General features: G+C 40.5%; 1 protein-coding gene across 3 annotated transcripts; it reads right to left on the minus strand.

The window, feature by feature from the left end:
* Window positions 1-7410: 7410 nt before the first annotated feature.
* usp36 (ubiquitin specific peptidase 36) lies at window positions 7411-96525 on the minus strand. 3 transcript variants are annotated; one of them, XM_059653671.1, is made up of 23 exons: window positions 96439-96525; window positions 82488-82705; window positions 69933-69998; window positions 62288-62549; window positions 59398-59616; window positions 52189-52299; window positions 51274-51376; window positions 50456-50523; window positions 48264-48334; window positions 46614-46696; window positions 39997-40108; window positions 39377-39517; window positions 37844-37944; window positions 36566-36704; window positions 32511-33104; window positions 28577-28692; window positions 26529-26997; window positions 23825-23955; window positions 21779-21963; window positions 18082-18267; window positions 16743-16858; window positions 15902-16022; window positions 7411-14134 (listed from the first exon to the last, which is right to left on the minus strand). In XM_059653671.1, the coding sequence occupies exons 4-22, from the start codon at window positions 62538-62540 to the stop codon at window positions 15903-15905; spliced, it is 3318 nt and encodes a 1105-aa protein (XP_059509654.1). In that variant the 5' UTR covers window positions 62541-62549; window positions 69933-69998; window positions 82488-82705; window positions 96439-96525; the 3' UTR covers window positions 7411-14134; window position 15902. The 3 variants fall into 3 exon arrangements, with proteins under 3 accessions (XP_059509654.1, XP_059509655.1, XP_048410972.1); XM_059653672.1 differs by lacking the exons at window positions 82488-82705; window positions 96439-96525 and adding an exon at window positions 82129-82201; XM_048555015.2 differs by lacking the exons at window positions 82488-82705; window positions 96439-96525 and adding an exon at window positions 81981-82094.
* Window positions 96526-104447: the final 7922 nt, after the last annotated feature.

Genomic DNA, 104447 nt, shown 5'->3' on the forward strand with positions numbered 1-104447 from the left:
TTATTATCTTAGATATTTCCCCTGCTTCTGTTATCAATTCTTTTGCCTTCAGCTGTGGGTACCCTCACCCTCCACCCTGTCCCTCCTTATTCAGCAACATAACCTTCATTTTCCCAGGCCCGCTCAGTTCCTGAGAAGTCACACTGGACTCAAAACGTTGACAATTAAACTCTCCATTTTGATCATGGGAATGCTCCTTTAAAGTGAAGGGAAATTGAAACCAAGTATTAAATTTTTATTGTGACATGTACTCAAATGCAGGAATACACAAGTACAGTGAAAAAGTGTGCAAAGTCACCATTCTTCGATGCCATCTTGGTTACAAACCAAAAATTAAAAACAAAACAGCAGAAAGGTAAGAAAAAAGTCCCATCTCTATAAACTTGGTTGGAACCATCGATGAACGCACCTGAGCCCAGCCACTGCCTGCAATATAAACACCGGCCCCCACATGCCCAACAGCTCAACTTTAATCTGTACCAATATTTTACCAATTGTCTGAATTAAAACCTTTTAAACATATACTGAGAATGAATAGCAAATACACCTGACAAGACCTCTACTGATAGAAAGACCACTAGGAAATAGGGATGGGATGAGGAGGTTGAAAATTGATGCGAAAAGCATCTATATGTCCTGGAGGAACTGGATCACTATCTAAAATACAAAACGATCGTGGCCAATGGGAGATAGCAAGAACTGCAGATGCGGGAGTCAGAGTCAACGCAGCGTGGAGCTAGAACCATTTTTAGCACCCATTATTTAGATAAGAAACCAATGCAATTAGGAGTATTTATTTTTTTCAGGGGAATGAGAGAACAGCCGGGAAAGCCAACATCTGTTGTTCACCCCCATTTGGCAGCCCCCTTGAACTACTGCAGTCCACCTTGTATAGGACACCACCGTGCTGTTACTGGGAGTTCCAGGACTTTAAACTTATTCATTCATGGAATGTGAGCTTTGCTGACAAGATCAGAATTTGTTGCCTTTGAACGTGAACCAAATTAAATACCTTGTTCAGCCATTTCAGAGATTGCAGAGTTGATCAATGTGGATCTGGAAGCACACAGACTAGATCCAGTGAGAAAGACGGATTACCTTCCCAAAATGATCATCAACAGTTTTATGATGACTACTATTGAGATTAGCTTTCGATTCCAGATTTTATTTGCTTACTTAAAACCCAGTGGCATTTGAACCCATGCCCATCAAGCATTTGTCTGGGTCTCTGCATTACTAGTCCAGTGACCATACCAACTCTTCCCTCAGGAAGAGTGAAGCAACAGCAAAGCAACAGCAGGGAGAATAGCTCCAAGTCCCAATGGTCCAGATGGAACAGATGATAACGTGCTGGTCACAGTATTGCTATGTCATCTGTGATAATGGGAACTGCAGACGCTGGAGAATCCAAGATAATGAAATGTGAGGCTGGATGAACACAGCAGGCCCAGCAGCATCTCAGGAGCACAAAAGCTGATGTTTTGGGGTGGGGGGGGGAATGGGGTGAGGGTTCTGGAATAAATAGGGAGGGGGAGGTAGACCGAAGATGGAGAGAAGATAGGTGGAGAGGAAAGTATAGGTGGGGAGGGGATAGGTCAGTCCAGGGAAGACAGACAGGTCAAGGAGGTGGGATGAGGTTAGTAGGTAGGAGATGGAGGTGTGGCTTGGGGTGGGAGGAAGGGATGGGTGAGAGGAAGAACAGGTTAGGGAGGCATCCCAAAACCAGCCCAGTTCATCCCCTCCCCCCACTGCACCACACAACCAGCCCAGCTCTTCCCCTCCACCCACTGCATCCCAAAACCAGTCCAACCCGTCTCTGCGTCCCTAACCTGTTCTTCCTCTCACCCATCCTTTCCTCCCACCCAAGCCGCACCTCCCTCTCCTACCTACTAACCTCATCCCACCTCCTTGACCTGTCCGTCTTCCCTGGACTGACCTATCCCCTCCCTACCTATACTCTCTTCTCCACCTATCTTCTTTTCTCTCCATCTTCGGTCCGCCTCCCCCTCTCTCCCTATTTATTCCAGAACCCTCACCCCATCCCCCACCCCCCCCTCTCTGATGAAGGGTCTAGGCCCGAAACATCAGCTTTTGTGCTCCTGAGATGCTGCTGGGCCTGCTGTGTTCATCCAGCCTCACATTTCATTATCTTGCTATGCCATCTGCCTTTTTTTAAACCTTTCAGGTATTAGATGTAATTGATTGGCAAGCAGTTGTCAAAGGAACCTTGATGAATAGCTGCACTGCATCTCTTATACAGTGCACACAGTTACCACTATACATCAGTGGTGCAGAGATTCAATATTTTAAGGGGTACCAGTTACGCATGATACTTAACACAATGCAGTAGAGTTTCCTGAGCAGAGCTAGAGCTACTGTCATCCAAACTAATGGAGTACTCCAACAGTCTTGTTATCGACACCTTGTAGATGATAAGCAGGCTTTGAAGAGTTGAGCTGAACTACTCAAGGTATGACCGCAGCTGGTGGAAATACTGGACAATTCAGATCCCAGAGCGCAACCTACTTTGATAGGTCTAGAGTTTTATTTTTTAAATTTGTTTACCAAAGTGGTCGGTCACCGAAAATGTGCACATAATGATGCAATAAGATTTTAAAGGAAGAACCCAATTTATTTACACAAAAGAAACAAACACTACATAAAATTTTGAAATACCTGCACATAAACAGCAAAAAAAAAACCTTATTTCCAGCAATATCCTTTGCAGTCACTCAACTCCAGTCACTTCAATCTTCAGTTTAAAATTCCTTACTGAAGGGACAAGGTCCATCAATTTCTCTTCAGTGACTTTCTACACATTCTCCAGATGTGATTCTCTCCATTATAGCCTGTCCTCAACGTGCATAAACAGGTTAACTCTTGACAGGTTGACTTTTTCTATGACTTTGAAAGTTTCTCAAATATTGCAAGGCTGCTTTTTTTTAAAAAAAAGCTTTGATTGCCTGAAGATTTCAAATGAACTAAAAAGTGTCCTTTGGCTGGAAGGGATCTTCTGAACTTAATCCAGCCTTCTGTCTTTTCTGTATTTGTAAAAGTTGCATTTAGTAAGATATCTGCTCTGATAATAGCTGGGATGTTTTAAGAGTCACTTCACCTAAATCTTAGGAAGGCAGTTTTTCAACTTAATTTTCAAAAAGGTTTCTGATCCTTACAAGTGACGTTCACAGAACCGACAACTAAAAAAACTCACATACCTATAATATTAGAACTAAGTTTCCAAACAATATTAGAAAAATTCATAGAAACAATCCGACTGAGTTGCTTTTGTAACCACTTGGGGCTGGTACAGTTAACGTTGTTTCCCAGGGTGTTGATATAGATGGAATACAACAACGATAAGACCATTGAATGCCAGAGATATATTCAGATTCTTTCTGCTACTTGTGACACCCTAATGGTGCATGCCAGGTATTCGCTCAAGCCAAAACATTGTCCATGCCTTGCAAAATATAAAAGCAGACTGCTTCAGTAGCTAAGTCATGAATGATGAACATTGCGCAATCAAAGTAGAATCACATTTGATCTTATGTGGCGGGAAGGTGGCTGATGGAGTGGTTCAACATGGTTGGCTCAATGGCATAATTTGAGGAATTCCTGCGAATAATGTTCTCATGCGTTTGGCTTCCAACAATTACAACTTCTTCCTTTGTTTCGATTCACTCCAACCAGTGTAGTTTAGAATATGACGAGTAAATAAGAAGGCTCTGACCCATTGTCAGAGAGCTGGCTATAACAAGAGTGACTTAACAAGAGTGACTTGCCCAGCACCACTCTCCAGCATTTTCCTTGTAGCCCTGAACATTCTTTTCAGATAATAATCCAATATCAGCCTAAACGGTTCCGTTGAACCTGTCTCCATCACATGCTCAGGCAACACCTTCCCCAGGTCCTACTCAACCTCTACATGAAAAAAAAACTTTCCACATTGCTTCTTTGCCAATCACAAACGTCTGCCCTCATTTTCTACTCTCCTGTCAATGAGAAGTTGTTCCTTATCAACTGTCTCCAGAAACTTCATGATTTTGAATACTACTTTAAAATCGTCCCTCCATCTTATCTTCATGTAAAAGTCCTGAATTCTCCAATCTACTGTTACAAATTCTTTTATGCACACTCTCACATGGTTGCCTTTCTTTTTTGAAGGGTAGCAAGATACACCAAATGAGGCCAAACTGGTGCTCTATAAAGGTTCAGCATAAACTCCTTGCCACTGGGTTGATGTATCACTGAAAAACAAGAATTGTTGGAAAGCTCAGGAGATCTGGCAGCACCCATGAAGAGAAAACAGAGTCAACATTTTAACTTCAATGAACCTTCTTCAGTTCTTTGTTTTATTCTGGGTTGTTGCATTTTATCAACTATTCTCTCACTGGTCTTGCCATCTTCAATCATTCTGCACATATACACCAAGATCCCTTTGCTCCTCAAATTCAAACGGAGTGTATCTTTCATTTTATCTTGCCTCCTCTTGCTTTTCCTACCAAAATGAATCAGTTTCACACATCTCTAAATTTCATCCAGTGCTTGAACACCCATCCCACTATCCCATGTGCCCTTTTGAAATTCTGCACTACGCTTCCAAGCGACAGATCATTTACACATTTTTAACTTGTGCTCTGTATACCAAGGTCTAGCTCAAGAAGACACATCAGGAAGAGCAAGGCTCCTAAACACTGATGCCTTGGGAACTCCATATCAAGGGTCAACCTTTCATCTCAACTCAAATTTAGGTGAAACCAATAATTTCTCTTCCTATGTACCTCAGATTCTGCTTTTGTAGTTTTATTTAATTCTCAAGTGCTCCAAAAATGCAATCTTCAGTCAACTTTGCAGCGCCCATCTTGAATGTTGATACAGCAATTAGAAAAGCATGTTAAACAATGGGTACATTCTCTGGATCAGAAAAGCCCCTGTGCAGCATTACAATCCAAACTGTAGTGGTCAAAGAGTTTATTGCAGATAAATTTCTTCCTGATTGAAACTTCACTCATTCATAAATTTGCATGTGTGGAGTAACTTATTCATAACTTCAATATGGTGTTTTGAAATCAACCACAGGACATGTTCATTGCTAACAAGATCAGGATCTATTGGCCATCTCAATGAGCCGTCTCAAGCACAAGGAGCAGAGCTGCAGTAGATCAAAGGATTATTTCAGAGACCTGAAACACAAGAATCAATGAGTATATAACAAACAAGGAAGAAAAGTGGAGCTGGAAAAGGACAGCAGGTCAGCAGCATCTGAAAAGCAGACAAGTCAATGTTTCAGACCAAAATCCCTTTGTCAAGACTGGTGAGGGGGATGGAAATCCAGAGATAAATACAGAGTGTGTGGGTGGGGGGGGTAGATGGGCTGAAGATAGGTAGGGGGTTATTGTGGTTGGTCAGTGGGAAGGGTGGAGTGGATAAGTGAGCCAGAAGATAGACAGATTGGGGGTGGAGAGATTTTGAAGATGAAGTCAATATTCAGGGCATTGAGCTGTAAGCTCCCAAGAAGAAATATCAGGTGTTTACGTTTGGCCTCACCCTGACAGCGGAGGCAAAAGATGGACATATTGTCAGGGGTGTGGAGGAGGAGTTAGAGTGTAGGGCAACTGGAAGTTCAGGTTGGTTGCTGCATGCAGAGCACACGTACGAGCCTGCTTTTGGTCTTCCCAGTATAGAGGGGATTTACATAGGGAACAATGGATACAGTTGATGAGGTTAGATGAAGTGCAGATGAATCTCTGCTAGATTTGGAAGGATTGTTTGAGGCCTTGGCGGTGAGAGGGGAGGTAGAGAAGCAGGTGTGGCACCTCTTACAGTTGCAGGGAAAGGCACCAAGTGTGGTGGGGAGTGTGGAGGGTGGAGCTGATGAATGGTCCCTACGGAAAGCAGACAGGGATGGGTAAGGAAATGGCTTTTTAGTGGTGTGGTCTGAGAATGTCAGAGGACAATGCACTGTATTTGGAGGTTGGTGGGGTGGTACATGAGGACGAAGAGAACTCTATCTTTATTGTTCCTGGGGAGAGGGTTTGAGGGCAGAAGCGCAGGAAACAGGGGTGATGCAGTTGAGGGCATCTTTAATAACAGAGGAGGGGAAACTACAGCCTGTCAAGTAGGAGGATATCTGTGAAGTCCTAGAGTAGAAAGCCTCATCCTGGGAGCAGATGCAGCAGGATCAGAGGAATTGACCGAATGGCATAGCATTTTTGCAGGAGGGTGGATGAGAGGAGGTGCAGTCGAGGTAGTTGTGGGAGTCAGTGGTGAGTTGGTTACCAGATATAGAGACAGGGAAGTGTCAGGAATGGTCCTGGTGAATTTGAGGACAGGGTGGAAGATGTTGGCAAAACTGATGAACTGTTTGAGCTCCTCATGGGAGCATGAAGCAGCAGTGATACAGCTTCCAGCCTCTGCAGGCTTAAATGTCTCCCAAGACAAACGATGAGCCCTCTCTCATGCAGTTACTAGTGGAAATCAGGAATCATAAAGCCCGACAATTTTAAGAAAGCTTCTTTCTCGCTAGGCATAGCTTACCCTTACAAGATTCAAATATTAGATTTTAGTTTTTAAACTGAATTCAAAGAGGAATCGGGACTTTTAAAAGTGAAGCATTTTGGTTTTGCAATTCTAGGACAGAAAAAGTGAAAAAGACAAGCTTTGGTTCTGTGGTTTGAATAATTGGAAACCAAAGTGGGATTTTGCTGTTCTCTGTTGAGGCAAACCGGTAAGTGACTGGGTCCAGCCAAAGGACAAATGTTGGTACTGCTCAGGAATACTGTCAGGGCATCTTTGACCATAATTCTTGCTCACCAATCTAACCATATTGAGAGGAAAAATAGGCAAGAAAATGTTGCTTTGTAAAATGACTGGTTAGATAGCTCCAAGGTTGCTGGAATGTCTCTTTAGGCATGTGTGTCACAGAATTGTTAATTCTTAAGGTAGCCAATTAAAAACCAAGAAAATAAATTTCTATCATGTGTCATTTCTGTAGTCAAAAGAACAACAGGTGAAATACCAGCCAAATATTGAGTGCTTTAAATAGCTGTAACCTCAGTGGAAACCAAATTTTTTTGTCCAACTATTAAAAATTTTCTCAATAATCAGTGTAAGGTGTCAAATGTTAATGAATTAATTTTAGTTCAAACTCAATGGGAAGGTAAAAGTGCATCAACCTTACCTTACAATCAGATTTCAAATAATGGCTTTTTTCCCTCTTACTGCTAGGCTATACATTTTGGTTCATTGTCCAAATGATGTATAGATCAAAAACAATAGCAGACTCGAAAACCAGTGGTGCAGTTTCAAAGTCAATATGAAAGCAATGAGGATACTGGGGGATAAAACATGCATCAACTATCGTAACAAATGGTTTAACATTTAATTAAAAAGGGACGAAAACACAGGAAATCTATATAAATGTGCATATACTTTATCCATGTCACAACAGAGGCAATGTTATTGCACACATTTTCAAGAGACAATTTATCAATAAAGGGAAGGAAGAAAAAAAACAAATGCCAAGACTAAACACAATCAGAAGGAAGAAACCTTCAGTGTTCAAAACCATCAAGATTACATGGGAAATCAGAGTACTAAAGTAGATATATATTGCAGATAATTCACAGTAACAGATATATGATCTGAGCCCGAAATACTGAAACAGTGGCCTACATTAACTGCTTTGATATTAGTCAATTATTTGACTCATATACATTTTAAGTATAGTTTTTTTTTTAAACTAGCTACTGACAAATAACAGCTGCCAATCCGAGCAGCTTTCAGACCGAGTAAGAGGCAATGGAAACCATGACAACAACACAGAAATACATTCAAGGAGATCATTAAAGTTTTCAACTTTGAGATTATTGGAAGCACAGGATATTCAATACTAATTCTGGTATTAGATCAGCATTTTCTATACAGTAAAGAATCAAATACCAAAAACTAAAATTGCAATTTGGTACTTTATATAGAGATAAATCATCTCTTTCAGGTCAGAACAAGATCTGATAACACTTTCATACAAACATTTTGTGATGATGGGCATTCAGTATTGGATATTACATTCCAGCGATAAATAATTTCCATACAAAAAGGATTAAAATTGATTTGTCTAGAAAATGATTCTGCTTTCTTTAACTTTGTATTATGTTCGCAACATTTCATCATTTCAACTTTCGACAATGAGCAGAATGAGGTTATGGGGTAGTGGGTATACAGTTTGATATATTTCATTGATTAATTTACCAATACCAGTTTATGGCAAGAAATCTTAGTGGCAATTGAAATCATGTGCGTCTTTAGCTGTACTTAATAACAGAGCATAATAAAACTACAAATTAAAACTTGGCAACACTATACCTAACCCTAATTTTGCAAATGTGATACAAGATCGATTTTTGCATATGGACATAATCTCAACCGAAACCATAATTTTTGAAGGGAGCTGCGCTGCTTATAGTTCTCTTTTTCAGTGGAGTCTTTTCATTTAAGGAATAAGGTAAATAAATATTATACTGTAAATTCAATTTTAACAAGCACAATCCTAACTTAGCTATTTGGTTTACGCGTTATAGGGAAAGAAAAACAATATTAACCAGTAATGTTCACCATATCCAGTTCAGTTTTGACTGCTTCAAATTGAAGCACAGAAACTCTCAGCGTGCAGCAATTTGCACTGAGTGAATCAAGAAAAAAAAACTAGACAGTCCATACCATGGTAGTTTGGTTTATCTAGTACAGATACTACAAATGGTTTATTTCTGTGGTGTATGTGGCACAGTCTATATGAATCACTGTTACTGATGATAAACTAATTTGTAAAGTCAGTTCATATTGAAACAACAGTAAAGTACTACAGATGGTGGAAACCTGAAATAAAAATGAAGTTCAGGGGTAACTCAACAAATCTGGCTGCGCTGTGGATATAGAAACAGAGTTAACATTTCAGGTCCATGGTTTTACTTTTGAATTGCTGAGTTTGCTCTACACTTTGTTTTGTCAAGGAGCTAGGAAGTTACAAACAGGTACAACAGCTTTCTACTTAATCTCTGGAGTACAAAGCCAATATCAATTCTCCAACTTTGGCTACTTGGGCACTTCTGTGCAAGAAACATTTAGATAGTGGTCTTAAACATCAAGACCGGTAAAACAGGGATGTTAGCATGCGAGCAATGTCATGGGTGTCCAATGATTACACTGCTGAATATAGGGAGAGGGGAACCTTGGGGAGGGCAGAAAGAGGAGACATGTTTGAAGGTGGCACAAGTAATTAAGAATGTAATCAGTGAAGCATATGGGATCTAGGTTTTCATAAACAGAGGTGTCCTATATAAAAGCAGAGACATTATCCTGAACCTTTACAAAGCTTTGATTTTAGGTCACAACTAGAGTTTAATGTCCAATTCTGGTTGCAAGTGTTTTTTCATTCATGAGGATGTAGAGGAGATTTGCCAGAATGGCTCCAAGGATGAAGAATTTTTGGCTGCAAGATTAGATTGGAGAAACTGGGGTTGGTATCTTTGAAGCAAAGCAAGAGCAAGGAATATAGAGGTATTCAAAATTATGGACAAGAGAAACAATATTGAAGAAGTCGTCATTTTAAACAAAGAAAATGACAGTGACGTGTAATTTGTCAGCTTGAGTATGGTGTGAATGTAAAGCATAGATCAACAATGATGTCAAATGGCAAATCAGACAAACACTTGAAGGGAAGTAAACTTTCAGGGCTATGGGAATAATGGTGGAGAACAGTACCAACTAGAAAGCTGTACCAAACTGTGAAGATGACAAAGCCTCAAAATGATATTGCCAAGTTGTTGGAGTGTATAGATAATGGCAGCTGAAATTCAATGTTGAGAAGAATAAGGAGATGCATTTTATTAGAAAGAATGTGAACAGCAATGTAAAACAAGGGGCACAAATCTAAAGGAATGCAGGAGCACAGGGACCTGGGTACGTGCGTACACAAGTCATTGAAGGTGGGTGAGGTAGAGATGTGCAAATAAAGTATGCGGTACCCTGGATTTTCTTTTTAAGAGGGAAAAAGGAAAACTAGAGCAAGGAAGTAATCCTGAAGGTTGTGAAAGACACTTGTTCAGTCTTGTTTGGAATGTAGGTCTGGATGCACCACTATAAAAGGAGGATGTGAAGGCAGTGAAGAGAGGGATTTACAAAAAAAAATGGTTCTAGGAATGAGTTTTGGGGATACAATGCAGAGGTTAGTACTGCTGCCTTCTCTGTAAGAGCAGCAGAGAGGAGATCTGTCCGGAGTTTTAAAAATCATAAGGGGTCTATATAGAGTAGAAAGGGAGGTTGCTCCTGCTCATCAAAGGATTAAGAATGAGAAGGCACGGACAAAGTAATTTACAAAAGAAGCAAACGTGACGTGAGAGAAAAAGTAAATGAGTAGCTTGGGTTTGGAATGCAAAGTGTAGTGGAGTCAAGTTCTACTGAGGCATTAAAAACAGTATTAGATGAACAGAAAATTGTTTAAACATATATGAGGAAAAGGCAGGAGAATGGCACCAAGTCATGATGCTCATTTGGAGAGTAGTACAGATACAGTGGGCTAAATAGCCTCCTGTGATTTTGGCCATCAAATTTACCTATTCATGAGCACACTCAATATTTTGGATACCAGACTCCTAAACATGGCTCTTCTCACTTTCCAAATATAACTGCTTCTACATTAACATTTAAAAGAACTATCAAATAAAAACATTCCCGTCTTGGAAACTTAACCATAACTTCCAAAAGCGAAAGGGAAACAAAACTGGCCTGTGGAACTCAGCTATAGTCCATGCTATTACTTCAGAAAACATTTCAGAGCTAATTTCTGGTCCTAGCTCCCAATTTACACAGTGGTTTTCAGCTTAGTGTTTAGATGAAAATATATAAAGCTCACTAGTCAGGACAAAATTATAAATTAATGATAGTCTTATTAACCCACTGCTTAAGCTTTCATTCACGAAGGTTCACTGCTTTAGTCAGGTCACAACGCTGGAATGTTCATTGATTCACACAATGAAAGAAGGTGCATCAAGCATTTCCCACCATTTAACAATCCTTTAGCAGTAGCAGCATTCCAAAATAAACTGCAGGAGCCGAAATAAAATTTTTGAACTTCAAGACAGTGACTTTCAACACCCAGCACAGTGAACCACTTTGTGTAGTTAGTAATGATAGACAGGAGACCACACCTTATAACTCAAAATTAATACTAATAATTGACTGATATGCAACCCTGTGACTTCACAAATGAAAAAACCTGGCCTGCAGGTCACAATTAGACTATGTATGTTTTTATTTAAATACTATTCTCAGCTAAATAGATCAATTATTTTACATCTACTGTAAGTGCAACCATACACGGCTTTTAAAAAAATAATTATAGATGCAAGGACTAAACTTAAAGGCAACCACACATCAAAGTAAAAACTGGTTTATACTTATATGGGTGTTGTTGGGTTACAATTTCAATAATTCAATTTACTATTTTCTATTGAGAGTCCAACAGTTAATATTCAAGTATATTTTTTAACAGCGCAATTACTTGCAAAAGGACAAACCTGAACACAAACACTGGTTGGACTCCTTGTCGAAGTTTATTTGAAGCAAAATATGTTTATCTTATTTAACCATGAAATGTGTCTCTTGTAATTTTAGCTCAATGAATGCGTAATTCTACCACTGAGTGCCATGCAAATTAATACAAAATCAAAGAAATCAAAATACGGAATCAAAGAAAGCAAAATACATTCAACAGTTAGCAGACATTGCTTTTTCCCCCAAATGATATGCCTCAGAATTGTAACTGAGTTCAGCCTGATGTCAGTAAAGTTCAGTGATAGCGTTGTAGCCTTAAATGACTTCTTTACAAAAAACTAACCAATTAACTGCATAAATCTGATTTTAACAAGTTATTTCAGTTGATACTGGAAACCTAAATAACATTCCATTGAACCAAACTGAAAACAGGTTGCTCAAATCTTAACACTAACAGATTAGCTTTACTTGTTGCTCAGAATTCCAAAAACACATTAAGTCCTTTCAATATAGTTTAAACAAGATATGAACTTGGGTGATACTTAAATCTGTAACTTCTTAAAATACATTTTTTTTACAAACAAACTCTTGATAAGTTAAACATTAGAAAATACACTTTTCCACAGGAAAGTTTATTTTTGATTTTAACTACTTTTTTGATATTAACATATTTCACATCAGTATTATAATAATTTCTAATATCCTAAAGCACCTAAACATGGCATTTTACAGGAATTGTTATTCAATGCAAGGTAATGAGTCTTCGTTTAAAGAGCTGAAGTTTTGAAGCAAATGAAGGGAAGGTGGAGCCTAAGTTGAAGCTTTGTCAAGCTATAAGTTCTGTACATTCTCAGTAAATCACTGATCAATGGATACAGTCACATTTCAATATGTACTGACTGTCTCCAGTGTCTGGTTTCTACTCAGAGTACCAATTCTGCAGGTTCACTTTAAGAGTACTCTGCTGGGAAAAGTATCAAGTACCTTTAGTAATGAATATACACATTGTAGATATTAGATTGAATGGAATTGGAACTACCTTAATACACAGGTTGGGAAATACATATTTGGAGGTGTCAGTTACCCCAACAGCATTATTATAACAACACTGTAAAAGGTGATTTTCTAAGCAGCTAATCTTAACATTCAGAATCTTATTTTAACATGTTTCCTGGAAACACAGAAAACAGTTTGTTTTGGTGCCTAACAGATTATTTCCTAATATTGTGCAAATGGAAATTAATGCTGAGCTTTTTATTCAAATGTCATGTTGACAAACTCAGAACGTTGCATGTTAATTCATAGGCAATTCCTTTCTGCTCTCAAAAGCTCAACTGAATGATATCTGTATTACAGGCACTTATTTTGCGAACTATTGAGCAGATTCAATACCTGATATATTATGGTAAATAAAGTGAGAATGCAAACTAATCTAACAAGAAGCTAAACTGTGAGCTGGAACACTTTCTGGAGTGGTGGCGGAGAAGGTTAATCATTCTGAATTGCTTAAAAATGTCAGAAATCACACGACACCTGCTTGTGGTCCAAAAGGCTTATTTAAAAACACAAGCTTTCTGAGTCTTACTCCTTTCTTAGGTGTTAGTGGACTCTGAAAGCTTGTGCATTTGGTTAAACCTATTGGACTATAACCCAGTATCGTGTGATTTCTGACCTTGTCCACCTCAGTGCTACACCGGGACCTCCGCATCATTCCAAAAAATGGCATGCAATGCAAAAATCAACAATTCCAACGGAGGAAAACAAAGGGAGAAATTGTATTTTTTACTGAAACTCTTTAGCAAAAGAGATGCAAGGAAAGATAAGAAGGGGAAAAAAGCAGCCAGAGAGGAAATATATTTAGCTAAATGGAGGTGATAAACCTCAACAGAACTCAGTATTAACGAATGGATGAACAAACGAATGCTTGAATCTTAAATAGTACATAAAACTATATATTCAATTAAGCACAGTTATAAAATAGCCAGTTAACAGAAGCTGATAACAGTGCAGAACTTCCACAAAGCAGGGATTTAGCTTGTTACTTAATCAGTTGAAACTGAATGAGTATATTTATAATAAAATAGGATATTTTCCCATGACAAGTTGGTCGAAATGGACACAAAATGGAGCAATGCTACTGAATATCATGACGAGCTGCTACCGTGCAATTTAGGACTTCCATTTTCATTCCTCCATGGGTGAGAGAAAATTTTTATATTGACAATGCAATTTTGCATTGTCACATAAACCTAAAACAATGTAACATACTGCATTTCTACGGACTTCTGAATCAATTTTTTGCTTTGGATGCAATGAGTTGTAAGAATTGTAGAAATGTAATCCATACTCGATTGCAGGTCCTCAGTTCATGGCTTGTTTAATCTCGTGCTAGAGCTCTGTTACGACCATTGAATCTCTCCTCCGGAATCTTAATATGGGTTTCTGGCCACCACAAACTGCTTCAGCATCAGTCTTATTGTTCAAACCAACAAAAAAAAAGACACTGAACATAGGCCTGCATTGCTGAGAAGCTCTCAGCGCTTCTTCCCGTGGACATCTTCAACTAAGTGAACCCTGTTTTCCTCTGCAAAAGTAAGCAAAGCTTTTAAGTATGTAAACACAACATGACACGAATTTGTGTTGCTTTGAAACTTTTTTCAAGCGGCACATTCCAAAAAACATTTTCCCATTAACTATCCCAATTTAACTGCATTGTGCAATACCTACTCTTCTGAAGTTTAATTGTTAACATAAGCAATTTAGATGCTAAATCATTTTGTCACAACTGGTTAAATACAGAAATAATCTAAGTGAGGTAAGCTTTTGTCAGTATTTAACAAACTGCCTGACAATTTCAGAAATGTACCAATCTGAAAAGAATTGCAGTTATTTACTATTGTTTATTTGTAGCATAGAATTGATGACAGTCGTCCTCATTTAGAGCCAACAAAATTGATAAGCATGAGCAAAACTTTGAAAAATGTTTCTATAAAAAGAAAAAGCAAATGTAAAACTGCACTGACATCTAGAATCTAGAGCATACGGAGGCATTTGCAAATGTTAACTGGATAGGATCAGAGAACGAACAATCGGTCAAACAAGAATTGGGAGGTGAACATCATCCATTGCTCCCACGTTCCCCATAATGGAGGAGACGATCACATTTTTGTAGAGATCAACTTCTTTTAAGTGCTGTATTTTTTCTTTCAAGGTTTCACTCTGGAACTGAATGCACTCTTTTTCTCTGTGGGCTCTGAATTATTAGACGTCATTGCATTACTCTGTATATTCAATTAAATAATTCCACAGGTACATTCCTAAGTACGTACGTACATACATTCAGAGTTACGTGACAAGCAGTAAAATACATTCTTATGAAGAACAAGCCTGTTTCTCCAAGTTTCAACAAAAGCTTACATGTATACAATCCCTTTAGCAGAGGAAAATTAGGGTATTTGGTAAGGGTTTTATTAAGCAAAATATGACACATCACGTCAGATAATGTCAAGACTTCAAAGAGATAGATTATAGGGAGCATCTTAAAGACGATAGAGATGGAGAACAGAAAGGTTTAATAATGGTAATCTGATAGTGTTCCCAACACAGGAGATGGGGGCCACTATCAAAACTGGCCACAATGATGTCATGTAAAGAACAATTGTAGAAACACTCAAAACATCAAAGTTTACTTATATTGGCACTTATGTAAATATTTAATGAAATTTTACATTCACAATAATTTTTTGTTTTCTACAATAAGGAGGGAGAAAAATACGTTTAAGTGGCATAAGTGTCACCATTAGGCTGTGAAAGTAACAAAAAGTCATGGTTAATGTGCCACTCCAGTGCTTCACCTAGAGGTGCCATTATGAACAAACACTGCTGGTGGAATGAGAGTTTTAAGCCTGGACAGCTGGAAGCATAATCATTAATGGGGCAATGATGGAAAGCTTGCTGTACAGGAGGACTAAAATGCAGGAGGGACTGGATCCAGGAGATTTAAGAGCTGGAGGACATTGCAGCAATAGTGAAAGGTGCTCTCAAGATCAGATTTGGAAACAGGATTGAGAATTTTCTAACAGAAATTTTGTGATATCTTGGCTCACCTTCTCAGAGGGAACATGGGATGATATACATGAGATTTGCTGGATTGGAACATGAGCAAAATTTTTGAATGTGCTGAATTTTGTGGGGGACACATCTGGTAAGGAAGATGAGGCGATAACTTTAGCCTGAATCACCTCTTTACACCCAGGATGTCAATCGCCGATAGTAACATTGGGAAAATGTCACATTACTTGCCTTTCTCCATGTGTGGTAAAACAGATGATGAAACAACACCAACACTTACTTTAAAACCTGGAAAACTTTGCTGAATGAGTAGTAGACCAAAAATTCCTTCTGTTTTGCATTTTCTGGAAAGCATTAAAGTTTCTTTTTCTCTCTCTTTTAAATCCCTTCAATTTTTTAATCTGAAAATACAAAATGTTGACATCAGCATTGGAAGGAGTATCAATAACAGGCAAAAGCAAAACTTCTAATGATTTTCGTGGACATTTGAGATGACTTCCACTTGCTTCACATACTGATTTGTAACCTCCTACTGTTTATTTAGAGGCGGCACACAGGCCCAGCAGTGGACTGCAAACCATTTTTATTTAAAAGTGCCTGAGTTGCTCCGGGGTGGATCCCCACACACAAAGAACAAAATGTTTCTCCAGCTTCCAGCACAATCATGCGAACTAAGACAAGCAACATAAACATAAAGTGCTCAATTTTGGGGCACCTGCTTTAAGCATTCCATTCTAAGCATATCACTGTGCTTAATTGGAGGGGAAAAGGTCTATTGCAGGAAACAACAGTTTGATTGTGTTGCCGCTGCATGCCTCATCATTCTGTGGCAGAAGGTTGGCTGTTTCTATTATTGGGGTTTTTATTTTTCTGCAACTGGGAGCTGCTCACTAAACTAAATCCAGGCAACAGATCTTCAGACAGTATGATTAGACAGGATGATCGTGGAATTATCATGGGAAGTCAATGCCTTTTGGGCTGCGGTTGCCAGAGGAGAGGAAATATTAGACAAAAGTCAGAAATTGCCAACATTTAATCTACAGACAGTTTTATTAAACCTGAATGGTTCCAGATACTGGACTTCAATTACCTAAACGTAAATTCTCAAGATAACCTCTTACCTTCCCCTTGTCAAATTCTTCATCCCAGTCATCAATAACAACTGAATATTCTTCCTGTTTTGTGTCACATTTGGCATCTTGGCTGACAGCTGACACTGCTCCATCCCAAGTCAGCACTAAAAATGTAATTTTCAATGCGAAGTTTCATTATATTTTTGTCTTAAGCATTTAAAAATACTACAGCCTGCCAGGAAGACCGAGTGTGCCACATAAACATTTTTAAATCATGTTTGTCAATTAATGGTTACGGGGGAAAAAATGCAATTACCGATCTGTAACCATCTCAAATACTTACTTGAAATAAAACTTTCTTTTGAAGAAAAGAGGCCAAAACATCTGTTACTAGAAAAAGATCAAGACAATGTCCTTTTGGTTTTAGGAAGGGTGCAAGGTGTCATCAGGAAGCATAAGCAAAAGACAACATTCCTGGCAAAACAAACAACTGAGTACACACACGTGTGAAATCTGTTTGATCGTGGATCCCAAGGAGCAAAATGCTGCGGGAGTACTTTGTTTTGCCAGAGGCCCAAAGAACTAAACTCCAGGATATGTACCTGATCACTCGGTGATATGTGCAACCGTCTTTGTCATTATCATTTTAAACTCATTCACATTCAGGAGGAAAGGGAAATGCATTCCAGATATTAAGTATAGGAAAGTCCATGGTTCACTTTTAATCTATGCTGAGTCAATTCAACACAGATCAAGGGGAAGGCAGTGAAATAAGCCTCAGGTCTCTCTGTCCTGTCAAGTGAGCAGTGCCACAGGTCAGCTTATGACCAATCAATCAGGTCTAAATAATGATTCTTTGGACAAAATAACAAGACAGACAGAATGGTTCTGGGATTATAGCCGATGGAAAGTCAACATCTTTTGGGGTGAAGTTGCCAGGGGAGCCAAAAGAATAAATTGAAAGCAACTTATGGACTGTAGCTTGAATTAAATTCCCTCAAAAATGTAAGGGATTCATACTCAAATATATAAATAGTAAGCTAAGTCAGTTGTGATGCAAAAGATCATGTGATGGAGGTACCAAGAAGAGTGATGCTACTGTACGACCACGTGCCGATTGTAGATGAATGGAATGCCGAATAAGCAGTAACCTTAAAGATGCCGATACACTCTACCAAACTCTCTTGATTTATATACAGTACCTAATCTCTTCCATGACTACCAGCAGATTAACAGAAAGAGCAGGTTTTCATGAAACATCAAACTAACAAAATATTTTTGAACACAGTTAATATAGTACTTTACTGAAACTTCAGCACATCCCGACAGTTATCATTTACTTGTGGTAACCGACTCCAAAACCAACAAACGGCTTCTTTCTTCCCACCTTCAGTTCCATACGCCTTGTTGCTTGAATGTTTCAAGAGCTCTTGAACAACAGCGGATTGCTTCGTCCCATCCCAGGCTAAGCTTGCAATGGGTGCGACAGCAGATGCAGGTCTTTCCTCACTGGAATGCTTTTCAGAGCGTTTATAACCGTCCGTTATCTGGCTGTCCCATATAACCACAGGGACTTGAACAAAGAATAGCAGACAATGTCAATGATGTAACAATTTGTCTGATACAAGGTTATTTGGTCTGTGCCAAAGCTCTACTGCAACCCTGGTGTGAAAAGGCTTCAAGGCAACACAACCAACATCTAAAAGCCAGTTTAATCAAAATAAGGATTAACCAAGAGAAATTATTCGCATTACTCTGACAGCCATCAAAGTTAGAGAAGTAAAAGGTATGATTACAGGTATCAGTACATCATGTAGGATTTTTAAAACAAATAATAATTCATGGGACACGGATATAGCTGGTTGGGCCAGCATTTACTGCCCACTCAGTTACCCTTGAGAAGGTGGTGCTGATCTGGCTTCTTGAACTACTTCAAGCCATTTGCTGCAGAACATTATGAACTTGGAGTAGGCAAATTCAGCCCCTCCAGTCTGCTCTGCCATTTAGTACAATCATGGTTGATGTCAGCTCAGCTTTGGCTCCAGTTTCCTACCTGCTCCCCATAACCCTTGAACACATTACTAATTAAAAATCTACCCATCCCCTCATTGAATTTATTCAGTGCCCCAACATCCACCATACTCTAGTTAATGAATTCCACAGATTCATGACCTTTTGCAAAGTAATTCTTTCACATCTGTTCTAAATCGGCCCAGTTTCGAGCTGCCAGATCTGTTCAAAGCATGTCCCAATTAGCACAGTGACAGTGGCACACAATGATGTCGGAAATTCTCAATGTGAAATTGGGACCTCCTCTCCCCAAAGATTGTGCAATGGGCACTCCTACTGATGTCATGGACAGATGCATCTGTGGCAAGCCGACTGCTTATAATGGGGTCAAGTATGCTTCTCCCTCTTGTTGGTTCCCTCACTACCTGCCAGATACAGTCCAGCAGCCACGTCTTTCAGGACTCAATTATCTCAGACACTAGTGGTGCTGATGGCCCCAAACAGAGTACAACATGTTTCCTTCCCATTCTCAATGTTTTCTTTAAGTGGTGTTCAACATGAATCGTTACTTCTCCATCAGCCGAGAGAAGGGGGAGCAGGAGGTGTTCTTTCCCTCGATTAACCCGATGACCCTTCATGGGGTCCCAAATGATAAATAACCAGATCGAAAGGCAAACAATAGAGATGTTTTACAGAAGGTAGGACTGGAAGAGAAGAATGGAAGATAATTACAAGAGCTCATACCCATACTTAATTCCTTATCAATTGGGGTGAAAGAGTACTCCTACATCTACCTCCCCATTCCCTAACCATGGGCTTGAATCATTTATAAATGTCTTCCTCTAGCCTCCTGGTGAGAAGAGGCACCACAACTCTTATGAATCAATAAACTTCCTAATTGTCTTACAGATATGTTTAGACTTGCAGTTTCAAGTCTGCACAGGCCCTAAGGAAGGAAAAGAAAAATTATAACATCTCAGTCCAGTGATAATATCACTAGACCGTTAATCCAGAAACCCAGGTTCAAATCTCATCACGGCAGATGGCACAATTTGAATTCAATAAAATGTCTGGAATTAAGGATCTAATGATGGCTTTGAATCTATTACCAATTGTCAGGAAAACCCATCTGGTTCACTAATGTCTTTTTAGGGAAGGAAACTGCCAACTTTACCTGGTCTGGCCTGCATGTGACTCCAGACCCAGCGCAATGTGGTTGGCTCTGAATTCCTGTTACTCCTTCCAAACTGAATCACCTCACACTTTCCTGCATTAAACTCCACTTGCCACCTCTCAGCCCAGCTCTGCAGCTTACCTATATCCCTCTGTAAACTGCAACATCCTTCTGCACTATCCACAACTTCATCCACTTTAGTGTCTTCCGCAAATTTACTAACCCATCCTTCTACGCCCTCATCCAGGTCATTCATAAAAATGACAAACAGCAGTGGACCCAACACCGACCCTTGCGGTACACCACTAGGATGAACACTTCCCATCAACCACCACCCTCAGTCTTCTTACAGCTAGCCAATTTCTGATCCAAAGCACCAAATCACCCTCAATCCCATGCCTCCGTATTTTCTGCATTAGCCTACTGTGGGGAAACTTATCAAACGCTTTACTGAAATCCATTTACACCACATCAAGTGCTTTACCCTCATCCACCTGTTTGGTCACCTTCTCAAAGAACTCAATAAGGTTTGTGAGGCACGACCTGCCCTTCACAAAACTGTGTTGAATATCCCTAAACAAATTATTGCGTTCTAGATGACAATAAATCCTATTCTTGTAATCAACTCCAACACTGAAGTAAGGCTCGTTGATCTATAATTACCAGGGTTGTCTCTATTCCCCTTCTTGAGCAAGGGGACAACATTTGCTATCCTCCCATCATCTGGCACTATTCCTGTAGACAATGGCAACAAAGATCAAAGCCAAAGGCTCTGCAATCTCCTCCCTGGCTTCCCAGAGAATCCGAGGATAAATCCCATCCGGCCCAGGGGACCTTCTATTTTCACAGGGAACAGGGTGATGTTTAAAGCCGCAAGCAATTGGAAGCTCAGGGCCTTTTTTTGTGTTGTTTTAATTGGTCGTGGGTACAGGATCCCTTACATTCATCAGTAGCAATCGCAGGGTGGTTGTCGGTTTGTGGGCTACTCTGATACCCTGATGAACCTAAAAGATCCCATACCCACAACCAATAAAACTAAAGTAATATAAAAAATCCCATGCAAGGGCAGTGAAAAACATCGCACAGGACAAACTGGAAGAAAACTGACATCAAGAGACACAACCAATTAAGACACAGGAGCAGAAATTAGGCCATTCGGCCCATTGAATCTGCTCCACCATTCAATCACGGCTGATAAGTTCCTCAACCCCATTCTCCCACTTTCTCCCCATAACCTTTGATCCCCTTGACAATCAATCAATCAATCAATCTCGTCTTAAATGTACTCAATTCTCACTGATCTTAACACACACGGACAAAACAGAACACAAGTTCAATTGGGACAACACATCCGTAACAGCACAAGCCAGAGACATGCCACAGAATTCCTGGAGGCCTGGCATTCCAACCAGAACTCAATCAACAAACACACTGAACTGGATCTAATGCACAAAACACCACAAAAAAGAACCGGAAGCAATGCCAACCTTCCCAGCAAATTGAGGCAAGTAAATAACAAGCAGCACAGAACACCTACATTTTACCAAAGCTGCACTGATGATGTTACCCAGCAGGGTGACGAAACATCTGCAGCCAACCCACCAGCTCAGCCAGCAAGTCTACAACCTCATCCACAACCTGAGCTACAAATCTTCTCAAAAACTTTAAATGCTTCAAAAAGAGACAAGAGTACTTCCCCGAAACAAACAGTTACCTTGTTCAAAATTGCACTTGAGACATTTAAGTTTGCAGATAAAAGCATAACAGATGGCATTTATTGTGGCTAAACGGCAACTGCAGTACACAAGAAACAACAGTCCTGTAAAATATTTACTATAAAAACAATATTAACTATAAAAGTGAAGTTTTAAAGAACTAGAACTGGTAAGAAATATTGTACCTTGCTGATTCTTGTTTCTGGCAGACTGATTCACCGGAGGGTCCGAATTTGCACAATCATCTGAACTCATACTTCTCTTTCGTTTCCTGTGTTTTTTCTCGCTTTTTTGGTTTTCTTTTGTCTTGTGATTTTTCTTTTGCAATTCTGATCCTTTAGGCCTTTCCAGTTCATTCCATCCTGAACAACTGGTAAGTAACATTGATCAATGCAAATCTTTTGTACTGAAGTCAAACACTAAACTTTATTTTAAAAACGTGTTACAAGTTCCGAACATCTTTTGATTCGGAGAATCCTTACAGTACGGAGAGCTGCCCTTCAGCCCAACAAGTCCACACCAACTGACAGAGCGTCACACCCAGATACATTCCCTTTTAACCCCCCTAATCTAGGCATCCCTGAGCAATATGGGCAGTTGAGCATGGCCAATCCACCTAGCCTGCACATCTTTGGGCTGTGGGAGGAAACCGGAGCACCCAGAGGGAACCCACACAGACAAGGGGAGAATGTACAAACTCCACACAGACAGTCGCCAGAGGGTGGACTCGAACCAGAGTCCCTGGCACTGTGAGGCGTTTACTTTCTCACCATTTCATTTTCACTGTGCAGAGTGAGAGTCATTAAAATACCTGAGTTTTTCTATAATCAGCACTTCGGATGGTCTCATGTCCAGGCAAATTTATCCAATGAACAGTGGAGATACACAAAAGTCTAAACGTTTCATTCTCAATTTGCACCAGTGAACAGATGGGCCAGTGGTGGGATAAGTTAGCTGGCCTTAAATTCTGCTGGGCAAAAAAAAGACCTCAACTAGTGTACTGATTGAAACACAGTCAGCCAGGTGGACCTCACAGAATATGAGTACCCTGGTTGGGGCTGCTAACCAGGTCCAATCAGGGAGTCCTGGCTGACAGAAATAAGCATGACTTTCAGGGGTTCTGCTCAATCTAGGATCCCACTCTGTGCTAGCTGGGTCAATGTCACGTTCTATGCACACGTAAATAAAGGGTACTCATTGGCTGGGTTTTCTGCCTTGGTCGAGTTATTTCAACTCAAGCTTTCATTCTTGCTCACGACAAAACTCCCTGCCCTCAGCTTTTCTTTTCTGGCATGAAAAGTTTGCACTGATCTGAGAAGTTAGCAAGTCAGAAAATACCCATGCATATTTCTTGAGTGATGATTGAATAGCAGCTTGGATAATAATTTTGTGACATGGCAAACAGTCATGACACCAAAGATGTACTGGTGGTTTCCAGTGAGAGGACCATTACATAAGTAAGTTGCTGATGAGATGGCAGATCGAGCCACAGAGCACAGAAACAGGCCCTTTGGTCTAACCAATTCATGCTGAATGTAATCCCAAACTGAACTAGCGCCACCTACCTGCACTTTCCCCATATCACTCCAAACATTTCTCATTCATATACTTTTAAACCTTGTAATTGCACCCACATCCATCACTTCTTCGGGGAGTTCATTCCACAGGTAAACCACCCAGTGTTAAAAAAATTGACTCATGTCTTTTTGAAAAATCTCTCACTTTAAAAATCCCCTAATCTTGAAATTCCCCATTCTAAGGAAAAGACAACTATCATTAGCTCTATCTATACCCTTTATTATTATTTTAACATTCAGCGCATGAATTGCAAAGAAATATTATTAAAGCAGGGTTTTCCTGCTTCTGGGGTCAGGTGTTTCTTACTTTTGAATAAATGCTTTGGCAAACCTAACCAAATTACTCCAAATTAGAAAATGATATTCTCTGTCTCATGGCAGCATTGTCTTCTGCTGAGGTTCACAAGGAAGACTAGATACAGAAACAAGTGCCTACATCAACTGCATTAAGAACATGTTTATACCATTCCAGGCTGTCTATTCAAATACTCCTGGGATCTAAGGTTGCTATGGCAACCCTACTCGTGGTTTTATGCAAGTATGTTGAACTTAAGAGCTAAAAGCAGTAAATAACTGCCCATGAGAGAGACACTGACTTGGAGTATACAAAACAATCACTACTCTACCAAAACATGAACAGGCACATTTATGTACTTTTCCACAGCTGACTCAGTAGGGTCATTTCCTTCCAACGTCTCTGTGTATTTTTTATGCTTCTTCCTTTTCTTCTTCACTTTTTTTGGGATCAACTCTTCTGATGAAACATTGCTCTTGACAGATTCTTCCTGCAATAAATCATCCAATTCAGTCATCATTTCACTGAATAATTTTAACGCAAAAGGTCTAAAATGAAAGAAATGTTTTAAGTAATGACAATGTGATGAGAGTAAAACAAATTTCACCACTTGGTACGAGCAGCTGCTGTATTCTGAGTGGATTCCACTCGAGTCTGTTCACAAGTCAATTTGCACGAAAGTTGGAACACAATGCAGGACAACATAAAGGAGCTACTTTTAAGTATTGGAACTAAGTTGGGTCTTGAAAATTATATCCCTTCATGAGGTCACATTCGTTAATCAGAGACCCCCTGTGTATTTGTTACCATGAAGATAGCTTATAATTGTCTTTTAAAAGTTTTGTTCAAAATAACAATACAACAAACCAGACAACCAAGTGGTGAAGGATAGAACTGAAGTCAATCATTAGAATTGACTATTTAGAGATACACAGTACTAGCATGCATCTCCTAACCCAACGACGATAGTTTCATTCTACTCTTGTTTATAGGAAAATAATCACATCCCTTGTTAATGTTAAACATCTGCTTATAATTAAACAAAAATAACATACAATTACCAGTATCATCATAACTTAATGTTATATGTCAACATTATGTTAATTATATCTTATTAAACTAATGTAGTAATCTGTATTAATTATATATTGGTACTCCAGATACAAAGAACAAAGAAAATTACAGCACAGGAACAGGCCCTTCGGTCCTCCAAGCCTGCGCCAATCAAGATCCTCTGTCTAAACCTGTCATCTATTTTTTAAGGGTCTGTATCCCTCTGCTCCCTGCCCATCCATGTACCTTTGAAGATGCATCTTTAAAGATACTATCGTGTCTGCCTCTACCACCCCGGCTGGCAACAGGCTCCAGGTACCTACCACCCTCTGTGTATAAAAAACTTTCCATGCATATCACCCATAAAACTTTCCTCCTATCACTGTCAACACATGACCCCTAATAACTGAGTACCCGACTCTGGGAAGAAGCTTCTCACTGTCCACCTAGACTATACCCCTCATGATTTTGTAGACCTCAAATCACATCCCCCCTCAAATCTCCGTCTTTCTAATGGAAATAATCCTAATCTACTCAACCTTTCTTCAGAGCTAGTGCTCTCCATTCCAGGCAACATCCTGGTGAACGTCCTCTGACCCTCTCCAAAGCATCCACATCCTTTTGGTAATGTGGCAACCAGAACTGTACGCAGTACTCCAAATGTGGCCGAACTAAAGTCCGATACAACTGCAACATGACCTGCTAACTCTTGTACTCAATACCCCGCCCAATGAAGGAAAGCATGCCGTACGCATTCTTTACCGCTCTATCCACCTGCGTTGCCACCTTCAGGGAACAATGGACCTGAACACCCAGATTTCTCTGTACATCAATTTTCCCTAGGACTTTTCCATTTACTGTAGAGTTTGTTCTTGAATTAGATCTTCCAAAATGCATCACCTCGCATTTGCCCGGTGAACTCCATCTGCCATTTATCTGCCCAACTCTCCAATCTATCTATATTCTGCTATAATTTCTGACAGTCTCCTTCACTGTCTGCTACTCCACCAATCTTCGTGTCATCTGAAAACTTGCTAATCAGACCACCTATACCTTCTTCCAAATCATATACATAAATCATAAGCAACAGTGGTCCCAGCACAGATCCATGTGGAACACTCATAGTCACAGTTCTCCATTTTGAGAAACCCCCTTCCACTATTACACTCTGTCTCCTGTTGCCGAGCCAGTTTTTTTATCCATCTAGTTAGCACACACTGGACACCATGCGACTTCCCTTTCTCCATCAGTCTGCCATGGGGAACCTTAGCAAATGCCTTACTGAAGGCCATGTAAATGACATCTACAGCCTTTCCCTCATTAATCAACTTTGCCACGTCTTCAAAAAATACAACTGTAAAATTTTTATAAATTAAGGTAAAACTGTTTCTTGTAGGCCAAATAACTGCAATGCTGATCCATTTTGCTGCAACTGAGAACATTTGGGGAACTCTCCTACTCAGAATTGATATGAAAAGGTCTAGCACTTCAATCCATTGCTGCTATGGAATAACATTTTCCAAAGCAGTTGCAAGGTTGAGTTGCCCATAGTCTTGATGGGTGATGGAAATTTCAAAAGAACTGGATTACAAAAAAACTAACCACCGGTGTATGCGCACTTGGGTGCATTTGTGTCTGTCTTTGGAAGAGGACCAGGGTGAAGACAGAATATAGAGTGGTAAAAAGGCAGACACTGATGGGCCAAAACCCATGCCAAGGAATGGAGGAGAAACAATGATGGAGCAGGGAGTCATCCCATATACCTCCTTGTTTCAGTTGCATCTAGTTTGCTAGGAAAAGCTGCTCACTCCTGGACATTTAATACCTGATTCATGAACAAGCAAGCAAGTCACTGAAGGAGGCTGACCATCACATTTGTAACTCTGATTCATCTCCAGGAAAATGAATTAGCTGGAATATATTTCTAGAAAAAGAGAACACCATCTCAATCTGTTCCTTTAGTAGTGAAACTAACATATTGACTCACTTTTCGAAGGTCCAATAACCTACCTGAAGCCAGTCACAAACACTATTATTCTCCGCTGTCTCACGTCGCTTCTTTCTCTTAATTTTATCTTTACCATCAGTCTTGGCAGCATCATCACATGTTGTCTGGTTGAATGATTCAGAATCAAAAGAAACTGCAGCTCTTTTTAAATGTTTATGCTTCTTCTTAGGTTTCTCACTGCTGTCCCCTGATTCCATAGAGCTGTCAATGCAGTGTGCATGTGTCTTATCAGTTAACTCAGTCTTGGAAGTACACATTTTACTAATACCTTGACCAGATAATGAATGGTTTTTCAATGAGGTAGCACTGTCATTTACTAGAGCAGAAGGCTGCCAAGCCGCTTCCATGGCTTCCAATGATCTTCGCTGCGACTGAGAGAAACTAGAACTACATGACTTCTTGGAGATTTTAGATGGAGAACTAAATCCTGTTTGTTGGGAAATCTGCACTTTTGGAGTAGATGGTAAAGTCCTAGAAGTGAAGACAAAATTAAGAATTGTGTTTCATGAAATTTGTTTTTAATTTCAAAGAATCATTTTCTGAAATGTCAGAACGGTGGGGTGTAGGTCTGGCAGGAACGCTCAAGACACAATGGGCGTTCAATGTTCTCAACCATATTTGCTCGGTGCCTGAAGAACCAAAACAACCAAAATGTTTAATTTACATGTTTGTGTCACGTGGATATCACTGGCAAGGCCAGCATCTATCATGCAATCCTAATTGTATTTAAGATGATATCAACAAATTTTTAAAACCACTTCTCTATTCATACATGGAATTGTGTTTCTTTTTGCGAATGTGCATCTTACACTAAAACAGAGTTTTAAGGCTTTAAACACATGGGAAATGTGTTGAAAATACTGTTGAGAACAAAACTGAACTTAATTAACAGTGAAGTAGTAAATCAAATCATAAACCATCTTTTTGGAAACCCTAGTGAATAAAATTTCCTCACTAATGAATAACTTTATTCAGATCAGAAAGAAATACAGAAAATTCTTAGATCTAAGTGCAAAAATACTTAACAAGAAAATGCAGCAACTTTACCTTGTGTAATATTGTCTTAAGTGTTCTGTTCCCCAAATTCCATTCTTCACCAGAATGCATTTACTGATATACAATGGTCACAGGTCCTCTGATGCATTCAAGTCTTCTTCATCCCTACCTCTGACCATAACAAGCCCTGCGACAGCAACTTTACCAAAAACTCTTCATCCCTTCTGCCCTTGTATAACCTTCTTCCAGTATCAGCTATAAGCAGCTCGTCTGTGTGTCAGGTCATGGATTCAAGTCCCAGTCCAGTGCCGAGCAAGTGTTGCACTGGTGGTACTGTCTCGTGGACAGATGCTAAATCTGACCCTGTCTTCTGTCAGATGGATGTGCATAATACGTCATCACTATTTTGAAGATGAGCAAGGGAGCGCTCCTCACCAACATTTAACAAAAAACAGATTATCTGGTCACTGCTACAGTGCTGTTACTGCAGTTTCCTGTGGTGAAGTTGGCAGCTACATCAAGTACATTTCAAAGCACTTAACGTATCTTTACAGTTAATGGCTGTGAATGGTACAATGAAATCCAAGTCTTTGTCTCAGCATTGGTGACGAGACTAATTCCAACCCTAAACTTCTGCACATCTCTTCACCCTGCTTGACTCTTTTTTTAAAAAAAGCCTCAAGATCTATTCTAAAAACCATGTGGTCTTGCATTCCAACAAACAGCTTCTGAGCTAAAATCTTAAGCCTGCATCTCCCTTCACAGATGCTGCCAGACCTGAGCTTTTCCAGCAACTTAGTTTTTGTTCCTGATCTACTTTTACATTTGTGAAGACCTTGGCATTTCTTTGGGCATTGAAAGCACTATACAGTTATCTTAATATTGTTAAGCAAAGAGCAGATGCACGTACCCTTCTCAAGTAAGAACATCAATTAATAAGTCAAATGGTTTCATTGGAGTAATCGTTTAGAACCACTTGCAGCCTTGTCCACGAGCACAGCTTTACTTTAAATGATGGACGCTTTATTCAGTAAGCAGTAAAAATTGTTCTTACCTAGTTTTGACTGCAGAAGAAAAGATGTGGCCTTTTTTCATTAATTTTGCTTTGTGGGTTGATGATAGTGATGGAGAATATGGTTCATTTTCTGTCACCTTCCAGCTGTAGGTGGCCTGCAGTTATTGACATAAATAAAAACTTGGTGGTCTGAAAAGTATCCATGAGTGCAGAAAACATAAAAGAGGGTATGGCAAAGAAGAATCAAAAAGTTTCCATGATTAGACAGCTAGGGAAGCAAAGTAAGAAAACAACAGACAAGAAAAAGTCAAAACAACTTCCAGTTACCGACCAGGAAAGAACATTTGCAGTTTAGGCCAGGAGTACTAGACATGAACAATGAACAAAATTAGAAGAATAAACATGTCTGTCAGCATCTAATTTGTACCTTTTACGTATGAAGTGAACTGATCGCTTAATGGCTTCTATATTTCCACACAAGAGCTTCTCCCAATAGATTAATACAAACTAACTGCTCTGGCAAAATGGCAATCAAACATCATGTGCAATTGACCAGAGACATACAATTTGGTTTTGACATAACATTTAACTGCTGTCATATCTTGACCTAGGTTCTACAGAAATGACCCATTAGCAAAAGGTGAAAGCTGTTTGACAGCTAAGTGTGCTGTCAGACTGGCTCGCATAGGTCATGCATATTGCAAGTTCACAATCTGTGAAGAGCAAGCATTCAACCTTTGGCCTGTTTTTAATCAGTCATCCAGACTTGAAGATTATAGGAATAATGATGAGATTTAGTGTTCTTGTCACAGAGAGGGGAGTGGAGTCTAAAAAAGCTCCTGTACACAATCAATGTCATTAACCTTCATCGGAAAGCAACAGAGATTCTGGACAAGGTCACAGTCATCATGATCCAATAATCTCCTGACACAATTCTGGATACACTTGGCACGATCATTTGGGTAACTTGGGTAACTCATTTGGAGGATTGCGAATGCCAGTGAAATGGCATCAAGCACAAATCAACACCTTAAGGAAGGAGAACTGAAATGAAATTGCTGGAAATCCCAACTGCAACTCAGAGACGGAAGATGCTCAAGAACATAACACTGGAATATCACGTTAGGTTAAATAATGCATAAGTCCAAGAATAAAATCTGTATGACTACGAAGAGTCAGTGTTAAAAATCAATGATAACTTCCACAGCATGACTTTACAGGAGAAACTAAACGTTCCTTCAATCATTGTTCATAGTTAAGCATTGTGGCCTGAACTTCATGTTGCAACTGTTTCTTTTTAGACACGAGGAAGAGAACTTTGTTTCATTCTCAATGGATGACAGAGTTTGGTCTAGACATTTTTGAAGCAATTCCAAACAGCAATCATATGCTTTAATACCAGGTTCAATTCCTTTTGCAAAATTAAACCAAAATTACAACATAGAAATGCAGATTGGTCCGACATGACCATGATCAGTACTGATGTGTCAAATTCCTCAAGTGCATGTCTTGCTGCCCTGTCTTTTTATGACCCAGAACTGGGTGGCAGGATGAAGAGAGAGGAAGATGCAGGGATGCTTCAGTGTAATTTGGACAAGTTGATTAAGTGGGCAAATGCATGACTGATGTACATTTGAGGACGAATGAGAGATTATCCGCTGTGGCTGCGGAAAATAGGAAGGCAGATTATCTGAATGGCAACAAATTGGAAAAAGTAGAGATGCAATGAGACCTGGGTGTCCGCATACACCAGTCACAGAAAGGAAGCATGCAAGTGCAGCAGGGGTGAGGAAAGCAAATGGCCTGTTGTCCTTTGTAGCATGAGGTTTAAGGGAAGCAGGAATATCTTGCTATAAATGTTCAGGGCCTTGGTGAGACTACACCTGGAATAGTGCATGCAGTTCTGGTCTCCTTATCAGAGGATGGATGGAGGAAATGCAACAAAGGTTTACCAGACCAATCCCTGGGGTGACAAGACTGACACAGTGAGAAAGACTGGATCGGTTAGAACTATATTCATTGGGGTTGAGAAGGATAAAGGGGAATTACATAGAAACCTATACAAGTTCTGACAGGACAAACAAAGCATGTTCCCACTTACCAGGGAGTCCAGAACCCAAAGTCACAGTCAGGATTTGGGGAAGCTTTGTAAGACTGAGATGAAAAGAATTTTCATCACCCGAAGCATAGCGAGCCTGTGAAATTCTCTACCACAGCAAACAGGACCAGGGTAGAGGTGGATGATCAACCATGGTCATACTGAATGGTGGAGCAGGCTCAAAAGGGCTGAAGAGCTTACTCATGCTCCTGTGTTCCATGTTTATGTTTCCTTTCATCATCTACCTAATTTATTCTGCTATACCAAACTAAATGCATGTTTAAAAGTCTGTAAAAATGCTCATCTTCCTCACCGTTAATCCAGCCATTTAATCTTGTAACCACATGGCATCAACAGTGAACTTAAATAATTTTGATATCTCCTCCACTCCCTTCATAATTCTGGTCATGGAAAACTATATGTTTGTTGAGTTAGGTGGAGATTTCTTCAAAATAAAAGGGACTTCTGCCTAGCTAAGTTACTTTTATAATTTGAACAGATGCATGATCAAGTGCACCCCCTCAAACTATGCTGATATAAAAATATGAAAATAGACACTGGTTGTGTTCTTTGATACCAAATAAACTTTAATCAAACAATTTCTGACATTCAAAAAGAGAGGTCATTTCCCAAATGGAAAGAGCTCACAAAATACCATAAAATGGATCATTTAGTCTGCTTCACCCGTTTTTCTCCTTCCCATTCAATTACACTTTATCTAGTTAATAATGAAAGCTAACCCACAATCTCCCAAGAGGTGCAAACAGCCACAGATATAGACGAGAAAACCCATTTCCAAAGTTCTCCTCAATTTGAAATGAAATTGGCACATCCACGGCCATTATCACTTTCAGAGAATCAAAACTTGATAAGATTTGTCAACTTCAGTATCACTTTCCTGTTACTGCATAGAAATGAAATTAAATACTAGCTTTCAAACAAGAAAACATTCACAATGATATCAAAAAGCACATGTAACTAGCTCTCATTTTATGTCTGTAAACCCCTCACAAAGTAACCTTCAAATTCAATTTTGAACAGTGAGGGAGGCATTAAATAAGACAGAGTGCTTTTCACAGAAACGGGAAGAGAGGAGAGGATTGGGCTAGCTACATCAATTCAACTTTTAATAGAAACAACAAAGCTAAGCCACATTCGCTCACAACTATGAGCATACAGGCATAAAGAACATAAACATAAAATGGAGGGTGTTTTTGGCATTAACGAGAAATATTTAGAATTAACAACATGACAAAAGGATGACATTTTAAGATAACACCCAGATTGCGAAAACTGCCTTAGTCAGCAGAATTAAGGTATTAAAGTAGATTTGGGGCTGTGGTGAAGATGTGTACAACAATATACACCAGTGACTGATTTTATTTATTTAAAATCTTCAGCACCGTCAAATTTTCAAATGCTTCCAAGTAAAAGCATCCTTTATCATCACAAAGCCGTGAGTTAAAAAAACATCCTTTCCGATGAGATCTCATGAAGTACTATCACCATTACTCATTAACACAAGTACAAACTCATAACTGGTACACTTAAATGTTAATTTATAGGTCCACCTGAAAACAATACAACTTGGAAACATCATATAAAGCCACCACAGTCCCAAAAGGACCATAGGGATATTCTCAGAGGAAGAGATAATCGGCAGTGAATTTAACCTGATGGTCACCACTCCAGTCAAAAAACGATATTGACAAGGCAAGGCCTTCATTGTGGTCTCAGCCAGCTCGAGAACTGAACCCATGCTGTTAGCATCACTCAGCATTACTAACCACCAGTCCAGCCAAATCAGCTAACCAACTTGCAACATATAAATATTTAGATGCATAACAATTCCTGAACCCCACAACACACACCCACCTTTTTGGCTGACAGTGCAAGCCTCTTAGCTGGAGGTGGTGACATTGTGCTGGACTGTTCTTCTGCAAGCAGCTGGGGCTTTACTTTGGACACTCCCTGATCCTCAGCACTACTCTCAGTCCTCTCATTGGCTGAGCTGTGTGTTTGAGATTCTGAATCTGACTCTTCTGGCTCCGAGTGTTGGTCATTCAATCCATTTTTTGCAACATTGCTCCCATTCAAACTGTGTTTATCACTGCCAAAATCTTTCTGCGGGTTATGGATGTCTTCTTTCCCTTTCTGCTCAGATCCACCAGTTAACAATGACTTGAATGAGGTAGATGTAGGTAATTCCTTGCTTTCTGGTGCAGTCATCTTTGCATTTTCTGATATTGATGTTCTGCCACTACTTGAACTACTTGCCGAGTGGCCCTGAGAAGATTTTGGTTGCAGCTGAGGTAAAGATTTCTTAATCCTCTTCAATGACTCATCGATGAAGGTTGGTGCACACATTGGTTTCACTGGAAGCTTAGGTGACTGGTTAATGCTGTTTCTTGGGACTGGCACACCAACACTTGCAGAAGCTTGCAACTTTACTTGCAGAGACTCCGGCTTCTGCACAATAAATACAATACAGTTACACACATGCCAGTCCATCATCCTCATAAACAAAAGGATCCAGGAATCAGAAATACAGTTCCAGAAAAAATTACAAAGGCACCGACTTGTGTTTTTGGAGGGGGTGGGGTGGGGTTAGTTTAATGCAAAAAGGACATTTACAGTTTTAGCAAAGATCTGTAGCTCAGGTTGTGGGTGAGGTTGTTGACTTGCTCACCAAGCTGGCTTGTTCTCGCTCAGACGTTTCGTCACCTTGCTAAGGTATCATCATCAGTAAGGCCCCCAAGGAAGCAATGTTGCTGTACTCCACTTGGAATTTATACTGTCTGGTCCATTATGGTGAGTAGTGTCATTTCTAGTTTTGTTCTGTATAGGAGGTCCAATTCTAAAATATTTGTTAATTGCCTCATGGGTTGAGAATCATGCCTCTAGGAATTCCAGTGCATGTCTATGTTTGGCTTGGGCTACTGTAGTTACATTGTCCGAGTTTACACTTGCACATGGTTTTCAACCCATAAGGCAATCAGCGAGTATATCTAATCAGATAAAAACTGGAAATAACACTTTTCACTATAACGGACCAGACAGTACAAATTCCAAGCACAGTAGATCAACATCACTTCATTGGAAACCTCACTCATGTTACCAAAGCATAGTGACAAAATGCCTGAACAAGAACAACCCAGCTGTCAGCAAGTCAACAACCTCATGGATTCAATGAAAGTCACCGTTTCAGCAAATTACTTTGGTACAATGGTCAAGTAGAAAGATAACAGCGATAATCTGACTTAATTAATAATACCATCCTGAGTTTTTTTTTTAAAAATCCTGTAAAAGCCCCCCCAATTGGTACTGAGGATCAGCTTATTTGGAGGCTTTTGATACACAGCCTCATGGAGAGAAAAAGTTAGAGCTCATGGAATAAACAGGACACCAGCAACATGGATACAAGATTATCTGAGAAATAGGAAACTGAGAATAATGGTTTCTGGCTATTTAACAGGCTGGAGAAAGGATTGTAGTGGAATCTCACAGCAACTGGTTTAAGGACACGTCCTTTTCTTGATCAACATTAATTTTCTAGATCTTGAAATGCAGGGGAGAATTTCCAAGTGTGTGAGAATAACACAAAAATTTGGAAGCACTGTAAACTGTGAACAGGTCAGTCAAGTACTTCAAAAGGACAGTGAAAGTTGCTGGAGTGGACAGATGAAGTTCAATCTGGAGAAATGAGAGCTATCTATTTTTGCGGAAAGAGACAGTACAAAATTAAGGGTGCTATTTTGAAAGCTGTGCAGAAGCAGAGAGTCCAAGATACATGCACATTATTAAAAGGTGGCAGAATAGGTAATGAGAACAAATACTAAAATATACCACAATCCTGGGTTTTATCCAAAGGAGGCACAGACTATAAGAGCAAGGAGATTATGCTGATCTTGTCTATGACCCTAGTTATACCTCAACACAGTTCTGAGTACCTCACTTCAGGAAAGATGTGAACACAGGTGAGAGATTGCAGAATTGGAATTACAAGAAAGGTTTCTCATCCCTGGAACTAAAGTTGAGGATAAATCAAAGAAGGTGGGATGGTTTTGGGGAGACTGTTCCCACTTGGAAAAAGGACGGAGAACAGGAGGGCACAGACTTAAACTACTTTGTGACAGAAGCAAATGTGATATGAGAAAAATCTTTCACAGCGTGAGAAGAGAGGTTCTGAAATGCATTGCCTAGAAACACTCAAGGAAGGTTCAATCAAGGCATTTATGAGGATATTACATAACAATTTGAATCGTAACAATGGACAGTTTTACAGAGTTAAGATAGGAGAAAGGCACGAAGTCTTTGAGAGAGCTGGTACAGCCAAGTTGGGCTGAATGGTCTCCTTCTGCATCACAATAATTCAGAAATTCTGGGTATGAAAATAATAGTCTCCTTTAGACTGCTGCGTTGCTTCAGGTACAAGTTAAACCAAGAAACTCTAAAGCTTCGGTGTTTTTGAAATTTGTACAATGGGTTATTTCAGTTTTGGACGACTGAGACCTTCCTTAATTTCACCTAAGAGTTCAAATCCAAGAAAGTGTATAACTTTTCATGAAAACTGCTGAGCTCGTGATTGAACATCTGCTCCAGCAGGTAGCCATGAGCTGGGACTGGTGGGCTACTCCATAAATATCTATATTCCTCACATTGTCTAAGCTGAGTTTGTCAGAAATCTAAAGATGATTTGAACAAAATTTGTATTTTAGTTGATTCACTGTACTTTATCAAGTGGTTCTGACAGTTTTCCTGCTCATTTTTGTTGTTTAATAAACCTGATTGAAGTTGTCGGCTGAGATATTCAAATCCAGAATTTATTTTACAAGAGTTGAACGTACCAAGAGATTTATAGTATTTATTGGCTTGGATTTTCCAAACGGCAGAAAATTGTTATTCTGGGATAAGTGGATGTTGTGCACGAGGACCCTGCGGAAGCCCCATCATATCAGATTCTAAAAGGAGTTGCCTGGGAAAATGACCTGGCAATGTCTCTACACTTGGAGCCCTCAAAGCGTCCATTTAAATTGGAGAATTCAAAGGTTCTGCTGAAACTAAGTAAATAATTACCCACGAAAAGTTAGTGATTAAACCACTAAGCTGATCTCTACCGTACCTCACACAAACTACACCTCCCCCAGACTGCGAACACGTTTCAGACTCTGACCCGACATCCACCCTGCTGTCGCACGACCTCTGGCCATTAGACCTGACAATGCACCCCTCCCCACAGGTTTGGACAGCCCGGTTCTGGAGCTGAAAACCCTTTCCTACCACCAGATCCAGTCTCCCCCAACTCTGGACCTTACAATGCTGCAGTCTTAACTTGCAACAGGACCCAACAATCCCTGCTTCCCCAACCCCCTGCCCCCCCACCCAATCACATTGGACCCACTCGCCTACTCGCGTGCTCCAAAATGGAAGTAAAACTGGGAGTTTCTGAAGGAGACCAGAGTGAAATCTACTGTCATAGGCATGGTCTTCTTTTGTTCCTTAAGAAAGGGATAGAGTGGCAACTTACGTGAGATTGCCATTCTACTGAAAATCTGCCCAAACACGTCCAATCTTTATCAGGAGAATAAGTTGCTTGTGCAACCCGTTATCTCAGGTTGCTTTGCATACAACACAAATTCATATTTCTTTTCAAATGGAGATGCTTGTGGAAGAACAGCTTGGTGTTGAAATTCAGATGAAACACCTGGAATACATTTGAATTGCAGTAACTTTCTTCAAGAAATACCTGGGACTGGCGAGATTTTATGCTACATTTTCTATCAATTATAGAAGTCTCATTAAAGCAGGTCATTTTCCCATCAGTCTAATCCAAGTGTTGTACTCTCTTGTTATTACACAATAATGTATGACTGTTGATTTCAGTATTTCTTAAAATACAATGTGCCGTTAGTGACACTTAATAAACTGACCTTTGTCATCTGAGGGGAACTCAAATATCCATTCAGTGCGGGCTTCTTGGGCATGGTTGTGCCATTGTTGGCTTTGGCAAGGGTCTGTATCAGGTTCTGCTTAGATGCATCATCTATGCTGCTCTTAGAGTTTGGCATTCTTCAGGTCAAACAAAAAAAACACAATAATATTTCACAATTTTACAAAAGATGAAACTGCAAGTAAACATACACATTTCACTATTTAGGTCAACTAAGAGTTTATTAAAAAGCACAAGCTAGACAACATGAGGCACACAGTGAATGATTATTAAGTACAAAATAGTTGGCAATATTAATGTAATGGTTCATTTTCATTTAATTATAAATATGTTGGCAAATTATTTCCAGAATAATTATCTTCAACTTCTGTGTAAAATGCCTTGTGGGTTACAGTGCAGTGGCATTATTATTCAGTTGCCAAATACACTCTTCTATATTACAAAGTGAAATCAAATATGAAGCCAAAGATAGAAAATACTAACAGAAAAGGCACGAGCCCTCCATCAACCAGTCATCATTATTATCTGTGTTCACCTATTCTCCTGGGTTAGGAGAATAAAAACTGTGGGATTTATCCCTGGTTTCTTCACATACAACAACCATGGGCCTGCTCTCAGGAATCAAAGACCATAGATACTGGAGCGGAATTATGCCTTTTGGCCCGTCAAGTATACCCTCTCATTCGATCACAGTTAATCACACTTATAAACTGCCATGAAAGTACACAGGTTAGCTTTTGATGCTGAAGGTTAGTCTTCTAATTTCCTTTGTTTATTATCAAACTAAGACTAGAAATTCAACAAAGCATGAAGGGATACAGTGAAAAACACCAGGAGGGGGAATGCAGAAGGCCAAAGGGGAGATCAAAGACAAAATGTTTATTTAGTACATTATGTATCTTCCCCTTAAGATTGAGAAATATATAAATGTCCTCCTTTGCTCTATTTGAATATTATCTGAGATCTAATCATTTTGCAAGACCCAATATTATTCTGTTTTTGGTAGCTTGAATTTCTATTTACATCGATTACTCTCATAGCTTCCTCTCCAAATCCCCAGTCTGTCAAACAAATATGTTTGTTCACTATCGATGGCCCAATGTGACCTCAGGTAACTTTACTGACATACATTATCGTTGAAGTTTATCACTTAGTTTTTACACAAATACCAAAATCAGAATTTATAAATAAATTTCAAGAAAGTATTATGAAAGAACAAGATCTTATAAAACAAGAAAGTGCATTTACTAACACCCACCTCAAGTAAAAAAGTACATAAGCCTGTTGATTCAGCACCACCTTGATGTTGCTACAATGAACCATTGAATCATTCATCTGATACCATTGTCCATTACTGGCCTGAAAAAAATGTAATGGGTAACAGTGAAGTCCTGGATAAATTGTTATCTGAAGTTCTCATTATTAGTAAAGCTTGCTTAACTGATTTTTTTTGTTCCAATATCCAGTTACATTTAATCTTAGGATGGATATTCCATTTCTGAGGTTGTAGACATGCTCGCCGAGCCAATGGGTTTGGCTGCAAACATTCTGTCACCCTGCTAGGTAACATCATCAGTGTGCCTCTAGTGAAGCATCAGTGTTCTGTCCTGCTTGTTATTTATATACCTCAGTTGGTTGGGGTGTTTGGTACCACTTTCAGTACTGTTTCTCAGTGAATTAGACCTTGTGTACAAAACCAATGTGTTTGTTGACGGAGTTCCAGTTGGAATACCAGGCCTCCAGGAATTCCCTGGTGTGCCTCTGTTTGGCTTGCACGATAATGGAGGTGTTGGCCGTGTGTAGTGAGACAAGTGAGAATTGGTCGCATTCCTTGTCTCACTACACATGGCCAACGAGGAACATGAATTTGACAGGGACAACACATCCATTATCGCACAAGCCAAACAGAGACACGCCCGGGAGTTTCTGTATGCCTGGTATTCCAACTGGAACTCCATCAAAAAACACACTGAATTCCGTGTACAAACCACTGTGAAACAAAACCAGAAGAAGTAGTACCAATCACCAACGCTTCACCAGAGGCGCACTGATAATGTTACCTAGCAAGGTGATGAAACTTTTCAAACCAAACCTACTGGCTTGGCCAGTATGTCTACAACCTCATCCACAACCTGAGCCAGAAATATATTCCATTTATGATTAAAAATAAAATCCCTCTCTTTGTATAATCAAATGAATGAATGCCTATAATTTCACAGGATATTATTTATCAAAACCAGAGAAGGCTGGAAGTTATTTTCATATAAATAAAAAGTACATAATTTATAGCAAAATATGACCTGCTTATGCAGAAGAATCCTGTCCATTTTTTTTGAGACTGATGCGTACTTGCTTTTAATTAACATTTTAAATAACCAAGGTGTCACTGCAAGGTGCTGTATTCTAAAGTATCAGCATTTAACTTCACAATTAAGTTTGATTACTTCAGATTAAATGTGGTGTAGAATAAATTTTAAAAATGAATGCAGTACGATATACTTAAGACCAACTTTTCTGAATCAACTTCTAAGAAAATGACTGGAGATTCAGAATTCTGGATTCTCTCCATAAGTCAGTTGCAAATAAGAAAGCAAGTTTGGGTTATCATTCCAACAGTTAGGGAGGGGCTGTTTCATAAACCAAACTGATGAAACAATTATAAACAAATTGCTACACAAAGGTGGCTGTAGACAAATACAGACTGGTTCAATAAGAAATTTCCAACATTTCAAAAAGCAGTGGTAACTTTGGCTCAGATTTTTAATGCATTTATTAACGGTGCAATTCTCACCTTGACATAACAGTAGTAGTGTCCAGCATGACAACTATATCCAGAATGCACCAACACTGCGTACAATCCATAATTGACTGGCTCACCATTACTTTGGGACATATATGGACGCATATTCAAATGTTCAGGATAACCAACATCCTATCAAAATTCCAACAGTCAAAACTATAATCAGGTTTTCACAGTTAAGTTTATTTCCCACTGTAAAATATACCTTAAATGAACCAAAATGTAATCAAGTAAATACTCTTAAGCAAATTGCTATTTAATCCATACTAGCTCATTAAGAGGTTCATGGATTTTGTGTAAACAGCAGCGATCAGCAAGAATTTTTCTTTTACTTAAATGATCATTAAGGAGAATGGTTTTAAATAGCTGCAAAATTTACAATTCCTGCATTATATCCAGTACCTCCATATTCGATTCTTTGAAATTTTGCAAAGCGACTATGCAGAAATCTTTCAACAGCAAATGTTAATTTCTTGTGAATGGGATACAGAGCTATTGCATACAGCACTGAATTACACATCTAAGAACTACTCTTCTGAAACAGAAACATATTTTACGGAGCAACAAGACAAAATGGCCACTGAAAAATAGCAAACTGAACTTTGCTTCACCTTTGTGATTTTACCACCACTGAAGTTTGCAAATCGTTTCAAGGAAAGGGTCAACACATTTGAAGCTCTGTGAATGGAAAAGCGTTTGGTAGCTGGAACCTTCTTCTTGCATCTAAACAGAGAGTTATTTGTTGAAGTCATAATTATTGTCTAGAAGCAGTTACAGCAAAATCAGAGATATTATTGTGGACCACTGCATGAAGGACAGTAAAACATATGAACGTATAAATCAGGAGCAGAGATGGCTATTTAACCCCTTGATCCTGCTTCACCTTTCAACTGATGATGGCTGTAATCTCATCTCCACTTTCCCCCTTCCAACCAATAATATTTTAATCACTTCCTCCGCCTGAAAAATATTCAAACCAACATCATTCTTTCAGGTACAGTTCCAAAGACTCAAACCCTCAGACAAAATTTCTCATCATCCCCATCTAAATGAGTGACTGCTTATTTTCACACTGTTACCCCTAATTCTAGATTCTCCTACAAAGGAAATGTCTACCCTGTTAAGACCCCCAGGAATTTACAGGTTTCAACAAAGTCAGGTCTTACACTTCAAAACTCCAATGGGTAGAACTTCGTTCCTCAGAATGAAGTCCACATTCAGAGAGCCTTATATGTCTACATTCCCAGAGGTTTTAAATTGTAACATTTCTTTCAAACATACTTTATCCACCCCATTTTACTAAATTCACCCAATAGTAATTACTTGCAAATATTTGCTCCCAAATGTATTCTCCCGTTGCTGTACTGGACACTGCATTCTACAAAATGAAATGGACTCTGCAAATTCTGAGCCAACAAGGATGTATCCTTGCAGCCAACCATATGGCTGCATTAATGAATTTTGAGTGCGAGCAGCAGCGGAGGTAAGACGGACCCAGAAGACAGCAGCTAAGGTAAAGCAGTTTATTTTTAAAATTACTTACCGGTAGCGGGCAGCGGTGTTTTTCCTCTTTCAGAGAAGGAGCGGGAGCAGCAGAGGAAGTGACGAGGACCAGAGGGGCAGCCGGGAAGGAAAGCAGTGGCCAGAAATATCAGCAAGGCGGTTAAACCCGAGATTCTACAAATGTAGTGTCTCCCACCCGCCCTCCTCCTCTAACCTCGTTAATAAGGTAAGGTTCATTCTAAACTTTCTCTATTGAATATAAGTTTGTTATTAATTTGTTATTATTACTTGACGTAAGCTTTCTACTTTAGTACCGAGTGGGTGTTCAGATAAGTGGGGTATGGATGCTAGGGCAGTTGCTTGCTCCTCCTGCAGAATGTGGCAGTTGGGAGACGTGGCACACGTCTCCGCTGGCTACATCTGCGGGAAGTGCACCCAACTACAGCTCCTTGAAAACCGTGTTAGGGAAATGGAGCTGGAGCTGGATGAACTATGGATCATTTGGGAGGCAGAGGGGGTAATTGAGAGGAGTTACCGGGAGTTGGTCACTCCTAAGGGTCAGGACAAGGATAGATGGTTTACAGTTGGGGGAGGAAAGGGGACAGACAGACAGTGCAGAGATCCCCTGTGGGCATTCCCCTCAGCAATAAGTATACCGTTTTGGATACTGCTGGGGGGGATGACCGACCAGAGGAAAGCCACAGTAGTCAGTTCTCTGGCACTGAGCCTGACACTGTGGCAAAGAAGGGAAGGGGGCAGAATAGAAAAGTACTCGTGGTAGGGGACTCGATAGTTAGGGCAATTGACAGGAGATTTTGTGGTCAGGATCGGGATTCCCGGAAGGTATGTTGCCTCCCTGGTGCCAGGGTCCGGGACGTCTCCGATCGGGTGTATAAGGTTCTAAAAGGGGAGGGCGAACAGCCAGAAATCGTGTTACATATTGGCACAAATGATGTAGCCAGACTGAGGATATAAAAAGTGATTTCAGCGAGTTAGGATGGAAGCTGCAGAGCAGGACGAACAGAGTAGTGTTCTCTGGTTTACTACCAGTGCCACGAGATAGCGAGGCGAGGAACAGGGAGCGGGCGCAGCTGAACACGTGGCTGCGCAGCTGGTGTAGGAGGGAGGGCTTCAGATATGTAGATAATTGGGATGCCTTCTGGGGAAGGTGGGACCTGTACAAGAAGGATGGGTTGCATCCGAACTGGAAGGGGACCAATGTCCTGGGTGGAAGGTTTGCTCGAGTAGTTCAGGAGGGTTTAAACTAGTATGGCAGGGGGGTGGGAACCTGAGCTCTATACCAGAGTTGAGAGTTGATGCAGGTGAGGCAGTAGCAAGAGGTAGACCAGCTAGTGGGAAGGAACCAAGGGATCGGTTAAAGTGTGTTTGCTTTAATGCAAGGAGTATCAGGAATAAAAGTGATGAACTTAGAGCATGGATCAATACCTGGTGCTATGTGGCCATAACAGAGACATGGGTTTCTCACGGGCAGGAATGGTTGCTGGATGTTCCAGGGTTTAGAACATTTAAAAAGAATAGGAAGGGGGGAAAAAAGAGGAGGGGGTGTAGCACTACTAATCAGAGAGGGTATCACAGCTACAGAAGCTTCCATTGTCGAGGAACATCTGCCTACTGAGTCAGTCTGGGTGGAAATTAGGAACAGCAAGGGAGCAGTCACCTTGTTAGGGGTTTACTACAGGCCCCCCAATAGCAGCAGGGAGATTGAAGAAAGCATAGGTCGACAGATTTTGGAAAAGTGTGGACACAGTAGGGTTGTTGTAATGGGTGACTTTAACTTTCCTAATATTGATTGGAACCTCCTTCAAGCAGAAGATTTGAATGGAGCTGTTTTTGTAAGGTGTGTTCAGGAGGTTTCCTAACGCAGTACGTTGACAGGTCAACGAGGGGAGAGGCCATTCTAGACTTGGTGCTCAGAAACAAGCCGGGGCAGGTATCAGATCTTGTGGTGGGAGAGCATTTTGGTGATAGTGACCATAACTGCCTCACATTCTACATAGCTATGGAGAAGGAGAGGATTAGGCAAAATGGGAGGATATTTAATTGGGGAAGAGGAAACTATGACACGATTAGACATGAGTTAGGAAGCATGGACTGGGAGCAATTGTTCCATGGTAAGGGAACTATAGACATGTGGAGACTGTTTAAGGAACAGTTGTTGCGAGTGATGAGTAAATATGTCCCTCTGAGGCAGGCAAGAAGGGGTAAGATAAAGGAACCTTGGATGACGAGAGTGGTGGAGCTTCTTGTGAAAAGGAAGAAGGTAGCTTATATAAGGTGGAGGAAGCTAGGGTCAAGTTCAGCTAGAGAGGATTACACGCGGGCAAGGAAGGAGCTCAAAAAAGGTCTGAGGAGAGCCAGGAGGGGGCACGAGAAAGGCTTGGCAGAAGGAATCAGGGAAAACACAAAGGCATTCTACTTATGTGAGGAATAAGAGAATGGTCAAAGAAAGAGTAGGGCCGATCAGGGATAGCAGAGGGAACTTGTGTGTGGAGTCTGAGGAGGTAGGGGAAGCCCTAAATGAGTTTTTTGCTTCTGTCTTTATGAAAGAAACAAACTTTGTAGAGAATGAAACCTTTGAAGAGCAGGTGTGCATGCTGGAATGAATAGAGATAGAGGAAGCTGATGTGCTGAAAATTTTGTCAAACATTAAGATTGACAAGTTGCCAGGCCCGGACCAGATTTGTCCTCGGCTGCTTTGGGAAGCGAGAAATGCAATTGCTTCGCCACTTGCGAAGATCTATGCACCCTAGCTCTCCACTGGAGTCGTACCTGAGGACTGGAGAGAGGCAAATGTAATTCCTCTCTTCAAGAAAGGAAATAGGGAAATCCCCGGCAATTACAGACCAGTAAATCTCACGTCTGTCGTCTGCAAGGTGTTAGAAAGGATTCTGAGGGATAGGATTTATGACCATCTGGAAGAGCATGGCTTGATCAAATACAGTCAACACTGCTTTGTGAGGGGTAGGTCATGCCTCACAAAATTTATCGAGTTTTTTGAGGATGTGACTAGAAAAGTTGATGAGGGTCGAGCTGTGGATGTGGTGTATATGGACTTCAGCAAGGCGTTTGATAAGGTTCCCCATGGTAGGCTCATTCAGAAGGTCAGGTGGAATGGGATACAGGGGAACTTAGCTGCTTGGATACAGAATTGGCTGGCCAACAGAAGACAGCGAGTGGTAGCAGAAGGAAAATATTCTGCCTGGAAGTCAGTGGTGAGTGGTGTTCCACAGGGCTCTGTCCTTGGGCCTCTACTGTTTGTAATTTTTATTAATGACTTGGATGAGGGGGTTGAAGGATGGGTCAGCAAGTTTGCAGATGACACAAAGGTCGGAGGTGTCGTTGACAGTATAGAGGGCTGTTGTAGGCTGCAGCGGGACATTGACAGGATGCAGAGATGGGCTGAGAGGTGGCAGATGGAGTTCAACCTGGATAAATGCAAGGTGATGCATTTTGGAAGGTCGAATTTGAAAGCTGAGTACAGGATTAAGGATAGGATTCTTGGCAGTGTGGAGGAACAGAGGGATCTTGGTGTGCAGATACATAGATCCCTTCAAATGGCCACCCAAGTGGACAGGGTTGTTAAGAAAGCATATGGTGTTTTGGCTTTCATTAACAGGGGGATTGAGTTTAAGAGTCGTGAGATCTTGATGCAGCTCTATAAAACTTTGGTTAGACCGCACTTGGAATACTGCGTCCAGTTCTGGTCGCCCTATTATAGGAAAGATGTGGATGCTTTGGAGAGGGTTCAGAGGAGGTTTACCAGGATGCTGCCTGGACTGGAGGGCTTATCTTATGAAGAGAGGTTGACTGAGCTCGGTCTCTTTTCATTGGAGAAAAGGAAGAGGAGAGGGGACCTAATTGAGGTATACAAGATAATGAGAGGCACAGATAGAGTTGATAGCCAGAGACTATTTCCCAGGGCAGAAATGGCTAGCACGAGAGGTCATAGTTTTAAGCTGGTTGGAGGAAAGTATAGAGGGGATGTCAGAGGCGGGTTCTTTACGCAGAGAGTTGTGAGAGCATGGAATGCGTTGCCAGCAGCAGTTGTGGAAGCAAGGTCATTGGGGTCATTTAAGAGACTGCTGGACATGCATATGGTCACAGAAATTTGAGGGCGCATACATGAGGATCAATGGTCGGCACAACATTGTGGGCTGAAGGGCCTGTTCTGTGCTGTACTGTTCTATGTTCTATGTTCTATTAATGCCAAGGGCGAACCAGTGACCTGGATGCAGAGGTAAGCCACCATCCTGTTCCGTATGGCACGTAGTATGGGAGGAACCAGAGGAACAAACGTGTGAGGAGTAAGCAGATGAAATCACTCCCGTTGTCAAGAAGAAAGCATGTTACAGAGTCACAAAGCACAGAAACAGACCCTTCGATCCAACCAGACCATGCCAAACATAATCCTCGACTCAACCAGTCCCACCTGCCTGCTCCTGGCCCACATCCCTCCAAAGCTTTCCTGTTCAGTATTTATCTAAGTGTCTTTTAGACATTGTAACTGAACCCAGCACTCCCTCACTAAGTTCACACCACATATGAACCTCTCCATTAAAAAAAAGCTGCCCCTCATGTTTATTTTTCCAAAATTTTTCACCTCCCACCTTAAAATTATGTCACCTAGTCTTGAAATTCCCCATTCTAGTGAAAAGACAGCTACCATTAACACTATCTATACCTCATTATTATTTTCACATTTAGCACATGGATTACAAAGCAATATTATTGAAGCTGTGTAAAATATCTCTACCCAAAGGACATGCATTGTGTTTCTTCACTCATGCATGTACTGCTTCAAGCAGGAAACATGCTGGACAATGTGATGTATGTTCAATCAACAAATTCTGCACTGAAAGTGAATTAAAAACTCAACATAAAAAAGAGAGGGCCAGAAGCACCACAAGAACGAGACAGGTCACTAAAAGTCACCAGTATAATAGCTTCAGAAGTTTATGGGATAAATATTTCTTGACATCTTTGTGTCTGAAATCAGCTATTTTTGCGCACAGCCCAAACCTGAACCTATCCAAGTCTTACATGTGATAATGGGAACTGCAGATGCTGGAGAATCCAAGGTAATAAAATGGGAGGCTGAATGAACACAGCAGGCCCAGCAGCATCTCAGGAGCACAAAAGCTGACGTTTCGGGCCTAGACCCTTAAATCAGAGAAGGATGGGGTGAGGGTTCTGGAATAAATAGGGAGAGAGGGGGAGGCGGACCAAAGATGGAGAGAAAAGAAGATAGGTGGAGAGGAGAGTATAGGTGGTGAGGTAGGGAGGGGATAGATCAGTCCAGGGAAGACCTGGTCTTCCCTGGACTGACCTATCCTCTCCCCACCTATACTCTCCTCTCCACCTATCTTCTCTTCTCTCCATCTTTGGTCCGCCTCCCCCTCTCTCTCTATTTATTCCAGAACCCTCGCCCTATCCCCCTCTCTGATGAAGGGTCTAGGGAAACGTCAGCTTTTGTGCTGCTGAGCCTGCTGTGTTCATCCAGCCTCACATTTTATTATCTTCAAGTCTCACATGTGATCGCCACATAGTGATGCCTGATAGGCAATCGGGAATGAGCGTGAGCACCAGAGTAACTGTGATCAATTATCATCATATCATTTGCCTAGTGGAGGCTAAATAATGAGACTGGGACCCAAACCTTCCAGAATTCCACAGGACAAGTGCAAACATTTTGAAAACTACTTACTTCGCACACATATAAGCATTCTCACCACTGAGAAAATCAGGCTTCACAAAGAGTTCGAGGGCTCTGACAATATTGGGTGCTTGCTGAGAGACAATTGAGAAAGAATCAGACCAAAAATTAATTGCACAGCCATTGCTTTTTGTAAAAGTTAGGCAAACATAACTTTATATATGTGCTCTAAGCAGCAAATGTAATTAATCAAGACACCATCACAATTTCTACATCAAAATAACTGCAATGGTCCAAAGAAAATCTGTAAGGACTACACTGTCTCTACACTCTCTAATAACTACCTGTATCACTGTATAGCGTATGCTATTGTGGTAATATTCTATTCTACGTAAAATACTGTACCGATCTTTTAAAGCATGTGACTCATATGAATTCAGTACGTTTCAGCAGTACAAGATAAAATGCTGGAAGCATGTTCACCTGAACCAGTAGAACAGAGGAAGAGCCCAACATCATAGGCAGTCACTGCCTTGCAACATTTTGTCTGTACTTTTCATGTGTAGGCGCACACGGGTGTGTCACAATTCACTTAGTTAAAAGTTGATGTACCGACATGGCAGGTGATGGTCTAGTGGTATTATAACAAGGCTTACTTTTTCCTTTATTCATTTATGTGAGGAGGGCATCGCCGGCTAGGCAGCATTTATTGCCCATCCCTAATTGCCCAGAGGGCAGTTCAGAGTCAACCACATTGTTGTGGGTCTGGTGTCACATGTGTCAACCAGACCAGGTAAAGATGGCAGTTTCCTTCCCTAAGGGACCTTAGTGAACCAGAAGGGTTTTTCAGACAACTGACAATGGATTCACGGTCATCATTAGATTCTTTATTCCAGATATTTATTTCATTCAAATTCCACTATCTGCTGTGGTGAGATTCAAACCTGGGTCCCCAGAATATTATCTGGGTCTCTAGATTAACAGTCCAGCAATAATACCACTAGGCCATTGCTTCCCCAATTTTAATCCAGAAACCCAGCCAACGTTCTGCATGTGAATCTCGCCATGGCAGATGGTGGAATTTGAATTAACAATCTATCGGTGACCATAAAACTACTGCCGATTGTCAGAAAAACCCATCTGGTTCACCAATGTCCTTCAGGAAAGGAAATCTGCCATCCTCGCCTGGTCTGATCTATTGGGACTCCAGACCCACAGTAAAGTGGTTAAACTCAAATGCCCCCTGAAATGGCCCAGCAAGCCATACAGTTCAAAGCAACTAGGTGGAGATAGTAACTGCTGGCAAGCCAGTGACACCCACGTCGCACAAAAAAAAAGTTCTAAACCAGAGCCACAGATCATGATTGGTGACAGGCATATCCCTATTCGACAGATAGTTCCTTGATGCTTCAACCCTGCCCACCTCGCTGAGCTGTTCAGTACATGGCATAGCAGCATCAGACCAATGCCCTCAAGTTGTTCTCAAAACGACAGCACAATGACGATGGGCCTTCCTAGCTTGAACTCAACTTTGGAGGTGGTGAGAAATCACCACGTAACCAAATAAAATCCTCTTCCTACTTCCAAGTTCAATAACTCCAGCAGCGGAGGTTTTTGCAAAATATAAGTGGGGCCAATCCTTTTATTCGCACACAGTACTTCATGAGATATGTGTTCTCCAACTAAGAAAGATAGACTTACCCTTATTTCAAGAGCAATATCCAAATAAGGATCATATGTATCCGATACACTCTTGCACACAGAACATTTAACTTCGGGGGCAGGAAGGAGAAAAAGTCAAGACAAAAATATTACAGTTATTCATGAATATTCATCCAAACTGGGGAGAAAGTAATTCACTTTAACATGATTCTTCCAAACAGTTTCACAACTGCTCCGTTTTATCTTCTCAATCCAAAATGTTCCAAAGATTTATTGTCACATGAATTTGTGTTACAAATACAGTGAAAAGTTTTTTATTGTGTCACCATTCTCCAGTGCCACTTAAAACACACAGAAATAAACCAGACATAAAGGTAGAAAAATAAAGTAGTAAAGTTAAGATAATTATGCTGGCAAACTGAATTATATTTAATCTCCTACCTTTTGCTATTTTTCATAAAATTGAATTTAGACATCTGATTACTGTGGTCAAAAGAGGGTGCTGAATTTTATTAAGTTTATCATTTTAAATTGCAATTAAAAGTTTCCAATTATCCTAACATCACTCAAACAAATCCTATCCAAGAAAAAAGAACAAATTATTCGAAACTGGCAATTCTTCTTGGCCATTAAAAACTTGCGGGAACTTCTATTTCCCAATTAGTACAAAGTCTACAGACATAGCTAAATTACCCATTCCTGCACAGCGACCTGAAAAAAATTCTCATTTTAATACTTCAGCACAGGATATTTAAAAGCAATCAATCGATCTCTCCAAGCGCAGCACAGTAGCTTGGCGGCTAACACTGCTCCCTCACCATGCCAGGCACCCAGGTTTTATTCCAGCCTTGAATGATTGCCTGTGTGGAGTTTGCACATTCTCCTCATCACACAGGATGCTTCCTCCCTGCAGGAGCTTCCTTCCACAGTCTAAAGATGTGCAGGTTAGGTGGACTGGCCATACTGAATGCTCAGCGTCCAGGCAAGTGCAGGCTAGGTGGATTAGCCATGGGAAATGCAGGATTAAAGGGGGAGGGTAGGGGGCTGGGACTGGATGTGAGGCTCATCAGAGGGTCAGTGTACACTCGATGGGCTGAATGGCCTAGTTCCACACTGTAGGGATTCCATGATTCCAAGGTGTAATTGCATTCTCTAAGTAAATGTTGTCCTCCTGTGCCCCATCATTTCTCAGTTAAAAGCATAGGCATAATAATTTGCTCTCATGACTTTGTCAACTTCCACACAATGACTAGAACGTACATAGGAACAGCTGGGTACCATGACCCACTTCTGCTCAGTGCCTAGAAGTCAAGGTTCAGCTGAAACAATGAATTATTTTTATTGGAACTTCTGAACATTAGCTGGTAATCTATTGCTTGACAATTTCGCACTGACTCATTCTGCTACCAGGAATTTCTTCTGTATATTTAAAAGATGTTGGGAAGTGGGCTCAGTGTGATTATCATCTGTATTTTTAATTGACAGTTTGCACACAAATGTGCACTATGTCTGCTTCACCCAGCGAGGAAATAAAAAAAACTGCGGTTCGTTCTCAGTCCCAGCTGCTTGAGATGAAGTGCTGCTTTTTCTAAAATCAATAAGCTCAATTTTTTTTGGCAAATAATAAATTATTACCAGAAATCTCAGTTTTAAATATGTTTTCTAACATTAGAAAAATTAAGTACTATTAGCATTTAAAATAAATTGTCTAACTTCTAAACTGCACCCCCTCTCACACTGAAATGTGTATCCCATTGTAAACATTGGCTTGTGGCCTTCAGTGGCTGAAAATATTTGGAAAATTAATAATAATGAATGTGTTTTTCTAACTACATAACCACAATTTATTAGCTTCAGATACTTTGTGAATAAAACTCTTTCAGGATAATATCCCTTAAAATGACTCATCTAACAAAAATGATTTATTGTTAAATATTTCCTTGAACATCATCTTACATAATCAGGGTGGACTGAGTAGGTAAATCATCTGTTCACTCCTTGCAGCTGCTCATTTTCTCAATAAACATTTTTATAACGAAAAATAGGAAGTCCCTCGAAAAGGATTTGGTTAAGAGGCAGGAAGTCAACAAATTCCAGACATTCTTTTGCTGATGGGTAATACCTCAAATCATTACTCATTAAATATTCAACAACTACACTTCACTTTGGAAGCATTTTCTAAAACTTGTCAATTACATATATAACGGATAAAATCTCTCCAGTCTACTTACCCCTAGATCTAAGATATCCTCCAAAAATTTGATGCACCAATGAAGTAGCTTGTGTTTGACGGTCTAACCTTCAAAACATGAAGGGTAAGAAGAAAAAGATTGCACTGTTACATCAGTTGGTGAGTTGTATTGAACTGATATCATGTCCATACGTATGAATATAGGAGGCACTGTGCTGCATCGACACAGGGAGCACATTAGTTTTGTGTTAAACTATTTTGTTTCCCAGCCGCACTTCAGTGAACCAAGTCGTCAGAAATACATTGCACTTCACCCATAACATTCCATTTGGTGCACACAAACAACTAACTGGTTCTTAATTATACAATAAAGCAGGATTCATATGGTGTTTCAGACTTGAAAAGACATGAGTAATATTTGGTGAGCTCTGACATACAATATGATGCGCAGACTGAAGAAGAAGCAAAGTGTTTTCTATTAAGGTGCTAGCACAGGTAAGGAAACAAGAAAGAAATCTGCCACATCAAAAGCCAAATACTGCAAATGCTCGAGATCCAAAAGAAAAACAGAAAATAGGGAAACTCAGACACCGTCTGGCAGCATTTGTGGAGACAGAAACAGCGTCAACATACTTCACAGATATTATGACGAGCAATGCTTATTTACTGGTCTGATCTCTTATAATAAAACTCCATTGGTACTAATAGCAACCAAAAAGAATGAATACATTTTTCTAATTCACTTATTAAACAGACAACTTACACCAAAGAGTATGTTTCCAACGCTTTTCAGTTGGAAACTGAATTTGCCTCCACCCCAAATAATTAACGCCAATAAAGATTCTAAAATAAACATACTTGGTGCAACCACTCAGACAGGCCTTCTGCATTGCATCAATTGTGTATCTCAGAAACTCATGTGCATCCTCTTGATTCCCGAAGCGAAAATGTCTAGCTATTTCTGTAATTAACATGAACAACTATATCAACACATGCCTTTTGTTACTTCAACTACACAGATAAAAAAACACACAGTTTGTGATCCAAGTCTAGTGTATTTTCAGGTTATTTTCATGCAAGTATTTGAAGAACAGATCTGCATGAGCCAAAACCAACTGCAGTGTGCCTGAAAGCCTGTGAAACAATGATATTCTGTGCAGCCTGATTCTAATAGGGAATTTAAAGTAGGCAATTGAGGGTGTTATACAGAATCGATGTTTCTTTAAGTTACGTAACAGTTAAACAGAATTTAAGCATTGCCATAATCTTAGAAATTCACATCACCAGCGCTGTTTATCTAATGAAGTCGTTCAAGTCAAATTGCTGCTGTCAGAATAAAATTCTAGTATCACATCTGTGTTCACCAAGTTTATGGCTTGATCAATTTCTTCCTCAAAATTGACTGAGGCCAAGTCAGTTGAAAATTTCCAAATGAGATAGATAGATCTTTGTTGGACAAGCTGGAGAACTAAGGTGGGTGCAGAACTACAAGGTGTGAATGAATGCAGGGACAGATTTAAAGAGCTGACTGCCCTAACCATGTTCCTATACTTTAAATGTTACATCCACAATCTGTTACTCTGGTCTCAAAATGAATAATTATTCATTGGCAAAGCACGACAAAGTTTCTGAAGACATCCTATTAAGGTACAATCACATTGAAATGAATATCACCTTAAATACTTTTCAGTCAAATGAACTGTGAATTCATTCTCCACAATAGGCCACAAGATTCAGAGAATGGACTGCAGCAATTAAAAATCAATAACTTACTTTTTAGCTCACGAATGAATGATAATGGTTTGATAGCATTTCCACTGTTAGCAAAGGCCTGTATCAAATGGTTCTGCATGATGCAGATCATACAAAATCCAACCTGGGGACCTGTAAAAATAAATTGAACATCGATCACCAATGCACGAAATGTACCCAAGACGACCTATATGTCAACAGCTTGCAAAGTAGTAAATTTCGGTAAAATAACTATGGATTAACCAATCAAATTGATCCGGGGGAAGGCTAAGGCGTAGTGGTGCAAGAGGTGGAATTTGAATTCAATTTAAAAAAAGCTTGAAATTAACAACTACTGATGACTGTGAACCCACTGCCATTGTCAGAAAACTCATCCGGGTCACTAATGTCCTTCAAAGAAGGAAATCTGCCATCCTCACCCGGTCTGGCCTACATTTTGGGTCTGACTCCAGACCCACAGAAATGTGGTTGATTCTTAATGTGAAACTGCCCAGTAAGCCACTCAGCTCAAAAGGCAGCTAGGGTCAGACAATAACTGCTGAGCAGCCAGTGATGTCCAGGACCCACCAGTGAATAAAAAATATTAATAGGATCAATAGAGGAGGGAGGAGGGGGGGGGGGGGGGGGGGGGAAACAGTAAAGCCATTGAACCTTCTCAACGTCTCCTCCCTAGGGGGGAGAAAAGAAGAGATTTTACACGGGATTTCAAAATTCTAAGTAAGTTGAACAGAACAGATTGCCAGAAGGGAACAGAAGACATATGGATTTTGGCACTTGCAGTCAATGATCGAGATCCAGAATGCCGAGTGTGGTGGGGTTAGATTCAATAAAGCCATCCTGAAGAGAAGTGGATAATTATCTGAAAGAAAATAATTTGCAAGGATGCATAAAAAGGCAGAATAAAGTAACTTGGGGGGGGTCGCCTTTCCAGACAATCACCGCCAATGCAACAGGCTGAATGATCTATTCCTGTATTATAACCGTTCTACAGTCTGACTGATATCACACAGGCAAACAGTAGCATGGAAGCAATTTGGGGTTGAGAAAGCGGTGGAAAAATGAAGTCATCATCATCAAAAATATAGTCACTGACTCCTTTCCTGACAGGAAACATACAGTTCAGGAAGAGACAATGGCAATCTTCTATAGTTGACGCAGAGTTTAAATTCAGTCTGGCAACACCTGATGCTGCCAGACCTGGTGAACTTTTCCAGCAATTTCTGTTTTTGTTTCTGGTTTACAATATCTGCAGTCTTTCAGTTTTCATTTAAATTCAGTCTAGCTGACGGAAAGAAAATTTCATCTACTGAGACATTAAGGTTCAAGATGAAATGGTTTAAGGAACTTGAAGCGAGTATTACTATTCACTAAACTGAAGTGTGGAAAACGGATGAAAAGGACGCTAGCATGGCGGGCTGCTCCTTTCATGTTGTAGTACATTATTTTAAAAAATGCTTAGGACAATTGACCAGTGCTTAACCCAACGGGAGAATGACAGGAATCTTAATCAAGGGTCAGATTTACCAAGTTACCAAAAGGGGACACCATTTGGGTCTTGCTTATTGCCCGCCTTATTCAGCTCATCAAGTTTACTCAAGGTCATCAAACAGCCATGCAAAGCTCATACTTCAAGAACTCTCATCATTAGCAGAATTCAGAGCCAACATAAAAGATTAAAGATGTTCTATTCCCAAGCAGCGATATCCCTCAACGTGATGAACTCAAAAAAACCCAGGATCTTGCTTTAGGCTCTTGACCCACAAGTCCTCAGAGTACATCCACAAGAAGTGATTAATACGCAGACAAAACTGAAATCGAGCACAATTAGCTTAGTTCAATGTGACACAAGAGGGTAATTATTTTTGGATAAATCATCTCTCTAAGAATGGAACTTAATTTGAATTGAATCATATTGCTACCTTGATGCTTTCAAAACACAACTGCATATAAATGCAAATTTTTAAGCTCTGGCACTGATAAAACAAAAATCACTCCTGTTAATATTATCTAGATTTAACACTAACATCAATAAAAATTATGATTCCTTCATACTAGAAGAAACAAACATCCATCCTACTAAACACATAATTGACTAATGGAAATCAAAAAATTCCTGCAGAGCATAGTATTTTTGATCATTACATCCTCCACTGAATACCATACCATTTTGACTCTGCAGTTACACGGCTACTCACATTTTTTTTGCTGTTAAGAGCAGAGAGGGCTGAGAGGCTGATTGAACTGTACGAGATTAAGTGTGACACAGACATAGTCAAGAGGAAGCAACTGTTCCCTTCAGTTGAAGGGTCAATAATGAGGTGGCGTAATTTTAAGATGGGCAGAAGGTTTAGAGGGATTTGAGGACATTTGTTTTCACCAGAGGGCAGTGGAAATCCAAATGCACTGCCCAGGAGGGGGTTGGGGGGCGAGGGAGAAAGAGACCTCAACTTTTAAAAAAGTACATGGATGCCAACTTCAAGTGTGTTAACAAGGATGTCAAGGAATGTAGGATTAGTGTAGATAGGCCAGCACAGAACCAATGGGCTGAAGGGCCTCTGCTGTGCTGTATAACTATGTCTCTGACTTTTGGCTTCCAAGATTACTGCTGTGCATCAGTTGGGTAGATTTTAACATTAGGTCAAGCATACAGGAGACAATGGAATTGACATCTGAAGGTGGTTGATCTGTACCTCAACTCCACTAATAATAGCTGCCCTTTGAAACCCGAACTGAAATCAAAATGGAAAATTTCAATTGAACCAGTAACCATAACCTTTATGAGGGGTGGGGTGCACAAAGAGAAGTGATGATTTCTACTGCCCTGTGTGATGTAAGACAAAACTTATAAACGGTCTAGCTCAAGTTTCGACATTACATCTTCTCAACATATAACCAATATCAAATTCCTCAAAACCACAGTTAGAGATTTTCCTAAACCTCTAAACACAGGACAGGCTGGGACTTTTTCCACTGGAGCATAGGAGGTTGAGAAGTGACCTTATGGAGGTTCATACAATCACAAGAGGTACAGATAAGGTGAACAACAAGTGACTTTTCCCTCGGGTGAGGGACTTTAAGATTGAGGGACGTACTTTTAAGGCAAAAGGAGAAAGATTTTAAAGATGAGAAAAGGGGCAACTTTTGTCTTAAGAAAACAGAGTCTGGCTCGTTTGTGGAATGAATTTCCAGGGGAAGTGGTGGGTGTGGGTACAGTTACAACATTTGAAAGATATTTGGAAAAGTACATGAAGAACAAACATTTGGAACGAAATGGGCCACTCGCAGGCAGGTGGGACGAATTTCATTTGGGATTACGATCGGCGTTGGACCAAAAGGACCTATTTCCAAGCTGTATGACTATGAAACTTAAATAGGCCATATTCACAATTTAACATCTTTAGATATAGATTTCATTGTCATGACTTTGTATGGCACCCTCTTCAAGGTCAAACCATCTTCCTTGAAATGTGGTGCCCAAAACTGAACATAGTACTTTGTATGGAGTCTAAGTAAGGCCAAGTTACATTCCATTAGCCTTAATCATTATTTTCTCTACTGTGCTTTAACTGTTAGAGTTACTGAACACAAATCACTAAAACACTTGGCTACTCTACTCCTCGTAGTCTGTTTCTATTCAAAAGAATTATGACGTGCTATTTTAGATTTGAAGTGGGGGATCTCAGTTTCCCCACAGTGAACTCAATTTGTCACAATCTGAAGGCAGAAAATTTTTTAAAGAAGTTGGAGGTTATGAAGGAATTTGCAAACAAAGGCAAGAATTTTAAAATAGTTTACCAGACTGAGCAAAGTACGCCAGCATGCAGAGAGGTTATGCTCCTTTTGGACCAATTCATTGTGTTATGTTGGAGATGACGCCTCTGCACCCTAATTTGGAAGCAGCTGTTAATTTGTCCACTTTGTGTTGTTTCTGAATCTAGGCCACGTATTTCAATCGGAGACATCACATCTCCAAGCATCCAACCAGAGACATTTCCCATTATGTTGTGATGTAAAATGACCGAGCTTTCAGGTGCCTGCCACTTCAACATACCATTATGTTCCACAGCCAATATTTCCTTCTCATGCCTGCTGCAATGCTCCAGCAAGGGTTAGCAAAAACTAGAGCAACAGCATCTCATTTTCCCCTTGCAAACCTTAAAGCCTCTGGGATTCAATATAGATTTCAATAGTTCAATTATCGAATCTGAAAACCTCTTTCCATGTTCTTTACCAACCTCCACACGGTGACATGGGCTGCTTTCAGCACAGCCAACCCATTTTTAACTGGATCACAGTCCCCATTATCGGCTTTTCTTCTTCCCAGGCTTCCTTTCGACCATTCCTTTGTCTTCCTCCTGCTGGCTGTCTCCACCTATTCACACAATCCTCCCCATCATGGTCACACATGATTAAAAACTGTCAAGATTTATATTAATATATTCATTATATTATTGTATTGTTTTGCTATTTCCCCAGTGTTAAACAACTCTCCAAGATAGAGTATAATGGACAAAATGCTGTTTATATGGACCAGTTGGTATGATGCAAAAAAAAACTTTGCCTTCACTCTCATCTTAACCATTTTAATGGGTTGTTCATTGATTTAAGAACTTCTAATGCAATCCATATACAATTTTTGTTCAATGTACCCCTTTTTTAAATATGGTCTACTTATATTCTAACAGACCTTATTTTTAAAATGGGGACAAACTGGGAAATGGACAGGTCATCAGCTGTCCAGTCAGAGAAGAAGATTACAAAGGCAACACTGTAGCTAGTTTCTTTTCATATGGATCCGCTGTTGGTTGCCAGACCTACGTAGAGCCTCGGGACAAGTTCCGCATGGGCAGCGACCTGCTTTTGCTACGTTTCAGACTAACATCCTAGTGCAGAATTGTGCCAGTTTCTGGGGTTGAGCATTGTGGAATGTGCAATGTACTGTATCCACTTCAGTCTCACACACCAAGGTCATCCAAATTCCAAGCTGCAAAAACACAGCTGTAGGAAGTATGGCAGTGGTAATTTTCTTCACACTGCTACTTTCTAGATCACAAATGAAAACATTTACATTGTGTTTGTTAAAAATAAATAGTTCAAGATGGTGCCATTATAAAAAAAGAGAGAAAAGAACTAAGTTATTCAAGTTATGGCTTATCTGTACTGCATAAGAAAACAACAGAGTCTATCCTACCCTGCATTTGTACTACAGTTTGTGGTATCACGTTGTATGTTTGACATTTTAGGCCACTGTACACATTAATAAACCAGAACTGCACCTTGGTCTCAGTGAACATAGTATTAAATAGGCTTGCCGGTAAATGAAAACTCATCAATTTTACAAGCGGACAAATTCTGACAACTTCTGATCAAGGTAGATGAGGTAAACATGGGGAACAGAACACCTAACACACTGGTTTATGGCACTATGTCTCACCAACATGGAATATCACCACCTGGATATCAATCTCAACCGCAACAATATTTGTTCAAATAAAATTCTGACAGACAGCTGATTAGATTAAGCATGCGATTACAATTTTATTTGTTGTTTTGTTATGGGATCAGCAACCACAAGCAACTAAACCCACTTGGCCAAAATTGTCAGGGCCCAACGGAAAGCAAATAATGATCCTATCACAGTGGACGGGATGTGTTCAATCAACGTGATCAAGGTTTACTGAATATTGCGACTGATCAGCTTCAAACCACTACTGATTGCAAATAAGAACCAAAAGAACTGCGGATGCTGTAAATCAGGAAAAAAATACAAACTTGTTGGAAAAGCTCAGCAGGTCTGGCATCTGCGGAGGAGAAAAAAAAAGTTAACATTTCGGGTCCGGTGACCCTTCCTCAGAACTTCAGCTTTTCCAGTAACTTTGTTTTTTTTTACTACTAATTGTAACGTTGTTAAAGGATGCAGTGGCATTAGGACTAAAGGTGACTCTAAAGTTGCCATAGTCCAACTGGAGCATGGGGCTGCTCTCTTATTGGAGAAGGGTGATGGTTTAACGAGAGGGTCATAAATGTTTCAGGCCAGTGGAGAGGTTGAGACCATCACTGTAACCTCAGCTAGTGCAAGAACTGGTACTCATGTCGTTGCTGTTACCATTCATTGCAAACTGCTCATTCAACCAACTGAGCTCAGCCCTATTAATCGTTTTGGGAAAAGTCAATTCAAAAAAAACAAAGCAAAACAATTTGTCTGCATAAACAGAGGTATTAACCTGCAAGAAAAAGTAAAATCAAATTTTGAATTCTACGCACATCTACCTCTGTTCGAGTTCCTGTCATTACTTTCCCCAGTTACCAACAGAAACACTGTACATCTTGAAAGAGAAAATGATTTCTTAATTAAAAGCAACAATCCACATTACAACAAATGTGGAATGCATAATATACAATTACGAGAAAATAAACTGATGGGTTTGATATTATTGAACAGAAGACAGATAGTTTTAAATAGAAATATTTTAACATATAAGAAATGCAAAATAGCCCATCAGGTGTTAACTCAAAATTTCTCTTTTCTCTCCAAGTGCAATTTTGCTCACATGGATTAAGTTGAGACAAGTAATACTATCAACATCCGTTTCAGTAAGGTCACTTTCGATATTACCAAATTAACTTGAAAGAATGCAGAGTTTGCACTTTGTCCTCAATCAACTGCTGTGAAATAGAATACTTTGAAATAAGAGTCATAAATTAATTATAATCTCCTTTAGGTTTCCCATGGCAATGATAGAAGTTGAAGCTGACAGGGCAGATGACTAGCCTGCTTTAAACCTTGCTGAGCTGGCTGGTCAGTGCCAAAAACATCACTGGTCATCTGGCAGGTTTCCTCTTAAAAGGAACTGAACTTAGCACCTTTCGATCAACCACCTGCCGTTCCTTCTCTTGCAACAAATTCAAACATTCCAAATCTAGGGAATTCCTACCTGCTTTAGGTCAGGAACAGTTACGTCAGCAGCAACTATGTCAGTTCGCAAAATACACTTTCTGGATTTCTACAAGCTCTTCACAGATTTGACCTTTTCTACTTTCACACCAGGTTTGTAATCAACATGGATATTAAACACTCGATAAAAAGAAGATGTGCAACAAATATAACTGAAAAACTGCAAAGCTTGTGCAACATAAATCTTGAATAAGACTAGCTTTCAAATACAAAAATGAGTACCAGAATCCTGCAATATCTTAAATTTCAAAGATTCCAGATACTGTAGAACTTACATGTCTTGCTGTGCTCTTTTGAAAGGAGGTAATTGGCCAGTGGGGGTGTATAAGTCAAGCACTGTATAGTGGAGTTCAAGAAACATGTATTTCCAAGGTTGTGGAGTCCTGCACCAACTCTGCACACACGGACCCATTTCATGGACAACTTTTCCATTGGAAACAGTATTTTCTGAGGGGCTGGGATCCCATCATCTGAAATGCCACTGGTTTCACAGACTGAAAACAAGCAAATAAAAGCAGAATGTCCTTTAGGTAAGGGGAAGTAGTGGAAATTCAACTGCATAAATGACCAATCTCTAATTTTTGATTACATTATCTTTAATTCCACATCTACAGAAAAGTACTGATCTAAAAGCTGACATCAGCTGAAACCAACAAGGTAGCTTCTTATAAATTGAGCTTTAACCCAACTTGCAGCCACAGAGCAACTCCAAAAATGCAAATAAAACAAGTACTGTGGATGCTGGAAATCAAACAAAAACGGAAATTGCCAGAAAAGCTCAGCAGGTCTGGCAGCATCTGTGGAGAGAAATCAGAGTTAATGTTTCAGGTCCAATGACCTTTCCTCAGAACTGATGGTAGCTCGGAAAATGTTGATTTGATGCACAAAAACCAAAATTTTCCTAGCTACCATTAGCTCTGAGTCGTCGTCATTGGACCCGAAACACTAACTCTAACTACGCAAATATTCATGGGAGAGCTTTATTGCGACAAAAGTAAATATCTAAAAAAGCTCCTCATACAAGAATTAGCCAGTTAACGTTGGGCTGAATATTTCAATGTTAACACATTCCACTCTTGGAAAACATGTTTTAAGTGTAAAACTAAAACTCGGCATCTCTGTCGGGCTCAAAAATATCAATTAAAAAGTAAGGTATATTAAGACATGATGCATTACTTCACAATACCCAATCTCCTCGTCATAGGTAACAAGAAGTTGTGAAATCATTAAGGAGCATAGATTATAGGTTGTTCACATTCTCCACAGCAAATTCTAACATTCAAAGATGGATGGCTAACATGCAAACTCTTGTAATGTTGTATACATACACTTAAGTTATACATTAAAGCGAGGAACTAAAGTTATCCATGAGTCTTTCAGTTTGGAAGATTTTCATTGATGCACCTGGATGTGCGTGTAATATGAAAGAGAACTTGGTTTAGAAGTGCAGTGAACCAGTGTTTCATCCCTTGTAAGCAGCCTGTAGAATTTAACAAGACAAAGTTCTTATTCCTTGAAGCCTGACATACGGTTATTCGAGCAATGCAGAACTCATACAGTATCAACATGTCACCACAGTTAGCAAATGGGAGTAAAACAAAAGCGTTTGAAGGTGAATTAGCTGCTCGTTTGAAAATGAGATCCATATTCCAGCCAGAAGAAATACTTCGTGAATCCAGTCAAAATAAAAAGCTAAAATGTACACCAGTATAACAATGAATGCTTTGGGAAGTTGATGACTTCATTGAAACATTTGAGAACTTTAAGGGGAAATGCAGTTGACTTTCAACAATTACCTAGAAGACACCTGAAACAAAAGGAAAGCCAGCTATACTTTTTGCGGGCAGGGGATATATGATTAAAAATTAGCAGCTGGGACCGAAGTGGAGATGACAGCAAAAAGCAGGTGTAAGTTTCCAAAGATTTAGCATCTGTATCCTTCCAAAATCACATCACTGGGTCTACCAGCTTGAACTTCGCGTACTCAGGCAAGGTACCGGTGAAATAATACATAACCTTACATAAGATTGAGAAATGCAGTCAAGAAATGTAGATTTAAGGACATTGACGAAAGGGTGAGAGATGAACTAGTTTGGGGTTCCACACACTGAAATACGAGAACACCAATTACAAAGCACAAGCTTACCATATTGAAGACCGCAGATACAGCACACAAAGCAGACATATGAAGATGACACTGGCTAGCCTTCAGATAAGCCAAAGGAAGGGCAGCAGGTTTGCTGCAGTGAAACCAAAATAAAAGAAAATACAACCAGTAGAAGCTATGGATCACAAAAAGAACAAGCACAGACATAAAGGAAGTTGTGTGTGTGGACTAATTTGCCAAGCTTGCGGGAAAGCCAAGTGAATGCAAGAAGAGAATGTGGTCAAGTTACTGGGAACCGAGCAACAGGGTGAATGGTTCAGGAAATAAATTATCTGTACTCTGGAAGATGATGGCAATTCTGTCAGTGATATACATAAGAAACATAGAACAGCATGAAATGTCTGGATGCGACAATTTCCAGAGGAAAAGAAAATCCATACAACAAGGGGGACGAGTGCAAAAGAAGGCCATGACAATGAACCTGAGGGTGAAGAATGGCACCCTATCATAGAGTAACAGAATCTGAACAGGACAATATCAGAAGGGAAGATAAATGATGAGCTGAAGAGAAAGGTCTGCTGAAATCAAGCAATGGGAACAGCTGAGATTTGGCAACTAATTTGAGCGAGTTCTTCTCCCAGTGGAAGTAGCCTGAAGAATTAAACAAGATCCTGTGCTTTGAAGTTTGACATATGATCATTCAAATACCAAACCCACGTCAACATATTACAAGCTATACAGAATTAAGGTTTGTTCAGCAAATTAAGTATTTACTGTTCTTAGACAGTAAAATATCTGCAGAGCCAATAATCACATAATGAACTCAAAATTCAATCTCCAAGAATTTAGCCATTATATATTGATGTTTCATTGTGCGGAGATCTTTTTTATTAACATTATTAAAATGATTGTAAGTGACATGAAGTTATACTTGTCAGTGTCAAAATCATCACAGCAACATGAAGCTGTAGCAGCCCCTCCCATCCCCCACCAGAGTCACTAAAGTATGGGGTGTATTTGATAATAAAATGTAATTCAAGAAAGTTGGATATGCATACCTTGTTTTTTTGTCGGGGTGGAACAAGTGTTTTTCTGGCTGACTGCACCTTCAGTTTTAGGATTCAAAATGACATATTTACTCTTCAGAGTTTCTAGTTGACAGGAAAAGCTCTTGCTGGCAGGCTCAAATTCAATTTTCTCAAGAAGAACTTTCTTTGCTGAAGCTGTTAGCAGTTTGTTAAGGTCACCTTCGTCAGTAGAATCTTTCCGTCCAGGCTTCAGGGCTTCTTTCAACTTGTCTACTATAGGCATGGTGCATAACTGTAATACAGAAAATATAACAAGCTGAACTATCTTCCACCAACAGTACAATGAACCAATCGATACAAGGTTGAACTAACCTTGGTCCCTTTGTAATAGTGCCAGATTAAACCAAAGTGATCACACACAGAATTTCAGCTGAGCTACGATTAATTTTTAAAATTTTGTTAATTAATATTCATTTCAACTTGAAGGTGCAACATTTTTCTCCAGGAGGATCTTTCATTGAAACCTCAGTCCATCTGTGCAATACCTTCTCAGCTGAAGAATTAGGGCAATTAGAACACAAAGATTAGCCAAGGTTAGCAGCAGAGAGGAATCAGAAGGAGAGGCAATGACATGCACCAACTTAGGGTGAAGAATTTAATCTGTTTGACTTTTACCAAATCTTCATTACAACTGTGGTTGTACGTTTTCTGCATATCTTTTTAAAATGGAAAAGTTAGCTCTCTTTTCATAGAGGCAAGTATTTTGAGATAAAGCATCAATTTTAAACGAACATATTGCTTTATAGTTCCACCACAGAACTCGCCTTCGACCAAAATAGTAACAGAATTACAGCAAATTTTCACACAATTTGTAAATAAGTCATTCCACATTTGTCCTGTATGTGGACACTAGCTGCATTTTACATTGAGATCTGCTTTGGTATTGAAAAATGATCAAAGCTCTAACCCCATTAAGCCTCAAAGTCTGAATTAATGGTTTTTTTTAAAAAGATAGAATCATATAATTCCTGCAGTAGAGAGACACCATTCCGCCTTTCAAGTCTGCACTGACCCTCCGAAAAGCATTTCACTCAGATCCAGCCCAAACGCTGTCCACGTAACCCTTCATTTCCCACAGCTAGCCCATTTTGACTCTGCATCGTGAGACACTACAGAGCAATTTAGCATGGCCAGTGGATCTAATATGCAGAAATTTGTACAGAAGATACAAAAGTACAAAAGGTACAAAAAGGTTTACAAAAAAAGTATTGAGCGTTGCCTTCATAAACCTGGAATCTAAACATACAATTTAGTTTTGTGATTTGTAGAAATATATGCACCAGTGACCGTCAGAATAATTTAGTTCAATCCAAGCAATTTACCAAAAATGTATGTTTCACAACTAACATTTTTCCTCATTGAACTAAAACCTACAAAAGAGGGACTCAAAACGTATTTACTTAAGCATGCACAACAACAAATTATTCAAAATCTAGTCTAACACATTAGCGTACACTGAATTGCATGACTTCTCAATGATTCTAAAACACTTCCATCCCAAGAGTGATACCAACAGCATGGGTTCAATTCCTGCGATGGCTGAGGTTACATAAGGATTCTCCTTCTCAACATCTTCCCCTCTCGAGGTATGGTGACCCTCAAATTTAATCACCAGTCATCTCTCTAGTGAGAGAGCAGCCCTTTTATCTGATAGGACCAGGGTGACATTTAAAAAACATATTTAATAGACTTCTATGATATTTTTACTTCAGGACTCAGCACCATTTCATTTTAACCAAAAAACCAACCACGAATTAACTATAACATTTAATTTTACAGTATAATTAATTTGTTGCATCTGTGGAACATGGGAATAAACAGTAATTATGATGATGCTTTTTCAACAATCAGAACAAGTATCTCACAGAAAAATATACTAACGTTGGTTCTTGATTTAGCCATTTCATCATGCAGTCAGACTGTGATGATCAGTTTGCACAAATTCAGATTTTACAAATGTTATCAGTAATTTACAAATCATATAACCCTATCAAGTCAATCTGATACCAGAAAAAGATAAGTTAATTTCAACGTCAGGTAAACAGAGCACAATGAGTGGATGAAAAGCAAGAAATTGTAAATTGTTCTTCACTATATTAACTAAGAGGGGTGGAGTCAAATGATGAGTATTCAAAAAGGAGAAAATAATCACTCAAAATGCAACTGTTAACAGCTTCTGTGATTTTCCACAGAAGGTCTGAAAAGCGGAACACACATGTCTAAAGAGAATACAAATTAGCAAGGCAAAGTGAGGTAGCACCTACAAAAGTTAGCTCACTGTTTGCTGCAACATATTAGTGCAACACCTGACACCAGGGCAAACAGCCATTTTTAAAAATATGACCAATGGGTGTTTAGCATTGTAGGTGCTTTACTCAGTATGCACCAAGTCCATCAGACCGGACTTTACTGACCCTATGCTTCTGCAACAAAAATGCATAAAAATTTTATGTTGATCAGCAGGTTTAGGGCCCTTAAGTTCAAACCTTCCATATTTTGCAGCTAAGCACTGGGTTTAAACTGGGTGCTTGTAGTTAAAGAGTACTCGGTGCATGTGCCCTCCAAAGAGAGAAAATAAAGAATTGAAGAAATAGTTCAATAACTTCCAAACCGAAAAAGCAACAAAGTTATGAGTTGATGCCAAATTTTAAAGATTGATTTAAGGTAAATTATACCAAACTGATGACTACCAACAGGAGACTTACAGACCAGGAAGGCTTGGAAGAATAATGAGCTTCTTGCTTTCATATTTTAAGAAGGTAACTTCAAGTTGGAAATTAATCATATTGACAATGTTGTCATTGTCTGAAGTTCATAATTTCTCATTTTCAAAACCTGCCAATATTTATGATAGCGAGTTTGATACTTCAACAATCACTTTATAAATACCAGGTACTTCCAAAATATAGAAAGTTCTTAAGCAAAAAGAATGTCTGAGAGATCACCTGACTACAAGGTTACATACGTAGGAACATAATTTCTCTGTGGTCTGCACAAGATGCAACAGTAATCTGCAAATTTACCAGAAGTAAAGCAAATGGATCATGGATTCTGAATCACATACATAACTTGTCACTTTAATTTACTGTACTAAGTTTTGTTGTTTGTGTATACTTTCACACTGTGTCAACAGCTTGAGCTCAAAGAAGTTACTAATTGCACATATACAAAATGTTAATCATGACACAGCAACAACCTCCCACTGACCATTCCACTCCTTTCCATGCAGTGTGCCCTCTGGTGGTTGGCCTTACCAACTGCCTTCCTGTCTAACTCAGACCAGCAGGCACCGCTCCCTCCCACCCCCCGACCCCAAGCTATGGGTTCTGCTCTTATGAATTCTCCAGGACACTCGTTCACTGGGACCCATAAACTTATTGTTAGTGACTGCACCAACATTGTGGCTGTAGCAGAAACCTAGCTCTCGGTTGATTACACCTTACCTGTTAATGAAATCTCCCACACAGATGGTTCGTTAACCTCTTGAACCAAGAAGAATGTTGCTCTGTGGCATTTATCACCAGACCTCATTCTGGCATGACACCCTTCTCTTCTGACACTTACACCTTCTTTTAAGTATCTCATTTTCCACCCCTCATCATCATCTCCTCCAATCAGGAGAAAATACTCTCTTACCAAAGTATCTTCACCACTTCCTCCCTTCCCACCAACCTCTTCACGAAATGACTGGTGATACATTGGAGTGATGTTATTTGTGACGAATATGATGAGAGCAGCAAAATTGCGTTAAGATAGACAAATGACTAGCACTTCTTGTCCCACACGTGGCAGATCAGAAATCTGAATATAGGTTGTTCCAAGTCTCCTTGAAGCAAGTGGGAGCATAGAGACTGACTATGAACAACACTGAAGTAGGTGATCTTGTCATTTATTACATTGCTGATTGTGGGAGCTTACTATGGTTCTGAATCTGCACTAACACCTCTGGAATAAACAGCTGTGTGTAAGGAAAACAACAGCCTTTCTTAACTTCTTGTATTTTTTGCCAAAAAATGCACCTATATGTCGAACAGTGAGGTCTAATCATTCAAATCCAGCTCTGTTGGGCAGAACATGTTCTGATTCACCTGACACTGGACATTTGAACCAGTTGCATTATTCAGAATTTGGTCGTAGTAGGAGCCTCCCAGGAAGACATTAGAACTGCTTGTGACTGAGCAAAATCAAGGTTCATTTGGAAAGGCATCTTGTACCTGCAGAGAATTCAGCTATTTCAAAGCTGAAATGTTAGAGAGATTATACAAAGATCCACACAACTTGCCTACATGACCCTCCAAGCACTTCTTGTCCCACACGTGGCAGATCAGAAATCTGAATATAGGTTGTTCCAAGTCTCCTTGAAGCAAGTGGGAGCATAGAGACTGACTATGAACAACACTGAAGTAGGTGATCTTGTCATTTATTACATTGCTGATTGTGGGAGCTTACTATGGTTCTGAATCTGCACTAACACCTCTGGAATAAACAGCTGTGTGTAAGGAAAACAACAGCCTTTCTTAACTTCTTGTATTTTGTTTATTAAAATGTTTTGATTTCAATTTTACAAGGGCAATGCTCAGAGGCTGGTATTACTAATTCCTCAACTAATGCAGGTACAATGCTCACTGAAATGGCACTGTATTTGTTCTTATAAGTATCAAATTCCTTTAAAGTGTTTCGCTTTTTATTTTAAAAAAACTTCACTGTCTAAGAATAGCAGTCATCTAACAGACTAGATAGTCAAACATTATGAAATCTAAAAACAAACAGCAAAAGGGTACAGAGAGGCAACTTGTAAGTCCGATTAATGATTAATAGACAAAGACAAAGTGACAGCAGTATCACACTTCACAAATTAATCACAAGAAAAAGAAAAACAATAGTTTTCTCATTAAATAACAAAAAATGTGCATTGAGCATCTCAATAGTTGATCTTCAAAAACACAATGTATGTGCAAAAATGGGTTTCAAATGCCAAAATATCTTTCAAATTAGACCACTGAAAAGTTAGGGAAGGTAGTGAGAGTGGGGGAGAACAGTGAATGGGAGATATTCATTCACGTACTGTTTTCAAATATCAGACAAAATCACAAGATAATAACAGATACTGACAGGGAAGACAATATGGTCCACCCAAGGATAAGGAAATCTAAAAATTGTCTAATTTACTTGCTGAATTCTGCAGAAATAGCTTTAGTATCTAAGGTATAAAAGGGAACATATTTCTTAAAATGTGTTCAGGAGAGCTATTTATATCAACATGTGGGAGGTCCAATAAGGGAGAGTGCAGTGCTGGACCTAATTCTGGGCAACAAAGCCAGACAGGCAGTCAAAGTGAACAAAACCGTTTGTTTTGTTATGGAAAAGGAGAAAAATGGGTTTGCAAAATTTTTGGATGGGGGCGGAAGAGAGAGGCAGGTTTGATTAAAATAAGGCAAGATCTGGCCAAATTGCCTGGGAATAGCTATTTGTGAGAAATCTACAGAACAGTGGAAGGAGTGCTGCTTGTGTTCAAAAACAAATTGAGGCAATTACAAACTGAACACATTCCCTTTAGGATGAAATGTAGGAGCAACAACAAACCCAGAAAACCCTCGATATCAAGGAATATTCACAACAAGATGAGAAGGAAGAGATGGGCTTCTAACAGGCACAAATGGGGCAGATCACTAAGTTCTAGTGGAGCATAGTAAGTGCAAGAGGAACATTATAAAAAAAATAGGGAGGGCAAAGAGGATGCTTGTAAGTGCTTTGACAGGCAAGAATAGGGGGAATCCCATGATATGCTACTGAAGGACAGAACGTGACCACGACCAACTACAGGCCCATTAGGGGAGTATACACATGTGCACGTGAAGTCTGTGCCTGCAGCTAGAGAACAATGACAGGCTCTTCAACAACAACTTCACATCTGTCCTTGTTGGTGGGAAGACGATGATGATAGTAAATTTGGGAAAAGGGTCTGTAAAGTTCTTGAGCAGATTGTTATAGGGGGTGAACAGGCATTGGATACATTTAAAAATGGACAACTTCCCAGGTCTGGATGAGCTGTATCCCAGATTGTGGAGGACAAAAACTGGCCAGGTGACTGACAGTGAAGAGGAAGGTATTACGTTGCAGGAGGATGTAGTTGGATTGGACAGATGGGCAAATCAGTGGCAGGCAGAATTTAACCCTGTGGGGTGAAGTAGTGTGAAAGAAGTAACAAACCAAGAAAGCACTCAAATGAATAGGAGAACACCAGGAAGCTCAGAAGAACACAGGGATCTTACCCACAGACCCCCAAAAGCAGGGGAGATTAACAGAATAGTTACGGCAGCAGCGAGGACACTTGCATTTACCATTCATGGTATTGATTCTAAGAGGAGAGAGTCACACCGGAGCTATACAAAGCTTCTGTCAGGCCATTGCTGGATTACTGCGTGCCGTTCTGGACACCACATTATAGGATGGATGTGACTGCAATGGAAGGGGTGCAGGGAAGATTACCCAACATGTTAAGTAGGATGGAGCATTTTAGCTTTGAAGTGACGCTGGATAAGCTCGGATTGCTTTCTTTAGAGCACAGAAGGCCGAGAAGGAACCTGATAGAGGTGCATAAAAGATTGAGGGGCTTGGACCAGGTGGATAGAAAACAGCTGATCCCCTGAGTTGAAGGGTCAACAATGAGGCGAAATAATTTTATTGTAAAGGGCAGGACGTTTAGGAAAATTTTTATACGCAGAGTGTGTTGGGGGTCTAGAGTACACTGCCAAGGAGGACAGTTTTTGTTCCCGATTCATTCATGAAATGAGGGAATCAGTGGCTAAGCCAGCATTTATCACCCATCACCAATTTCCCTTAAGAGTCAAACACATTACCATGGGTCCAGAGTCACAAGTAGGCCAAATCAGGTAAGGTTGGCAATCTCCTTCCCTCAAAAGGACATTAATGACCCAGATGGGTTTTTCCAATAACCAACAATGGATTTGTGGTCATCAGTAAACCATTAATTCCAGATTTGTATTAAATTCACAATCCATCATCTGCTGTGGTGGGCTTTGAACCAGTGTCCCCAGAACTCTGCATTAACAGGCCAGCAATAATACAAGGCCATACTTCCCCTCGGGGCCAGAAAACCCACACCTTTACAAAACATTTTGCTGTGCACCTGAAATGTCATGACATTCAAAGGTATGAGCCAGATTTTAAAAGTTTTGTCGGTGCAGACTCAACCAGCTGAAGGGTCTCTTCTGTCTTCTATGTTTCTGCACGGAGAGTTTCTTTGACCAACGCAACTAACATGAGAAAATGCTGCACTCTGACTTGATTGGAATTGATTTGCTTAATAGACTTAAACTGTTGTCTGACTTTTGTTTTTAAAAGACTGAATCTGTTTTCCAATTCTCTTGATGTTTGAATTGAAACTGACTGCAATAGCACTGGGCTTAAATTATATCTGCATAATTTCCAATTGATTTTAAGTCCACTCCAACATCTGATATTTCTGTTCCAGAAGCTCTTTCAATATTGAAAGAATTTTACATTTCTTTAAAAATTAAAATAATACTTAAAAGTAAATAACATATAAACATCCTTAAGTCAGAGGGGAACTCGCCATAAAAACTGACAGAACCTTGGATGCTGGAAATCAGGAACAAAAACAGAAGTTGCTGGAATCGCTCAACAGGTCTGGCAGCATCTGTGAAGAAGAAAAAAAATGAATGAGTTAACATTTCAGGTCCAGTGACACTTCGTCAGATTTTGTCAACCTATGTATACAACATAACCATACTATTACTCTCCGAACTAGTTTCTTGAAAAAACAGATGGCAAATCCGTGAAAACAAACGAGCAGCGCAAATTCTTTTGGTTCCTATTACTGGGTTTTAAAAAAGCCCTTTTCTTTAAAATCACAAGATTAGCCTTATCTTTCAGGTTACAAGTCGTCAGTTACTGCTGTCTGTTAGGGTCGTTGCTATCTTACAATTCCTCCCTCTGCTATCTTTAGACAGGAGTTACAATAGCACAGCTAATGAAAATGCCATTTTTTCATGAACCGTGACAGAAATAAGAATTCCACAGTTTTCTTTTGTGTATATTACAGGCACTGTTAAAAACAGGTCATGTCAATCACTGCTACATCCAAAAATGAACCATTAAAAAGAGAGAGAGAGAGAGAGAGAGAGGGAGAGAGAGAGAGGGAGAGAGAGAGAGGGAGAGAGAGAGAGGGAGAGAGAGAGAGGGAGAGAGAGAGAGGGAGAGAGAGAGAGGGAGAGAGAGAGAGGGAGAGAGAGAGAGAGAGGGAGATTAGGATCTGGGCGTTGGACTGGAGTTTGCGCAAGAAAAAGATCTCTTCTGCAATTTTAAGTTAGTTATTTGTATAAATTTATCAAGATTCACAAAAACCTTAAACCACAACATCCAAATGGATCAGTAAATAAAAAAGAAAATTTAAATACTCTTTCTGTACAAAGTCTTAATAATATACTTTTAAAAGAAGTTTTATTCTGCTGCTTCACATGTATACATGGTGACATATTTACAGAATAACTGAGTCAACAACTGACTAGAAAACGACACTGAGAACAACTGAATTCAAAGCAATCCTGCTTGGGCTGGCAACTATTCTGTTCAGCATCAATTTATGGGATAAACATACTTTTTCAATACACTACCAAATTACTTTTTTTTCCATCAGACGCCTGAGCCATGATAATCTTTCCACTTCACCAGATTTACCATGTTTTCTCCTCTTGTGACTTAAACATTCCAACCTTTTTATTCAGTCATGGGATGTGAGCGTTGCTGTTTAGGCCAGTATTTATTACCCATTCCTGATTGCCCTAGAGAAAGCAGAGTTGGTTGCTTGAACCACTACAGTCCTTGAAGCATAGAGTCACCCACAGTGCTTCAGAAACCATGTTTCAGGATTTTGATCCAGGGACAGTGAAGGGATAGCACGTGACTCAGACAGGAACTATACCATTGTCTTTCTAGGTGGTAGAGGTCACAGGTTTGGAAGGTGCTGTCAAAAGAGCCTTGAGTTACTGCAGTGCATCTTCCAGATGGGACGGCTGCTACTGTGCTCCGATTAAGGAAGGAATAACATCCATGTAGAGCCAATCAAGTAGGCTGCTTTGTCCTAGACGGCATCACCTTAGAGAGTGATGTTGGAACTGCACTCATCCAGCCAAGTGGCAAGTATTCCATCACACTACTCAATTGGAAGGATTCAGAGATACTAACGCCAGCAAGCACTTGAAGGCAATGATTCGATTCACTCTTGTTGAAGAGGGTCATTGTCTAGTACTTGTGTGGCATGTAACATTTGCACGATACATCAGCACAAGCCTGGATATTGCCTAAGTCTTGCTGCATTTGGGCACAGACTGCTGCCGTATCTGAGGAACTACGAATGGTGAACATCAGCACACATCCTCACTTCTGACCTTATGATGGAGGAAAGGTCATATAGGATTTAAGCTGGTTGGGCCCAGAAATCGACTTTGGGGAATTCCTCTAGTGATGCCCTGTGGCTGTGGAGCCAGCTTGTCCAGTGAGTTGTTTAACTGCTTACTGCCATTCATGACTGGATGTGGCAAGACTGCAGAGGTTGGAGCTGATCTGTTGGCAGTATCATTTGCTGCTTATGCTGTTTGGCACACACACAGTCCTATGTTCTATTTTGCCAAGGTGACACCTCAGCTTTCACTTTTGCACTGCACTAACCTTTTAGCTCATCCCTGCCTTCCACGGCATCATAGATAGTTGGCAGTTTACTTAAAAGTTGTTTGTCAAGACATTTTCCAGCCTTTAAAAAAAGGCATCACTTTCCCAAAACAGCCGATGCTACCACTGCCAGAACACCCACTCCACACGTCATCTACAATGGCATGATGTTTGGTCCTCGATGACTGACATAGACGCACATTTGTCTACTTGCAGCACCACACCCACTTAACTCCGAAGAGTTAACCAGACAAATACAAACACACTGTATCAGAATGTTTCTAAGTATGATAACAGTAGACCAACATCTTCTATGGACAGTGAGCCTGTGATCAATGACTTAAATCAGCAGTTCGCAATTGTTTTGGTTGAAGGATTCTTTAAGTGGATCGATGACAGACACCAATTCCTCCCATTAAGACTGCAAAAGTCAAGATGCAGCTGTGCTTCAGATGATTTTAAAAGTGAGTATATTAATGTAGCCCGTCAAAGCATTTCCAATATTTGCAACAGCAAGTTCTATGCTAATATGGCCCAAAATGTATTTCTTCCTCCCCTTAAAAGGTCAAATGTCCTGCAGTCCCTTGTCTTTTCCCAAATCTGGACAGCAGCACAAGACTGGAGCACTCCAACATCCATCAACTTTTTATTGCTCCACACCTGACGTTCAGGTGGCTCAGTGCATTTCTTCACAAATCCCGCTCTTCTCGGTGAGAGCCAATCCACTTTCTGTAGCACAACAATAACTGTATATTGCTCACACCTTGCTGGATTACACCAGATTCCATTTAGCCACCACTGGCTTACTCTTGTACCAATCGACAAACCATCCCAGTAGGTAACTGCAACCATACAGTGCTCAGGGCAAAAATTATTAGGCATTCTTCCACATTTACCATCATAAATTATGCCATTAGTCTTATTTGTAAATAACTGTTGTACAACAGTTATTTATGAAATGTCCCTCAAGGACTACTGTAAAATACATTTAGCAGAAAAACAGCAGCATCATTGGCACATCCATACAGAAGTCTCCACAGACCCCATTTTGAGAACTCAGCAAAACAAAGTAGAATATTGTAGATGTTGGAAATCCAAAAACAAACAAAAATGCTGGAGAAACTCGCAACTGAGGAACTCCAGTTCTGAAGACGGATACCAGATTTGAAAGATTATTGCTTTCTCCGTCCACAGCAGTTGCCAGGCCTGCTGAGTTTCTCCAGCATTTTCTGCTGGTTTGAGAACTTAAATTTAAGTAGACAAATGCTCTTAGAGCCGCAAATTTTGCATAGTCAATGCACATCAGACACTATTCAAATAGTCATACAGACAGATCTACAGCACAGAAAAGAGGTCCTTATTGTGCCCTCAGTAGTCACTAACCACCTAATTATTCTAATCCCATTTTCCAGCACTTGGTCACTTCCAACATTCTCAACAATTTCCCATATGAGAGTTTGCTCGCTGAGCTGGAAGGTTAGTTTTCAGACGTTTCGTCACCATTCTAGGTAACATCATCAGTGAGCCTCCGACGAAGCTTCGTCGGAGGCTCACTGATGATGTTACCTAGAATGGTGACGAAACGTCTGAAAACTAACCTTCCAGCTCAGCGAGCAAACTCTCATCCAGAACCTCAACCTGAGCTACAAATCTTCTCAAAACTCGCTAATTTCCCATATGTTGATTCTCTTCTCACGAGGAGTTATTTCTTCACCAGTGGTGAGCTTGTGGAATTTGCTATTACAGAAAGCAATCAAGGCCAAAACATTGTATTATTTCAAGCAAAAGTCTGCAAGAGCATATAAGGCTAAACGTCCAAAGGATTTGAGGAAATCAGGAACAGACATGATCTCATGGAGTAATGGAGCAAGCTCGAGGGCCAAATAGAAAATAACAGCAGGAATAGGCTATGTTTCTACTCTTCTCAAATGAATAAAACAGAAGAATTCCAGGAATTATACAATGCAAATTGCTTTTTGCGGGCACCGAAGAGAACTCAACTTTAGTCTCTAGGTTAAAATCGATATGCGATTTGGAGTATAAGAGTAGGGATGTCTTACCACAATGGTACAAGATATTGGAGAGATCATACGTGGAGCATTGAGAACCATTTTGGTCCCCTTAAATAAGGAAGAGTATTATTTCATTGGTATTATTTCTTTCTTGGGTGGGGGGGGGGGGGGTCAGTTGTCTTAGGAGGAAAGGCTAAAACAGGTTGGAACTCATTGGAATTTAGAAGAATGAGGTCATTTGTTGAAATGTACAGGGTTCTTAAGGGGCCTGACAGAGTAAATGCTGACAGGAATGTTTCCCCTCATGGGACGATTCCCCTCAAGAACTGTCCCACTGCACACAAGGTGAAGAAGCCTGAAGGTATCAAAGGCCTGGAAAATATTGATGGTAACTGTAGCCACAGTTAATTCATCTTTAAAACATGTCACAATGCCTGTACCAGATGATTAAAATAGCGTGTTCTGGAAAAATGTCCTTGAAATAAGAAACTAAAAAAAAGGTGCGAGATGGCTGTTGGACAAGACGTAGGATTAGATGAATTAAGAGTGAGTTTTAGAGGAGAATAGGAATTTAGTATAGAAGCCAGTAAAAGGAGTTATGTGCTTATGTTGAAGGGCACAGGGAAATCATGGGAGCAGGAATTGTACCTTGGATATCAGACAGGCTTACGGAAACTGAATAAATGGGAAAAAGCTGCAAGGTGGATGTTCACAACCAGAGTGGCTGTTACATACAGACCATGGAAAAGGGAAACATGCATATATAACCCTAAAAGTACAATGGGGAGCAAAAGTGGGAGACAGAATTCATTGGAATGCGAACACCAGAGACAGGTGGTCACTGTCTTTCTGTTCCCCCATCTTGTTGCCGCCACCATGCAAGCAAAGCTTCAAAATCTCACAATACTGTAGTACTGCTCCTACTTCTCAGCCAGGAGGTAAGGTTCAAGTCCAAATAGCCTCAGGAGATGTGCCATAACATATCCAAACAAGTTGCTTGAAAACATACATCAGCAAAGTGGTTTCTCTGGTGACCAACTGGACCAAAATTCTACTTCAAAAGATCACAAGCCTCAGACCAAGGAGGTATTCTACAGCACTCTCCAGCTCCCTGTGCCGAGGAGAATGAGTTTCCCTTGGCACTTTTATGACCGCAAGAATCACAAATATTTCAGATTATAAATGGGGTGAAGTGTAAATAGAGTTGGAGGAAATGCAATAAGCAGCTCAAACCACTGAATTCAGAGCAACGTCCATAAGAAAATATTCTCTCCGCCACGAATATTTTCTTCCTCTCTTCCTTGCAGTCAATCCTTGCATTCTAGCACCTCAGATGCTGGTTAGCTGCAGTACAATTCCCACCCTTCACCATGTCCCTACTTTGCCCACGCACCTGCCTATATCATACAAATACAACTAAACATGTCACTACTAGAGGAATCAATTGCAAAAGACTCTGCTTAAGAATTAAATCCACCACTTATCTGGGGAATTCAAGTAGCTTTTCACACCATGAAGTGTGAACACCTTTAACTCCCAGTACTCACTTATGATCACCAGTATACCTTGCACTGCTGTGCATCCTTGTCATCTTTTGAAACTGGGATAGATATTTAAATTCAAGATGAATATGATTAAGTGACAAATTCTACATGGACAATTATCTTGTCAATTAAGATGATAACGATCAACTTGCTGAAAGAAGTTCAAAAAGAAAATTTCAACCAATTCAGGTTAGTGAGCGATATGACAACCGTTATTGCTTATTTCAGACTCAAAACCAATTTAACTCAATCTCGTTCTGACCGTTAGTCAGATACTATTAAACCAATAGTATGTTGAGCAATATCCTGATGCTTAGGATCATTCTGCAAGAACGTGCAAAGTTCTTTCATTCCTTCACATCATAATTTATTATGCTAATCACCGTGTACAGCAGGCAAATAACCGTGACACCAAGCAGCAGGGACTTACTGGGACCTAGCAGCCAACATTTGTGAACAATGAATACTCTGCCTTTACTCAATTTCAATCAGCTTAGCCTGACCCACAACAACTACCTTGAGTGTTACTCCACTTCACCCAAGTAATACACGTTATCATTTTTTGAGCTGTCAAAGAACAGTCACCCAAGAAATTGAGGTCTGTAAGGACCAAAGAGTCATTTCTAAAGGTATACTTAAACTGAGACATGGGGTTACAGATGAGATCAAAGTTGTCACCTTAAGATTTCGAATGCCAACTGTTCACAAATGAAATCTTGCAAGTAAACTGTGGACACATTTGATAAAGTGTAACTGCTTTAGGAGTGTGTCACGGACAGGCAAAATGCACACAAAGCATAATTCCAGCAAAATCCATTGGGATAACGAAGAGTACTCTGGCAGTCAAAATGATGGATGAAGCAAATGAGTCACATTCAGCTATGTAGGGACAAGGGGAATGATGTTCCACAGCTGCAAACACTTCAAGCTGCACACATTCCAATCTTCTACAACTTTTAAACTGTTGACTATTTCCACGGCTCTCTGAATGTCTGGTTACTAAAAATTCCAATATGCTTCTCAAAACAGGTGATAAAACAGCTCATCCAAAGCACCCAACTCTTGCACTGATAAACAGCGTAAATGAAAATGCTGGAAATATGCAGGTCACACAACACCTGTGAAGAGCAGAGCTGTTAAATGTTTCAAATCAATGACTATCCATCAGGCCTGAAACATTAACTACTCTCTTCACAGACCAGCCGACTACATCCAGCATTTTCTCATACTACAGAATGCAATATATTATAGGATCACTGAATCCATACAATGTGGAAGCAGATCAGTCATCCCATCAAGTCCACAGTCACCCTCCGAACAGCATCTCATCCACAGCCACCCACCATATCTCTGTAACCTGTGTATTTACCACGGCTAACCTACCGAGCCTGCACATCCCTGAACAGTACAGGCAATTTAGCATGGCCACTCCACCTAAGCTGCAGCTCCTTTGACTGTGAGAGGAAATCAGAGCACCCAGAGGAAACCCACACAGACAGTGGAGAATGTGCAAACAGCACACAGTCAGTCACCCAAGGCTGGAATTGAACACAAGTCCCCGGTGATGTGATCAAAGATAATGGGAACTGCAGATCCTGGAGAATCCAAGATAACAAAATGTGGAGCTGGATGAACACAGCCGGCCAAGCTGCATCTCAGGAGCACAAAAGCTGACATTTCGGGCCTAGACCTCTGAAGAAGGGTCTAGGCCCGAAACATCAGCTTTTGTGCTCCTGAGATGCTGCTTGGCCTGCTGTGTTCATCCAGCTCCACACTTTGTTATCCCCAGTGATGTGAGGCTGCTGTGCTAACCACTGACAATATATTCTCAGGTAGATCTCAGTGAAGGACAGAGGCACAGGAGATAGGGCAGAGCACCTCTGATGAAGGGTCTAGGCCCGAAACGTCAGCTTTTGTGCTCCTGAGATGCTGCTCGGCCTGCTGTGTTCATCCAGCCTCACATTTTATTATCACCAACTTAGATGATCAACTTGTATGTGCTTACAGCCACAGAGTCAATGTTCAAGAAACTATGAATTCTGACCCTGAAGGAGACCAAAGCTGAACAATGGGTGAGGTAGGACTCAGGGTGAAGGCAGTAACTGAGATTGCTTTGTGCTTTGTCATGAAGGGATTGTAATGAACAATTCGAAACTGATGCATGGCAATTTATCCTCCCAAATACGTAAATTTCATCCTGAACCAGGCAAGTAACATGCCAAAACAAGCCTCTCAACGATTTATTGAATTGTCTCCTTTTAATAACTTTCAATTATTTTTGCTTCATTAAAATATCAAGCTCCAAATTGAGGACCTGAATTCAATATGCAAACATCTTAGGCTGTATGAAGTCAGACATTTAACATGCCAATGAATACTTAGTGTTAAAGCTACTTCATTGAAAAGCACCACATTATAATAATCAACACCATGAACTGCTGACAAATGGAGCATTAATTTGAATTCCATTTTGAATCAACACATTATGTTCTCTATGATGCCTTGTGCCTTCATTGAAATTCACTGAGTGGGTAGGCATGTGCTCACAGGTGCTATTGCTCTCCTGAGCTGTCACACTGAGAAAAACATTCAGTCAAGGCCATACACCTATCTGAAGACTCGTCCCGGGCGAGTCCTCTGCAACCTCTGGCAACGGGTTTGAAGTCGATACCAGCAGAGACTCCAACAAGGACATCCACCTGCATTCTCAATCAATTAAAATGTAACACACACAAACACCCATATATATTATAAATCAAAACAGTTTTAAAATATGTAAAATCAACTATTTATTGACATTCCCATGTCAGTAGGATTGAGGAACAATGGAATGAATATCAGTATACAAATACTCAATTCAACTACTTGCTGTCCTCCAATTTTAAAGTAAAGTTCAATCTTATTGGGTTGTCATAGCTTACTATTCAGCCATGCATTACTTTAATCTGGACACACAACTCACTGCTATTTTTCAAATAATGATGAAAGATCCCGTTGAGAAATCAGGTACTACTCATTCTTCAAACCACAAGTGTGCACCATGGAGGATGCAATGATCCGATAGAAGAACAACTGAAGAAGATATGGAGCAAATTACAACCTCGAGCCAGATACTTAAAATCCATGACCTCCCAATCCTATTTAACACCCAAAGACCCAGTTTAACACTTACGTTGATTTAGGAGGAAATCAGCTCCTAACTACCACTTCACGGTTCAAATATCTATTGTTTCTGATCAATAATCATGGACAAAAGCAAAACCCATACAGGTTTGCAGCTCCATTCCAAAAATACATGAAAAAAAACTAAGACATTTTTCCCTCCCCTTGTCCTTACTCCAGCTCCACTGAAGACAACAATTCCCACCTAAAACTTTCAGCCATCGGGGTAAGTACTGAAACAGTTAAATCAATAAGTCCAGAAAGAAGCAATTTCAGTTACATGGACAGTAGGAACTGCAGATGCTGGAGAATCTGAGACAACAAAGGTGTAGAGCTGGATGAACACAGCAAGCCAAGCAGAGGAGCAGGAATGCCGACATTTTGGGTCTAGACCCTTCTTCAGAAATTTCAGTTACATGGAAGGATTAGAGGAGCTAGACAGTTCTCCTTTGAGAGGAGTTTTGACTGATGTGTTGAAAATTATGAGGGGTCTGGACAGAAACTTTTATTAGTGGAAAAATCAAGAAACAGATGGCATTGATTTAAGCGATCGAGAGACAAAAACAAAAACAACATGAGGAAAATCTGAAATAAAAACAGCAAAGGGCAGGCGAAACTTAGCAGTCCTGGCAGAATCTGTGGAGAGAAAAGCAGAGTTAATATTTTGAGTCTGGTATGGCTCTTCATAAATGGGAGAAATCTTTCCTTAGGCAGTGCACAGTGGCCACAACTTAATAACTGAGGGTGGGTGAAGCAGATTCAATCGTGGCGTTCTAAAGGCCGACATGGACGGGATAGCACAGCGGAGTCGAGGTTGGTGGGGGTGGGGACACTGGTTAATCTGTACCCGCAGAGCTGGCATTAACTTGACAGGCTGAATGGCCTTTTTGTGCCATCAGCTTTTATGGTTCATTTATGCACTTGTGTGCATTAGCTTCAAGTATTACAAGCTCACTCTCTTACACTTCCAGCAAAGGTCACAGAGTAGCTAACCAACATGGAAATCATAATCATTCCTCTCTGTCTGTCAAAGCAGCAAGGAAGCCAAATTTTTCTCACCACCCTGGCTGTGATCAGCTATTCTATCCAGACTAGTTTAAACCGGGAGCCTTCCTGACACAGTAGGAAAGGAACTAATAGAATTAACCATGAAAACAGAAGGATACAGGAGCACTCAGTGTGTTTCGTGGTCCAATCTTTTGTACCAATTGAACAACTTTTCATCCCTATATCCTTCAGCAGAAACAATTTTACTCCTGTTACTGGAAATATTATTATTAAGCTGGACAGAATTCAGAAGAGATTTACCAGGATGTTGCCAGGAATGGGGGGGTTTGAGTTACATGGCGAGGTTGGATAGGCTGTGGCTATTTTTTAGTGAAACATAGGAGGTTCAAACTTATAAAATCATGAGCGGTATGATAAGCAAATGGCAGGTGACTGTTTTGTGGGTGGGAGACTTCCGGTCACATTTTCAAGGCAAGAAGAGAAAGATTTAAACAAGGCAGGAGGAATAATTCTTTTTTTCCCTACACAGATAGTCATTCACGCGTGGAACGGCCTTTAAGAGAAAGTGGTGGGTACAGGTACAGTAACAACATTTAAGTGACATTTGGATAAGAACATGAATAAGAAAAGATTAAAGGGATACGGGGCAAGCATAGGCAGGTGGGACTAGTTTAGCTTGGGATAATGGCTGGCATGAACAGGCTGGACCAAACAGTCTGTTGTGTGCTGTATGACTGTGACACACAAACAGAGTTAACTTGTTTTTGCAGATACATTTTATTTTGTTCAAAAAGCACACAATTTATAGACAATGTGGCATTTTATAAATTCCTACTTTAGAAATAAAGCCAGTCTGATTCCAAACTAAAACACGAACAGATTCTAAACAAGACCTCACACCTAAAAGCATTGTCTAACCCAAAATATCACCAAGCTCTCAGGACAGTGACTTCAAATGAATATAGGGATCTACATATACATGTTAATCAATTCAAACCTTCTAACTGATTAAAGATTTAACAATCTTAGGTCTGCTTTGTACATTCACAGCAGTGGTGTGACCCTTTGAACTTTTACTTGTAAATTCTATGTTGGATACTGCCTCTCTCACTAAACATGAAAAAAAAGTAGTAAGACTACACTGCATTTTCAAATAAACTTGTTGAACTAAAACCTGGTGTTGTGGAATTTCTGACTTTATCCACCCCAGTCCAACATCTGCACCTCCACATCATCACTCATATACTGAAAGCTGACATGAAGGCTGAAGTGATTAAAGAAACAATCATCTTTCTTAGTTGGCAGTGGTAAATGCAAACACAAACACAATAAAAATAACATTTCAAAACAAAACCAGTTCACATTACAATTAGGTATTTTGAGGAGTTGCTTTACGTACAGGCTGCTGTTTGCTCATTTTTTTCAACAGTAAAAAAATCAAATAAATATTCAGTTAATCTACTTAAGAGGCAACAATTTAAGGTGAAATCTTGCTCAATGCACAGAACCAACTGTTATTTGATTCACTGGCACCTTTCACGTCTACCTTAACAGGCTAGTAACACGCTAGTGGGAGCCTGAACTCAACATTACATGTGATGACACCTTTGACATTAACTCCCACAGCACTGTTCTGATGTGCCATCTAAATCACAGAATCAAGGCCTAATTGTGGTGTTTAAACCTACAAACTTCTCGCTTGTACATGAGTGCAACCAACGGAAACAAGCTCCTTGCTATGGATTTAAAAACAGCCTTCGCCAAAGTGAGAGAGATTGGTCCAGATTTGTAGGCCGCTCCTTTCAAAAATCAATTGAGCGTTGATGTTTTTAAACCCTTTCTCGACACGTGCAAGCATATAAAACTAGTGTCCATTAACCATTGGTTCCAAATGTATGTCACAGGCCTGCAATTGTGGTTTTCTCACACAAAAAATACTAATGGCCGAATGATTTCTGAAACGTTGACAGTACCTCAATCGGTAAATAAAACTGTTAGAAGATAGTTGTCTGACGATGAAACAATTAATAAATCAAATAGTGACGAGTACAAATCCTTCAGAACTAATCCGTGGGCAGTTCATTGATTTCGATAGGAACGCGCGATGGCGATTTATATAATCTCTCGAAAGGCGCACGCTGACTCCAAAATGCTGCAACCCAGCACGTGTAAAATATCACCAACTGCAGCCCCCAACCCCCACTTTCACCGAAACACGGCACTAACCAGTCAAGTGTGAAAGTCACGGTCAAGCTCCTCATAAACCGTTCCAGCCTCAAAGGCAATAATACAGCAAGGAGATACCGGGAACATAAAGGTTCACCACAGCGCCTGGCGCTTCAGCCTACAATAGTCACACTGCAGCAATCCTGACCTGAGATTCCTGGCTGGGCCGACCGATACTTTGTAGCTGCTTCTACGCAAAGCCTCTGGTCACACACAAACACACACCCCGGGTAGGCGCCTTGACTGGCAGCGCGCTGGGCCAATCGCTGACTGGGTCCGTCAGAGACCCCACCCACAATGAAGGCACGGCATCAAGCGGAACCAATCACCGGTAAGGGGGTGGGGCAGGTCCCGCAGTAGGCCAGGGAGCCTCGCGCTCGCTCAGTGTATCCGTTCTCCGCGACATTCTGCAACATTGCGCTACAATGTGGCAGCACTCACACCGCTGCACCAGCTCCACTCAATTCCTCCTACCAATGAAGGAGCAAAACGAAAAGTCAGGATTACCTGGTCAGGATTAACGGGGCGAGCACTGCAGAACCGTTTCACAACATGGACTCGGCGCCGAGCAGCGCTGGTGGACATCCGGGAAAGCCAGCAGTAAACAGCAATGATTGATGGGTGACATATCTAGTGAATGGGTGCACAATCTGTCCTCGGAGAGAAAAAAAAAGGACGGCCCTGCTGGCCGAGTTGCCCTCGCAGTTCGATATGATCTGTGGAATCTGATGAGAAGGGGAAAGGTTAAAAAAAAATGCAGCCGGACAAGTCTTCAGTTACGTGTTCAAATTTTGCGTGTGGACAACTTTGCTGTAAACACGTCTCTTAATACACATGAACATGAATAAACATAGCACAAATTTACTCTTCCTACCCCCAGCGACTGTGAAAAAATTCTTATGATACTGATTCTATAAAAATATTTCTTAAGCTATTAGGATTTTGGAATGCTTTATAGCTGTGGAAGGAACAATACAGATTCCCTTGCTTGGACAACGTTTATTTATGGTACTCTGGAGAACGCCTTTGTGCAATGTTGACCATGTCAAATGCAAAGGGCAAAGCGTTTCAATTAAAGTTGTATGTATTGATTATTTTAAACGCTGATCTACGTTACTCCTTATAAGATTCTTTAACTCTACCTTTTTAACACAAAATTTATTCAAATTTCCTCTCACCATGTTTATACCGTACAATATTTCCTTGTCCCTAACCAGATATATTTGCATTACGCCCCGCATCTTGATTGTTATTAAAATACATGGCCCATTTTTTCACCTCTGCACATCGGACCTCAGTGAGCCCTGCTCTTTCTCTAAGTGTCCTCTTGTTCTTCAAACTCCAGTAAACAACACTTCCTGCAGGAATGGTTGTGCAGGGCATGTGCAGCATTGTACTGAAGTGCCCTGCCAAGCTCTTACTTAGTAAACAACACGGTAAACTTATCAGAAATAAACTTAAGACTTCACTCTGATTGGGACAAAAAAATCATCAGCTATGAGGACACTTTAAAAAATATATATTTAAACCATTTCTTGTGATTATCTGAAGGACTACTTTTTGATTTGAGGCTAATGCTTGCTTTTTAGAGGTTTCTTATGTTTTCCCATACTCTGTAATGAGTAACACAGTCACAACGTAACAATACCTTCTCTATGGGGAATTGGGGCCTTCACAGAAACAGAATTAGAAGAAGTCATCAATATCCTCAATTATCACCAATCCAGTGAATGACACATCACAACACACGTTTACTTTATTAGACACCACAGTTTTTGAACGGGCACAATAGGCATAAGTTAAACATTTTTTTTCCAAAAATAACTGACACTCCTGTACATAGAAAAACATGGTAAACACACCCTCCACAGACTAGTGAAGTTACAAGTAATGGGTTTCCATTGCATATGCACAAACCTAAATATTATGGCTAGGTACTTATTACCTTTTTTACTACATAGAATCAAAGAATCCCTACTGTGCGGATAGAGGCCATCTTAGAACTCAATCTCAGATTTAAATTTGTCAGTTGACAGTGTTCATTATCATAACACAAAATTACATTTTATCCCACAACGGAGCTCTTGAAGATATGCCACGTTCAGGGAAAGATGGCTCATTATTTGCAAGAAATTTATTACCTTAGTGATAATAAGTTTTAATGGCTCTCAATTGGCTGACTATTCCATTGTTGACAGGTTTAAAATATTTTTCTATAGGTTGTCTCTCACCCTTCTGCCCCCCCTCCTCGACATGTTCTGACATCTCCCACACCCCCATGCAGACACCCCATTGCCCCACCCCTGGCAGAATGAATACCAAACACCCAATGGGTTCCCAGGCTTGGCTGCACACTTCCTTGGTCCCACACAGCCTGTATCATGACAAAAGAAACCTCACTTTTTCAATTTTTTACTTGCCTTGCTTGCTGCTTCTCCAATCAGAGTTCACAGATCGCTCGGGTTTACTGTTAATTAGTTCACCATGAGCATACCAGCAGTAAGTGGAGGAGCAGTTCCACAGAGATTCTTCCCTTCCCATGTACAGGGATAGCTTTGCTCTGAGTGGTTGCTGCCTCTGTGTATTATGAATGCTGACAGCTTTTCACAATTTCAACACACTAATCATTTGTACTCTCCATGTGAAGGCATCTCCTTTTCTTTCATGGAACATGGGGTGTTGCTGGCAACACCAGCATTTGTTTCCCAACCCTAATCACCCCCACAGTGGTTTGCTTAGCTATTTCAACAAGCAGTCAACAGTCAACCATACTGCAATAGGTCTTGGGCCTTCACTACAATTTGGAGACTAAGGTCACTAGTTCTAGACTGGTCAGCCGGGGAAACAATCTCTCAAGTTCAATCCTCTCAAAACTGTATGTCTTAATAAGATTATCAATTTTTACACTTCAAAATGATTAAATTATTTATTCAATTTTTCCTCACAAGGAAATGCTCTCATTGCAGAATCCAATCCAGTATGCCTTTGTTGCAAACCTTCTGAGGTGTGTATATCCTTCTTTATATAGGTACTGAAAATTAAATTTGACATAGCACTCCAATTGTCTCATCAAAGCCCAGTAGAGCTGCACCAAGACTTCTTTATTCCTGTATTCTAATCCTCCATCAATAAAGACCAACAAACTGCTTTCCTAACTGCTTTGTGTACCTCCATGTTAACATTCTAGACATTGTGTACATGGACATTTAAATCCCCACTGAAAACAGACACAGTACACTTACCCATCATTTAAAGAAATTTTTTTTATTCTTCCTTTCACATTTCTCATTCACTTAACCCATCTATAACCAGATGCCCAGCATGTCACAATACACTTTCTGTTCCAGCAGACTTGCATGGTCTCTTCACTTTGGAAGACTGTCTTCCAGATGATTTGGCTATAGTTTCGAAGGAAGTCAAGGTTTCTGGCAGCATTGCAAGTTTCTAACATTGCACATTCCTGAATTGTGACTCTGCTAGTGGATAGATAATGTGCAAGATAACACCCTCCTGCAAAGAATCACCTTTGCTATATACAGATATTAGGAACTGCCGATGCTGGAGAATCTGAGATAACAAGGTGAAGAGCTGGATGAACACAGCAGGCCAAGCAGCATCAGAGGAGCAGGAAGGCTGACATTTCGGGCGTAGACCCTTTTTCAGAAAATCTAGACCCGAAACGTCAGCTTTACTGCTCCTTTGATGCTGCCTGGCCTGCTGTGTTCAACCAACTCTACACCTTGTTACTTTTGCTCTCTAGACCTGTTCCTCGGCTGGTCTGCCATAACCACCCTCTTCTGCCTGTCTATGTCTATGTCAGATCCATGAGCCTGGAAAGGGACTGCCACGTCCTGTTTTTCATCCTCCTCATCCTATCCCTTCTCAGATGATGATGCAGATATTGACCTAGCTTATGACATTGTCTTTTGTAGGCTCCCCAGCCACCTTCTATTATACTGCATGCAGCACACAACTACTGTCCAGTGCAGCCTTGCAGCGAAGCACTGCGATGCTCCCCGGAATGGTAAAGGTCAGCTGCATGTGTGTCACAAACCAAAGACTGGTGTCTCACACATTTGGTAACGCAGCTGCAAATTCCTCAGGTGAATGAGCTGTGGCAGTTTCCAGGATTCCATGCAGAATAAGTGGGTTAGATTCATAGAATCCTGACAGTGTGGAGGCAGGCCATCAAGCCCACACTGACCATGCACAGATCATCCCATCCTGCCCCACGCCCCCACCCTATCCCTGTAACTCTGCATTTCCCACGACCAATTCACCCTGCCTGCACATACCTGGACACTCTGGGCAATTTAGCATGGTCAATCCCCCTCTGACTGGATGTGGGGAAGACGTTTCCACTTGTACAAGAGACTAGGGCCTGAAGATCAGTCTCAGAGAGAACGTTCAACCCTTTAGAACTGAGATGTGGAGGAATTTCTTCAGTCAGAGGTGGTTAATCTGTGGAACTCAATGCTGCACAGGACTATGGAGGCCAAGTCATTAAATGTATTTAAGATAGATACGATAGGTTCTTGATTAGTAAGGAAATCAAGGGTTACAGAGAGAAGGCAGGAGATTGGGGTTAAGAAATATATCAGCCATGATTGAAGGGCAGAGATCTCGATGGCCTGAATGGCTGTATCTTGCTCCTATGTTTTGTTCCATCTCTGATGTTCTGTTTCCTTTGCTTCTTCCAGGTGATTGTGCAATTTGTGGTCAGTGTACAGTAAACGGGTGCATCATGACTAGCTGCAACGGGTTCACACTTGGTTCTTTTATTTTGATAAGTTCTTATGTGACAGAGGCACTAGACATAATTTGTGAATTAAACATGTAACTCATTAGTTTTAGTGCTAAAATGATCCAAGTTAAAATGTTAAAACTGTATAAATGGTCTGACTTCCCACCGTGTGCAAACACACTCTCAAAGCCCAAGCGGACAGAAAAAGAGATTCTGATGGTAAGCTCCGTCAAGTTAATGCAGATTTAAAAAGGCGGCAAGTCAGAAAACACACACTGGTTTTGTGCACAGGCCCTGTTTCTTCAGCTAAAGTTGCTGATCTAAATTATGGTGGTCATGTCCCTTTCTGCAAATAACTTGGAGAATGCCGACAGTTTTCGTTCGAGGCCCTGTCTGTTGTAAAGCAGTGAACATATTTTACTTTCCCAGCAAGATGAAGTTTAAAGCTTGAATGACAAATTGTGGAAAGATCGTGGGAAAAAAGGCAATCGCTCCAGCTGCTTGTATGGTCTCTGCCCAAATTCAAATTGAAGCTTTTACCAAAAAGATCATATTCATATGAGCTCTCTCCAGATTAGCAGTATATTCCAAAACACAACATCTGTCACAGCTTTGATTCAGCTGTAGCTATATCAGGATGATTGATACATTAATGTCCTAGCCCCTAATTCCAGAAATATCCATGTTCCGTATGGAGAGATAGGAAGGGGCCATTCCAACCCCCAGAAATGCCATGGCACCTTCTGGGGTCTCTGTAGACCTTGTGTTCCCATGGTATGGAATGCAGCTACATTGATGCAAAATGTCAGCCATTTTCAGTCAGTGTCTTCATTATATGAAATGTACTTTTTACAACTTCAGTACGTATGATCAGCCAATAAGGTAACAAATTAATTCCATTGAAGCATATCTTCATGACAATATATCTCTTGATTTTCTATGCATTGCACACTGAAGAAACATTGATGCAAATGATGTTTATGCTGCACAAGTGCCACGAAATGACCATCTCCAACAAGAATGAAACTGAACTATCTTTCCTTGATAACAAAGTGTGAAGCTGGATGAACACAGCAGGCCAAGCAGCGTCTCAGGAGCACAAAAGCTGACGTTTCGGGCCTAGACCCTTCATCAGACCTTGATGTTCAGTTTGCAGACTGGCACATTCCAAGGTCCAGGGCTCTGTGCTGGGGGATACAGTAAAGCTTGGGGCAGCTGCCACCGAAGCACAAAGGACAAGTTAAATGGGTGTACGTTCAGTTTTTGGACCCTCCTACAGCCTCAAATACATGTTTTTGCAAAGATCTGAAGCTCGCGTTGTGGTTGCAGTTGTTGGTTGGGCCACCAAGCTGACTGCTTTTCATACAAATGTTTCATCTCCCTTCTAGGTGACATCTTCAGTCCTGTCTGGCCTCCATTAGTGCGTAGTTGTTCCATCCCACTCTGAATTTATATGGTCCGTTCTGTCATGGTGGGTATTTCCGTTTCTAGTTTTGCACCGTAGTGATATGTAGATGGGATCTATTTCTGCATGTTTATTTATCCCACTGGTGAGCCAACCAACAACTCCAGTCTCAAATACATGTTAATACAGTATTGCACATGTAAGGGGTGCCTTTGCTTTTTTGAATAGAGTCAAAATACCATGTTTGTTTGTTTCCTTGATATGTTCCCGTACAGACCGAACTGCGTTTGTCACTATGTTTATACATACACCAAGGCTGCATTCAACTGAGTGTGGCATCAAGGATCCCTAGCAAAACTGAAATCAGTGGGTAGACGGGGACAAACTTTCCAGTGGCTGGAGTCATAATTGACACTTAGGAGGATGATCGTAGTTGTTGGAAGTCAATCATCTCAGCTCCAGGATATCTCTTCAGGTATTCCTCAGGGTAATATCCTCAGCCCAACCATTTTTAGCTGCTTCATCAATGACCTTCCCTCCATCATAAGGTCAAAAGTGGGGACGTTCGATGATTGCACAATATTCAGCACCATTCGCTCATGACTCCTCAGATACTGAAACAGTCTGTCTTCAAATGCGACAAGATCTTCACAATATCCAGGTTTGGGCTGACAAGTGGCAAGTGACATTCGCTTCACACAAGTGCCTGTCTATGAACATCACCAGTAAGACAAAATCTAATCTCCACCCTTTGGCATTCAATGGTGTTACCATTACTGAATCCCACACTACCAACTTGTTGGGGGGTTATCATTGACCAGAAACTCAATTGGACTAACCACATAAACACAGTAGCTACAAGAGCAGGTCAGAGAATATGAATACCGTGGCAGATAACTCACCTCCTGACTCCTCAAAGCTTGACCACCATCTACAAGGCCTGAGTTAGGACTGTTATAGATGAATGTAGCTCCAACAATGCTCAGAAACTGGGCATCATCCAGGACAAAGCAGCCCACTTAATTGGCACTACATCCACAAGCACCCACTCTCTCCAGTGCCGACGCTCAGTAGAAACAGTCTGTACTATCTACAAGATACACTTCAGAAATTCACCAAAGATTCTCAGGCGGCACCTTTCAAACCCCCGAACACTTCCATCCAGAAGGACAAGAGCAGGAGATACATGGGAACACCACCAACTTCAAGTTCCCCTCCAAGCGACTCGCCATCCTGATTTGGAAATCTATCACTGTTCCTTCACTGTCGCTGGGTCAAAACGCTGGAATTCTGTCCCTAATAGCATTGTGTGTCAACCCACAGCAGGAGGACTGCAGCAGTTGAAGAAGGCAGCTCACCACCACCTTCTCAAGGGCAACTAGGGATGGGCAAGAAATGCTGGGCAGCCAGCAATGCCCACTTCCCACAAAAGATATTTTTCATGAATAAAGTATATCTTTGAAATAAAAAAAGTTACCATCTCTGGGTCTTGAACTACCAACATCCTGGAGTTTACTACTGCCCAGAAACTGAACTGAACCAGCTGTGGCTACAACAGCAAGTTGGTGGCTAGGAATTCTGTAGCGAACACATCCCTTCCTGACTCCCGAAACCATTTACAAGTCAGGGGTGTGGTGGAACACTTCCCAGTTGTCCGGATGAGTTCAATTCCAGCAGTATTCAAAAAGCTCGACACCATCCAGGCAAAGGCACCCTCTTGACTGACACCATATCGACCACTTTCAATTCCTTCACTCAACACTCAGTGGCAGCAATGCACACCTGCAAGATGGACTGCAGCATCTCACTTCGACTGCTTCGACAACACCTCAAAACCCATGAATCCTAACACCTTGAAGAACAAGGGCAGGAGATATTTGGGAACATCACCTGCAAGTACTCCTCCAAGCCAAAAACCATCCTCACTAGGCAAGTTTTCACTGTTCCTTTACAGTCACTGTGTCAAAATCCTGGAATTCCTTCCTCACAACACTGTAGATGCACATACCTCTCCACTGACTGCAGTCAGTTCACCACCACATTCTCTAGGGTAATTTGGGATGGCCAACCAATAATAGCCACACCAGTGAATACCATATCCCACAAATAGAAAAACACATTTGCGCTGGTTTAATATGTCATGTCTAGATCCCCTTCAACAATATGAAGAGATCAATAAGTCAATACACTTGAAATTAATTTAATAATAAAGAATAACAAGACCGATTGTTGCATTTTATTACTGTAAGAAGTGTTTGTGTTTTTAATTCACATTATGCATATGTCAACAAAAAATACCACCCAAACAATATATGCAACTCAACAATGATTAGAGTCTAAAATTTGAGCATAGTATTTGCCTGCTGTTAAATACCAGTAATCAGCCAGCCTCACATCACTCACACTATATTTGTACAGTGCCTTTAACAGATGGTACAATAGCAGGATACTTCACAAAAACAAAAAAGGAAGTTAACACAAAAACTGGAAGAAAGAGATTAGACCAAATCTGGGCAAAGACAGATATGTTGCAGATGGACTTTTACGTAGATGATGAATTTTAGACTGGAAGTTTAAAAAGATAGCAAAAAGTACCCAAATATCTTTTATCAATGTATTAGAGGCCATAATCAGATGATATAAATAGAAGCTGGGAGAGTCAGGAAGATAAAAGGTTCCAGGAGATTGTAAACATAAGGTGGAGTAATGTCACAGGGCACAATTTCAGCTTGTATTGAATTATGAGAAAACAGTATGGACTGAAGAAGGCATGGTTAATAAGTGAACACAAATTTAAACAAGACAGCATATGTGTAGCACAATTCAGGAAAGTTGAAGTTTATAGAGTGTAGAATGGGAGATTAATGAAGTTAGTTGCAATAGTCAAATTAAGACAGGCCAAACACTATCTGTATTTTTAGAATGTCTTCAACACAGTAAAAAGTTCAAGATGCTTGACAGAAAGAAAGGCATGACGGACCCAAAAGCAAAGGTGTTGGTATACAAGTTGAAGTGGGTTATATTGCCCAAGTGAAAGTCAGGGAACTTCATGACTGGTGGGAGGATGAGGAAGAAGGTGACACAGATTTAAAATAACTGACAGAAGAAGCAATGGCAACATAATGGAAAACTTTTCCACACGTCAGGTGTTTGGGATCTGGAACGCTCTGCCTTGTGGGCTGTTTTAGGTACGTTCAATAAGCTCAGCGGTTAGCACTGCATCAGCGCCAGGGACCTGGGTTCGATTCCAGCCTCGGGCGACTGTAATTGTGGAGTTTGCACATTCTCCCCGTGTCTGCGTGGATTTTCTCCGTGCTCCGGTTTCCGCCCACAGTCCAAAGATGTGCAGGCTTGGTGGATCGGCCATGCTAAATTGCCCGTAGTGTTCAGGAGTGTGTGCGTTATAGGGGGATGGGTTTGGTTGGGATGCTCTGAGGATCAGTGTGGACTTGTTAGGCCGAAGGGCCTGTTTCCACACTGTAGGGCATCTAATCTAATTTAAATATTCCAGAGAATTTGATTATCTGTAAAGGAAGAACATGAACAGCAATTAGAAAATGGCCTGGGAGTGGCAGTAAGCTCCTTCAGAGAGCGAACACAGTCATGGCAGGCCAAATGGCTTCCTTCTGAGCTATAAGCAGTGACTGGTAAGAGATGAAGCTTAATGCTTGCTGTGGCTGTAAGCGCATGCTAAAATTGAGAAGTCTGATTCATCACAGAGAGTGGGAAAACAAGATGGTGTAGTTAGTGGTAAAGAAGAAGAGTTTGTGCAAAGTGCCACTGACAACGTTTTCAATTGCGTATATATTTGAAAAGAAAAGATGTGCAGGGTTATGGAGAATGTAACCGTTGAGAAAATGGAAGTAATTTGATGGCTTTGTCAATGCACCAGCTTAATGAGCCGTACTGTCCTAACATAAACCAATGCTTTCTTCATTTAGCACCTTCAATGTAATAAAATATCCCAAGACATTCACAGGGAATGTCAATATGATATAAAATACAGCCTATTGATCTTTAATCCCATTGGCCAACTTAATACCTGGGAATTTGATGGCCTGAAATACTAATGTAAGATGACGACAGGGATTGCCTGACCCACACACATTGCCCAAATTTAATAAAACTGATATTGATTAGATCAAGAGCAGTCTGAGCTGAAATTAGCATTTCTGCCAAGCATTAACACTGGTCAGTTCATACCATTGTGAGAATCTTCACACGTTTTGGAGACGGAGCCTACAATTGTCAAGAATGAAAAACACAATTTCAGGGGACATGAAATCTACACAAACACTGCTATTTTAAGGAGCTCTTTTATGGCAGACCAGAAATGATGGAACTAACGTACAACACTAAACATAACAAAGGCAGAGAAAGCTCTATCTCAACAAGAAATGTGTCCTATGGCAGGGCTGATTAGAAAGAAATATCAAAAAACCTAGAACTTAAAACTGTTATATTCATTGCTGCTGATAATCCAAGAAACCTGTTAACTGGCTATTATAAACACAGAAATTGCTGGTGAAATCTTTATTCATTAATGGGATGACAGCATCGCTGGCCAGGCAGCATTAATTGCCCATCCCTAATTGCCCAGAGGGCAATTCAGAGTCAACAACATTGCTGTGGGTCTGGAGTCACATGTAGGCTAGACCAGGTAAGGATGGCAGTTTCCTTTCCTGAAGGACGTTAGTGAACCAGATGGGTTTTTCCAACAATTGACAATGGATTCATGATCAACATTAGATTCTTAATTCCAGATATTTTATTAAATTCAAATTTCACATGGCAGGATTTGAACCCAGGTCCCCAGAATGTTATCTGGGTTTCTGGAATAACAGTCCAACGGTAATACCACTAGACCATTGTCTCCCCTAAAACTACAGTTGGCCCGTACAGGAAGTGAACTCACGACCTTGGTGTTATTAGCACCATGCTCTAATTGGCTGAGCTAACCGGCCACGTGCAGCAGGTCTGGCAGCATCTGGGAGAAGAAAGGACAGTTAAGGTTTCAAATCTGATGACGAGAACGGTTAGCAGCTGGGAAAAAGTGTTGAAGTTGGTGGTGGAGGAGACAATGAGCGGACGGGCAGAAATGCAGCTCACACACAGAAAGATATGAAAGGAGTAGATAAACAAGGAGGAGATTTTGGATAGCCAACCAGGACAGAAGAAAAGCTGAACCAGTAATAATAAGAGCTAAGAGGATGACAGAGTTGGTGAGCTGCACTGAAAGCAACCCATACAACGTGTTAATTGGCCTAGGAGTAGGTGAGAACAGGTGACTGTGCTAAAAGCACCATGTCATAACGGAACTGGGTGTGGGGTGGGCAAAGAACATGGAAGGATGAAATCAGGTTCTGAAGTTAGAGTCCTGAAGGCTGCAGGGTCCCCCAAGTAGAAAATAAGATGCTGTTCTTCCAGCCTGCTGGAGCACTGCGGCAAGCCTGATACAGAGATGTTGGCCAAGGAACGCGGTGGTGTGTTTAAGTTACAGTCAACTGGAAACTGGACAGAAGGTATGTGTCCTGCAAAGCAGTCACCCAAATGTGTTTCATTTCCCAAATATAGAGGAGACAATATTGTGAGCAGCAAACAGACTAGGTTGAGTCAAGTACAGTACTTCACCTAGGTGTGTCTGGGTCCTTGGATCCTGAGGAGGTAAACAGCTAAGTATCACAGCCTTTGCACTTGCATGGGAAGGTGCTTTGGGGGTGTGTGGAAATGTTTGGGAATGGAGGAGGAGTGAACCAAGGTATCCTGGCGGGAATGGTCCCTGCAGAAGAGAGGAGGGGAATTTGCACATGGTTGTGACATTCTACTGGAGGTAACGGAAATGGCAGCTTACAATCCTTTGGATGTGAAAACTGGTGGGCTGGTAAGTGAGGATCAGGGAGATCCTATCCTTGCTGTGGTGGAGAAAGGAAAGGGTGAGGGCAGAAGTGCAGGAGAAAGGTTAAAGATCCTGTTGACCACAGCAGCAGGAAATCCTCAGTTGAGGAAAAAGGTGGGCATTTCTGAGAGCGAAAGTGGCATCATCAGAAAAGATGTGATTGAGATGGAGGACATAGGAGAATGCATCTGTAGTGTTTTTGTTTTATATAACTGACAGTGATCTCAGATAAAACCTTATGGTCAGGGACTCCCAAAGGACTCTAAACTATTTATGTCTAATCTTCCTTTGAATTGAACACCATCTCTTTCTAACTTCTATGTGTGTGCGTGTGTGTTAGGCCCCAAGTAACTTTGTGCGAAGGCTATATGTTATTGAAACATACAAGATTCTTAGGGGACTTCACACGGTATATTCAGAAAGGTTGTTTCCCCTTATGGGACAGTCTAGGCCCAGAGGGCTTAATCTCAAAGTAAGACAGAGATGAGGAAGATTTTCTTCTTTCAGAAGGCAGTGAATCTGTGGAATTCTTTATGACACAGGGCTTTCATGGTTGGATCTTGAAGTACGTTCAAGGCTGCGAGAGGCAGATTTTTAATCAAGAAAAAAATCAAAGATGATGAGGCAGAGGCAGGAAAGAAGAGTTGCCATCATCTGCTTGAATAGTAGGGTAGACTCGATGGGCTGAATAGCCAACACCTGCTATGTCAAAGAGAGTCGTAGAGTCTTACAGCATGGAAATAGATCCTTTATTCCAACAAGTCCATGCCAACCATGTTGCCAAATTCAACTAGTCCCACTTGCCTGCATTTGGCCCATATCCCTCCAAATCTTTCTTGTTCGTATACTTAGCCAAATGTTTTTAAATGCTGTAACTGTACCTACACCCCCACTTCCTCTGGCACTTCATTCCACACCCAAACCTATCTGTGTAAAAAGGTTGCCTCTCAGTAAGCACTTTTAAAACTTTCTCCTCTCACCTCAAAAATATGCCCCCTAGTGTGGAATTCCCCCATCCTAGGGAAAAGACCCACGCTACTCACCTTATCCAAGTCCCTTATGACTATAAACCTCCCTAAGGTCACCCCTCAATCTTCTGTGCGCCAATGAAAGAAGTCCCAAGCTCTCCAGCCTATTTTTAATACTCAAACCCTCCAGTCCCAGCAACATCTTAGTAAACCTTTTCTGAACCCTCTCCGGTTTAATAGTACCCTTCCAATAGCACGATGACCAGAACTGCACACATTATTCCAGAAGAGGCCTCACCAACGTCCTGTACAATCTCAACATGATGTCCTGGCTCCTATACTCAAATTCTATAGGTGTGAGGCGGGAAAAGCACAGCAGATCAGACAGCATCCGAGGAGCAGGCAAGTCAATGTTTCGGGCCGAAATGCTGACTTTCTTGCTCCTCATTTGATGACTGATCTGCTGCGCTTTTCCAGCCTGACACCTACAGACTCTGGCTTCCAGCATCTGCAGTCCTTCCTCACTGAGTAAGGGAGGCAACGGTCTGAGCAATGAAGGCAAGCATGCCAAATGCCTTCTTAACTATTCTGTCTACCTGTAATGCAAATTTCAAAGAATTACATACCTGAACCCTGGGTACTACAACGTTACCGATAGCCCTACCACTAATTGTAAAAGTCCTGTCATTGTGTGTTTTACCAAAATGCAATAGCTCACATTTATCCAAATTAAACTCCATCTGCCACTCCTCAGCCCATTGATCACAATCATTTTGCCATCTTAAATAACCTTCTTCACTGTACCACTAATTTTGGTGTCATCTGCAAAGTTACTAACCATGGTCTTCTGGGAGCAATTTAGCAGATGGAGTGGATTTACTTTAGTCAAAATCAAGCAAATGTATTTCTAGCCATCCTGATTATTCCCAAAAAGTTAGTCTTTATATAACAGGTAGCTAGAAACAGTCCTGACAGCAGATCAACACCTTATTGTTTTTAACAGATGTGTTGAACTTTTCAGCAAAAGAAAACTCTGGAAATACTCAGCATATTGCAGTATTCCAAAAGTTCAATGAATCAATATTCAAGACCAGAGGAAGGGTCTTAAACTTGAAACAAAGCCTGACGACCAACTTCTGTTTACTCAGGAATGCAATTCCAATTTCCCCGTTTCTGTTAACCGATTTACACAATTTGCAGTGTTTGTTACTTATTTGTATTATGTGGCCAGGTCTCTGGGGATCGAATTTAATTTGACATTCGCAGGTTTAAAAATCAGCAGGGAACCGACCAGCTGGAAGAAAACGAGGAAACAGAACGGAAAGATCTGAAGTATAATCATTAATTTAATCTCGGGACAACAAATCAGACAAGTTTGTTCCCACAACTTCCACTGTTTCAGAACGAGCAGGGTAACTTTGTGAAGAGTCGGTTAAAAAAATTACCTGATACTTTTCAATTTCTCGACATCACCAGCGGAATGAACAAATGCAATCAGTGAAAAACTCTTCACACACAGCAAAGCAAACCAGCGACTCAGCCTGTCACATGGGAGGAATTATCCAATCTGAACTAAATATTAGGAGAAGCAAACTGTTACATCGCCACCTTCCTTGGATATGCAGGAGGGAGGACTCAATGCCGCTCTGAGCAAAAAAAACCCCAGCAAAATGCAAATAAATGTCAGGCACCAGAGTCCAGCAAGTTCTGAGGAAGGGTCACAGGACCCGAAACGTTCACTCTATTTTCTCCTCCACAGATGCTGCCAGACCTGCTGAGCTTTCCCAGCAACTTTGTTTTTGTTTCAGCAAATTATTGTTGTACAAGCAGGAACTGGCCACGTGCATTTTTAGATGTATTAAAGATGTGTGAGTATAAAAAGTACTTCAAATTGTAATTCTGTGTTTAATCGTCAAACGAAGTTGAAATGGTTTTTGACATCTCTGGGTGCACCACATAATTGTAGCAAAAAGTGTACCCTGGAAGGAATTAGAGAAAATCTAGAATGCACAACTGTCAAATCACCTTCAATAACTGGTGAATCATATGGAGAACATTTCCCTGTTGTATACTTGCTTTGCTTTAGCTTTTTTGGGAGGATGAAAATCATCGTTGAATGATTACTATAGCACTGAGAGAGGTCATTCAACCAGTCATGTTCACGTCAGTTCTCAGCAAGAGCAAGACAGCTAGACCACTTCACGACCCCTTCCCCATAATTTGCAACTTCTTTTTCTCTTCAGGCCCTCACCCATGGATTAAGAATTGGTTTGCAAACACAGTCGGCTGGGATTAAAACAGAGTTGCTGGAAAAGCTCAACAGGTCTGGCAGCATCTGTGAAGGAGAAAACAGAGTTAATGTTTGTGTCCGGTGACCCTTCCTCAGGAACTGATAATGAATGGTATCCTTGAGTTACTGTGCCAGGACCTCCTGACTGAAAGCTGTCTACCTTGGCCTAACTGAGAAATACTCCTTCCATACTTTGAGACTTGGCTGTTTAGTTGAACCAATTTCAGTGAGTTTGCTGCATAAGGTACTGGCAAATGGTGCAGGTATCAGATGAACAACATGTTCATTCCTTTGATTGATCCCTTCTGACAATGAGATCAAGCTTTTTTTTCTGATGAAGGGTCTAGGCCTGAAACGTCAGCTTTTGTGCTCCTAGTATGCTGCTTGGCCTGCTGTGTTCATCCAGCTGCACACTTTGTTATCTTTAATGAGATCAAGCTGTCTGCTTTTACCTCCCCTCCAGGGAGCAGAGTGTACAGTATCAAATGTGCTGACGATATATGTTGTAAACAGAAGCATAGAATCGCCACAGTGTGTGGAAGCAGGGCATTTGGTCTGCTGAGTCCACAACGACCCTCCGAAGAACATCCTACCCTATCCCTGTAACCCTGCATTTCTCTCGGCTAAACACCTAATTTAACATCTTTGGACTGTAGGAGAAAACTGGAGCACCCAGAGGAAATCCATGCAGACCCGGGGAGAATGTGCAAACTCCACACAGACCCGAGGGTGGAATTATACCCGGGACCATGGTGCTGTGAGGCAGCAGTGAGCTATCAAGTCACCGCGCTGCCCATACGTGTACAGTATAACACATGTATACAAAGCATTTCCTATTGACAACATTGCTCCTTTTGGTATTCACCTTCTATCAGTGTCCTCGGTCTCTTGGCTCTTCTCTGTTCGCACTGTCTAGACTCCTCATGACTTTGAATACTATCAAATCTCCCCTCTTTAAGGAGAACAACCTCAGTTTCTCTCTTCGATCTATTTAACTGTACTTATACCTGGAACCAACATTTGTGCAACTTCTTGGCACTGGCTCACATCCTTCACACTGCCCAATATTAGACATATTGGTTTGAATTCTTCCTGCTCCCAAATGACATGGGCATTAATGAGTCAGTTGGGAAAACATTGAAATTGGCAGAAATTACACTCTCATTGACAAAAGGAAAAAAGTCAGGTCAACCAATCTTTGAATGGCGAGACAGGAATGTCATTGGTGAGCCACGAGAGATCTATTTTGCACATGCTACATGTCTTTTTACCTAATCTCTCCTCATTGATATGCAGTTTGCCATTCTCCCAGCTAGTGGATAGAAACTAGATGCCAAGAGTTTCTAACATTAAAGTCAGAGAGGGTATCTGGTGGCTCCAGCTCATTGCTTGCTTTTCCAAACCTTTACCTTGATCAACAGTACAGAACATTTTAGGCTTGCTCCATTGACAACAACAGCACGGGCCTTGGCATGGACACATACCAGACTCACTGCACCCTCATGAAATATCTCCAAAACACTTACAACTGCTCTTCAATGCCCCATTTTGGAGTGTACTGGCACTTATCACTGTAACAATACTGCCAAGATAATTTGCCTGCAGGGATTAGCACCTAGTTGGACTAGGGTGTACCTCAGGGCTGTTTGCTTGGGTCTTTTAGTGCTCACTCACTTTGTGCTTTCTTCAATACTCACAGAGCCTATGCCTTGCCTTTTTGCGATGTGCCCTATCAGCTAGAGCTTAGAGGCTCGTCAAACTTTTCTCACCTTGCTTCACAGACACAAAACTAGGTAGCTTGACTTCATTGTCAGAAGTGATCAGTCAAAGGAATGAACATGTTGCCACACAGTGTTAGGCTATGTTCATCTGATACCTGCACCATTTGCTAGTACCTTATGCGGCAAACTCACTGAAATTTGTTCAACCAAACAGCCAAGTCTCAAAGTATGAGGGACTGTTTCTCAGTCAGGCCAAGGAAGATAGCCTTCAGTCAGGAGGTCCTGGCACAGTAAGTCAAGGACATCATTCATTATCAGTCGAGTGGCTTGGACATGGCCAGCCAGGAACTTGCGATGGTCAGACTCAGTGAGCCGATAGTCTGAAGACCAGGAAGTGCACGACAGTCAGACTTGCAGGTTCAGTGCAAAAAGTCTGGGGACTCTGAGTAAGTCAGTCGGGAGCTGTACAGAGATCAGTCAGGGATCTGGTCAGTCTTCAGTTTTGGGCGGTCAGCTCGCTTATAGTCAACAGGGTTTATCAGGGGCACCGGCTACGGAAGGGATGCTGGAGAAGTCAATTCTGGGCATTGGAGGCAGCATGCTGGAATACAGAGGGGACAATAATGGACAAGATGGGAAACTCAATTTGTAAGCAGGAGGGACATAATAGTGCATTAAAAAAAAAGGTTACTGTGGCAAGCAGGGTGGTAGAGGTGGGATGTAATGTCAATAGTCACAAACATCCGGTTTTCAGTGCAGACAGGGCAGCATGATTGTTGCCATGCTTGAGCTGCAGGCTACACCCAGCAACTATGCCCGATTAAGTTGAAGTAAAGGCAACACCAGTTACTACAACCTGAGAAAGTAGTTATATTTGTTCGCTATTATATCTGTGTAAATCCATACCAATGTTCATCTGCTTTGCTGCAATTTCTGTTTAGCCATTAGAGCTGCCAGTGAAAAAGTTGATGCATGTTTAATTTTCCAAAACATATTCAATTTATAGCTAATGTAACTTCTTTATTCAAAAAGAGAGTGAGGCAGAAAGCAAGCCAGTTAACATATATCACAGGGAAAATATTAAAAATCACTGTTATAAAGATAACTTATCCAAGGTAATCAGACAGAGGCAACATGGTTTTGACTGGTTTGCTAGCCGGAAGCAGAGAGTAGAAATTTGTGAGTCTCTTTCAGGCTGAAAGGATGTTATGAGCAGTGTACAGTAGAGGTCAATGCTGGAGCCTCAACTCTTTACAATTGACGGAAATGCTTTGGATGAAGGGATCGAAGGTGTGGCACCTAAATTTTCTAATGACACAAAGATAGTAGGAAATTGAGTTTGGAAGAGGATACGAGGAGCCTGCAAAGGGATATAGACAGATAAGTGGGTGGTCAAGGATATGGCAAATGGAGTACAATTGGAAAATGGCTGAAATGGTCCACTTTTGCAGAAAGGATAAAAAATAATCTAAATAATCTAAACGGTGAGAGCTGAAGAGCTCTGAAATGCAGAGAGATCTCAGTGTTCTAGTGCATGAATCACAAAGTTATTTTTCAGATACAACAAGTAATCAGGAAATTAACAGAATGTTACGCTTTATTCAAGATGAGCGAGGTTATACTTCAGTTGTAGAGGCCATTGGTGACCCTACAGCTGGCAGACTGTTTTCAGTACTGGTCATTCTACTTAGCGAAGGTTGATAAAGCATTGGGAGCAGTTGAGAGAACATTCGCTAAACTAATACCTGGAATGTTACAGGATAGGCCTGTATCCACTTGAGTTTAGAAGACTCAGAGGTGACTAAATTGAAACAGATAAAATCCTAAGGGGACTTGACCAGATAGATGTTGAAAGCATATTTCCCTTGTGGAGAATCTCGAACAAGAGGTCATAGGTTAAAAATAAGAGGGTACCCATTTAAAACAGAGATAAGGAAACATGTTTTCTCTGAGTTTTTGGAATCCACCTCATCAAAAAGGCAGTAGATGTAGAACCTTTAAACATGTTTGTAGCAGAGGAAGATAACTGCTTGATGGCTCACGGGATGAATGATTATCCGAGATATGCCGGAATGTTGAGTTGAGGTTAAAATCAGATCAGCCATGATCTTATTGAATAGCAGAGCTGGCTTGATGGGCCAACTGGCCTATTTTTGTTTGTAGTTGCGCTGAGTTTGGAAGTAGCTACTGAAGGAACTTTGGTGAATTTCTGCATTGCATTTTGTAAATAGCACACACTGCATTGGATAAACATATGAATAATAATGGAATAGTGTAGGTTAGATGGGCTTCAGTTTGGTTCACAGGTCGGCGCAACATCGAGGGCTGAAGGGCCTTTACTGCACTGTAGTGTCTGCGTTTTGTGTTCTATGCTGCTACGGACCATCAGCACTAGAGGGAAGTGAATGCTTGAAGGTAGTGGATGTATTGCCAGTCAAGTGAATTGGTTTGTTCTGGACAGTGTCAAGCTTCTTGAATGTTGCTGGATCTGTAGCTATCCAGACAAATGGGGAGTATTCACTGCAAATCTGACTTGTGCGTTGTAGATAGTTGACAGGTCTTGGGGGGGTTAGGGCGTGGTTTATTTACTGCAGGATTCTGAGCTTCCACTCTACTCTTGTAGCCTTTCCATTTATATGGCTTGTATAGTTCAGTTTCTGTTTAACGGTAACCCGAAGAATGTTGACAGTTGGGAGTTCGTCAATGGCGTTTCCATCGCTCCTCAAAAGGTGTTGATCAGATTCTCTCTTATTGGAGGTAGTCATTCCCTGTCACTTGTATTGTTTAACATTGTACATGCTTCTTTTTCCCCCTCTTTGGTGTAAGAAATCTTTATTTATTTTAAATGTTCATTGACAGAGTCTTGTGAATGTTTGCTGATTGAGCTCCATCAAGCAAACAAAAATAAAACTTGTGATCTATCAAGTAAATTCCCACTCTGGCTTGTCCAATCTACTTGTTCAGTATTAACAGCTGGGATAATGGTAACAGCGCTTTTGAAAGATTACAGTAGATCCCTAACTCCAGGACAGGAGGAGGAAAATTGCATTCAACCACCATTCTGCAGCAATAGTCACTGGCTTTGGTACAACTGCTTTGGCATCAGGCTTGATAGAATTAAGCTTGCATATGATGCTGAGTAGTTTGTAATGAAGGAATAACTATGGAGAGGTTCAACTCATGGAAGCACCATTTGTAGACTCCTTCCTGCCTGAGGCGTCGCAGCAAAGTTAATGGGAGGGGTAGAACACTGGGTGGGTTGGTGTTGGAGAGATACATGCTACCACAGGGCTAGGAGGCTGATGGTTCACCTTTATGACATTCAATTAATTGAAAGCCTCAGGTAATCAGTTAATGACCACTTAAGGGTCTCTTCATGCCTGTGCCATGACTAACTTGTCTTTCATGAAGACAACAGCAGCAGCCTTCCACAGTACTAATTACTTACTCATTTGTGATGTTGAGGGGTATCCCACATATTATGGTGCTTCAACCCCCCCCCCCCAACACATTTAGTTATTTTTAAAAAAGTGAAATCCCAGTCTAGATTTTGAAATTCTGCAACCAAGAATAAGGCACGACAATCACAAGTGGATAGACCAGTGAAGAAAGCTGGAAATTATATTGAAAAATGGGGAAATAATTGTGTTAATTTGAGAAGTTCACTCCAGCGTTTCCTGCTGAAGTTGATGCAAGATGATTACTTTTCTGTTGGTGGCACTGCTGAGTTACTCTACATAAGTCTTACTCAAATAGCAACTTTTTGAACTGTACTGTAGGAGTCACAAACAAGCAGTTAGCTGATTCTACTTCAGGAAAAGATTTTTTTTTCAAAAATTTGCTTTAAACTTAATGCTGCTCTTCAGGGATGACTGTTTCCCATACAGTATACTTAAATAAAAGTTGTTTCACAGGATTAAGGAAATTGAAGAACTATGAAGCCCAATAAGCTTACTGCTCAATATTTAAAGATACTGTTTCTCTATTTTAAGTAAAAGTGGCGTGGTCACATTTTAAATTGAGCTCATTAAAATGGATTATATTTTTTTCAACAAAATGGCTGCAACCTGAGGTCTGCAACACATAATCAGAATTTGTTTTTAGAAAAGGTTCGGTTTAAGTTATGCTGCAGGTAATATAGTACAGTTGTTTACCAATTCAGCAATGATTTTTTTAAAAACAATGAACATAATTTTCTTAAACTGATAATTCTAGATAATGACAACTGTAGCAGTAAATCTCAGCAATATGACCAAATAAAATCCAGATAAGGCAAAAGAACTTCACAACATTTTCATTGATTCCAAAATGTTGAAGCGGAATTTAATTCCGCTGATCAAATTGGCAGTAATAATGTAGGTGCCACCACAGATTTTCTCCAGTTCTAGAATATTCTAACATATATGTAATGCTGTAACATAGTGTGCGTTTTTCAGAAGGTTGGCATTTGATTTCTTAGTAACAAAGAACTACTTCAAAGATTGTTAAAATGCCACTTGATATTTCGAACAAAGGGCAAAAGCAGAATGTCAGTCGATACTCAAAAGCTGTTCAGTGACAGAACGTATGGAGAATTATTCTGAATTTTCAGACTTGCAGAGAAACAAGCAACTGCTGTCAGAAGTTGCATAATTAGAAAGGCAAATGCCTAATATTCATAAAGACAGATTATTAAATTTTTTGACTCAATAGTACATTTGTGTTTTGATTTGTCCTAAAACGATTTCACTTGGAGTGGGATTGCACTTTCATACTTTTATTGTTACAGAATCCTGTTCACATCGCTTTGTCTTTGGAATGTCATTGTAAGTTGGCATTTTTTGAACTAGATGAATTAGGGCATGTTTGTACAGTCCAACAAACTTATACTACATTTTATTTGTTACCAGGCAAAGCAAATAACATCATTATAGCATCAGATCAAGAATTCTGTTCCAGTCTGGACCTTTGTTAAATAGACACAAAGAAATCTCACAGCCTTGGAATTTCAGAGTGACAATCAGTGGGGCTGTCTGTGAAAGACTAGCTTGAAACATGAGAATCGGTTCAGGATCTTGGTATTACAGGAGCAGGCAATTCAGCTAACTTGCACTATTTCTGGAGTCCATGCCCAATAGAAATTGAGGCCAGTGAGGTCAATGTTATGACTCGAACTCAAGCTGATTCAGAAGCCCAATTTCCAACCCCAATCAGTGCAAGATTCCCACTTTCTCTTGGAGCAATTGTCCAGCTGGGCACAGGTCTGCTTTCATCGTTAGCCAAGAATTAGAACAGATTTTAAATTCCTCTAACTTTCTTGGCTGACTGTTCAGGTAGAAGGACCCTAACTCAGAATTGCAGACTTCCTTCAGGATGCATCCTGGGCAAGTCTTGCACAACCAGCCATGTTGGGACTTCAACATGATTCTGATGCCCAACTCCACTCTACACACCTGCAATGACT

This window comes from Stegostoma tigrinum, chromosome 22 (genome assembly GCF_030684315.1).
Source record: "Stegostoma tigrinum isolate sSteTig4 chromosome 22, sSteTig4.hap1, whole genome shotgun sequence".
NCBI classification, from domain to species: Eukaryota; Metazoa; Chordata; class Chondrichthyes; order Orectolobiformes; family Stegostomatidae; genus Stegostoma; species Stegostoma tigrinum.

Bases quoted from the DNA above. Each gene is read 5' to 3' on its own strand.
- usp36 (XM_059653671.1), bottom strand. From the start codon at position 62,540: ATGCCTATAGTAGACAAGTTGAAAGAAGCCCTGAAGCCTGGACGGAAA. The intron at 28,693-32,510 runs GTGGGTGTGTGT...CAATAACTGCAG, and splicing joins TTGCACTGTCAGCCAAAAAG to GCCACCTACAGCTGGAAGGT. The intron at 21,964-23,824 runs GTACATAAATGT...GTTACTTACCAG, and splicing joins ACTGAGTCAGCTGTGGAAAA to TTGTTCAGGATGGAATGAAC.